The 140,997-nt window shown below is 52.0% G+C and overlaps 1 protein-coding gene across 2 annotated transcripts; it reads left to right on the top strand.

Moving 5' to 3' along the window:
* The first annotated feature begins 50,615 nt into the window (after positions 1–50,615).
* Positions 50,616–123,863, top strand: PLEKHA6 (pleckstrin homology domain containing A6). 2 transcript variants are annotated; one of them, XM_055581711.1, is made up of 24 exons: positions 50,616–50,840; positions 81,539–81,619; positions 82,344–82,458; positions 87,078–87,182; positions 87,849–87,921; positions 90,276–90,376; positions 94,109–94,314; positions 95,743–96,225; positions 98,138–98,654; positions 99,119–99,205; positions 105,054–105,122; positions 106,322–106,402; positions 106,684–106,833; positions 107,593–107,688; positions 109,195–109,306; positions 110,439–110,578; positions 112,851–112,980; positions 113,256–113,362; positions 114,198–114,374; positions 115,817–115,984; positions 116,071–116,204; positions 116,694–116,839; positions 121,242–121,365; positions 121,978–123,863. In XM_055581711.1, the coding sequence occupies exons 3-23, from the start codon at positions 82,357–82,359 to the stop codon at positions 121,355–121,357; spliced, it is 3,300 nt and encodes a 1,099-aa protein (XP_055437686.1). In that variant the 5' UTR covers positions 50,616–50,840; positions 81,539–81,619; positions 82,344–82,356; the 3' UTR covers positions 121,358–121,365; positions 121,978–123,863. The 2 variants fall into 2 exon arrangements, with proteins under 2 accessions (XP_055437686.1, XP_055437685.1); XM_055581710.1 differs by lacking the exon at positions 50,616–50,840 and adding an exon at positions 68,008–68,361.
* Positions 123,864–140,997: the final 17,134 nt, after the last annotated feature.

The following is a 140,997-nucleotide window of genomic DNA, read 5'->3' as shown; positions in this document are numbered from 1 at the left end:
CACCTCCGCCCCTCAGGGAGCCCCACCCAGCTGCTGTCACCTCCCTGTTCTGGCCTGGATGCTTCCTCCAAGACGGGGCCAGGACGGGCTCTCTGCACCTGTGCCTCTGCTTCTGTCAGGGTGGGCTCAGCGCCGTGCCGGGCGCTGTGGGGGGTGGGGGGGCAGGCACACAGGAGCCCAGGGCTGGCTCACAGGAATCAACAGTAGAGAGCCCAACCTGGGGGACCCCAGAGGAGGTGGTGTCCCAGGAAGTGCGATGGAGCCTCACAGGGCAAAGGAGAGAAGTCCCAGGGCAGCGAATCTGCGAGTGCATCACCTGACTAGCTCTGCCCTCCGAAAGGCAAGCAACACCCTGGAACAGTCAAGCATGAGACGGATGAGGAGAAGTGAGGCGTGGTGTGGGGCCCGGAACAGACAAGCCCCATTTGCAGATGAGGGAAACTGAGGCTCAGCAGCCAGGTCACTCCTTCAGAGTCCTTCAGCTGGTAGGGAACAGAGCCGGGGCTCAATCTCAGGTCCTGAAAGAGAATTTATCACCCGGGCTCCGTTATCCGCTCCCCGCTTATTACCTTCTGGCAGGAGACACCCATCCAGGAGTGGCTGGGTAAGGAAGGGGCAGACACATTTGAGGGCCAATGGATCGCCCAGTTCAGTGGTCCCCGGTACTGTGGTGGGGGCGGTATTGACCCTCCAAAGGCCAGGAGGATGCGAGCGTTCAGAGACTGTGAATCCGTGACTGAGAGTTTTGGACTTTTGTTTTTAAGCGCCGGGGGCCGTGGATTCCAAAGTGGGGGATAAATGGAGTCACAGAGGCACGTTCTTTGGAATATCCTCCCTAATACCGCCTTCTCACTCCCTCCCTACCTAGGCCTTTCAGATGAGTCTTGCTCCCCCTGTGCTGTGTTAACAGAGAGGGAATTCAGACTTGGCGCAGGTGGACTATTTCCCCGGCTCTGCCTCACCGGTCCTGGTTGGACCTTGGAGACGCCTCGCCCCTTGCGCCCCGAAGCGCAGGCGCTGCTCCCACAGCCGCCCTCGCCTGCCTCTGCAGCTCGCAGCCCCACAGATCCCCGGAAGCACCGAGGCTCTAGCTCAGGCCTCTCAGAGGATCGAGGGACTTGGCTGCTGCCCTCGCCCTCCGTCTGCCAGAGAGAAAACTCTCAGCAGGCCCGTCTGCCTCCTGCCCTTTCCAGGTGTCTGAGGAGTTCGTGGAATGGAGGCTGGGGTCCTTGTCCGCTTTCCCACTCTGTCTGTCCCTTCCGGATGCTGTCCTCTCTGGTTCCGGCCTTACTTTGCCCCACTGGCTCCTCGAGGCCCGAGACGCCCCAGCGCCCCGCATCTCGGGCTGCCTGGGGCGGGTTCTCCCCAAGCCTGTCCTGGGCAGTCTCGCCAAGTCCTGCAGAGCAGGAACAGGTGGGGTGGACGGAACCGGTGCTGCCTGCACGGGGCCTGTGTCCAGGATTTCTCTGTCCCTTCCGCCGAGTGGCTCCGCGACGGCCAGTGAAGTCAGCGTTTCAGCCTTTGGGGGGTGAAGGGTGACCTCAGGACCCCCTTCTCCGCCACAGCTGCAGGCAGGTACATGCTATTCAAACCCGGGATCCCTGGCTCCAGCCTGGTCTGCTCTGGGGTGGGAAGGACGGTCTTTCTAGTGGCTTCCTCTGGGGATGTGGGAGTGGGTTGTGGATCAGGTCCCCTTAACACTCCCCTCCTGCTGCTCCTCCTGGACTCTGGGAGGAAGTCTGTGCGTTTGCACTTTTCATAGTAGGTTCTTTTTAACGATAAAGGCCTCAGTTGTAAAAGTGATGCTTATACTCGTATTACATTAAAAGAGACCCATGGAGAAGGGAAATTGTTGTATTTAAGTGAAGAGAGGCTTAAATTTTAAAAATTAAGGTGATTCAAACATTTGGAAGAGATGTAATATCATGTGGGTGGATGCTTGCAGCTGCCCTCTGTCTGTGCCATGCTCAGTCGCTTCAGTCGCACCCGACTCTTTGCAACCCTGTGGACTATGGCCCGCCAGGCTCCTCTGTCCATGAGATTCTCCAGGCAGGGATACTGGGGTGGGCTGCCATTTCCTCCTCCAGGGGATCTTCCTGACCCCGGGGTTGAACCTGTGTCTCTTACATCTCTTGCATTGGCAGGTGGGTTCTTTACTCCTAGTGCCCCCTGGAAAGTGCCCTTTTCTAGCCCTTGCTTATTGCAATATTTCTTTACTCAGAAGTGACCCCAGGAACTCATCTGGGGTCTCCAGCTTCTGGGTCTCAGAGGCAGATGGAACTAGGATCTGGTAAGCCTACCTGGAAGTTCAGGTGGGAATACTCCATTTTCTTTCCATCTTCCCGATCATGGCTAGGAAACTCAGTGTCTATCCTGCACTCGGTTATTGTCACAGAGAATCTTTTCCTAGCATCCACAGAAAGGCGAAGAGAAGGAAACTGAGGCTGTTGGAGGTAGGGAGAGAGAGAGAACTCTGAATGGTATCGGCTTTTCTACAGCAGAAACAGGGCTGAAATCCTATTGACTGAAGCCTTCCTTTCTGCCTCTGACCCTCAATAATGCAAAACACAGGTACCCCCAGCTCAGCTAGCATCCTTGCCCAAGGTCATTGGAGACCAATTGGGCTGGGGGACCTAGAAGGTCCTGGCATCTTGTAATGGACTCCAGTCTGTTCCAAACATGATTTCTTTAAATTCACTGGGTGGACTCGGGGGAAGGGAAGGCACTAGGGCTCTGACCACAGCCTCTCGACACCCAGAGGCATGCCGGGCTCTGGGGTGGACAGCCATGGAAACACAGGCAACCACAGGCAGGCCTGGGGAGGCCCGAGGTGCCAGACCCTGGCCAGCTCTGGCTCCCTGCACTCTGGTGGGAGGACCGCAGAATGCAGCTTACACGGATGGCGGCCCAGTTGCCCTTTGGGGGGCAGCCTCGGCCCTGCGGTGGCTGGCCAGAAAGCCTGTGCTGAGGAGATCTGTTCTCACCCAGGCGGGCAGCACGGGTGCTTACTGGCTCGTCACTGGGGTGGATGGAGTTAAACCTTTCCAGGGACTATTTACTCCTGATCCTAAGTGACAGCTTGGGGAGGGAGCATCACGTGGCCCTGAAATCCCCTGGGAGCTGATGGAGCATGCCCAGCTGCTTCTGCCTGGGAAAGATGCTGGATCCTGCAGTCCCCGCAGCAGCATCCTCTCCCTGCGCCAGGGACCTGTCAGCCGGAGAGATGACTGATTAGACCAGACCAGACCCGAGCCCTGCGCCTCGGAAGGGGGCCCCGGGGGCGGGGAGGAGGACCCCAGCTGGCCTGAGCTGGGGGGAGGGCTGCCTGGGGGCTCGGAGAGGTATAGCTTTTCAGCGTGGGGCTCGCACCTCAGCAGCCGGTGAGTCTGTTTTGACGCATCATGTGGGCTAGCGGGGAGGGGGGAGCTTGGGCTCTGGTCGGGGCTGGCAGCCGCCTGCCCACCGTGTGTCTGGGCTGCTGGCAATGCGGTGCCACTGCCTTCCCTGTCCCTCATTCTTGGCAGCGATGCTTCAGGATCGTGGATGCTGAGAATGCTAATTTTATCCCTGTCTGTGCCCCCACCGCCACCTCCAAAATCCCCGGTGAAGGCTCATGTTGTCTGAATTTATTACATTTGAACCAGATCGCCTGCGTGAGGCCAGCCTTGGGGCTGCCAGCTTCCTGGGGTCCAGCCGGGGCCCCAGTCTGGCTCGAGCAGAGAGGCCAGCCCCACCCTTCCTCTAATCTTGCCAGAGGAGTGGGTTCAAGACCAGCAGGAAGGAGAGGTGGGGTTTGGGGGGTCAGGCTCAGGTCAGCCCCAGGGACCCATCTCCCTCAGTGTGGGGGAGTCGGGTATATATTTTATGGGTTAGAGGTTGGGGCTTACAGCAGCTGAGCTCTTGAATTCCTCGGGGGCATCTGACCTCTGGGTTCTCAGATTCAGTGGGGAGCCCCTGAGAGAGCTGAAGCCTGCTGCGTGGGCATCGGGGGATGGGTTTATCATGGAGAGGGCCAGGCTGCAGCCCCCAGAGCCTTGGGTATATTGTGTGGGGTTCTGAGCACAGGTTGGAGAAATGGCAGAGTAGGGTGATAAGCGGGGGGCCAGGGGAAAGTTGGACGGGAAAGGAGGAGAGGCTCTGGGAGATTCTCCTTCTTTAACGCAGGCGCAGGGGAAGGAGCGGGGGCTGCAGCCTGGACCCTTGGAAGGCCAGAGGTGGGACAGCCAGGAGGGAGCCAGTCCTGGGGCGCAGGGCCGGGTCAGTGCTGAGCTGGGGGAAAGGTGGTGGGAGCAGGACGGGCACAGAGTCAAAGAGGGTCCCGGCCTTCAGAACCTGGCTGTTCCTCCCTGGTCCCTGTAGGGTCTTTGCCCTCGGTCTGGCTCCCCTGAGGGTTTCCTGCAGGTAGGGCCAGGAGCCCTGGTGGAACAGCTCTGCCTGAGCCTGCTGTCCAGACAGCCTTGGGTGCATGGCAGGCACCTGCCTAGGACTCTCCCAGATCTGGATTCCAGGCCCCCCGGGGGGGGCCCGGGAGCTGGGGGCTCCCGTGGGCTCCCACCACGAAGGCCCGCCCCTCTGCCCACCGGCGCTGCCGCCCTGGCAGAGCAGACCGTGGTGGGGGACCGGAGCCATCGCCAGGTGGGGCGGCTGGGGGGCGAACCTGGCACTGCCCCGGGGCTTGCCTGGCAGAAAACAAGGGCTCCCTGTGTCCTCAGCAGGGCGCAGAGTGCTGGGCTGCAGATATGAATTATTAAGAGTCCTTGGCTTTCCAATCAGAGGCGAGGTGCTAAACGTGTTAGCGGCTGTGTAATTAATCCTGGGGGCGCTGCACAGGCTCGAGACAATGGGGGCCTTTTTTTTCCCCTGGTTCTCTTCTTTTCCTTCTTCACAGGAAGGTGATGGTGCAGGACGCATTACACAGATAATTACTTTTACCGTGTCTGCCTGGATTATTCAGTTGGGTCCTTCCTGCGTGGTGTAAATGACTTAATTACCGAGGAAGTCAGTGAGCATGCGAGGACGGGCTGACACCTCACCTGATGCCTGAGCCCGGGTCCTGCCTCTTCCTTCCTGGCCTGCCGTGGGTCCCCTGAGGCCTCCGCGCTGAGCCTGGACCCCCAGAGGGGCCTCAGGAGGGGCAGGCTTGCAGTAGGGGGAGAGCTCACTGAGAGGCGCCTCAGCTGCGGCAGAGAGTCCAGCTTGGGGAGGTGGTGGCATGGACATCAGCCCGTCAGTGAGATGACTGGGAGGCCAGTCTCCAACAGTTTAAAAAAAAAAAACCCACGTATTTAGAGAGGAAAGAGCACATTTGGGAAACATTCAGAATAAATGGTGAGCAGACAGGAAGCACGTTGAGGGCAGGCTGAGTGGGACCCTCTTCTTGGCAGTCACAGTCCAGGTGGGCTCCTGCTCTGCACCCACGGCTCTAGACGCCTTCCAAACGCAGACGAACCCTCTGCAGCCTCCTTGAGGGGCGCATCTGGGTCCTACCCTCGCCTGGATAGTCCCAGTGACGGGGGCTCGTTGCCTCTCCAGGCGGCCTGCTCCATGGTCAGAACATTCTTCTGTCCTGAATCAAAACGTGCCCACTTCTCAGTTCCACCCTTTGGTTTTGATTCTTTGAGGCAGCACAGAACAAATCAGCTCTCTTTCCAAGAGTGATAAAGATGGTTTTCTTCATATTAAAATAGTGCATAATAGCCTTTGGACATGATGTAGTTTATGTAATCATATTTGTGTTGGACACTTAGGTGGTTACCCTTATTTTCTTTTTACAACTAACACAGCATGATCATTTTTTTGCGTAGGGATTTTTCTGTATTTTGGATTATTTTCTTAGGATGAATGCTAAGACATAGAATTAATGTGATAGAGGCTATACATTAAGAAAAAATTACTATTCTGTGAGTATAAAACTAATACATAGTCATTAAGAATGTAGGGTAACCCATAAAGAAAAGATTAAAATTAAGTGTAATTCTCTCAGAGATTTAATATATAATTTGAATATTTTGGCATATATATATTTTTGTGAATTCATGCACAGACATATGACTATGTTTATTACCAAAATACACACATATACTCTTAAAAATTGACCAAGTATATATTTTTGTCACTTAAATAAAAAGCATTTCTCCATGTCATTAAGTATTCTTTTACAATATCAATTCTAGTGACTGGCATTTCCTTATAGACCTATTTCATTTATTTGTTTAACTGGCCCCGATGTTAAACTATGTGTTTCCAGCTTTTCACTTTTATGAATAATGCTACAGTGAACATATAAATATCTGAATCTTTGCACATATCAATAACTTTTTCCCTTAGGTTACATTTCTAGAAGTGGAATTCCTATGTTTTAAAATAGGTTGACATATTTTGCCAACTCATTGTTAGACACTACTAATTTACACCCCCAGCAGCTGGGTAGAAGGATGTATTTTGTGGCATGAGCATCAGCATTGACTATTCTGACTTTTTTCAGTTTCAATTCATTGTTTCTTGAGGTGGATGAACGTTTGTCTATTAGTTTTAAAATTTAAAATTCTAAAAGTTAAAGTGTGAAGGGTCATCTGTTGTCATTTGTTTGTCCACGTCTTTGCTTTTCTTAAAAGATAATTTAGTGCAGTTGTGAAGATTGCAGATACGGGGCCAAGGAAGGCCGGCTCTGGGTCTGCCACGCACCAGGGGCGTGCGCTTGACCGCGACTTCACCTCTCTGCACCCCACTTTCTCCATCTGTAAACTGAAGATAATAATGTACCTTATCTCACAGACGTTTTTGTGAAGATAAATGAGGTCACATATGTAAAGCACATAGAATCATGCTAAGCAGAGTAAGTGACAGTGTGTTTTTATTGTCTTACAAGTGTCGATTTGCATGAGAAACACAGAAGCCAGTGTCATGCTTTCCCTCCCCGCCCCAAGTCCCGAGTCCCCCAGGCACTTGGGAGCCGACGCCTCGGTGACACCGCGCACCCCCTCAGGCTCTGCTGCCTCCCCCCAGGCTCGGTCTCCCCAGCACAGAGCTCGGGGAGGCAGCCGCCCCCCACTCCCAGGGCCACCCCGGGAGTGTCACGCTTCTGTGACTCCTTCTGGCAGGCGCTTGGACAAGAGAAATCGGCTCCGCTAGTGTCTTCTGGCTAGCAGGACATTCCACTGGAGTCCCTGCTCCAGCTGCCCAGCCCCTCACGCGCTGCAAGGCAGATGGTATCCAGGGTGACATCAGATCCTTCCAGGTCACTTAATCTCTGTAAAGGCTTGGTCCTTATGGTGTGAACACAGGATTCAGGGATGGGCAAGTCAACACTGATCTGACAAATATGGATGGATGCTGAGACATCCCTCCTGCAGGGCCTGGGACCACCCCCTCTTCCACAGGGAAGGCAAGGCCCCTCCCTAACTGACATCACCATGTCCGCTCAGTCTGGCTCATCATTACCTGAGAACTTGAGTCGATAATTGCAGGTGCCAATTCGCTTTTAATTAGCCTAATGCTTGCAATTAGCTTGTTAAATTCAACCTAACCTCTAGTGGTGAGGTCATTTTTCCTGATTTTACTTGGTTCCTAGATCCTCATTAGTATCAATGGGCTCTCCACAGATTGCAGGCCAGTCTGCTTGTCTCTGCTAAAACTGCAGCTGCTAGCTGGGGAATTGAAGGGGTCACAGCAGGGAAGGAAAATCTGCTTTAGGTGAGGTGGGATGGTGGGTTGGGAGTGTTCTGATGGAAACATAGATTTGTTGGACTCACAAGTGAGGTCTAGAATCCACGTTCCTTCCTTCTAATTCAATGTTCTTCCCCTTCTGAACCTCAGTTTCCCCATCTCTAAAATGGGAATGATAATTATTTGTCCTGCTTGCATCACTGAGGTTCAAATGAGTTAAGGTAGGAGATGGGTGTGAATGTGAAGCAATATGAAATTACTTTATCACATCAAATGTGAAAGTTCTTTAGAATTAAACAAATGATCCCAGCGTCCCTGGACACTAGTTCCTGGACCCATCTGTCTCTTCTCTTGCTGTTTTCTTGATTCTTGATTCCACTGTCTTTGTATCTTGTTCACTCCCCTCAAACCACGGGTGATTTGAAGTCATTGACATATAACAAATGCTCCATACATATTTTTGTTGTTCAGTCGCTCAGTCGTGTCCAACTCTTTGTGACCCCATGGACTGCAGCACGCCAGTCTTCCCTGTCCTTCACCATCTTCCGGAGCTTGCTCAAACTCATGTTCATTGAGTTGGTGATGCCATTCAACCATCTGGTCCTCTGTCATCCCCTTCTCCTCCTGCCTTAAATCTTTCCCAGCATCAAGGGTCTTTTCTAATGAGTTGGCTCTTCGCATCAGGTGGCCAGAGCATTGTAACTTCAGCTTCAGCACCAGTCCTTCCAGTGACTATTCAGGACTAATTTCCTTTAGGATGGACTGGTTGGATCTCCTTGCAGTCCCAGGAGCTCTCAGAGTCTTCTCCAACACCACAGTTCAAAAGCATCAATTCATTGGCACTTAGCCTTCCTTATGGTCCAACTCTTGGTTGGATATATAAAGATTTGGATGGGAAGAAGTGTGGCCCAAGGGATAGCATAGGGAAACAGTTATGAGAAAGCCTTCGATGGCAGTTGGCAGGGGGCGTTTACTTCCTGTCCTCCTCAGCCATGTGGCCTACTCCACTCCACTGGGCTGCTTCATGGCTGGAACTGGTCTTGCTTGTTTTTGTGAAGTTCTGCACAGAGTCAGGCACATAGCAGTTGTTTGATAACTGCTTCATGACCAGATGAGTGAGACAGGGTAATGTGGTAGAGGGAGCGTGGAATTGGGTCCATGAACACGATTGGAATCTTGGCCCCCCTGCTTTCTTTCAGCAAATATTTATTGTGTGCTTATTATAGACCAGATACTAGGTTGTGAAAATGAATTTTAAAATTCGTGGTCTAGGAAGGGAGCAGACGTGTTCAATGATATATGATATGAGACATATGTGTTAGAGATACATGTATATGATATGATACCTGTGTATGAGAGAGACATGTGTTGTGTTTGTTGGTGGCCAAGAAAGACTCTCTTCCTGGGGGGTCAGGAAAGGACTCCTGAGGAGGGGTCTGAACCTGGTCTCCTCAGTTTGGGGAAGTCGCTTAACGTCCTTGGGGCTTGGTTTCCCAAGCTATTGTGTGGGGGAGACTAAAACATCCTTCATGGAGGTGAGGATGAAATGAAGTAAAATAACATGAGTAAAATGAATGGCTCCAAATAATCCTTTAATAAATGTTAAAAATGTTTTCTTAAAGCCAGGCCATATACTTAGGTGGTGGAGGAGAGGCACTAGCCAGGGTCTCAAGGAATTTCAGAAACTGATTTTACAGCTTCATTTTAGCTCTGCTAGTTAATACCTATGTGACCTTGAACAGGTTCCTTCTCCAAATCTCAGTTGCTGTGTCTACAAAGTACGGATAACTAATTTGTTATCTGGATCAACAGAGGGACTTCAGGCAAGGTAGCTAGAACATGCTTGGTCCATAGTAAGTAGGGGAAAATAGTAGCTCTTCCTTGTTATTATTAACAACATATTTCGTGGAGAGACTACATCTGCATGCTGACACACGCTGCCTGCATGCTGACTCCCAGATTTGCTCAGAAAGGAAGCGGGGATGAGGGGGTCCAGGGCAAGACTGGGCAATAGCCAGCACATTCTGAGAAACGTTCCTCAAGGTGCGGTGATCAGAATTCTGTTGAAAAGTGTGGAGGCTACCAGGCTTGAGTGAATTGCTGAGGTTGGCTACAGCTCCTGTCCCAAGCTGGGAGAGCCTGCTTCATGGGAAACAGAGGCAACCCCCTGATGGCAGGAACTTAATTCCCTCAGGCACGTAGGGGCCGTTCCTGCAGGCAACATCCCAGTGGCTCTGTCGCCCGGCTGGTCCCCTGACCTTCCTAAGCAAAGCAGCCTGGCGGCCATGCTGGGTTGCCGTGGTAACTGGCGGCCTCCCAGCTGGGTTGCCCTGGTAACCAGTTAGCTGGTATTGGGGGAGGGGGATGGTGAGCTGGGGGAAATCAGCCTCAAAAGAGGCAGAGAAGGACAAGGGTGGGACCAAGAGGAAGACACATCCCAGATGCCCCCAGCATAGCCCACGTCTCTCCCTCGTGGGACAGGGAAATCCAGAGAAAGGCAGGTAGGAAAGGATGCTGTGTTGTCTCCTGCCCTGTGTGTGTGTATTCTGGCGCGAGTCATCTTGAGCAATGCAGGATCCTCGAAGGTTTGATTGGGCAGCGCAGGAGCTCTCTCAGGCCATGACAAAGCAGCGAGGTCCAGAGAGGGGGTCCATGTCCCCATCCCGGTCGCACCACCCCAACGGCGCTATCCTCTCTGAACCCCAGTTTCTTCATCCATGAAATGTTAGCGCAGACCTTCAGGGCCACTGGGATGGTGCCCGGTCTGCTGGTGATGGTTCCCTCATCTTTCTCGCTGATTTTCTTTTTGGTGGACGCTTTCCAGCCCGTGAGCAGCCTGTATTGGAGGCCCACCCTGCTCTGGGCCCAGCACAATGGGGGAAGGAGATGGGAGGTTTGGAATTCTTGGGAATTTAAGACCTGTCTCTCAGCCTCAGGGAGTTTACCGTCCCAGTCTCCTGAGGGCAGGAAGCAAAGGTATACAGTTGGGAACATCTGCAAGAAAGTTTTCAAAGCAGAATCTAACTGAAATTTTTGCCGCCAGCAGAAATACATTTTCCATCACAACCCAGCAAACGTGTGTGATACCCTAACTGTGTCATGCATACTTCATGTTGTTTTTGAGTCTAGTCTGGTCTATTTTATTAAAAAAAAAAAAAAAGATATTTTGACCCTTCAGCTTGATTTCACACCCACCTGTGATTTGAGAAACACTGAGAGAGACCCTGAAGCTCCTTCCACCTTCCATGTGTGGGGTTGTCTGGTTGGCTCTTCATGATTGAAGTGTGTGAGGTAACAGAGGCTCTGAGGTCACATGACTTGCCCGGAGTCACAGATTAAAAGGCATATGGTTGGCACAGGGTCACAGAGCCAAGGCTTAAAAGGGGGTCTGTGTGGCTCAGGTTCATAGTACCCCTGTGTGTGCTGAATTTGTTGCCTATTTTCATTCTTGCTACAAGAGAATTCCTCTTATGAACAGAGGCGAGGCTCCAAAGATCCCAAATGAGGGCCTGGGGCTGAACCCAGGCCTCAGTCCCTGATGTCTGCTGGGGGCCGCGGGGGCTATGAAAGCTGAGACTGAGCCTGAAGCAGTCCGGGTGCTCCCTCTGCATCTGTGAGGCTGAGCCTGCCGTGGTCCGGGTGCTCCCTCTGTGTCTGTGAGGCTGAGCCTGCCATGGTCTGGGTGCTTCCTCTGCATCTGTGAGGCTGAGCCTGCCGTGGTCTGGGTGCTCCCTCTGTGTCTGTGAGGCTGAGCCTGAAATAGTCTGGGTGCTGCCTCTGCATCTGTGAGGCTGAGCCTGCAGCGGTCTGGGTGCTCCCTCTGTGTCTGTGAGGCTGAGCCTGAAATAGTCTGAGTGCTGCCTCTGCATCTGTGAGGCTGAGCCTGCAGTGGTCTGGGTGCTCCCTCTGTGTCTGTGAGGCTGAGCCAGAAGTGGTCTGGGTGCTCCCTCTGCCTCTGTGAGGCTGAGCCAGAAGCAGTCTGGGTGCTCCCTTGCTCTGTGAAGCTGAGTCTGAAGCCGTCTGGTGCTCCCTTACGTCTGTGAGGAGAAGGGGAAGGAGAGATGAGAGCTGGGCCTGGCTGCACTGAAGCTGCCCCACAGCGAGCTCTCCTGGGTCTGAGCCTGTCAGGGTCCTGAGGCTCCCTCCCAGCACAGGCTCCTAGGATATTTTCTGACAGGAAAGCCTTAATCCAGGCCTGGGAAAGCCAGTTTTTAACCGTCCATTTCCAGCGTGATGAAGGACATGAAAGTCAGCCCAGGGCGGCCAGGTGCAGAGTAACAGCAGAGTAGGCCCCACTGGGCCCCCGGGGGTGAGGAGCGATGGCCCCCAGAGGACGGACCCCTGGGAGTACCTGTGACAGGTCCGAGGTCGGGAGCAGAGTAGGAACCTGAGCCCGTGGAGGAGCATCCATTTGCAGCCTGTCTCCTCTCAGGGCCTGCGTCTCTGCCTGGGGCTCACCGGGGCGCAGGCCGTCCTCCAGTGGACCTTGCCCTTTGCAAACAGTGGAGCGAGGCGCTCCCACCAGGCCTTTGGGTGCATTCCCTCCTCAGTGTCTCCGCCTGCCCGATGTGGAGGGGAGGCTGGGGGCTGCAGCTGTGAGAGGGCGCCCCAGCCTCGGGCCCCTGCCCTGGTCCTCAGGCGTCCGGCCCGTGACTCCGCAGCCAATATGAGGAGTGTCCTGTCCCAGCTGCTCGCGGCCAGGACCTTGGGCTCAGGGCTTGGGGCCAGCGCAGTGGGCGGTGCCTAGGAATTCTGCTGGGGCTCGGGTTGGGTGTGTGTCCGTCCGAGGCTGAGAGAGGGTGGGGTTCTGGTAAGGAGAATCAGTGCTTTGGGGTCAAATGAGGAGACTGTTCAGTGCTCGCAGAGGAACCGATTCACACAGGAGCTGGATGGACGTCTGTCTTGTAGGGACCCTTTCTCTCTGCCTCTGTGTGTTCTGCCTGTGCCCAATTTGCTCTGTACTGTCTTCCCTTCATCTTGTCCAGGTGACGTGATCACCCCTCTGGTGGCTCAGACGGTAAAGCGTCTGTCTGCAATGCAGGAGACCTGGGTTCGATCCCTGGGTTGGGAAGATCCCCTGGAAAAGGAAATGTCAGCCCACTCCAGTATTCTTGCCTGGACAATCCCATGGACCATGGAGCCTGGTAGGCTACTGTCCATGGGATCACAAAGAGTCGGACACGACTGAGTGACTTCACTTCTTTCACTTTACTTATGAAGAATCTAGCATTTCTGAGATGACGGGCCACTCATCCTGGACCACGTTGACAAGTGGGGAAGATTGATGGTTTTCTGCCTCTCATGTGACCCAAGTTTGAATGCGTGCTTATTAGCCACAGAAGAGATGATGGAGGTGGGGGTGAGGAGGGGAGACATAACTGTCTGCTTCCCCTTTGCTATGACGCCCCTGATAGTCACGGCTCAGGTCAGCCTCGCAGGGCTGCCCCACTGGCCTCTCCCTGGGTGTCCAGACCCTACGTCCTTGGGAAAGGCAGCTGGCAAATGCTGCCTTCTCTGGAGGAGCGAAGGTGTGTGCATGTGCTGCTCGCATGGTCACGTGTATCCTGTAGAGGGAGAGTCACAGAGACGCTGAGGCGAAACCTTGGCGGCAGAGCCGAGCTGCAGCGGGGATCAGGGACCATGGGCAGTGCTGGTCCTTACAGCTCCCTTGTCCCATGCAGAGCTGGAGGAAGGCATTGTCTAACCAGGCAGCGGCTCCTTCAGGGGAGACAGCCTCCTTCAGCAGTACAGGCCTTCTCTGAATCCAGAAGCCAGTGTCCTCAATAAACCAACTTAGCCCTCTGGTGGCAGCCAGCAGGATGGGTTTAACTCATTCCCTTATTTCCCCTGTACTCCGCTCCCATGTGTTTCTGCCCTTCCCCAGCATCCCCGTCATTGTAGTTACTGTGTGTGTGTGTAGACGTGAGTGTGGAGAGAGATGCAAGAGATGTCTCCCCTCCTCACCCCCACCTCCATCATCTCCTCTTCTGTGGCTAATAAGCATGCATTCAAACTTGGGTCACATGAGGGGCAGAAAACCATCAATCTCCCCCACTTGTCAACGCGGTCCCAGATGAATGGCGCATCATCTCAGAAATGCTAGATTCTTCATTAGTAAAGAGGGGTGATCACTTCGCCTGGACAAGCTGAAGGGAAGACGGTACAGAGCAAACTGGGCTCAGGCAGAACACACACTGACTTTCCCCAGTGCCTCTGATCCCGCTCTTAAGGTCAAATGACTCAGCGTAGAAAGGAGGGTCTGTGCGGGGGCCCTACCACAGGCGCAGGGAGCAGAGCTGGGAGGAGGGGTCTTGGTTGATCTGCCATCTGGTTCAGGGTTGTGCTTGTCAAGCCAGCCACGTCCATCCGCCCGCTAGGACTTGTGCTGTGGGCGAGGTTGTATCAGGGCAGTGTGCACGTGGGTTCTCGGGGACTGAGATGGAGGTCCCACATGTGAAGAAAGAGGAAGAAGAGGGAGAAACTGAGGCCTTGGCACAGTGGCGATGGGGAGTGAGGAGAGGGTTGTCAGTGGAGGGAAGCCTTGAAGGGCGTGGGGCCGAGGTCTGAGAAGGAAACCTGGATTGGCGTGGACAGGACCAGGCTCAGATGCCTTCTGACGGGCTACCTCTGGTCAGCTGTTCTGGAGGCAGAGTGGCAGAGCGTGGCAACTTAGCATCTAGACCCTAGAAAGGACTTTCCTGAATTTAAACGGAAAACATCCTGATCAGGCCCAGCATCTTCAAATCTGGTGTTGTCCAAGTCCAAGCCATCAACACTTGTACTTATTAAGTTATATTTTTAAAAGCGTCCTTTCATTGGCTGAAGCAGCCAGTTGGAAATAGAAGTTGCTCTGAAACATTTTCTTTCACACATGTCTTTTCGATGAATTTGTGACTCCTCGCAGTAATCACATTGTCTTGAAATAGTTGGTACAGGATGCATAGCTTCCTCCACTTTCCCTGGGCGCTCTGCGCTTGGGTTGGGGCAGTGTGCAAGAGAGTAAGACATGCAGCTGCTCTCCACCCAAGTCCTTTTGTGGGCTGAGATTTCAGATGATTTTTCCTCCTCCTGGTTTAGAGCCAGTCCTTGGCTGAAGGATTTGCAGGCGGCCGTTTGATTGTATTTTGTCTGTCTTTGTCTTTCTTCTTGGAGGTGTGGCTTTGTCACTCACCTCTTGGGTACTCGGATAATGTAGATAAAGTGCTGGCCCACAGCATAACTTGGGTAGGAAACACAGAACCCCCTTTATACTTTTAATGATGACTGTCTATATTCTTAATATCTCCTTGGGAAGCAGTGAGCTATTTTCAGCCAGTTTAGAAGACTTTATCACTCCCACAAGAACCTTATGAGGTAACAGGTCAGAGGAAGGATGTGTCAGCAGAAGCTCATTTGCATGTTTCCCACAATCTTTCCTTTGGCTCAGTTTGCAGACGTCCTGGGCAAGTTGTAGTGTGGGCATAGCTGCCACTTTCTCTCCATCACATCCACCAGAATCTGTGGGCAAGTCTGGGCTACATGTAGCTCATTATAAACACTGTGCTCGGATGTCAGAGCCTATTTTTCCAGATGGAGAGACCAAGACAGGAGAGGGACCTAGAATCTCAGCATTGGAAGCAACCTTTCATTTGGTCCAAACTTCCTCCCAAATAGCAGCACCCTAGATATGTGATCAGCCAGCACTCTTGAGCCCCCAGTGACTAGGAGCACTGCTCTGTGAAGCAGCTTTATCTGTCGTTGGACAGCTTCAACTCACATCCTTCCTTGATACTGAACTCAAACTTTCCTTCTTCTACCATCCATTCTTTGGTTCTAGTTCAGCATCCTGGCCATCCTGACAATCTTTGCTGAGATCGCTTGTTTGTTTTCAAGAGTCCAGTGTTAAGAGAGTGTGGCAGGGTGGGAAGACATAGGCTGCAGGGTTCACCTGCCTGAGCTTGCATCTTTCTACTACTCATCAGCTGTGTGACCTGGTTATAATCCCAGCCTCTTCAAACCTCTGTAAATGCGTTCATCCATCTGTAAAGTGTGGATAATGATGGTGCTTATCTCATGGGGTGGTTGAGAGGCCTAACTGCATTAACATATGTCGAAGGCTTAGAACAGGGCCTGGCAACTGCAAGCTCCTCTGTGCAAGTGCAAGCTTTTTATCTTCTCTTAAATAGTCTAGAATTGAACACAGCATTGCAGATGTGGTCTGTTCAGTGGGACTCCGATGCCCTCTGCTTGACCATCTCTTTCTGTTAGGTCAGACTCAGTTTGAAAATCACTGGTGGTTAAGTTGTGCTCATTGTGCGGAAATCCTCAGGTTATTTTCCCGTGGACAGTTGCTAGGTTTAGAGCTCTCCCGTCTTCTACATCAAAGATGTGCTCTGCTTTAGAGGGCAGGCCGGCGTCAAGGGGCGCCCCGCGCACCCCTTCCCGTTGGTTCCAAACACGCATGAGCCCTCGGTGCCGCTGTCTGGCCGTCTTTGTAAGACTGCTCTACATCTGGTGTTCTACTTGGAAAATACCTTGACCCACGCTGGTCTGAAATAAAAGCCCCCACCCCCATGGGTCTTTCCTCTCTCAGGGGGTCTCTTTCACTCTTCTCTGCTCATCTGATGCACACTTGCTGATCGGGTGAGCTGAGCACGCACTTTTGGACCTTCCTAACCTCCAGATTCAGCTCCTGCACTTCCCAGAGTCCCCAAGCTATAGGGAAAGGGACACCAATGCCCCAGACATATTCAGAGCGCCTGGTTTCACGGGTAGGCTTTGAGACCCTCTAAACCCTTGTTCTTTATAGGCAGCCTCTACATCGTCTGGGAATGTGTTAGAGATAGAGTCTCAGGCTTCACTCCTGATCTACAGAATCAGAATCCAAATTTAACAACGGCCCCTACAATTTCACATTAAAAATTGAGAGGTACTGCTCTGCATTATTCAACTTGGAGTAGGAATGAGGGTGAGGTGGGGAGAATTCTATCTTCCAAGATCTTACTGACTTACTAAAATCAGTCTTACTGACAAGGCTCCTAGGGACAAACATAAAACTATTTCTAGGATATTTGATCACTAACTGTCCACATGCCCTGTTTGTTTCTTGGACTGCCAATAATAGGGTTTTTTATAAAACTCTCATGCCTGAAAAAAAAAAAAAAACTAGATTGTATTTGAGTTTTCCCATTTTATTAGTGATAAGCTCTTGAGCATCTTTCAAAGCTTTGAATTATATGCACAATGGGAATCTTTTAAATGATAAGTGTAGGGTTTTACAATTGATATATTTCATTTTGTCAGTGGTAGGCCCCTGTTTCAGTCTGTGGAATCTTGATTCTGCCCTACGTGTGTTAGCCCTCCCTCTCGGCCTTGTCAGGAGCAAATCTGGTAGCCTCCCCTTCTGGGTCTTTATGCAAATTGTAGATGAACCCGTGGAACACAGCAGGATCCTGGCCAGACCCCGGTGGAGCTCATTCATTCGTTCCGCCAGCCTTGCTGAGCACAGGAGCTGCGCCTCTGCAGTCAGATGAGCTGGCCTGAGCTCTGCTTCTGCTGCCTGCTGCTTTTGTCACCTTTCACAAAGTATTACCACGGCAGACTCCTGCTTCTTCATCTGCCATGGAGGAAGCTGGGGAGTCAGCGGGATCCCTCGGTGCACGAAAGAAGGCCTCCTCCCCTCCCACTTGGAGACCTGATCCAGTTAGTCTGTGGTGGTACCCAGGTATTAGTACTTTTAGAAGCTCTCTAGGTAATTCTCACATGAAGCCGGATTGAGAACCCTTGGGCCAGACGTCTGTCCCTGCACAATCTGCTGCTCTGAGCTCAGAGGCTCCCTGGCAGCCTGACAGTCATCTTCTGGGGCCTCTGCCCCCGCAGCCTGAGCAGTACCAGCTGGGTCTGTGGTAGGAGAGTGGGTGCTGGTGCTGGGCAGGTCATGCAGAACTGCAGGGTACCCTTGTCTTCCCCAAACCCCTGGGAGAGGACTTGGGGTGCCCCCTATCAGCCATGTGCCCTTCTGCCCTTCTCTGGACAGTAGAATCATCTTTGACTTCTCTGATGTTAGCTTCTTTCTGTGTTTCGGAGCTTGCTGCTTAAGAAAAATAGTCAAAGGCTAGTGGAGGTCAGTTTTAGCATCAGCCAGACAAGATGGCTCCCTGTCTGGTTCCTCTCTTTGTTCTCTGATTCTGTGCCCCTGTGACTCAGAAGGTGACAGACCCTCTGAAGCCTCCTCTTACAAACCTTCCCCTCCATGGGCTCCCACAGGCCAAAAGCTACTCCTGGGGCAGCCCCCAGGGACTTTGCTGGCAACACGTGGATGCATGCACACTCCTCTGACTTGGCACTGGGGTGGGGTGTCAGAGAACCTCCTTGCCTAGCCTGGCTCATTTGGGACTAGACTGGCCTCGGCCCTGGGGCTCAGGATGTCCCTTTGAGTGTCCCTTCCCTGCTTCTGGGGTATGAGTGTGCTCAAGATCTGTGTCATCTTGCCCCATCCCCTTCCTCCCCATGGTCACCGCTGGGTACCACTGCTGGCTACGGGAAGTGTCTCTGCAGTGGGCTTGGCAATTGGCGCTTCAGCTGGCTGATTGACTGTAATGCAGGCGAACATTTATTTACCCCAGCAGCCGCCTCTCAGACAGCCGTTAATTGCAGGCACAAGAGAGACAATAATTATGGGATAATGGGTGGTTTTTGTGGGAGGCCTTCTCCTTGCACTGTGTCAGCAAACATGGAGGGTTTGTTTCCTAACATTCGGCTCCCCTGCTGAGGAGATGCTGAAGCCCCATCCCACTCCCCCGGTTCCTGTCATCCCTCCCCCCACCCCTCCCGGTTTTACCCACATCCCCTGGGTGACATCTTCCAAAACATCATCTGCTAATTCCCATGCAGTCATGACCCTATTTTTAGGATTTGTAAGGTTGAACTGGTGCCTTTTAGAAAGTAATAGTTAATTAACTCTTCCTAAAACAAAGATGAGTAAATACCGAACTATGTGCTTTATTCCATGGGCCCTTCTGATCTTTGTTAGTATTTTTACATAGTTATAATTAGTGTACAGCTCTTGTCCTATGCCCTGAATTTTCTTTTTGCTTAATATTATTTTATCTAAACACTTCTATAAATTTTTCATTTTAGATAGCCATCAATAATTCTGTCATGTTACTCCATGATTGTATTGCTTTTCTCTTATTACTGGAAATCTGGGTTGTTTCCAGTTTGTTGCTATTATGAATAGCTCTGCTATTCATTTGTATGTTACTGATTTTTTTCTCCCAGTGGGTAAATTGAATTATGAGTTATATTGATCTGGCTTCATGTTGGGAAAAGTTGAGGGGAGAGGCGAGCTGGGCGCTCCTGGAGAGTTTAACCTGTTCTCTCACCTTCCTCTCCCAATACTGATGCCCCATCTTCTCACCTCTTGTCTCATCCATTTCTAGTAAGATTCTTGCTCCAAATCCCCTAGTCACAGCCCAGGCTAGTGAAGACGAGACTTGGTACTCTGGCAAGAATTGCTGCAGGCTAGATCATCTCCAAAACGCAGTGGCTCAGCGCATCAGCTTCCCTGGGTTTCCTGGGCTCAGCTAGGTGCTTACTTGGGCTTTCTTATGGTCATCTGAAGGCTGCACCGGGCCAGACAGCCGAGGTGACGCCATGCATGAGTGTCCTCTGGGAGCTCGGCTGGAGCTGGCCACTTGAGCACCTGTGCGTGGCCTCTCCACGTGGCCGGGGCTCCCCTCGGTGTGGCACTTGGTTCCCAGAGGGAGTGACTCCAGACAGAGTATTTCAAGAGACCCAAGCAGAAACTTTAAGGCTTCTTATGCTGTAACCTCAGATGTCATACAACATCACTTCTGTTACATTCTGTTGGTCCAACCAAATCGTGGGTCCACCCAATGCAAGGGGAGAGGAGCAGACTCTGTCCCCCAATTTGGAGCCATCTCTGATCTCTGTTCTTAGAGATGGAAAGTGTGTATGGATTCCTGCTAGATTCTGCCTTCAGAGAGGCCATGTGAGAGATGGAGCCCCTTGGCTTCCACTCTGAATCCTGCCTCTTTTCAGTCTTAGGAGTCCTGTGATCTCCCCTCAGAGCCTCTCCGGGGCCCTAAAACCATCATATCTCTCTTCCTGGTCCCTCTTCTCTTCCCTTTCTTAATTCCCAAGGCTCTGTATCTTTGTCTGCCCTTGTCTCACACCGTTCTTATCATACATCATAGCACTTAGTTATTTATGGGCTTGGCTTGTTAGGTTGTAAACTCCTGCTCAAAGGCAGGGACTGTGTCCCTTTCTTCTTGTTAACCTCCACACCCTACTCCAAGTGCCTGGAACAAAAAAAGAGCTTCCAAAATTCCATCCCATCCCCAACTTCAGACACTGACCACTCCACTGTCTGTTGAATCAATTAGATCAGATCAGATCAGATCAGTCACTCAGTCATGTCCAACTCTTTGCGACCCCATGAATTGCAGCACGCCAGGCCTCCCTGTCCATCACCAACTCCTGGAGTTCACTCAAACTCACGTCCATTGAGTCAGTGATGCCATCCAGCCATCTCATCCTCTGTTGTCCCCTTCTCCTCCTGCCCCCAATCCCTCCCAGCATCAGTCTTTTCCAATGAATCAACTCTTTGCATGAGGTGGCCAAAGTACTGGAGTTTCAGCTTTAGCATCATTCCTTCCAAAGAAATCCCAGGGCTGATCTCCTTCAGAATGGACTGGTTGGATCTCCTTGCAGTCCAAGGGACTCTCAAGAGTCTTCTGCAACACCACAGTTCAAAAGCATCAATTCTTCGGCGCTCAGCCTTCTTCACAGTCTAACTCGCACATCCATACATGACCACAGGAAAAATGAATAAGTTATCTTTATGGGAGGGTGATGGGGGAAGAGGAGAAAGATCTATTGAACACTTGCTATATGGAGCTTTATATAAATTATGTTATTTAATTTTTAAAAAACCTAGAAAGTATGTAGTGTGCCGGGGTCCAGCCCCGGCTGATCCAGGGTATTCGAAGCGGGGACAGCGTCGGCGAGGATCAGGATACAATAGCTTCAAGTAGATATTAATTAGAGATGTAAAGAGTAATAGAATGAGGATAGCTCAGTAGGAAAATTCAGTGGAGAAAAGAGGCTGAGTAGCTTGGTTTACGCGGGAGACCAATAAAACTTCAAGACAAGAAGTTTGCACCACTTACGTAGGCCGCAGGCGTCCTTCCGTTCTCCCGAAGGAGAGGAGACACTGAGGCCTCCCTGGTCGGATCTTAGAAGCCCAGGCATAATTAGCAAGCATGGCGGGTTCCGCGCTCCAGATGGAGACTCAGCCAGAATTTGAGAGAGAGAGCGACATGGGGAGACCAAGTTTCGGTGAACAAGGCCTGCACTTTATTTTCCAAAGTAGTTTTTATACCTTAAGTTGTGCATAGAGGATAATGGGGGAAGGGGTGGAGTCATGCAAGGACAGCAGTTCCTGGTTCTAATCGAAGCCAGGCTTTCAAACTTATCATATGCAAAAGTTCAGGTGAATTACATCATCTTCTGGCCAGGAGGCCTGTTAACATTTTAAGAAACTTATTTTTCTCTAAAGGTGATTATTCCAAAGTCAGGCACCAGCCTCCAAAAAAGCATTGGATAAAGCTGCATTCCTATAGGGCAAAGGTGAGGTGGGCTCAATCAAGAAAAGAATTAACTCAAGGGTCCAAGGTTACAAACATTGAGGCTACTACTTACATTTCTATACACCCATTATATCAATCAATACACTGCCAAGAACACAGTAGGTAAGGAGTATGGAGACTTAGCAGTAAACATTGGCCCCATAAGTGAAAAACCCTTCACCAATACAATTTCTAATCAATCTTTTAACTACTCAAAGGAATCTGTGTTTAGACAGTTTAGAACATCTCCTGCCTCTCACAGTTGGGAGGCTCTGAACAATCACATGTGGCCGGAAAAACCTATTCAGGCAGGCTAGAGGATTTCCAAAGGAGTTTGTAGGTTGAAACACTGTCACACCCAGGAATTATTAACTGGAGCTGTAAGCTAACTCTTTTTTCAGAGAGGGGTAGTGGGGGACAGCCCCCGGTAAAGTCAGAGGTGTAGGTGAAAGCACAAAGCAGAAAGTAGGCAGACTCTGGTTTTGGGGGTAGATGCTCGAGAATTTCCAGGGGGACTCCTGAGGCTCGATCCCGCCTTTGCGTATGCCAAGCCTCCTTCCTCATGACCTTTGCCACAGGCGGAGTGCCTCACACTGGCTCCCAGCAGTGATAGAATTCTAGTTGAGCTATTCCAGATCCTGAAAGATGATGCTGTGGAAAGTGCTGCACTCAATATGCAATTTGCAATATGCACTCAATATGCAATATGCCGGCTCCCAGCAGTAGTGATATCTCAGTTTTACAGATGGTAAAGCTGAGGTTCAGAAATGTTAAATAATATGTGCAGGTGACAGTCTTAGGGTCATGGAGTTAGAAAATTGTAGAGCCTAGGTCTTTGGGAACTTGGGGCAAATCTTCTCTCCCATACACTTAACCTCTTAGAACCTTATTTATCTATAAAAGGGGGAGGATAGCTCTTACCTCATAGGGTTGTTTTGGATGAACTAGACATGCCACACATCCGGTGTTTGTTATAGAGTAGGCATTCACTCCATATTGCCTACTGGGACCTGACTTCATGTTTGCAAGGGCTTGACAAGCACTCTGCACGCTGGAGATGCCTCTGTGGCTAGCGGAGCAGCTGATGCACTGCCCTGCTAACATCTTTGGGTGCCTGCACTGTTCACCAGCACATTCAGAACTGCTCTGGAACACGCTTCCCAGTGCCTCCTCGCCTCGCCCTGAAGCACTTGGGAGCCATTCCCCTGGACTTTCTCCCGCTGTGCACCCTCCCACCTTCTTTGTAAACACAGCTTCCCCTGGAGCACCCGAGCCTGCAGACTCCCCACCGTAATCGTTTTTGTTTGGTCTTTGAAAATTAATTCCAACAAGAGCTCATTCGTTTTCTTTCTTTCCCTTCATCCTCCTGCTCACATGTTCTCTTCGCCTCTCCACCCCGATTCCAGTTTTCGGTTTCTCTCTGTCTTGTCACATACGAGTACGCCATTCAGGATAATCGCACAGTGGTGGTGTTTCACTGGGTGAATTATATGAACTCGAAAGGAGATTGCAGCACAGTGAAGGGGGGTCCTTGGTAGAGCCGGGGACAGCGATAATTTATGTCTTTCCTTCCCTAATGCCCTTCCCTCTTACTGCTTTGGCTCTGGCCTCAGCCTTCTCTGGCTGGAGATTCTGCCTGGGAAAGGAGGAGCTGGCCCGTCCAGGCGTCCACTGGTCTGGCCCGCTCTTCTGTCGCTTCATTCCCAGCTCAGTTTGGTCTCCCACCCCCCTGCCTGGCCACTGATATATAACATTGAGTTGCCAGAATCACAGATGGCAGAAGTTGGATTATTTTTTCTTAACTCTTTTCATCCCCTTCCCTCCAGAGGTTCAAACTGAAAAGGCTGGAAGTCCAGAGAGAAGGGAATTACTTAACTTTCCTCCCTGCCTCAGGTTCTTCTTCCCTCCCAATGCTAGGTATTTGGTGGGGCCACAGGGCTCAGGGGGCGGGGGAGAAATGGAAGCCCTGCTAGCAATCCGCCTGCAGGAGCTGCAGAGGAGACCTCTCCAGATCGACCCTGCTCTCTTTATCACTCGTCCAGCACCCGCAGGAGGCTCATCATCGGCAGTTGCTAGCTTGTGTGATTCTGTGTGGTGCCATCAACTACTCCGCCATCCACAAAGGCTTCCTAAACAGTCTGATTCTGTTCCTGGATGCTTGGAGTCTGACAGATGGTCCGGTGCAAAATGGCATTTCCTGCATCCACACGGGTGTCCTTCTTGCTTACAAACCTGTGGTGCTTAGAGTGGAGCGGGAGAGTGAGGAGGAGGAGGGCAGACCAGTTACAAGCTGGTCCAGTGCATAATTTTAAATAATGCTTCACACACACACACACACACACACACACACATACCTGATGGCCTTAGACAGAAGTGGTCTCTCCTTCCACTAGAATTCCCCTGCACAATGACTTGTAATACTTACAGGAAATCTATGCTTCTGGTTGTAGGGTAGAAGTATATCATATTGGACAAATTGGGTTGGGTTATAGAAGGCCCTGGGTTTCGAGGTAAGACGTTTAGCTTTTATCCTATAGTCAGTGGAGATACATTGTAGGTTTATGAGCATGACTAAATTATCATTCGAAGAGGGGAGGAGAATGCCAGTAGTGGGAGTAAAAGTAGAGGAGACCAGATTCAGAGGTATTTCACCTCCAGGGCATGGAAACGATGGAACGATGGAACGGGGGAGTCCATAGTTCAGGTGGGTTCCTGGGTCACGGATAGTCTGTAGTTTAAAGACTGCATCATGGAAGGGGGAGATTGATTGGTGATGGAAGTTTCTAATGACAAAATGAGAGTTATTTCAGGGGCTTAGAGGGTGAGGTTGGAAATCCAAGTCTTAATTGGTGAGTGGAAGCAGGAAGGTCAGGGTTATGGTGAGAGTTAGGGCGTGTGGGACCCGAGGAGATGAGGTACAGGAGCCCTTGGAAGGCTCCTCTGAAACTTGAGAGGTTTTCACTGGACACCCTCACATGTAGGAGATTTTTGCCCTGTGCTCTGGTTCTTGTCATTTGTTAGAACAGCAGGACTCAGGAAAGGTGAACTCTCGGGAGAGGGCTGAAGCGTCTCCTGGAGCACCTCAGAGGCACCTCTTAAAGGGACCCAGCAGGGTTGTTTCCTGGCCATGAGAGTAACTGAGGTGAGGTGACAGGGCTGTGTCAAGCCGCGGTGGGGCTGTGGGAGACTGAGGAGGAGGCGCAGCTGTGTCCACGTCACACAGGTGCCATCGGGCCCGCGCCTGGCTGAGAGCGGCTGGCCCTTCCATGCACCTTCCCACCCACACAGGGAAGGGGAAGCCAGGGCGTGACCCGCCTCCTCATCTGCCATCTTCCGAGGTCGCCTTTGTCTCTGCTCGTCAACACTGGCACCATCTTTCTGGAACTGCCACCCCTAGAGCTGAGGCTGCCCAGCGTTTCCTGAGTGTCTTCTTGCCTTAGTCTAGTTGCCCTGCCACTGCCGCCTCAGAGATGCATTTGGGATCCAGAATCCTGAAACACAGCCGCCCCCTCCCTACTTCCTCCCCCAAGAAGGGCCTTCTCTGGAGCCTGTCTCCGGTGGGGAAGGCAGGGAGGAGCTTGGTCCAAGGGGCCCAGCCCGGGTGTCTATATGTTGAGTAAAGTTGTCTGCAGAGTTGGGCTGAAGCCAAGCTAAACATCTCCCCCACCGCCCCCCAACACTTGCCAGCTGCCCCAGCCATCCTGCAGTTCCAGCCTGGCTGGGAAGAGGGGCGGGGGCGGGGGGGGTGTCTGTTGGTTAACCCTTGGGAGGCCAAGGAGATGAAAGAATCTCTTGGGAGGAAAGCATCTCTGTCTTTTTCCAGGTGGTCTCATCAGACCAAATCTAGAATAGCAGGCCCAGAGCCTTCATCCAACAGTGAGTTTATAGGAAGTGCAAATATATTTTATGAATAATTAGAAAAGTTTGAAAATAAATGGACTCTTTATTTTAGCTCAAAGATTTAAGATTTCGTTAAACAGAACGCACAGGGGACTTTCCTTCCAACTCACCTTATTGCCTCCCCTACTTGGCTTCTCTGTGATGGGGGAGCTATGCTCTGTCTTACTCCCCCACCTAGATGCGTGATTGCCTCATGGGACCTTTTTCTGGCACCTGGGCTGAAGCATGTCCGGTCCATACTGCCTGCTCCACCCTGTCCGAAGCCTGCTCCCAGGGAAGGTTCTGGAGACGGGGGATTCTCATTTTCCTCCACGCCGGCCACAGTCAGCATTGTATTACTCTTGCCCATTTGTATTCAGAACCTGGGGAGAAATGGTCCAAGGCTGGACCTCTCAGAACGCACAACCTCGGAGGGACTTTGTCATTTTGAATAAGCTGAGTAAGAATTTGTTGTCGACCAGGAGCATGATGAATGGACATTTCTTAAATTTTTAAGGGAATTTATTGCCAGTCAAACCCTGAACTTGCCTGATCTGCCTTTATCCCCTGAGGCCCCTGAACTTGCCTGATCTGGACTTCTAGGTTGCTAATGGTTGGTTGAGGTAGCCCGTCACGGGAGCTCCCCCTAGAGCAGCTGTAGACTAGGACTGGGGGCCTGTCCAGAGAGCAGGACCTGGCCTCCATGTTTAGTGTCTACCCTTCCCCTGAGGGCCAGGCCCTGGGCTGACCGAGGGGCAGAAATGGACTCTGACAGGCAGAGCTGGGTTTCCTGGGCAGTCCCCTAAGATGTGCAACTTCGGATCACTCACTTTCCCCTCTGAGCCCTAGCTGTTTAATCAGTGGCGGTCTAGGGCTGACAATGTAAGGCTTCCTCCTTTGGGTTCTGTGAAGCTGCAACTGGGGAGCAGGCCACGTGTATAAAAAGCAATGTGTCAATGTCAAAGATTATTACTTACGGTATTATTCTTAGGAGAGGCAGAAAACTTTGGAGCCCCAGTTGCTTGTGGAAATTCCTGCAGCCCACAACTTCCTCCCTGGAGGAGTAAAGGAGAAGCAACCCTTGGGGTATGAACTGCCTGCTCTTCCGGAGCCACCCTGCTTTCAGTGCTGAAGCCTGATGGCTAGAGAAACCCCAGATCACGCCTGGGCCTTCCCTCTTGACTGTCCTGTGCCTGCGTTTTCCCTCTGATGGGGCTTGTGGGGTAGGGGTGGGGGGCTCTGCTCTTCTGCACAGGGTGCTGAGACCCAGCCTCGGTACTCTCTGGCTTGGTGCGTTGTTTGCCTTAGGCTTTCTAGGGACGGCGTTGCAGAGCCTAACAGAAACCTGCCTCCTCCTTCCTAGGTGTGGCCAGAACGTTGTTTATGGTAGTGATACCTAGCATTTATAGAGCGTCACTTCCTCTCTGGATCCTCAGCCCTTGTCCTTCCATGCATGCTCCCATCTCTCTGCAGGTGCAGGCTGAGCCCCAGGGTCATATAACTTTGTAATGAAGACTCGGAGCTGTTCAGGGACTTGCCTTAGGTCTCAGCCAGCAAGTGGCAGAGCCAGGATTTGAGCTTCAGAGTCGGCACTCCCTCTGAGGTTATTTGTGAGGGCCCTTGAAGCTCAGTGGGAGACTCGTGGTCCACTTCCTCAGGGCCCGAGGGGTGGCTCCAAGGTAACTTTGGGTCTTGTGGCCCCTGAAGGTCAGTGAGCATGAGAGGTGGGCGGCGGTCATCCTGTGACCGCCCAGCATGGGCATGAATATGGAGCAGGCGCCTTGGAGGAGCGCTCGGTTAAGCCCGTGTCCCCTTGAGCGGTGTGCCCCGAAAGGGCGGGCTCCGGCAGGCTGCCTGGATCTGCCCCTTGGCCTGGGGTGGAGCCTGCCCTGGCCCTCCCCACTCAGGAGGCAGGTGGATCGTCAGTCTCTCCGGAGCAGCTGCCGGGAGGTAGGCGAGGGCAGAGGGGCCAGGTTCGTGGAGCTGGCGCCTGCACGCCCATGCGTGGCCAGCGAGGCAGGGGCCCCCTCTGAGCACATGGCTGGGTACGGCTGCTCGGGCCGAGGCTGGGGCTGCGGGGTGGCTGGGCCGGTGGCCGAGCCCTGGTTCTGGCTGTGGGCCCCTGGGCCCGGCCTGGCCCCACCCCATCTCTCTGGCCTCCCTCCTACTGCTGTTTCCTCTCTCCTTTGCTCTCTTTTCTCTTCTCTCCCTTTGATTCAGTTACTTCCCCAGCAGCTCTGAGCTCTGGAATGTCCCAGGTCTGGTGCTTACTGCTCCTTGTCCTCCCTTCTGGAGGCGTCTGCAGATACCCCAGACTGTCCCACCGTCCCCCACAACAACTTCTCCGTGCCCTCTCCCCAGCCATGTCTCCCCTCCCAGGAGCTCTGTGAGCCATAGCTCCAGGAAGTGCCAGGGGAGGACCCGCCTGGGTGGTGCCAGCTGTTTGCCCAGGGTGAGGTTGGCCTCAGCCTGGGTCCCCGGGCTGGGCTGGGGGACACTGGGGCTCCAGGCTCCGCGGCGGCCTGTGCTGCCCGCTCCTCCCTCCACCTTCCTCCTCTGCTTCCTCCCAGTGGAGGCAGTGTGGGTTTGATCCAGTGGCTGTGGGTGCTGCTTTGCGGGAATGCTGGCTCTTTTGCAGGGTAGTGAGAGGCTAAATTCAGAATGGGGCTGGGAGAGCTATTAGTCTTCGGCTCTGAGCTAGGATGGTCTGAGGGAAAGCGGGAGTGTGGCGTTCCACCTCCAGGGCTGGAGTATGGCTCCATTGCTGTCTTGGGGCCACCCCTGTCAGAGGCCCGCGGGGATCTGGCTCTGCCCCTGTCAGAGGCCCGCGGGGATCTGCTGCAGCAAGTGCTAAGTGCTCAGTGGTAGTACTGGAAAGGGAAAAGCAGTCTGGGGGTCCTCTCCATCATTCTCAAGGGTGGGGGAACAGAGGCCAGAGCCAGCGCCCTGGCCGGTTTGGAGGAGTTTATTACTGCACTGGGCTTCCCTGGTGGCTCAGGTGGTAAAGGATTCACCTGTAATGCAGGAGACCTGGCTTCGGTCCCTGGGTCAGGAAGATCCCCTGGAGAAGGGAAAGGGCTACTCACTCCAGTACTCTTGCCTGGAGAATTCCATGGACAGAGGAGCCTGGTGGGCTACAGTCCATGGGGTCGCAAAGAATCGGACACGACTGAGTGACTAACACACACACACTATTGCACTACCACAGTGAGGACCATGGAGGGTCTGATTTTCACTTTAAAAAACTTTTTTCTTGTAGAAAGCTGCAGACATACACAAAAGTAGAGAGAATAGTGTAATAGCCCTCACACACTCAGAGTTTTTAAGTCGTCTCACAGCCCATGTTGTTTTACGTACACTCCCAGTCCTTTCTACCCTCTGATTATTTTGAAGTGAATTCTAGACAGCTTATCACTTCATCTGTAAAGATAGAAACTCTGCAAAAATCATCGTCACACCTAAACAAATGAACACTTCCTTAATATAATCAAATATCCAGTTGGTATTCTTATTTCCCTGCTTATCAGAAATTTATTTCCTAGTTGTTTTTTTTAATTTGGCTCCAAATAAGTCCATGCACTGTGGCTGGTTGCTATAGCCAAGAGTCACTCTTAACTATAGGTAATGTTTTCCTTTCTCTTATGATGTTTTGCTGAAGAAACTGGGTCATGTGTCTTATAGAGTTCTGCATATTCTGAATTTGGCTGACTGCATCCTCATCATGTCATTTACCATGTTCCACTGTCCCTGGAGCCTGGTGGGCCACAGTCCATAGGTTCGCAAAGAGGCAGACACGACTGAAGCGACTTAGAACATGTGCATGCGCTGTCGCTGTATTTCCTGTACATACACTTAGATTTAGGGCTTGGTCACACTCAGGTTCCTTTAGTCTATTCATTAGAGGGGCAAGACTCTCTTGGTTGTGGTGTGTACATCTATCAGGAGACACACAATGTCTGCTTGTCTTCCCTTTTGTGTTATCAGCCTCCTTGATGATCCTTGCCTGGATCCATCCATTCATTACAGGCTAATGGCCTATAAATGACTCTTTGTAATTAGACGTTGCTTCTTTCATCCCACAGTAAGTGATCTCTTGCTTTGGAAAGAAGCCTCCTTCTCTGGGAGGTGTTGCTGTGGAGGCAGAGCCCACATGGCAACAGGGTGGCCCCCTCCCATCCATTCTGGTGTTTCTGTGGATTGGTAAGACAGGTGTCTTACAAATGCCAGGTCGGGACTCTTAGGAAGAGGCTTTTACACCTCTACAGCGTTCAGTCAAATTTCAAGTCTTTGTGTTGATGGAGGGTGTCAAAGCCCAGGATATTCCAAATAACTTTTCCAGTTACCTCTGAAACACAGTTCATCTTTAATCAGATTAATGCTCAGACACAAACCTGTGCTATCTCCTGTACCCACCAGCCTGGCTCATAGTACTATGCTTGACCTGATAATAACTCCTTTATACTTGTACAGTAGTTTGTAGTTTACAAAGTGCATGCACTTACATGCACGGATGCACACACACACTCATGCATGAGAGGTGAAGAGTGAAGCGTTAAGATCAGCTTGCTTGAGTGTGGATTTTGATCCAACTTTCTAGCCACGAGCAAGTGAGCTAACTTCTCTGTGAATCGGTGTCTCCACCTGCCTTACAGGGATATTAAATAATGTAAACAAAGCATGTGCCTGATGCATAGTAGGTGCTCAGTAAATGTTGGCTGCTGGAATGAGCAATCAGGTATCTAGCTGTGAGATCTGCAGACCCTACAAGGACAGAGCAGTGGCAGAGAATTGAGAGCTACTGTATGTCACAGGTATATGATTGCATGCTAGCTGTTCCAGGAGCCACCAATAAGCAGGTCAAGCAGCATTTGGTAGCAATTTCATTTCTTTTCAGCTTAGCCAGAGTCATCAGAAAGCAGCCTAGGGCTTCAGCCCAAATTTTAAGGATGATGAGGTTGTATCCAGAGAAGTTGCTCTCAGAAACACAGCAAGTCAGAAGATGTGCATAAAATGGGAAAAGCAGTCTGGCCTCTCTGGCTCCCTGATGCCTGCTTTGTCCCTGCCTTAAGAATGGGAGCAGGCAGGAGGGAGTGGGAGGCCACAGGGGTTGGCTGAGACTCGCTCTTGTATTTTTCCCTTTTGGAGGCCTGACTGTTTCTTATCCTTGAGGAGGCCCCCTGAGGCCTTGGGCCTAGTGAGCCAGGTGGACACTCCTCCTCCCCGGGAGCTTGCAGTCCCCTGGGGCCTGGCACAGCTGCTTGCCCATCTGCCCATGCAGATCAGAAGGAGAAATCTACAGCTAGACAGGCAGACACAGCAGCCCGCCTGGGCAGAGGCGGAAGCTTACTTACAAGGTGCCGGTTGGGCACGGGACTCGGTGCACTCCTCGGCCTCAGTGGGCCAGAGACACCATGTGGAGCAGGGCTCTGCAAGGGGCTTGCAGAAAGAGAGGAGACTAGCAGGCACCAGCTTTGTGTGCTCGTATGAGCTCTGATTGCTGGCTGGTTCCTTGAACTCGCAAGTGCTGAGCTGTGTAGACAACAGGACGCCGTTTGTGGGCCTGATGAGAGACAGAAAGGGCTGAGAGGAGCAGGGAGAAGCCCTCGGTGGGAAGGACAGGTGGGAAGGCCGGGCAAGCAGTGAGCTCGCACTGCCTTCCTAGGCATCAAAAAAGGAAGCCTGGTACTGAATGAACAAAATACATGCTTGCATTTCTGTTTGCTGGCGCCGGCTGTTGTATCCTCGAGCTACTTCTTTTGCTGGGAGCTCAGCCTTGTGACTGAAACATGTGAGCAGACAGAGGCAAAGTTTCCATCCCAGGCAGAGGAGAAAGTGGTAAGGGAGAGACTGGGGCGAGGCGGAAACCCAAGTAACTGCTTTGTCCTTAACTCCAGACTACAGAGGCTACTGTCTGGAGCTAGCTTCTGCCTGGGCCTATTCTAAGCAGAGGACCCCAGGGTTTGGGCAGTGAGCAGAGTTCAAGGGCACAGAGCCATGAATATTTGGATGATATAGCCGGAGTGAGGCTGGATTAAACTTCCTCCCAGAGTGCTAACGCCTAGCTCCGTGCTGGCACGCCAAAGGCACTCGTGAAATACAAACTGAGTGGATGGATGGATGGATGGATGGATGAACCAGTCAAGGAGAAAGAAAAGGGGTTTGACTACATTTATCCTTAGATTCTTTAAAAACTCTCTAACTTGATCCTTAGGGTTTGGACTTCGGTCTCAAAATGGTTGTCTGTTAGGAATGTGTTGTAAATTGAGGCAAAGCTTGATTATCTATCCCACAGAGCTCTGCTTCATGAATTAACCAGGATTTGGGGCTTCTCTTCTTTGCCTTTTATCTCCCCGTCTCTGCGGGCTCACTTGGGTGGGTGCGCGGGGACCAGAGGCAGGCGGTCGTACTTAGAACCTTAGAGTGAGAGCTGGGGAAGTCTGTAGCCTTCAGCTCCATGAGTCCTGCGCCCCCGGGTTCTGAGTCTGGGTGTCAATGCCGTTTCTTGCCCTGTGCTTCGCACGGAGTGGGTGCTATAGGACATTTGCCGAGTTAAGAAATGACCGAGTCGGCAGAGGCAGGAGGGAGAAGCTTTCTCCATCGTAACTTCTTCTCCCCTGTTCCTTCTTTCGGGCTTTAGAATGGGGCAGACTCCTTTAAGGGACAGAGGAGCTGAGTATCCAGTCATGCCCTCTGGTCTCCTTGAACTCAGGGGCCCAGTTTGAGCTGGGCTCTGTTTCAGCTGGCAGAAGGGGCATGGAACTGGAGCCTGCCCTCGGTCGTAGAGAAAGGCGGCTAAAGCAGGACTGGACACGTTGAGTGCTCAGCAGCCTGCCCTACAAACCAGCTCAGGGAAAATTAAGTGGATTCAAGCCAGGGGAAGCTCGGTTTGTGGCACTGGACTCTGTAGGGAGGACGCTGGGCAGGGTGAAGAATGGGGGGGGCATTGCCCCTTTTTGTGCTCTGTCCAGTCTAGAAGTTCCTAGCTGCTTACTTGGCTGAACTTGGCACTGGCCGCCTGAAAATGGCTGTTATTACCTCTCCCCATGTCCATCTTTCAGTCCCTTGCTTGCTCTGACCCCTGGGATCTTGGTAGGATGAGTGACCTCTGGGGAAAGTCAGGGAGCAGAGTCCTGCCTTATGGCCTCCTCCTGGGTTTGCTTGCAAGCTATTCTATGAAATTTGTAAGAGGGAACTTTTTCAGGGCGCAGGGTCCTGAGCAACTCCAGTCATTTTCTAGCAGATTTTCAAGCTCAGAAGGCAAACTTATCTAGGTCTTCTGGAGGAACTAAGGCCCAGCAAGGCCAGTTTGTGCCCAAAGGCTCACTGGAAGGCATCAGGGCACTTGACCTCCCAACCCTGGGACCTGACCTCTCAATATTTCTGAGCATCAGGATTCCATATGGTGCCCGTGGGTTCTCTGCCAAACCAGAGACTTCTTTAACATGTGAGCCGTTCATTAGGGTGGCCCATTTGTTCTGATTTGTCTCTGCTTTAGCACTGAGGGTCCAGCATTTGGGGAACCCTTCACTGCTGGGCAAACTGGAACAGTTGACCACCCATTCCTGGGGATTCTCGCTCTGTCAGCTCTCTAACCCTGGTGTGCTTTTCTCCATGTTGTTTAAATCACAGGGAACATTTTCAGCTTCTGTGGGCTGACTGTAGAGATCTAAAGTCACATATAACTGGGCAGAGATGTCACCTACCCAAGGTGCATGAGGCACTTCTTCCCCGTCTCCCAGGAGCTCTAATACAATCAGAATAGTGGCTCCTCTCTGCAATTGGAGCACTGAAGTGCTGCCCGGAGATGGCTCCTGCCTGTCCGTCGCCGAGAGCTCCGACCAGATCTCATGTTTCTGCATCTCTTCTCCTCTGAGTAACTCCAAGCATCCTCTGGTCTCTGGTCTCCTGGACCCTAGCATGGCTCCTGTGCCAGAGGACGAAGACATGTACAGGTGACATGCACCTCTTAATAACTAGAGGAGCTGAAGTCTAGGGATGGTTCAGTAAGCTTTAGGCCCAAGAGCACACAGAAGCACTAAGATCAGAATCAACTCATAATTCAGCAACCTTTAGGCACAAATCTTTAGCATTTGTGATTTCTGGAATAGCCTCTCCCGCTCCAAATCATTTCTTCTGAATCTTGTCCCTCCCACTTAAGATTTTGTCAGAGAAAGGCACCTCAGAGAAGATTATTTCCGCCTGCTCTGGCCCCTGTCCCCATCTTGTTGGTGATGAGAGTTTTCCTAAGTGGCCCGCCTCCTTTTCTGATGGGGGCCGAAAATAGCCAGAGCTGGAGTTGCCTAGTCCCGTCCTTCCCGTCCCCTCCCATAAAGGAGTTATTCACGGAGGCCCCTCTGTTTAGCCTATTTATAAATCTTTCCAGCATGTCTTTGTCCCAGTGACGAACACTACTATACCCTCCTTAACGCTGCCTTCTACTTCAGCCTTGGTTGAGATGCTAGAAATTTCCTTCCTGGATACTCTGGTCTTCACCGTTCATAGCCCCAATGCTTAACAGGCCTGTTTTGCAATCAAGTCAGAGTGGACAGCTGCTCTTTGGGGGATAGGCCCATGGGTCACGGCTGGACTCTGGGGTGCAGATGCTGGAGAGGACTTGTGAAGTCCTTGTGCAGCTGACACACACCCTCCGCCCCCACCCTGGGCTGGATTTTTATTACACTTCACTCCAGCCGGGGGTGACTCATGCAGAAACTTGGGGCCCAGGGCAGAAGTGTGACTTCAGCCTTCACTCAACACTCATCAGAACACTCATTCAGTGTGCTTGTAGTGGGAATTGAGTGGTTATCATGGATGGCAGGAGCGTATGACCCGCGCTTGGCTGACATGGTCAAGAGCACAGCTCTGGGATTGGTCTGGCCGGGTTCCGTCCAGGCCTGCCATTCTGGGTATTTACCTCATTTTGTCTCATCTATGCAAGGGAGATGGTAAGAACCATCTCAGAAGATTGTTGTGAAGATGAAGTGAGTTGCATTTAGGATTATGCCTGACACAAAGTCTGCACTCAAACAGCCGTTATTATTAGCTGGCTCATACCCTCTGCCATTTGCCTGTCTAGCAAGTTGTTCATTCATTTGACAGATATGTACTGAGTGCCTATTATGTACCAGGAATACACAGATAAACTTCTTCAAAGTTTCCAGTTACACAAGCATTTTCTAAGGCTCTCTATTTTTGCCTTATCCTCTTGGCAGCAACAGAGTTTGAGAAGTGGGTTATCACTCAGGTCCCATCTTGATGACCCTCGTCTGCCTGTTATGGGGCAGGGTTTCATGCATAGGTCACTCGCCTGCTGTCAAAGGACCCGAATACTGTTGATGACCTGGCTGCTAACCAGGTCATAGCAACCAGGTGACCTTAAACAGATCACTTACTCTTCCTGGGCCTCGGTGCCCCCCTCTTTCAAATGGAATAATAATCTCTTTCAACCTTACCTTGTATGGGTGCTCGGCGGATAAAATGAGATAATGGATGCAAAAGCACCTTGCAAAAGTAAAAGTTCTTTGTTAATGACAGACGAGAGCATGACAAAGAGGAGACAGTTTTCAGAGAGCTCCCCATCTAAGTGCCTCCCCCAGGGAAGGGCCTGAAGGGGATTAGCAGCAAGAAGCTCCTCGAGGGCACTGAATGTCCAGTGCTTAGCAGAGTGCTTGGCGCATAGTAGACACACAATAAATGCCTGGCACATAGTTGAGGGGCCTCAGTAATGTTTGTCAAATGAATGAGTGTAACAAATGGTTCCCTCCAACATAGCTGCAGGGAGGATACTAAGTTATGAGGAAATACAAAGCAAAGGCAAGACCGGTGTTGGGTATGGTCTGTTAGGACTGTGACAGAGCTAAAGTCACACAGTTTAGAGCCTTGAGTTATTAATAATACATCATTATTTCCTTTAAAGAAAAGAGGTCTGGGTGCACATAAGTGCTCATTTGTTCGAATATTTGAGCTGGGCAACATGAGACTAGGATCAAGGGATGGTCAGACTGCCCTGAGGTCCTGTCTAAGCTCTGCAGCCTGCGTGTGCTGCTGCTGCTAAGTCGCTTCAGTCGTGTCCGACTCTGTGCGACCCCATAGACGGCAGCCCACCAGGCTCCCCCGTCCCTGGGATTCTCCAGGCAAGAACACTGGAGTGGGTTGCCATTTCCTTCTCCAGTGCATGAAAGTGAAAAGTGAAAGTGGACTGCAGCCCACCAGGCTCCTCCATCCATGGGATTTTCCAGGCAAGAGTACTGGAGTGGGGTGCCATTGCCTTCTCCAGCAGCCCGCGTGTAGCCTTGAGCAGTTTTCTCAACCTGTCAGGACTATCCTGAAAGAGATGATTTAGATTTAGCATGGGAAGAAGGAGGAGAACTTGCATCAGTATAATGATACTCCATGAGACAGGAAAGGCATTTGCAAAGTCTCCAGGGCCGGTTAGCTTGGTTCGAGTTGGTGGGGGATGGGGTGGGGGGTGGTCACAGGAGAAGTGAAAGGAGTGTTCGAGAGTAGCCCTTGAAGCCCAGGCAGAGGAGTCTGCTTGGGCAGTAGCTCCAGCTGGATTTTGAGAGAGAAATACTGGTTAGGGGAATGTGGAGGGGCACATTTGAGAAGCCGATCGTGGCTGATCGGGGAGCAGACCATGGGCGGCCCGGTCTCTGCTGTTTCCCTATTAGGAGAAGAATCTCAGTGGTTGATAGCTCTGGATAACAGGGACAGTGGTTGAGGCTGCAGGGACCCGGGCCACCTGCCCAGCAGCGGTTAGCGACACTTTGAAGGTGGTAAAAGCTGGATGGCAGCACTCTGACCTGCAGTCCCACTGGCTTCCCCAGTCAGGGTGGGGAGCTGGCCCGGCTCATTTGTTTTGGAAACTTCTGTTGCAGTGGAAAGGAAAGGAATTGAGAATTTCTAGCGGGCCACCTGGGTAGCTAGGACTAAAGTCATACAGTTTAGAGCCTTGAGTTAATACATCATTATTTCCTCCTTTAAAAAAAGAAGTCTGGGCACACACAGGTGCTCATTTGTTTGCATATTTAAACTGGGCAGCATGAGACTAAGGGCAAGGGGTGGTCAGACCGATTTGAGGTCCTAGCTAAGCTCTGCTACCTGCTATGTGACCTTGAGCAGGTTTCTCATCCTCTCTGAGCATCACCTGACTCATCTACAGAGGCCTTTGTCAGAGAGTTAATTTGAGGATTAAAAAAATAGTACGGAGAGCAGTGCCTACACAGTACGTGTGAAGTTCTCAGAAGTGGTCATCGTCTATGCTCTCGGCTTCTCCTGCTAAGACAAAGGGGGCAGAGCAGGCCATGTGCAGCCCACGGGGCCGGTCCTGGCCTCTGCTTTTCCTGACTGGGCGGTAGGCTGGGCTCTGTGCCCGGGCTGCCCTGGACACTGGTGACCCCAGACATGAGACTGCCTTTCCCTCTCTATCCTGGTACCTCACAGGGCCTGGCACAGAGCAAACATTTACTGAATGTCTGTGTAATGGAAGATGAATTTAACATGGCCCTTTAAAGTTCATAGTCTAGCAGAGGAGACAGACTTGTAAACAAAGAATTGAGAAAAATAAGATTAGATGCACTGAGTGCTTTGCAAACACAGAGGAAGGAAGACAAAAACACCTGAGTGGAAGTCAAGAGCAGCTGCAGGGGGCAGGCTTGGGCTCTGCCTCAAAGCGTGGGTGAGGGAGTGGAAGGGGTGCAGCTCAGGGAGAGGAACAGTGTGCTTGGAGGGGAACTGGAAATACGTCAGCACGCTGAAACGCAGAGAACACTTCCGGGATCCTGGAGTAAGAGGCTGGGGTGGGCGTGGCTTGTGAAGCCCCTTGGCGGCTCTACCGGGAGGGTGGGTTTAATCCTTTCAGGGTCTGAGCCCACTGGGGCACCGTTTGCTACCTCTTTCTCCTTGCCCTCGCTCGTCCTTAGGGCCCTGCACAGATGAGATCCTCCCCGAGGATCCGAGAGGCCTGTGGCCTGCCTGAGAGAACACCGCGTGTGAGCCGTAGGGTCCGAATGAGAACTCAGCGCCCTTGGCTTTTCCCGACCGATGTTTCAGTAGTGGGTTGTCCTTGTGGGTGTCTCCGTGGCCTCCAGCTGACACGATCCCACGTTCTGCCCTGCAACAACCGCCCCGTCCGTTCAGGGAGCCCAGTGTGACTGAGCCTGGACGCCGCTCCCCAACCCAGCTCTTTGGTGCAAAGGAGAAGCCACAAGACCTGCCGGAATAAGTTCCTGCTTCATTGCTAGGTGCCTGGCTGCCTGGCACGTGCCAGATTTGGCTTGAGGGCTTGTATTTCCAAAGAGGTTGGGCAGGATTTGCAGAGTGTGATGGCATCATTCTGGACTTTTCGGAGAAAGCCAAGAAGCCCCTCTGCCCTCTCCCGCCCCACCTGCTGCCCTCAGGGCCAGTGTGCCTTGCAGATCGAGGGTCTCCACAAGTGCGTGCGGAGTGAGCAGTGGCCCGTGTAGGAAGGACTTGGGGACCTGGTACTTTCTAGAAAAGTGGGAGGAGCAGGGGGGCCTCACAGGGGCTCAGGCTGAGCAAGAAGCCTCCTTATCTCCTCGTCCTGGGGAAATTCCCGAGAGAGGCCAGCTTGCTGAGTTACGGTTTCCAGTGGTTTCCCGAGTGCTGCAGGAGCTCCTTCCCACAGGGGCGGCCCCTCCGTCCGGCCTCAGGGAGGTGGGGTGGCCTTTTGTGGGGAGTCCAGGCGGAGGGATGTGGTTTCTTCTTCAGGTTCCTGTGGTGCCAGCTCCTCACCCGGGAAGCACCCCCAAAGCTCACCCCACCTCCGGGGCTGAGCATCCAGGGGAGGGGCCGCCCCAGCCTGGATTGCCGGTCCCCATCCCCTGAATCCATGCCCATCATCCAGGACAGAAAGGAGCCTCCATTGACAGGTGGGCATGGCAAGGCGTGCGGGGTGGCGCAGGTGCACCCGAGAAGCAGCAGCACCCATCCACTCACTTTTCGAGGTGGGAAAGCGAGGAGGGCAGTGGCGTCCTGGGACCCTGCCAGGCCTGCCTGGTAGCTGACGGCCACCCCCTTTTGAGTGCTCTCTAAGTCTGTCCTGGACGGGCTCTGGGGGCTGGATCCCATGTCTGTGCATCCCAGTGTGACCTAGATCAGTGGAGGGTCACATGCGCGGTCCAGCCTTGAGGTGACGTTCTCTCCTGGCGCCTGCTCAGCCCTCTTTCCCCCCTGGCTCCTGCCTGCCTTCCTGCTTACTCCCCCTTCTCTCCTCCTTCCCTCCTTAGTCCTCCCCGCTTTCCATCTCTCTTCTCTCCCCGCCCTCTTTGTCCATCCCACCTTCCCTGCCTTCCCACCTTCTCTTGGCCAGACATTTATTAGGAAATCACTAGCTGCTAGATACCAGGAATGCAAAGATTAGTAAGACATGGTCACTGCTCTCGAGGAACTAAAGAGTACTGTGTGGGAGACAGATCCATAAACAGATCATCACAACACGGGATGATAGCGTGGCTCAGAAGAGTGGGGAGGGGGGTGCAGGTGATGGGGAAGAGACGTTCCTACCACCTCCAGTAGGAGCCTGGCCTTGCTGGGACCTGCCCTCACTTATATTCACAAAGTCTGTGACCAGGAGCAAGTCCTTAACCTCCCTGGATCTCAAGTTTTCCTATTTATTTTTTAAAAAGAGTTTTTAAAAGTCTTTGAGGCTTACTACAGAATGAAAATATACAAGCAAAATCATAGGTTTTGCCTCGTAGGAGGCGATGTTAGCCAGCTCTCACTGGAGGGACAGTGAACATGGATGCTGGGGACTCCAGAGGCAGTGGCCCGTCCAGCTGGTGGGACAGGAGTGGCTGCCCCTCCCCTTGCTCTGTGCTTTTTCCGTGGCAGGTGCGCGACTGTGGGCGGTCCAGGGAAAGGAGAGGCTTCATTCACGGTTAACGGCTGTGTTGTCTTTTTTTTGTCTGTCCTCTTTCTTCCCACCAGAAGTATCAGCTGGGTTTGATGAAGCCCGGGGTTGGTTTCAGAGACAAACTGAGTGTCCTGTGTTAGGGGAGTTGGCATCGATGTCCAGGTAGGGAGCAAACAAGGGCAGACTGAGAGCCAGGTGCTCCCAGACACTTTGTGACGGGGGGACCTGACTCCCTCTTTTCTTGTCTCCCGGAAACCTTCCCACTCTCTGCTGAACGTTCACACAAGTGAGCTCGGGCAAGGTTGGGAGACGGAAGGATCTTGCCCTTCCCACCATCTCTGGACCATAGAGAAGATAAAGTGACACGTGATAAGAAAGAACCTGAGTCCTCTGGAATAAAGGGTGTGAGAGCGTTTAATATCTTCCAGCCAGGTTTACACTGTGCAGATTGAGTGCTTAACACACGTGGTCATGAGCCCTGTTCACCAACTTCATTACCTCCGGCTGTTGTAGTAGAACTCTCTGGACTCTGTGATGGGACCCTGGGGGTGCTGTTTGCTGAACTCGAGCATTAGAAAATTAAATCGCCTGGCTTTGAGGTGAGTGCAGGAGAAGCCCCCCTCTCACAAACAGAGCCATCTCCTCCATGGCACAAGCTTCTTTCACATGTGAGAAGGTGGCATCAAAAGAAGCAGACAGTGTGGTGTATGCAACGGGTAACAGCCCAGACGGGGCAGTCAGAATTCAGACTCAGGCTCCACCACTGATATGCTGTGTGGCAAGTTCACCTCTCGGTGCTGTTTCCTTACTTGGAAGATGGGCCTAGTAATACCTACCACATAGGGGTGTGTTGAATTAAATGAGCTAATCGGGAAAGCGCTTAGCATAGTGCTCTCAGATGCTGGCACTCACCCTGCTCCGGCTTGTGCTCCTCAAACTGTTGTTGTTTAGTCACTAAGCTGTGTCCGACTCATTTGCACCCCCATGGACTGTAGTCTCCCAGGCTCCTCTGTCCATGGGGTTTTCCAGCAAGAATGCTGGAGTGGGTTGCCGTTTCCTTCTCCAGGGGATCTTCCTGAACCAGGGATTGAACCCGTGTCTTCTCAATGACAGGCAGATTCTTTACCACTGAGCCTCCAGGAAAGCCCAACTTCAAATCACCTAAGCCTCTTTCCCTAAAGCTATGTGTATGAACACTCATGAAACCTCTGAGACTTGGGAATCTTGTCTTTGGAGAGACACTTCTTTGCTTCTCCCACAGCAAAGATTTCAGCCTTTCTCTCCATAAAGATATAAATAAGTACACACATGTACACATGTATGTATAATATAGCACTTAAGCCAACAGCTTTCCAACCACTTTCTGTAGCTAACGTAATTCTCGCAACAGCCTTAAGAGGAGGATGCTATCAGAGTCCTCATTTTAAAGATGAAGACACAGAAACACAGAAAGACAAGCGACTGAGCCAAGACCATAACTCTTGCGTGTGCCTGCATGTGTGTGTCATGGGTTTGAGAGGTATCGCAAAGTAATGCTTACTCTTACCAAGCGCGCACTGAGATTTTCTATTCTATTCCATTAAATTTAAAAAGTGCTAATCTTGACTTGCTAAATTGATTTCACAACCTGCCGATGAGTCAAAAATTACATCGTAAAAGCACTACAGAGTCTCCTCAGAAAGCCAGGAGGGTAATCAGGGGAAACATCTGAGTGGAAGAAGGACAAGGGCATGGTGGCTTCACGTGGCCTTTTTTGAGAAATGATGGCGCTCTTGCTGGGAGCACTGGGGTTCTGAGACTGGGAAGGGACCTCACTGCTCCCAGATGGGGACTCTCAAGAGCATGTACTCAGACCCTGGGGGGGGACTGGGTGGGGCTCGGGATGTCACTCTTGTTATCTATCCCTTCCCAGATGGATCAGAGAAAGGCTCCCCAGCCTGGAGCTCCTGCCTGGAGCCCGGGACGAGGGCCCCATTGTTGAAGGCTTGAGGCAGCTGGGCTTCATCTCGAGCCGCTGGTGTTCTGTCAATAGTACCCTGGGTTTTGCTTTTAGGTTTAGCTTTTGAAACACTAAAGAAGAAGTGAAGAAGAACTAAAGATCCTCTTGATATAGTGAAAAAGCTGGCTTAAAGCTCAATATTAAGAAAACTAAGATCATGGCATCCCTTCCCATCACTTCATGGCAAATGGATGGGGAAACAGTGACAGACTTTATTTTCTTGGGCTCCAAAATCACTGCAGATGGTGACTGCAGCCATGAAATTAAGAGGTACTTGCTCCTTGGAAGAAAAGCTATGACCAACCTAGACAGCATATTAAAAAGCATAGACGTTACTTTGCTGACTAAGGTCCATGTAGTCATAGCTATGGTTTTTCCAGTGGTCATGTATGGGTGTGAGAGTTTGACTATGGAGAAAGCTGAGCGCCAAATAATTGATGCTTTTGAACTGTGGAGTTGAAGAAGACTCTTGAGAGTCCCTTGGACTGCAAGGAGATCCAACCAGTCCATCCTAAAGGAAATCAGTCCTGGGTGTTCATTGGAAGGACTGATGTTGAAGCTGAAACTCCAATACTTTGGCCACCTGATGCGGAGAGCTGATTCATTTGAAAAGCCCCTGATGCTGGGAAAGATTGAGTGCAGGAGGAGAAGGGGACGACAGAGGGTGAGATGGTTGGATGGCATCACCGACTCAATGGACATGGGTTTGGGTGGACTCTGGCAGTTGGTGATGGACACAGAGGCCTGGTGTGCTGCAGTTCATGGGGTCGCAAAGAGTCAGACATGACTGAGCGACTGAACTGAACTTTGAAACACTCCTGTATTTATTAACTTACTTTATACTCACAAGAGCTAAATTAAGTGAATGTAGGTTCCATTCCATTCCACGGGTGAAGGAAGAGAGGCACAGAGACATTCAGTGGTCCGGCCAGGGCTCAGGGAAAGCTAGAATGCAGGCTCTGGGCTTCTGGCTCTGGTGATTTTAGCTGCAGGTTATACAGGCGGTGGTGTGACTGCGTGTGATGATGATGAAGGAAGCAGATACACAGAGGCCGCCTCGCCCACCTGGGGTTCGTTACCTGCACTTCAGCCGCAGTGGCCTCCTGGTGAAACGCAGGGAGCACCCCACCCCAGGGGGTCCTAGCACAGGAGCCCCAGGCAGCGGGAACAGCCTATGCATGGCTTCCGTCAGCCTGTGCCGGCACTCTTATCGGGGTGAGTCTGATATCTGGGTTGACTTCCCTAGTGTGGGATGGCTTAAATTCCAGCCAGCCAGATAAAGGTCAACCCAAAGACTGGAAGGCCGGAGAAGGTGGAAGCCGGGGGAAGCTGTGACCTTTCAGAAGGACCTCTGTCTCTCTGGGGCGGGTCAGCGGGGCCACTGCCCCTCCAGCAGGAGGGACAAGCTCAGCTCATGAGACCCTGCCAGCTCTGGGGAGCCCTGCCCCTCAAGTCCAGCGCTGTATTAGGGAGAGGGGCTGGGGGAGGCTGGGCCCGCTAGGCAGCCTGCGGGGAACCCTCCTCCCAGATGGGCCCCTGTCCTGAGCACCCTGCAGCTGTGTTTCAGGGCAGCTGTCCCCGCAGGCCTTGCCCAGCTTTCAGGGGGATCGGCTCTCACACCCACTCCCACATCCTGTGTCAGGAAAGCCAGGCTGTCTCCCAGCCAGCGCCTTACCTCCCCTTATCTGTCCCGGGGTTGCTTTTAGTAGTTTAAAAAGTTAGGAAAATATTGTTCAGAGCTGTGGCTGCTCCTGAGTGCTTCCTGCTGCTGGGAGTGAGGCTTCAAAGGTCATTTCGTCCGTTGATCAGTCAGAACATATTTACTGAGCACGAGCCACTTTGTGCCTGGTGGGCCCCGCAGCCAGTCCCCCGACACTCCCCCAGCTCCAGTTCCTTCTGAGGGACCACGGGGTGGCAAATATGGAGTGGTAAACACAGGAGTGGACACACGTTCGCCCCGTGTTACTCTCACCTCTCAACGTGACTCCTGACCCAGGCCAGGGGCTGGTTTTCTGCCCCCCTTTTCTGTGGCTCTTTCTAGGGGGCCTGCTCTAGGTCTCCCAGAAGCTGCTGTCTCCATGCGGCTGCCTCCCTGACCTGCTCCTGACGCTGCCTTATTCTGCCCTCAAAATGCGCTGCCTTTGAGACGAGGGCAGTTTGGTAGGTTTGGTTTGTCTGTGTCCAGGACTAGATTGGAGTTTCTGGAGTGCAGGGACCCCCTCTTAAAGTCTAAAGACTGAGAAGTCTTTAGCCCCATGGATGCACAGGATGTCCCTGGATTGCGTGGTGAATATGTGCCCATATCTGCACACGGGAGGAGGCTTTCTGTGGGCCGGGGGTGTTTGTTACAGGCTTTCTGGGAACGGTGGCATTGGCGCTCACCCTTAAAGCAGTGTCTGCTTGCTTTTGGATACCTGGGTTCAACAGGCATCTAGAATGGAATCTGGAAATCAGGTTCTTAAAGAAGTGCCTCAGGCTATCAGACAATCAGTTTGGTTAAGATCTGCAGCCTTAAAGGCTGGCTTGCTCTGGTGGCTGAGAGGAGTGGGGTGTCTTGTTGGGGGGTGGGCATGGCCCAAAGCAGAGATCCTTAAGGCTTTGGGGGGAAATATTGGGAAGCTCTGGCTGGTCTAGAATTTTTTTTACATGGAGCACTGGAACAGGATGTTTGAAAGATGACTGGGGATGCACTGTGGTGGACCTGGGATGCCAATCAAGGTGCTAGGCCTTCATGTAGCCGGCCAGGGGAAATTTCTGAGCGAGAAAGTAACATGATGAAAACAGGCACTAAACCATACCCTGCAGAGGGGACATTGGCTATATTTTTAAAGCACAGAGTCCTAAACTTCCTCTTATTACTCATTCCAAGTGCTTCGGGGTGTCTAACCTAAATCTCTCTGGCTGCAACCAAAGTACAGTTTGTCTCCTTGGAATTGGAAAACACCTGGACAGAACAGTCATTCTCCCATTTCTGTCAGCGAGAACCCACATATCTCAGTGGAACCAGTATGCGTGCCAGGGTTCTGGGCCAAGTTGGCAGAGCCCTGGGGCACGGGAGGGCACTGTAGCCAACATGGATATGGGGCCCACCTCTCGGGGTAGGGGCTGGGGTCCTCAGAGCCCCCGTGGGTTAGAAGCCCTGGATTTGTCTCTTGAGTGCTGTCCCCCTCCCCACTCCCAGTATGGGCAAACGCACTGCCCCTTGGAAAAGCTTGCAGGCATAGAGACAGGCCCTCAACCCTCCTCCCTTGTGAAGGAAAGAGAGAGAAGGCTGATAAAGGTCTCTAAGATGGGAGAGGAGGGCGTGGAGGAAGAACAAGGGAGGGGCAAAGGACCAGAGGTGAGCAGTGGGGGGCTCTCACCCCTGCTTGTCAGGGTGCCCATCTGATGCCCGAAGGCCGCTGTGCCAGGAGGGAGCAGACTGTGGTGTCTGTTCCCTGCCAGTCTCCAGCTTGTACCAGCCCTGGGGTCGGGGGCGGGGAGCTCAAGTTTAAGTCTGTCTGGTCCTCCTCTGTCCTCTGCTGTGGCTCTCGCTGCCTCCCTCCACCTGCCACCTGCAGCAGTGTCTGATGGAATCCCAGACACACTAGTCTCTAGAAAAGAAAGCTGTTCTTGAACAGGGACTCCCGCCCCACTCCCCCTGGGCTCCCAGGGTGAGTGGAACGTTCCATTTAAAGGGTGAGCTGGGACCAGGTGAGCTACAGTGCAGACAGGAGAGAGGACTCAGAGCCACAAGTGGGAGGAGTGTGGCTGAGCCCCCATGCTGCCCACCTCCCCCCAGCCCTTCCTCCCCAGCGGCTGGAGGGCCCCTTGCTTCCTGAGCCCAGACCCCAAACTAGGATGTGGTCCTGGGACACCTACAGAGGCCAGGTAGGCAGATGCCCTCTCAGGACACCCTGCCCCTCGCACCTGGGCACAGGCATTTCCCACCCACCCAGCGCTGTCGTGCCCCACAGTTCTAGGGGCACATTCACACCATGCTCCATGTGACTGGCACCCCCAGGGTGTGCTGGGGATGGGAAGGCAGTGCCAGCAGATAAGGAGGAGGGCAGAATTAGACACTTTTCTGTATTCCAGGCAAACAATAGGGAACTTCCAGGACGCTCGGGAGAGGGAGTTGCCTGTAAGAGGATCCCCGAGTGGATGCTCTGTGAGGTGCTTAAACAGGGTTTTGCATTTGCCGCTGATTGCTTAATTAGACACCTACATGGTGCTCTCTGCTAATGACCGTATCTCCCGGGGAGATGACACATAAAGGGCTGAGTGGCTTCAGAGGCCAGCTGAAGTTCTCAAGGACAGCCACCTGAGAATGGGAGCGAGGGAGGTAGGACCTCTTGGCACTTCCTTGGGCCGATACAGACTCTAGACCATCAGAGAGAGTGGTGCTGTCTCTCCAGGGACTGAGGAGGGAAGCAGGGCTTGAGGCCCATCCTGCCTCCAATCTTAACATCCTGTGTGGGCTCCAAACTCCTGGCTGTGGTTTGCCTCTTCAGAAATGGGGAGGGTCATCCCCTGTGTCCAGGCAGTCACTGAGGCCAGATGACGCCAGTCACGTGCGTGCTTCTGGAGGTAAGTGCTCTGCTGTGCAGAGCAACTAGGTTTTTCCCAGGCACCTGCACGTTAGGTTGGAAAGAGCTGGGTGGGCAGCTCTGACAGTTGCCTGGAGGAGGGCATTGCTCAGCGTTGTGAACTCCAACTGGACAATCAAGAACTTGTGTGGGATCTGAAGCTCAGTTTCGATAATGGGCTAAAAGCTTAGCCACAAATGTTTCAGAGCTGCTCAGAGGGTGTGCTAGAGGCAAAGTGACGCTGGTAATTTTCTGCTGGGGTTGGCAGAGATGATCTAGTGTCATGGAAACTTTGGATTGTAGGGAAGGCTGGATTTTGAGGCTGGGCAGACCGAGCTTTGAATTTTGGCTTCCCTACTTACTAGCTGTATTCCCTGTGGACCTGGGGGACTGGCTGGATCCAAGTGTTCGTGACGCTTCTTGCCTATCCCCACCTTCTCTAGCACATCTTCCTAAAACTGTGGTTTTGCGGATATAGGGCAAAGAGGCCCCAGCCCTGTCCCGCATGAGCCAGCCAAATATTTACCAAAAGCAGGGCTGCAGAGGAAAGGTGCCAGGATCCAGGTAAATGCTGTGTTTGTGGTGCCCAAATAATGCCATACTTCCTGGGCTCCCAAGTGCTATAGCCCTGCTGGGAGGCCTGAGCCAGGCCCCTGTGAAGGCTGGTTGTGGGGAAGTCCCAGAGGGATGACAGATAAAGGAGAGGGTGGCTTTAGAGGCCAGATGAAGCAAGGGGCCTATGAGCAGTTGGGTAGTAAGATGGCAGAGTGGAGGTGGGCAGCGTGAATGGCTCAGTCGCACCCCTCCCACCTGTGTCACTCCATGTGTGAGCTAGAGAGACGCTCCTCCCATTCTGCCTCTGGGTATCTGGGGCACTGGCATCCTGGCTTTGGCTTGTCTTTGATCTCCTTTCCTCCATCCCAGGGAGGCCTGAATACTTCAGGAGGATGCAATCTGATGGACTGCAGGACGGCTGTATGCTTCTGATGGTCCTGATGGAACTTCTCATTTCTGCCCATTTCAAAGACAGGGTGATCTAGTGTCACGGAAACTTTGGACTGTAGGAAAGGCTGAATTTTGAAGCTGGGCAGACCAAGCTTTGAATTTTGGCTTTACTACTTACTAGCTGTGTTCCCTGTGGCCTAACACGGGATTTCAGAACCCACATGGCCATGGGTGTTGGTGATGATTCCTCCCATGGGGAAATAAAGCAGTCTATCCTACAGCATAACCCTGAATGCTTTCCTGTTGGGAAACAGGGACTATATTCAATTTCATTTCATAAACATTTACAAAATCTTTGCGTATTTGGCTGCATCGTGTTTTACTTGTGGCACTTGGAATTTCCATTGTGGTGCACAGGCTCTCTAGCTGTGTCTCGGGGGCTCAGTAGCTGCGGCACTCAGGCTTAGTTGCTCCTCGGCATGTGGGATCTTAGTTCCCCAACCAGGGATCAAACCTGCGCCCCGCTGCATTGCATGGCAGATTCTTAACCTCTGGACCACGGAAGTCTCTCCATAGACATATTTTAGCAAAGATATTTCCAGTTCCAAAGAGTCAATGATTTTATGTTTTTTGAAAAAAGTATCTTGGAAGGAAGCAATATTCAAAAATTCTATTATATTTGGCAATTATCGTCAGTTGTATTTATTTATTTTTTTAACCCACTCAGGAAACCTTTGTTTAGCTCAGAATTGGAAATAATGGGTGGAGGCAGAAAGCAGGCTGATGGCATGCTTCAGTAGCAGGATAGACCATCTTCAAAGGCAGTGCCTTGCCCTTGTGGGAGTCCATGTGGCTTGTTTGTCTTTTCTGAGTGCTGGAGGCAGCTTTTCCTCCTTTGGGTGAGAGAGAAGACTGTTTTGTGCTGAGATCGCTCCTAAACATGGAAGGTCTGGTTCTGGGAGCACCAAAATTCCCCAGGAGAGGATAGGGAGTTTTCCCTTCACCACTAGGCGAATGCATGAGAGATTGGAATTAGAGGGTTTCCCCCGGGGCTTCCTGACTGCCTTCTCCAAAGCACAGCCCCGTTCATTTGGATCAAACCTTGACTCTTTCGTCTCCCTAAATGTTTATCACCATCAAAGACTCTGAGCTTGTGTACACTCTTGCCTTGCTGCATGTCTCAGAACCGGCTTCTGTTCTGGGTGGATCTGTTCTCTGTATTCCAAACCTTCTCTAGCAGGATGGGAGATTAACAATCAAGCAACCATTTATGGCATTCCTACTGGGTGCAAGGCAGTGGTGTAGGAGACCCAGGAAGGCAAGGTATTGTCCCAGTCCTTAAAAAGCTCCAGTCTCTCTTTGGGAAATGAGCTTTACACAAGTAAAAAGTCAGTTAAGGGTACAAGGCTCTATGAAACGAGAGCCAAGTAAAGACAATGGTAGGGGTGGGTGGGAGAGCAGTCGATTAGCTAGTGCTGGGCTGAGAGGCACTGACGAACCAGGCCAGTGGATTTTGGACACTGATCACTGTTGGAGTGAGAGATGGGGTGGGAGAGACTCAAAGCTGTAATTATAAGTCTGGTTGCCTGGGACAGTTAATGTTGACATTTACAGAAGTAAGACAACTTATATGGGGAGCCCATTAATAATTAACTGTTTTTATTTAATTTTTTTTTTTTTTTTTTTTTTACCATGCGTAGGTTATACTTTTCAAAAGTACAGAATAGTACTCCGTGAAGAGTTTCTCCCACCTCGTCTCAGATTTAGCCTCAGCTTCCTCCTTGGAGGTGATCACTGTTACCAGTGTCTGCTATGCCCTTTCTGAGATGCTCTAAGCCAATCTAGGCTATGACCCATGGGCCAAATCTAGCCCCCCACCTAATTTTGTATGAGAAAGACCCAGCAATGATGGTTACACTTAAATGGCTAAGAAAATAAGAATAGTGGTTTGTGACGCATGAAAGTTGTATGAAATTTAAGTGTTTGTGTCTACAAGTATAGTTTTATTGTAACACAGCCATGCTCACTTGTTTATGTTCATTTATTTACACATTGTCTATGGCTGTTTTTGTGCTACAAAGGCGGAATTGAGTATTTGCGACAAAGACTATAAGGCCCATTAAGCTGAAAATATTTGCCATCTAAGCCTTTACATAAAAAATTTGTTGACCTCTGCTCTAGGCAAACATATATAGGTAGTTACAAATCATTTCTTAACCCAAATGGTAGCATATGAAGCTAAATGTTCTGCCCCTTACCATCTTCATTTACTGTATCTTGTAGACTGATCATATCAATACAATAATATAGTCAGTGGGTGGTGAATCTTAATTTGATTTTAGGTATGTGAGTTTAAGGCCAAGCCCCTTGGGGAAATGCTCCATGTCCAGCAGGGCTGAAGCTTGGAGCCTGGAGGTGAAGATGTGAGTGACATCTGCTGGGAGGACTTCAGTGCAAATCTATGACCTTGGCCTGTAGATCAAAGATTTTCCTTTACAGAAATGAAGCATCACATGCTGAGCACGGTTAAAAGTAAACTGAATGCTAATAGGTTGACATAAAGACAATGAACTGGAAACAGTAAGCCAACCCCTGGAGGAACAGCAAGTACTAAAGGCCATTCAAGCCAGCCAGTAAAATCTAGCGTACAGTCACAGACGGAAGGGTGCTCAGTGGATCCTTACTGAATGCCTGTTGTATGCCAACTGCTTTATACATGTTATATATGTAGTCGCTACTCTCTCAGGTAGGATTTTTTTTTGCCTCATTTTACAAATGAGGATAAGGCTGAGAGAGGTTAAGTGAACAATTTGTGATGCATGAAAGTTGTATGAAATTTAAGTGTTTGTGTCCACAAGTACAGTTTTATTGTAACACAGCCATGCTCACTTGTTTATGCTCATTTATTTACACATTGTCTATGGCTGTTTTTGTGCTACAAAGGCAGAATTGAGTATTTGGTTCAAGTGATCATCTAGTTGAGTTAAAGCATCTGACTTTTAAAGCCTCTTTTTATTCTGCTACCCAAGATGCCAAATCTGGCTAGAAGTCATTGCCTAGCTTTGACAAGCCATTTCATCTTCCTGGCCTCAGCTCTCTCATCTGCAAAATGAGCCATTGTCACCAGATTTTCCTTCCCACTCTCACCTGGCCTGATTCTGTTATGGCTAAAACATAAGGGAAAGGGGTGACTCTGTAAGAGCCAGATGCAGAAACTTGGAGGAGGAGAGGAAGGTGTGGTTAGCAATTAATATATGCTAGACTGTGAAGAAAGCTGAGCACCAAAGAATTGATGCTTTTGAACTGTGGTGTTGGAGAAAACTCTTGAGAGTCCCTTGGACTGCAAGGAGATCCAACCAGTCCATTCTGAAGGAGATCAGCCCTGGGATTTCTTTGGAAGGAATGATGCTAAAGCTGAAACTCCAGTACTTTGGCCACTTCATGCAAAGAGTTGATTCATTGGAAAAGACTCTGATTCTGGGAAGGATTGGGGGCAGGAGGAGAAGGGGATGGCAGAGGATGAGATGGCTAGATGGCATCACTGACTCGATGGACGTGAGTCTGAGTAAACTCTGGGAGTTGGTGATGGACAGGGAGGCCTGGTGTGCTGCGATTCATGGGGTCGCAAAGAGTCGGACACGACTGAGCGACTGAACTGAACTGAGACCAGTTATCTGGAAGCTGATCCTTAGGAGAGTATTATTTCTTGACATGGAGGAAGTCTCCAGAAATCTTTGCTCCTCAACTGGAAACTTCCCACCCTCCTCGCTGCCGTGACCCTGAGCGTCACTTAAGCACGTGGACTTGAACAGCTGGAGGGGCCGGGCTGGGAGAGCCTGTGGACAGCGCCTGGCAGTGTCTGGGCCCGCATGGCTCCGCTCCACTCGGGCGCCTGGAGGAGCTGCAGCTAGAGGGCTGTCTGATGCTCCTGAGCTGCAGGCTGGGTGGGGAGGAGGGGAGCGCGAGGGCGGGTAAGCCATCAGACCCGCGGAGCCGGGGGTGTGAGTGTATTTATATAGGACTGAGCCAACCTGCAGTTTCAGATTTCAGACTCTGCTTTATTGGAGAATTTTCCCTGGTTTTCAGTCAATGCTGTAGCAGAGAGAAAGCTGACACCAGAGCCTTCCTGGAAGGCTGGGGAAATTCTGGATTGCCGGGCCCTCTCCTTGTCTCCTTCCTTCTCAAGGGAGGAGCCACTGTCGGATCAGGAGTGTTGTTAGGATTCTTTCCCAATCAACAGCCTGCGTCTTCCAGCTGGGTCCTGGCTGCCAGTATGGAAGGTAATATCTGGGATCCCGGGCACCTGGGCTGGGAAGAAATGGGGCTGTCCAAGCCTTCAGGGGAGAGGACCCTGGGGGGAGGAGGATACACATGTTGGGCAAAGAGGAGTGGTTCACAGTAAGAGAGATAAGAGAGAGAGAGAGGAGTGTCTGTTGAGGGAGAGGCAGGGCAGGAAGGGAGGCAGTGTGTCTGTGTGTGTGTGAAGCACTTCTATTGTTTTTGGAAAGCAAATCATCTTTTACACTTTCTCTTTATTATCATCTCTTTATCTCCTAACAAATAAGAGTGTCCCATGAATATCCATATTCCTTGAGGGTCTCCAATCAAAAAGTTAGAGAAAATTTCTGACTTCCTAGAATGTGAGTATTTTTTCACTTGTGGGATTGCAAAGGGAACTTAGGGACATGGAGGTGTGTGTCCAGAGGACTCTTGTCCCTAGAGTCAGCCCTGGGTGTTGCAGGCACTTAGAAACATTCCCGGTAGAGCTAACTTGTAAGTCTGTATAGTGGGACGGTTTAACCAGTATAAATTCCAGCATGGCCTCCATGTAGTATTAGAGTGATCCAGCTGAATGAGATCAAAGCTATTAGAGACAAGTGCCAGGAGCACTTTCTTCTCAGAGCCTCAGAATTGGGCAGGATGGAGGCCAATGCCTGGAGTGGAGGTGGGGTAGGGGCTTGGCACTCTTCCTGAAACCCAAGTTTGGATGGGGTGGTGATTGGTGAGTCAGACTGGCTGAATGCAGCTCTGTCTTCCCAGGGTTTGCGTGGTGTTTCTCAAAGGCCAGGAGCAGAGATCAGAGGCCTACCTCATACCGGGGCTGGTGGGTGGGCAGCCGGGCCAAGGTGCAGGACCTGTGTATGCAGTGGTGTCCCCTGGGCAGCGCGTGCTGTGCGGCAGGGTCTGCAGGACTGGTGGGTGCTGGCCGGGCCGGGCCAGATGTGGCTTTTGAAAAGCAGATTTGGGGTGGTGAGATAAGCATTGGAAGAGGAGTGTGGTGGAGTCTGCTAGAGGCAGAACATGGAGTTCTGGAAAGGATCCAGGAGAGGGGACTAGGGAATCTTAGGTTCTGATACAGTTCAAGGCTGTAGCCAGAGACCTCAACTCTTAACATGGATGTAACCTGTGGGTGAGAGGACCACAGTTTGCCTGCTGACTTCTGAATATAATGAGATGGATGGATGAGGTGATGAGGGCTAGGCAAAACACATTTTCAGCTTGAGAAATTATATACTGCAGTTGAGTCTGGGAGGCAATCACACAGTTATTTATTAGGCAGGATAATTAATATGTAGTGTAGCCTGGTTATTTTTGAAACTATGGGCATTTAAAAAAACTATTTTTTATTTACATCACCAGCTACTTCCAAATAGAATTTTAGTGTTTTTTTTTTTTTTTTTTTGTATTTGGTAGATGGTGCAATGCATCAGTTTGGCCAATAGATAATAATAACCTTTCATTTCATTCACTTGTGTTTGGTTTTCCAGCTTGGAGACACTCTCCGGCCCAGTTTAGCAGCTGTTTACCAAGCCCTGTTCTCTCCTAGGTGCTGTGTTAGAGACTGGGTATACAGTCTCTAAGACTTATCTACAGATAAGACCTGGTTCTGCCCTCAAGGATCTCACAGTCACTGTAACCCTATCAGGAAGACAGAATATCATTCCTATAACATAGATGAGGAGACGGGAGCTAAAAAGTGCTAAGGGACTCACGGTTAGTCAGCAGAAGGATTAGGATAAGATGCAGCTCCTAATCCAGTGCTCTTTTGTGTTTCCTCTGCCCCGAAGTAGTCTCAACTTCCCTCCACTTCATCCCCCACCTTGTCTCCACCAGAGTCACGAGCAAGCAGCCATTGTCTGAGGAAGGCAGCATGGAAAAAGTGCTCCCTGCAATGGAGTCGGTCCTCTCTTGGGTCCTACTTGTGCAACTGAAATGGCATCAGTGGGTCTGCATACATGTGAGCTGCCGACCTGATCCTCTCTACCACTCCCCAGTAGCCTCCTTTAGCTCTTTATTCTTTTCTTTTTCTTTCGGGTGCGCCGGGTCTTCGTTGCTGTGGGCTTTCTCTGGCTGTGGTGCACAGGGGCTACTCTTCATTGCGGTGCACGAGCTTCTCTGAGCAGCGGCTTCTCTTGTTGTGAGCGCAGGCTGTAGGCGCCCAGGCTTCAGGAGTCGTGGCTGACAGGCTGAGCCTCTCCTCGGCATGGGGAGTTTTCCAGGACCAGGCATCAACTCGTGTCCCCTGCCCTGGCAGGCAGACTCCTACCCACTGTTCCACCGGGGAAGTTCTCTCTCAGATCGTTCTTGACTTTGGGCAGATTATCTTCCTCCCTCTTTTTTCCTGGATTATCTGAACAGACAAGGGGACAGTAAAATCCAGGAGCTCACGGAAACCTGGGAGACTCCACAAGGAGGTAGATGCTCACTGAACACCGGATTTATAAAATAATCAACATTGCTTAATTCTTTGTAGTTGACAGAGTGTGTTCACATGAGCAAAGATGCTTGTCGATTCCCCCTCCCTTTCAAGTCTGCCAGCTCTGATTTCCTGGAAAGGTCTGAATCACCAAAGCTTAGGATTGTTCTCTTCATTTTTAGGCTTAAGCTGAAAAGGACACAGAGAGGTCATCTATCCCAGTGATTATCAAATTTTGGTCTGTGACAAGAGTTTTCACCAGTCTGAAATGAAATGAGAAAGGAAAGGGAAAGCATATTGAACTTTTTGGCAGGGAAGCAAAAATGTATTCAGTTTAAAGGATTTCTTTTGGGGGCAGGAGATGTACTCAAATATTTATTCTGAGGCTATGGCTTGCTTATTCTTTTCAAGAATTGGTGATGAGAGTAGATGGTAGGTAGGCTTTTTAAATATCCTTATTTGGCAAATTGAAAAGTTGGCAACTTTATAGTGGTTCCTTAAATTTCATTTTTTGAAATTTAACTAGTCCATGAAATAAAAAAATCTTGCCTCCAGGCACGATCTTCTTCAAACAGATGAGACTCTACCTCCCTGATAGGGGTTCTTTGGGGCAGATTTCTGAAAACTTGGATTCTGATCTTGTCATCACTGTTCTTTCCCTCTGGGTTCTTGGGCCACGATAAACTCACATAGAGTCTCTGTTTCTTCATTTTTCCATTGTGGGCGGTTTCTGCCTCCAGGACAAGGTCACCAGCAGAGGAATGTGTTCTCACTTCCTCCTCCCCTGAGTCTGAGACTCTCAAAGGGGTTCTGGGATCAGGCCTTGCTGGTTCCTATTCCTATAGTCATTTTTAAGAAATAATGGAAGTCATCTCCTTTGCTTGGAAAAGATGGAGAGGGTTTGTAGTTTGAAATATGGCAGCAGCATGAGGTATATTTTACATTTGAAGTCTTGGTGTCCAGTGTTAATCATTTGGAAGCACCTTTTTAACTAGGTGGCCAAGAGGCAAGGGTATTAAAAAGGTCTTGCCATCAGTTTTTGAAATGGTGGATATCAACTGGAGCTTTTCTAAATCTGGAGGCTCCTGGAGGCCTTAGAGTGTTTTGAGTCTTTTACCTTCTGTAGTCAGGCCTGAAATAGCAACAAATATGTGGGAATTCCCAGGCAGCCCCAGCTGCCAGACTGAGACTTGTGGTTGGGTGTGCACATGTGTGCAGACTTGTAGGAGAGAAGACGTTTAGAGGAGAATCAGTTTGAAATCACCCTAGAAATTGAACTAGATGCTCTTTTTGCGATTTGTTCTAGGACCTTTTTTTCCTGAAAGCCCAGGAACCTTTTTGTAGGATAGAATTTTCTGATTTTCCACCCTGATTTTATGTTCTGAAACAAGAACCCTCCTAACCTAGGAAAGCAGTGTTTGGACTTAGGTAGTTGAGTTTGGGAGTTTGGTAGTAGACTCACCCCAAGCTTCCGTGGGGAGGAGGGAGACGTGGGACAGACTGCTAAAGGCAACAGGAGAGCCGCAGGCTCTGAGCCGGAAGACCGAGCCCAGGGGCGAAATCCCCTCAGAAGCTTCTGGATGGTGGTGGGGCAGCAGTACAACCACCTAGGAACAGCGCTACGGAAAAGCCCGAACCTGTGGACGATGGACACCACGGCCTCATTCAAACCAACGGAGAGGGACAGACGAAGTGAGAAGGATCCGAGAAGTTCAGATGGGAGATCTCTGCCACCCGCGGAGCTCCTGCCCAGGAGACCCCTCCATGGCCCCTCTGATCGCTCCGCCGAGGTTTGGGGCCGTGGTTCTCTTAGCTCATCCCTGATCACCAGCAATGTTGGCTTTCCCCAGGAGAGCTTTCATGAGGATTTTGTCCTAGATCGGGACACAGAGTCAAGGAGCACAGCGAAATTCTTGGAGATTAGGATCTCTTCTGAGATTTTCAAGCCAAAGGTGAGCGCCATTCAGCATGCCTTTTTCTGATGGCAAAGGTCAGCAAGATGTGACTGGAGCTTCACAGACGTCCCCATCCTCGTCACAGTGAGGTGATAGAAAGCACTATCCTTTTTCTGACTGCAAAGGTCAGCAAGATGTGACTGGGACTTCACAGACGTCCCCATCCTCGTCACAGTGAAGTGACAGAAAGCACTATCCAGGCTCCAGGGCCACCTTTCCTTTCCATTGACTGCATGATTTTGGGCAATTCAGTCCCTCTCTAGGCCTCAGATTTCTCATCTGTGAAGCAAGAGGGTTGAATTTGATCGCCACCGTCCCACTCAGCTCTGCATGCACCAATTCTCCATTTGACCAACAGACCTTATCACTCCAAGAGTTTTCTGTTTTCCTCTGAGATGCAGGTCTGCAGTCCAGCAGTTGCAGGTCTGTTGGAAAAGCAGCTTGAGGTGGCAGAATAAGATGAGTTATTTTCGAGACAACAGACCCAGGGTCCGAACTGAGATACCCACTTGGACAATTGTGCATCAGGATAGGTTAAGTCCTTCACAGTCATTAGTAAGTCCCTGAAATGTACGGCTAGAGCCAGTTGCCCAATATTGCTCACAGTTATGGGCCAGGGTTTTCTACTATTTTAAAAGCCTCCTGGGGTCATGAAACAGCATTAGCGAAACATGCCAAACCTGTTCCACTGCGTGTCCGATGTTTGTTTCTCATCCAGAGTGTTCATCTTCATCATTTCTCTCATACTCAGTATCTTTTCTTCCTTTAGCCCAATTCCCCACACTCTTTGGCTCTCTCTACCCCTTAGCATTCCCCAAGTCTCTGTCACTCCTTCCCCTGAGAATGCCTCTAGGGAGGAGGGAGCAGAGGTGAAACTGCGGGGCAGTGGTAGTGGAGAAAGTGCTAGAAGCCCAATGAGGTGGGGAGCTGGAAGCATATTTGGAATATTCAGGCATGTCTATACCTGAAGCCGATCAAATACCAGCACACTGCCTCTGCCAGCTCTGTTGGGGTGGAAAAGCAGCAGATTCTTATGGGCTGATGGGCTGGTCTTTGGATCCTCTCCCCTCCCCATGCCAACTTGTGTTCCAGGAAGCTGGCTCCAGGCTGCAGGAACCCAGGGACCCAGAAGAGATTCAGACTGTGGCAAGGCAAAAGCTTTCAGTATTTGTCAACATCTTTAGCTTAAATAACCCTGATGGCTTTCCTGAGCCACCTGACTTCAGGGGCTGGAGGAGGAGCTCAGATAGCTCCAAAACTCATCATCTGAAATGCCTGGGGCCTGTGGATTTCAGAATGGTAACATGATGCACACACTATGTATTACATAAAAACCTCCGGCAGAGTCTGGAACAGCTCCAAAATCACACATATTAATATTTCCACAGCAAGATGTGTCTAAAGAATCACAGAAGTGGGATTTTTTAAAAAGGCTAAAATGAGTCTCATGCCAGTTCAAGTGATGCTACCAACTAGGTTTGAGTCAGGTTGGGTTCTGCCATCAATCTAGTTAAGAAAAAACTTTACATTTTCAGATATTTGTGGATTTGGGAATGTCATTAAGGCATTGCAGTTCTATACTGCCTCATATAACCCTATCACATGGAATTAGCATTCCCATTTTACAGATGAGGAAACTAAGGCTCAGAGAGCATCAGTAGCTTGTCTAATGCCATTTATCGGGTAAGTGGATTCCAATCAGAGCTGACCTGTGATTCCATACCACCCCTGTTCATCTCCAGAAACAAGCCGTTTCCTCTGAGGTAGGGCACACTTTACCTTTAGGAGTGACTGAAGGAGACTTGGGGGGGCTGTGGGTGGGAGTGGAGCGCTGACTTTGGCATCTTCCCTGATTAGGAATGCTTTTCCTGCACATCTGATAGGGATCATTTACTGACTTGTTCTTATTTATACTTTGACTTCTGGGATCCCAGTAAGCTAAGGTCTCAGAAGAGAAGAAGCTAAAGTTCAGTCAATTTTGTGGCTTACAAGAAGAATCCAGCTGGCTTCATCGGGGCTGTGAGAGCCAAGAACAAATGGGGTCAAGTTGGGTTTAGTGAGAGAAGCATCACTTCAGTGGAAACAACTCTGTGCAGAACCAATGGGATACAGTACTTTCTGCTTCCCCACCCACCACCTGCTGCAGAAGGCTTGCCTTGAGCAGGGACCCATTTGAGAGGACTGTCTGGAAGGATAACAAACTCCAGATGAGGGTGAGAGTGGTATGCAGCTTGAAGTAAGGAGAATTCAATTAGGAGGGTCTCACTGGTCTTCATTAGTGATGTGAAAAAAAGGTCAAAGGAAGAGCTAATTCAATTTATTGAAGATAGACCACATGCTTTTTAACACTTCATTGGACAGATGATCGTTGGTCTGTTGTCTGGGCAGTGACATATGTAACCTCCCTGCCCTACCTCCTAACTGCTGTCAGACAGTGCCTGCTATTCCTGTGTCACCTCTCAGACAGGAAGGATTTGAACTCTTATTATGCAGGCACACAGGAGCCCGCAGCGCCCTGTGCTGTCGGGAGCCTTCCATCCATGAATTCCAAGCAGCTCGAAGGTCAGCCGCTCTGTCTGGGGAGTGGCCTGTGCTGTGTGTGTCCTTCCCTAGGAAGCTACCGGTTAGGAAGAGTGGTAGGTTTGTTGCCATAGTGACAAGGAACATCTGCTCCGGCCAACTAGAGAACAGAGGAGGAAGATATTCTTAAAGGGACCGTTAGCTCATGGATTTGGTGGCAGGGAAGAATTGATGCTTTTGAACTGTGGTGTTGGAGAAGACTCTCGAGAGTCCCTTGGACTGCAAGGAGATCCAACCAGTCCATTCTGAAGGAGATCAGCCCTGGGATTTCTTTGGAAGGAATGATGCTAAAGCTGAAACTCCAGTACTTTGGCCACCTCATGCGAAGAGTTGACTCATTGGAAAAGACTCTGATGCTGGGAGGAATTGGGGGCAGGAGGAGAAGGGGACAACAGAGGATGAGATGGCTGGATGGCATCACTGACTCGATGGACGTGACTCCAAGTGAACTCTGGGAGTTGGTGATGGACAGGGAGGCCTGGTGTGCTGTGATTCCTGGGGTCACAAAGAGTTGGACACGACTGAGTGACTGAACTGAACTGAAGTAAGTGTTTCTAAAGGCCTGAAGGACAGAGCAGACCCCTTAGTCTGAGAGAGCTGTGAGTCTCTAAGGTGGCAAAGGACCCTCGTTTGCCTTGGAAAGGGCAGGAGAAAGGATATAAATTTTCTCCTCTCCTGAATAACGAATGTCCTCTGGGAACATGCTCCCAGACCCCTGGCCCCCGTCAGCAGAGGTGGCCTACCACCTTCACTAGGGACTTAGCTCACCCATGTGGCCTGCACTTCTCCTGTTGCCAGCTCTCTAAACATCCGAGGAACTTTCCCTAAACTGGGAGGCAGCAAATCCACCTGCTTTCTCTGACCCCTACCTACCTCCACCCTGTCCTCCTGCATGGCCTTCTAGGCCAGCTCAGGTCTTAATGGCACTGTGTTCTGCAACCCTTGGGCAAACTCCTTGGCCCTTTTCCTTCCTCTTCCTTCCTTTTCTTCCTCATGCCAGCCACATCTACGGAGTTTAGACGCTGGATCCTCCAGAATTCATCTTGTCTCTCTTCCTGATGTTAGTTATAACTTTCGAGTATGTTACTGAAACTGCTCAAAGGACTTTAAGCCCCAAGGGGATTGTATTGTAAAGTTCAGAGGGATGGCTGGGCTGCAGGAACAAGCTAGAATCAAGAAGCTGGCTGGTGCAAGTGTGGCCTTGCCCATTGGTCCTCTTCATGGGCTGGCTTCAGGCTCTTCTCCCTGCGGGGCTGTCCCGGCTCCGTGTCAATCTAAAGAGATGACTTCTCACAGCTCCCTTGTGTACATGTCACCTGAAGAAGGACTGGTCTTTTTTTTTCTCTCAATTCCAATTCCCATCCCTGGAAAGGTGTTTTGGCTGAGCTAGGGTTGGGTGGCTACCTGGAACCAAGAGAGTGGCATGAGGTTGCAGGAACATGGCTATTACCGCTGTAACTCTGTGGTATCGGGGTGGAGGGGCAGTGTCTAGAAAGGGATGGGTACTTTCTTTTTTTGGGGGGGGGAATGGGTACTTTCTATCACCAATAGCCCTTCCTGGACCTCCAAGCCCAGAGGTGTTTGATTTGCAGAGTTTATACACCCCAATATCCTTTGTCAAGCTCTTTCCCCACCTGTCTACGAGGCTGCCGAGGCCTAGGAGGCAGTAACAGCAGTGTGGCTGAAGAGGCCAAGGCGTGGCTGTCCTTTCCATTCCCCACGGGTGGACAAAGTGTGGAACCTGAATCTTGAAGGCCATTCAGGGCCCCACCCTCCCCAGAGGTAACAGTCTATCCCTTTAGTAAAGTCCTTCATGAAAGATTTATTGTTTCATCAGACACTAGGGAATCAGGATCTAAAAGCCGCACATCAAAAGCTCATCACTTTCTACATTCAGTCTTTGATATTGTCGTTGAGTCCATGGTCCCCCATTCCATCTTGGGCTTGTTGGAGGACCGATGCCATCTTGTTTGGGTTAGTATTGAAACAGGGACCATGACATCATCGCCTTGTGTGAGACGACAGGGTGGCTAGGCCACGGTGTGTGGGATTGGGAACCATTTCTGGCTGGCTGTTGCCCTTAATCCAAATGAACTCCAAAGAAAACACAATGAGGGGTCAGGTTTGTCTAAGCTTTTCGTGGCACTGTGCCTCCTTCATGCCTTCCTCTGCCAAAAGCCTCACCTCCATTCACAGTGATGGCAGACACGCCAGAAGTGCGGGGGCTGGAAGGGGTGGACGTGTGGGGAGGCGGCCCAACCTGGCTCTGCTCTGGGAGGGGCGTGCGGGAGGGCAGTGGGGAGCTGAGCCCTCCCCTGCTCCAGCCTGACGCCCCTGGAGCCTGGGAGCTGAGGGTGTCTCTGGGTGGAGGAGAGGGAGGGCCTGCAGGGTCCCAGGGGCTGAGCTATTTCTGTAACCCAGAACACACATGCCACAGCCGCAGAGAAGGTCAAACTCTGGGCGCAGGGCTGGAATGCAGGGGCCAGGCAGCGGAGGGGGGGAGTGTGGGGAGCTGTGGTTGCACCCCTCCTGGCAGCTCAGCCGGCCCCTGCATTGCTCCCTGGGGAAGGTGCGTTACCCAGAGCAAAGTGCGTGGCGTGGGGAGGGACGGTGGCAGAGATGCTGGTGCAGTGCTTTGGAGGGGGTTTGGGGAGAGCACAAAATCCAAATACCCATTGCAGTGGGGTGGGGAGGAATTTAATTCCAGGGTGTGGGGACTCTATTTCATGCTCTCTGCATGGAAAAATCAGGTCAGGCAAAGCCCCGTGTGAAGGGAAAGAGAAACAGTGCTGAGGCTGGGACCAGGAGGCTCGGACAAGCACAGGTGTGTGAGTTGCGCCTGTGTTCAGAGATCCGGACAGAGAGATGTGGGGTCAGTTTACGAGAAGCAGGGTCAGCCTCTGTCGGCTTAGCGTGAGCCTCCCACCCACACTGGCCCCGTCCAAGGCCCTTCTTCACTTGGGTTTGCAGTCCTTTCCTTCGAAAGCGCTGCCCACGTTGATGCGCTTTAGGCCCACTCACCTGGCTCCGCCCCTGCGTCCCGGGCGCCTGCACCCTCGGACCGCCCCTCGTCCCCGCCTGCCGCTGCACGCGCCCTTCCTCCTGCGTACGGTGCCCGCTGCCCTCCACGCTGTGCCCGCATCCTCACACGTGCTTGTGTGTGGTTTGGGGCTTCTGGGTTTCTGTTTATAGTTAGAAAATCGCCCTGCTCCCGCTCTGCCTTTGTCGCAGGAGAACCATCTTCCTGCCTGAATCTGACCGCCGCCTGACCCTTGGGCGCCCTGCCCTTGGTCCGCCCCCTTTCAGCCCCCTGCTGCGTGTCTGCTGGCTTGTCTGCCTTCTCGTGCTGTAGGGCTCCTCAGCCGGAGGACCCTAAGACGGGAGCGTGCTCCAGAGAGGCTTAGGCTTTCCTGGACCGGTGACCTTCCACACCTCCTTTGCCCGGCTCTTTGCTGAAGTGCCCAGGACTTAGTGGCCTCTTGTACGCTCTCATCAACTCTGCGGACAAGGTGGCTCCCCACTCAGGCCCGGTGGGCCCCAGGGGGCAAGCACTTGCCCGCATTATACAGCTGCATGGGTGACTACCAGCGCTAGGGCCTGAACCTTCCCAGACAACTCCTCCAGCCCAGGGATGTGGCCCCTACATTGACTTGCTGTTTAACTTCCAAGTGTGACATGACATAGAAAAACAAGATCCCCTCCTCGTTCAGAGCACGGTAGGACAGACCTCCGTCCTCTCTGAGATTCTTAGGTGTCGATTATGCTGGCTCCTGAGGGTAAGGGGTCTGCCTCAGATGATTGCGAGTGGTCTGAGGTGGGTAGGGGCTTCAAGGCATTCTTAACTAGGTTGAGAATATCCAAAATACTATCTTGATGGATAACTTCTTTAGGAGCAGTTGTTAAGCATTTGTCTTCATGTGTCAAAGTGCTGAGGGGTTTTATAGTCAGAAATTAGGCCATCACTTCCTATGAGCGAATGATCTGAGGCAGGGGCAGATAGTAATGATTTCTGGCATTTATTGAACATTGCAAGGTCTGGGTCTCTCAAATTCTCTGCTTGTATAATCTCATTTAATCCTATGACAAACCCTTGAGGTAGCAGTTTATATTATCTCTGTTTGCAGATGGGGAGATGAAAGCACAGAGAAGTTGTCACTCGCTCAGAGTCCCTTAGGTAATAACCGGTGCCGTCAGATTGGAATTGGGGCGTCTGACTTCAGAGCCAAAAATCCCAAGGCCAATGCAGATTCAACTCCGCAAAAATAAACTAAAGGGTTAGTTTGTAGGATGATGCATGAGAAGGGAATTTCAAGTTGCACAACAAACTGGAAGTGGGAAAAGAGTTGGCTTTGGGCTGTGTCCTGGGCTCTCACCCTGGCTTTCCCGTTTCCAAGCTGCCTAGAGCTGCTTCCCTGATGGCTCAGCTTCCTCCTCTGCAAGTGCAGGGCCGTGGTGCCTGCCTCAGGAGGTTGAGCAGAGAATGTGCTAGTTTCATGGCCTGGGTCAGTGTTAATTTCCTTTCTTTTCGGTGCCAGTTGTCAAGTCTTCCTGGAGCGAGTGAGGAGTGATTTGAGAATTCAAGGTTAATTCTTTTTTTGAGAAGCAAATGTCTAACCAGCCCTCCAAGACCTGATCTTCCGGACAACACTTCCTGCCATTACCATTTCCTACTGGTCCCTGCTGGGACTGCCTGGAATTGGAGGAAAGACAGGCTGGATAGAGAGGAGTGTTTGGCTTAATGTAGCTCTCAGGCCGCCGTCACCCTCTGACCCTTATCACTTTATTTTTTCCTTTTAAAAATAAGGACATTCTCTTACATAAACCCAGTACAGTGAACAAATTCAGGAAACAACACTGATACATTACTATTATCTAGTAGACAGGCCATATTCAGTTTCACCAGTTGCCCTAATAATGTCATTGGAATCTAATCCAGGAGCATGTCTCTCCTCCTCTTTAATCTGGAATAATTCCTCAGCCTTTCTTTGTTTTTCATGCACTGAGGTTTTCGAAGAGTGCAGACTTCTCCCTGGCCCTTTCTGGGCCTTGTCTAGTCTCCCTATCTCTCTCCCAGTCTCTCCAGTCTCATCCCTGAGCAGGGCTGAGTAGGGTAAGGTGGTTGAGGCAGTCTCCTTAGGCACAGCATTTAAGAGGCTGCCAGTAAACTCAGTAATCAAGATAAATAGCATTTATTGCAATATTAAAAGAAATAAAAATCAGTGTGAAAGTTTCATGAAGGACAAAATATCAACATTTTCAGTAATAACAGAATCAGTAACAGTGCCACTCTAAGCCATGTTGGAGCCTCAGGCGAATTGGAAATTGTGTACTACTAATCTGGTCTTTATTTAAAATATTTCACGCATTATGGATTTTTTGCACTAAGTTTTATTCCAAAATACTGCATAAAACTTTGATCAAACTTGATCATTGAGGTTTTCGATGCCTCTTAATGTTTTGCACCTTGCAGTGTGGATTTCCGCCCTCCCGTCACCCTGTCCTCAGAACAAGGGAGAGAGGTGGGGGGCTCCCAGCCCCCGCAGAGCAGGGGGGCAGAAGAAGAGGGGAGGGAGGCGCAGGGCCTGGAGCCCTCTAACAGCTTCCAGCTGCTTCTGCATCCACCAGACTTCTGCCTTGGGAGTGGTGTTGTGTTGGTTTCCCTCCTCTCTCATCAGATACCTGGTCTGATTAGACCCTCAGATCCCCTCTTCTCTCCCAGGTGAGCCTGTCTTAGTACTGCATGGTTCCCCTTAGCTGAGCTGATTATGACCTGAGACCTGCCCCATTTTCCTCCATCCTAGGGTCCCTTCCAGTCTACCACTTGTGTGCTACGAGAACGTCTGCTCAGCGTGGGGCGAGCACCCCGATGCTGGTCTGCTTCCGTGGTCCTGGGAGCCGAGCCAGGGCTGAGGGACGGGCGGGGTGCCCCCAGGCTGCGGGCAGACCGCAGTTAGCAGGAAGAGCTCCACGCTGAGGGTAAGGGACTCTGTAGGAGGTGGTGATCTTACCTCTGATCTTAGCCTCAGGCTTTCTGTTTGTATGTTTTTTTGTAAAATGAGAGTGTTAATATTTTTCTGCCTACCATATAGAACCATAAAAGAATCATGTGAGATGATGAGGAGAGGACTTTGTGAACCAGGTTTTATTTGATATTTTCCCTTCTGTCATAAAACAAACAATTATTTTTATAAAGACGATCTTCAGGTCTGCCAAATTATTTGACCTAAATCCAGGAGAGAGGTCCAGGCTGATTCAAGGCCACATCGGTGCCCGTCTTTAAACAGCCGTCTAAAGCAGGTCACTAGGGAAGCTGGAATCCCCACCCCACCCTGCCACACCCCTACCTGCCCAGATCCATCACAGCAGAGGCCCAGGGGTAGGTGGTTTTTTTTAATGTCTCATCTGAAGACTTTTCTTTTTTATGGCTTTATAGAGGTACAATTGATTTATGATAACTATTGAAGGGGTAAAATTTGATGCATTTTTTTTAAACTGTAGCTACAATTAAGATAGTACACCTGTATCTGCTGCTGCTGTTGCTAAGTTGCTTCAGTCATGTTCCACTCTTAGCAACCCCATGGACTGCAGCCTACCAGGCTCCTCCGTCCATGGGATTTTCCAGGCAAGAGTCCTGGAGTGGGGTGCCATTGCCTTCTCTGACAATGTATCTATCATTCCCCAAAGTTTCTTCCTGCCTTTTTGAAATCCCTCTGTCTACCCCATCCCCATACAACTGCTGATTTGCTTTCTGCCACTATAAATTAGTTTACCTTTGTGAGGGTTTTGTATAATGAAATCATAAAGTATGCATTTTTTTATTTGGGGGAAGGGAGTTCGGCTTCTCTCACTCAACACGATTATTTTCAGATGCATCTGTGTTGTTATGTATATCAATAATTCATTTCTTTTTATTGTTGAGTCATGTTCCATTGTATGGATGGTATACGTATTGTATTCTCCTGTTCATGGACATTTGAGTTTCTTGCAGTTTGGGGCTCTTACAAACAAACTTCTATGAACATTTGTGTTCAAATCTTTGTGTGGACATATATTTTCATTTCTTTTGGATAAATACCTAGGAATCCATGTATGTTAAACTGCATGGAAAAGTTCGGCAGTTTCTTAAAAAGGTAAACAAAGTGGAAGGACCATTTACAGCCTTATCAGCAGGGTATGACTTTCAGTTCATTTACATTTTTGTCACCATTTGGTATGATTAGTCTTAATTTTAGCAGTTCTGGTGGGTGTATGTAGTGTTAGCGCATTGTGGATTCAATTTGCATTTCCCTAATGACTAATGATGTTGAGCATGTTTTCCTGTACTTTATTTGACATAGTGTTTCCTCTTTGGTGTAGGATCTGTTTAAATCTTTTGCACATTAATGGATTTCCCTGGTAACTCAGCTGGTAAGGAATCCACCTGCAATGCAGGAGACCAATTCGATTTCCGGGTCAGGAAAATCCCCTGGAGAAGGGATAGGCTACCCACTCCAGTATTCTGGCCTGGAGAATTCCCATGGGGTCATGAAGAGTGGGACAGGACTGAGTGACTTTCACTTTCACTTTGCTGTCCTGATATTTAGTTCTAAGAGTTCTTTATATATTCTAGATGAAAGTCTTATGTCACATGCTTTGCAAATATTTTCTCTAGTTTATGGCTTACCTTTTTATTTTTGTAACAACATGTTTTGAAAAGTAAAGCTTTTTGTTTCAGTGAAGTTTGATTTCTTGATATTTTGTTTAAAACTGGTGCATCTTATGTCTTATTTAAGAAATTTGCCAAACCAAAAGCCACTTAAGATTTTTTTCCTATGTTTTCTTCTAGAAATTTTATAGTTTAAACTTTTCATTTTAGGCCTTGGTCCATTTTAAGTTAATTTTTAATGGTAAAGTCGAGGCATTTTGTTTTTGCTTTTGGTATATGGACCTCTAGTTTTTCTAGCACCATGTACTGAAAAGACTGTCATTCCCCCATTGAAATGCCCTTATGCTGCTGCTGCTGCTGCTGCTGCTAAGTCGCTTCAGTCGTGTCCGTCTCTGTGTGACCCCAGAGACGGCAGCCCACCAGGCTCCCCCGTCCCTGGGATTCTCCAGGCAAGAACACTGGGTTGGTTGCCATTTCCTTCTCCAATGCATGAAAGTGAAAAGTGAAAGTGAAGTCGCTCAGTCGTGTCCAACTCTTAGCGACTCCATGGACTGCAGCCCACCAGGCTCCTCCGTCCATGGGATTTTCCAGGCAAGAGTACTGGAGTGGGGTGCCATTGCCTTCTCCAGAATTACCCTTATACCTCTATGGAAAACCAACTGACCATATACGAATGGGTTTATTTCTAGACTCTATTCTGTTCAGTTTCTCTGTAGATGTATCTTTATGCAGATACCACATTGTCTTGACTACTGTAGATTCTAATCTTGAAGTCAGATAATCTAAGACTTCTAACTTTATTCTTCTTTTTGTAACTTTTGGGGGTTATTATAGGTCCTTTTAATTTCTATATGAATTTCAGAGTATCTGTATCAATTTTTACAAATAACCTATTGGGATTGTATTGACTCTATAGGAAAATTAGTGGAGAATTGATATTCTAACAATATTTAATTTCCTTTTTCATACAAACAGTATATCTGCCTTTTATTTAGATTTTATTTAATTTTTCTCAGTAGTAGTTTACAGTTTTTGGTATATAGGTCTTGCACATCTGTTGTCAAATTTATTCCTAAATATTTCATATTTTTTACCCTGTTATATGTAGTGTTTTTAAAATTTCAATTTTTCACCGTTTGCTACTAGTATCTAGAAATAGAACTGATTTTTCTATGTTGACTTTATATCCTGAGCCCTCGTCCGCCTTTAAAACTCAGTTTCACAGAGTGGGAACCTTTAAATACTGAGATGCAGGGCTTTTACATGATATGATAAGCATTTACAACACAGGCACAAACATCAGCGTCCTTTCCCGTTTTAAGCTGATCACACTCTGGCAGCCCTGCAGCCAGCTGTGGCTCTAAGGGACGTGAGCGGGGAGCGGCGTGGTGGACCTGACTCTGCAGGCAGCGCGGCACCAGGTTTCTGGGAGTATTCCTGAGGGTGGACGCGGCAGGCTGGGAATGCTCGCAGCCCCTTTAAGAGACCAGGCCAACCCACGATCAGGCAGCTGGGAAGGCAGCCCAGGAGATAAGAAAGGGCCCCCTGGTAGATTTAAGCCAGGGTCTTGAGCCTCAGTGACTGGACTACTGACAGACAAGAACAAGGGGTGGTGAGAGGAGATGCAGCCACTAGACCCAGGCTGGTACGAGCTGGAGCAGCACCACCCACTGGGCCAGAAAGGAAAAGGGGGTATTAACTGTGGGCGTGCAGAGAGAGGGTGCTGACGTTCTCCAGCACAGCCTATCATGTTTATGATTATGGTTTAAAAACCCTACGAGACTACTTCAAGGCTTTATATGTAGTAAATGTTCAATAAATATGTTTATTGAGCCCTATATGCTATGCTCCCTCTACTGATATCTCACTTATGCTACAGCATACAGTGAGATCCTCTGTTATAGGGTTTGGAGACTACCGGATTTCTTGCTCAAACTAGAAAATTCCTGGCAAGGACTTACTCTGAAAAGCCTGGAGCTGCTCATTTGCACATATCTGCATAGATTTGCATATGTCCTACATGTAGATACTTTTATGCTGGATTTAGATTTTCCCAAATCAGTTGCCTATTTTTAAAGGGAAAAAGAGGTAATTTCTCTCTGCTTGTTCTTGGTCACCTTTCTTTCACATCCACTAAAGATGCAAAAATGATTTCTGCAACTCTGAAATATGAAGAAGATTACCTGTGCCCCCCAGTTTGTGTAGATACAAGCCATCCTTTGCCTGTCAAGTTATTTTCCTTTTTCATTTCTGTTACAGTTCCTAGCTCCAAACTCCTGGGTGAGTCAGGGGATCATTAAGGCAAAGAAACCCTCTAGCTAAACAGCCAGAGCTGAAATTGCCTAGGAGCCTTCCGGGATTCCGCCCTGTACCTGCACAGGGAGGCTAGAGGCGCTTACACTGGCCTGAAGCCCCCTTCCCACTGCTTCCTGGCCCAGGGCTAGGCATGCTCTGACTACCTTTGTCTGTTCTCTCTCCTCCAGGAATAAATAAAAATATCACCCCTCCCCCTGATCCTGGCTCCTCTATTGGCCTGCTAGGCAAATATTTCATAATGTGGGCTCATCCAATTGGGCATTGTGCCAGGACCAAGCGCCTCAGGTCGCCACTGTGCTCCAATCAGGCAGGGCAGCCTGGGTGGGACTAGAGGGCTCCTGCTCTCCACATGGGAGGCAGCGGCATTACTCAGGTGGATGGCATCAAGGCAGGAGTTCCTGCTTTCTCGGAGCTGGGAAGAGGGGATGGGGATGTCCATCAGCCAGCTGGAGGCAGCCAGCACCGAAGGGGTTAAAGCCAGTCAGCATGTGTGGCTGTTAATGATTGCTACCCACCAGGGGCCTGATGAGTGTTAAAGGAGAGCCTTTTCCCTATTCCTGAGTGTGAAAGGAGTCAGAGAGAGCAGAGGGCATCGCAGAGAAGAGCTGGTAAGTGAGTGGTCCTCTGTCTCGCCGTCTGTTTGTCCGGGAGGCTCTGGAGCAAGTAAGGGAGCTCCAGTATTCCCATACCATCAGCTGGAGTGGGCTTTGTTACAACTGGATGCACATTCTCAGCGTGGGGCCAGATTTCAGTATCACTCCTATTTATTAGAAGGAACTCTTCAGGGTTCTCTTAGTCCAAGGGAGTGAACCCCTTGGCACAGATGCCAGAAATACAAGTCATTGTCTGCCCCGCTGCAGAGACAATGGTTTTGTGTGCCCCTCTGCACACAGAGCTGGAGCCCGGCTCCCCCTGCTCCCTGAGCCATTGTCTCCAGAGCAGGGGACTCGGGAGCTCTGGGCAGAAGTGCCATCGGCCTTCTCACAGCCATTTCCTGGGCCCGGCGAAGCAGTGAGGGCTCAGCCAGAGGAGATTGGCATAGCTGTGCCCTGCCTTTTATTCCCTTTACTGCACGTCGAGTGTGGAGAGGTGGGAGGCAGGATGCAAGGAGGGGGCGTGGAATAGAGAGTTGGTGCGGGACTCAACTCATTAGAAGACAAAGTTTGTCATTTGGGACCAACAGAAATCCAGGAAGAGAGAAAGCCATTCTTCTGGGTTTAGATATCTGTTGTCCCCTTTCCCCAAACTGCCAACTCAGGACCCTCATTCCTTCTAAATATTGGGGCTCTTTGACCAAGGCACCTTCTCACGTTGGGTCAGACTTGTGCAGGGAATGTGGACAAGTTTCTTTGCTTTGCTGGTGGAGTGCTAAGACGGACTTGTCTCAGCTGATGTTGTGTGTGTGTGTGTGTACTCATGCGTGCACAAAAAATGAAAGCCTGATTTGTCTCCAAAGCAGAAATGTTGACTTTACCCCCCTCGTAGCCAGAAGCCCTTTTGTCCCCTGCCTCTTTCTTGGGAGGAAAAAGGTTCGATGACATAATGGTAATGGTAGGCGGCCCTGGAGGGGTCTGTTGGGTAGGAACAGAGGGCTCCCTGTGCCGGTCTTGAAGGCAGGTTTGAAAGATAAGGCAAGTCCACCCCTCTGGCTTTCAGCTGTGGTGCTTCCTCCAGCTAAGCTGCCCACAGGCAAACAGAAACCAGGCACGAGAAGGGGCGGTGCCAGCTACCAGACCCAGCGGCAGCAGCGAAAGCAGCCGTGTTTCCGGGCATGCAAGCCAAGAAAGAGGAGAAAGTAGGAACTGGGAGAGGAGCTGCCCCTTCTGCTGTTCTGCCTTGTGCTAAGAGTTAGCCGCAAGGATGACTAGCCGCCCTCCATCCTCAAACTTCCAGGAGAAGCACCACAGAGCAATTGCTGTTCCCAGGCAGGGCAGTCTTCATGGGCACACAGCCTGTGCAGTGGCCCTGCATCCTCAGAAGGGCTTCGTTTAATGCTCTCCTGTCACCGTCCTGAACTTCATAATGTTTGAGCAAGGAGCTCTGCCTTTTATTGGCTCTGGGGCCTGCGAATTATGTAGCTGCACTATTCCCAGGCCAGCCACAAGGAGCAGCATCGGGATGGTGTTCACGTGCTCCAAAAGGCACAGGCAGACTCACCCGTCACTCAGGTGTCCCTTACCAAGACTGGCTTCTGTCCTGACCAGGACCAAGCCCAGCGTCCCTTTTGTCCTCTCCAAAGCACATGTGTCTTCTTGTCTCAGCATCCCCACCGAGGCCTCCTTCAAGGCTACTGCATGGCAGGGGGAGAGGGCAGGGGCCCGCAGTGTCCCTCCCCAGGTTCCCCCATCCACTTTCCTTTTCTTCCCAAGCTCCCCTGTCCCTTGTCTGGGCTCCAGGCAGGGTCTAGGCCTGGGAACACCTCTCCCATTCCTCTGAGGTCTTCTCCCCTCCCCGCTCTAGGCCAGTTATGGACACACTCTGGCACCTGCTTCGGGTGCTGTTTGTTTAAGAACAGACTGTACCCCTGGGATTAGCACAGGTTCCAGGCTGGGTGGGGACAGGGAGGTGCAAGGGAAGGAAGACCCTGAGCCTGCTGTCTTCCCTGCAGTTCCTTTCCCTCCCTCCCACCCCGTGGAGGCAGGACCAGGCAGACCCTGCAGGCCAGCTGTCCCTTCTTCCCCTTCCAGCCTCACCAGCAGTTGGCCAACCCAAGAAGGAGAAGGAGGTAGGAAGGAGGGCCCGTTCCTTGCTCTTTTCCCTTTGCCAGCCTCCATGATCCTCTCTGTAACTTTTCTCAATTGCCTCTCCCAGGGCCTGTGCCCATTAGGGCTGTTAATAACAATATTTTCAAACCCTGGAGGAGTCTTAGTGCATCTATTTTAAAATGATAGATACCTACATTAACTTTGATTGGACTTTCAGATGTATCCTTTGATTTTAGATGTTTAACATTTTTGTTATTGTTGTTGGCAACAGATTTCCTTTTCCTGTTTCTTTTTTCCTTAGCTTAGGGCTATAAGAGAACTTGCATTTCCCTGAGGACACTAAACCCATGTCAGCTGGTGGAAGGACAGACTGGTTTGGAGTTATGTGTTTTATGGAATCCAAAATTATTAGAACTGGAAGATGGCTTAAAGAACATCTAGCCCAGTGCTGTCCAACAGAATATCCACCGGGGTAGAACATGCTATAGCCTTCCTGTCCAATTTGGTGGCCTCTAGCCGTGGTGGTTCTCAAGCCCCAGCAGATTGTGGCTAGCATGACTGAGGAGCTGAAATTTTAATTTTATTTAATTTTAATTAGTGAGACTGTAAATAGCTGCATGTGACTAGTGGCTACTAAAATGGATGGGATAGTGCTCTTTGTTTTATTTTATTCTTTTATTTTATTAATGTTGATAACATCAGTCACTGACTGAGCAACTGTTACATGCCAAGCGTTCTCCTGGGTGCTTTAAATATGTGTTCTTGTTTAATCTTCCGAGGGCTTCCCAAGTGGCTCAGGTGGTAAAGAATCTGCTGGCGATGCAGGAGACCTGGGTTTGATCCCTGGAGAAGGGAATGGCTACCCACTCCAGTATTCTTGCCTAGAGAATCCCATGGACAGAAGAGCCTGGTAGACTATAGTCCATGGGGTCGCAAAGAGTCGGACACGACTGAACGACTAACACTTTCACTTTAATTCTCTGAGCAATTCGGTATCACTCCATGTTCCAGACGAGGAAACTGAGACCCAGAAAAGTTGAGATGTCAGTACTGGTCAGCTACAGTCACGCGCCCACCATTCTTTAAGTGACAAGTGTCTCCAAAAGTTCTCTAAGTTCTTTCCCTTCCAGGTCTCACTTTCTCTTTCTGGGATGTCCGGGGAGCTCACGGTGATTTTTCTCAGCACACAGAGATGGAGACAGCAGTGACTATGTCCAGGCACAGCCATTGCGTGCTGGCTGCTTCCCCTGGTGGCCCTTGTCCCCAAGCTCCTCTTGTATCTTTTCTGCAGCAGACAGCAATCTGGGAGAGCCCTCTGTCTTCCAAGCCCTGAGCCAGCTCCCTGCGTCCATGGGAAGTTCCAGACTCCTCGCTCCCATCAGGAGGAGATGTTCAGAGTTTCCCACAATCCATTTGTGTCCCTGCTGTTCCAGTTCAGGAGAACCAAGCAGCTGAGCCCTCGCAGCCGGCGAGTGAGGAGTGGTGCTCACACTGGGGCTTTGCTCTCGGCCCACCTGCCTTTGCATCTGCACCACGTGCAGCCCTGTGAGGTGGGGACCTCCTTCCTCCCAGAGCAGTTGCCTCGGCCCTGCCCTCCCGCGCCCATTGATTTACTGCTCTCTTCTCCACCAGACGAAGCTCTGCTCAGTAGACTCTTAGCAGGGCCTGGCTGGCTGGTCGGAAGGGAAAAGGGAGAGGCCCCGGAGCAGATAGAGCCCGTCTGTCAGATCCCCTGGGGAGAGGCTTCACGGCTGAGGTCCCCTGCCTCACTCCCAGTTCAGCCTCCAGGAGCAGAGTAGCACGCCCCATCCTCCTGCTGTGGGCAGACCGCTGGCCACAGACCTGGCCAGACAGATTGCAGCCACCGCATCAGGCAAATCTCAGCCACCCCACCAAACAGCCATCCACTTCCCGGGTGTGAGGTGCCGGCCAGGGCACAGGGACAAAGGCCCAGGCTGTGAGTGATTTGTGTGTGGCTGCCCCTGCACACCTCTGCACTAGGCAGGTGTTGTGGTACTCACGTTTTTGGGCACGTCCCACCCCACATCACACACGTCACCTGTGGCCCTCAGGGGTTCACAGTGGGGGCGGTGTGACCTTCATCGCTGCCTTCTTGCAGCAGGCCTTGTGGAGCCGGAGTCCTCCTGATTCACAAGCCTCTCTCCCTCTTCTCTTCTGGAGTGAGGAGCTCAGGCTGGAGACGCGGTGGGGACTGGGGGCAACCAAGGAGGTGCGAACTTTGTCTTGTATCTCTTGTTACTGTGAGTGAGTGAGTGAAAGTCGCTCACTCATGTCTGACTCTATACAGTCCATGGAATTCTGCAGGCCAGAATACTGGAGTGGGTAGCCTTTCCCTGCTCCAGGGGATCTTCCCAACCCAGGGATCGAACCCAGGTCTCCCGCACTGCAGGTGGATTCTTTACCAGCTGAGCCACAAGGGAAGCCCCTTGTTACTATAGCTGAGGCAATGAATCTCAGCTCCCCTGACTTGCGTGGACCAGAGACCATATGAGTTTAATGTTTTCCTTGTGTTCACCCCTTCAGAGCATCATCACCTTTATTCCTCTGCTGTCTAGTCTGGTAGGATATTTAAGCACAGCACAGTGGAGCATTAAACAGGCCAGCACTCATTACTACTGTTTCATTCTTAAAATGAGGAAACTGAGGCACGAAACAGCTTGACCCTTGCAGACTGCTGGGTTGGGAACCAAGAAGGCATGTGTAGCTTTTCAGGGTGTGGAAGGAGGGGGCCAGCCCAGCTGCGTTACTCTCCAAACACTCACTTGGTACCGTTCCTTCCCTCGGGGTGGGTGGGGTGACTGCTGTCTGCGGGACGCCAGGACCGAAGCTGCCGAGCTAGGAAGGGGGAGGCCTGGAAGCGGACAGCTGGGCTGCCTCAGTGTCTGGAGAGCAGGGCTCAGCTTTGTTGGGCGAGGGGAGGTAATTAGTTCCTGCCCTGCTCGTTCCTCTGGGGCCTCTTCCCCGTTGCTGACCGTCGGGGAAGCAGCTTAGAGGCTGAGGGGAGGGGACTGGAGCCCTTCCCCTCTGTTCTGTCTGGCTTGGCGGGGCCCCCGGGGGAGGTTGAGAAAGGGAAAGCGTGCCCCCCTTGTTCGCCTTCTCTTCTTCTCCCCTCAGCGGGACGGCCAGAAGCTCAGGGACAAGGAGTATGAGGAGCCGGGAGCTGGGCTGCCCTGGCTCTCCAAGTTGGGTCACGGTGTGCGGAGGCAGAACGCCTCCCAACCTGCTTGAGACAGCTTCTTTTTTACTTTAGTATTCTGTTTTGTTAATTTATTTTTATTGAAGGATAGTTGATTTGTAATGCTGTTCATTCCTGTTATGCAGCAGCATGATTTGGTTATGCACACATTCTTTTTTTTAAAAATATTGTTTTCTATTATGGTTTATCATAGGATTTTTTTTTAATTGAAGGATAACTGCTTTACAGTATTGTGCTGAGACAACTTCTGAGACCAGAATCATCGTTTTAACACCTGAAAGGGCTGTCAGTGTTCAGACAGTGAAGGAACAGTCATCCCAGGAATGACATTTAATAATTTATCAACCAGAAAGGACACAGGCCTGGCGTCCTGGATGGCCCTAAGATATTTCTGGATCACACAGAGGAGGGGAGGGCCAGTTATGAAAGTACTGAGATTCTTCCTTATTGGAAGAGTAGCCCTTTACCAACTAGTATGGAAGAGTCTCAGTATTTTAATAAATGGCATGGTTATGCTGAATATCCACCCCGTTTATTTTTCAGAAGACAAATGGAGGTCCATAAAGTAAAATAATCAGTTTGAAGATAAGATAATGCAAGTTGAGACAGAAGATCAGCATGAAGATTCCCCATGAATTTCCCCTGAGTACCCCCCTCTGCCAGACACACACACCCCCCCACTGAGACACACTCACACGCTCACGTACACACAGCAAGGCGCTGTGTGCTCAGTCGTGTCTGATTCTTTGTGACCCCGTGGACTGTAGCCCACCAGGCTCCTCTGACCAGGGGATTATCTCAGCCAGAATACTGGAGCGGACTGGCATTTCCTCCTTCAAGGGAGACAGGCCCACGTGCGCTCACATACACACAGGGAAGCATTACCCTGACTCGAGAGTACACAAGGCTCTCCTACCCTTACCTGCAGTTGTAGGCTTTCCTACCTCCTATTCTTGAAATAAAAGGAATGTCCAGGCCCAGGTGATTATACAGGAGAGACCAGGGAAGGACATCCACACAGGATGGCAGGGAGGAAGCCTGGATCTGGAGCCCTGATTTGTGACTTTCATCCCTTGGCTACTGAGTCAGCTTTTCTGCTTGCTGCCTGAGCTCGGGGCCAAGCTCAGGCTAAAACTGCCCCAGTGCTCCATGTCTGATCATGACAGGGGAGGAAAGGTGTTCTGACTCTTTGGGGCAGTGATGGGCTGTGAGGACAGGCAGAATTGAGCGGGAGAGACCAAGCCTGGGTCTTCCGTCCTCGCTACTTTCTGCAGCCCCGTAGCCAGCTTTTTTTATGTTCCGAGCTTACTTGGGGAAGACACTCTCATCTTGGCATTTTGGAAATGACTGTGCACAGGAGGAAGGCTGGAGCAAAGGCGGGGAGGACAGAGGGCAAGCGCAAGCACAGGGCTGACAGCTGTGTCCCCCGAGACCGCACGGCTGGTGTTCTGATCTGTTGGCAGCATTTCGAAAAGACCCAGTGTCTCTTGAAGGTGCCTTTCCCCCTTACATACCTACAGGTGCCGCCAGGCCTGACCCCCTTTGGCCTCCTCTTTGTATGGCTGCAGTAGGCAGGAGAGCAGTGGAGCTTGGGTAGGGAGAACTTGGCTAGGGAGGTGTATTTTTTCCTAGGAATGACGGGGGTGGGTGGGAGGGGGGAGCCTCAGGCATCAGGCACATCAGGATTGTTGGGAACGTGAACCAAGTTGGTTTTTAATTGGGACAGAAAAGTGGAGCACATAAAGCTCCTTGAAATGATGATGACATCCAGAGGGGAGGTGGAGAGCGGGAGCCCGACCTTCACGTCCTTTGCAGGCTGCAGAAATTTTCCTGTGCGTGGACAGCCTCAGCTTGGAATTTGTGAGCTGGGGGAAGAAGGAAGTGGGAGGGGTGGGCTGCGGCAGCCCTCCTCCCCGCTCACCTCGCAGTCCTCTCTCCATCTAATGAGCTGTAAGGCCAAAAGCCAGAGCTTTGTTGGGATGGAAAAACCTGGCTGGCACTCATTCTCTGGAGCTCTGGGGTTGCAGCAGCTTGGTGTTTTGCAAATAACCAAGAGGAGCCCAAGGTGGAAGGAGTTGAATGTATCTCTCTCGTTGTTCAGTATTTATCACAGTGGGAGCTGTCCATTCTGAGTGTGTGTGTGTGTGTGTGTCTGCATGTGTGTATACACGTGTGTGAACATGCCTGCCTGCAAAGGGTCCTGAGCATCCGGGTTGCTTTTGCTGCTTCTGACTGCATGGTGCCGGGTATCGTTCCAGGTCGATGCAGATTCTTAGGGACTAGTTTGGAGGTTGGTCAGCGTACGGTTACCTCCGTAGCGATGCTGTACCAGCGCCAGCACTTAGAGGCTGCGGGTGTCTCTTAAACTGTAGAAAAGCCCAAACTAGATGAAGGGACAGTGCTTAGAAAAGGGAGAGGCTCTACCTCGTTTCTTTGTAGTTTATTGGTTTTGGCACTTCTGGAATGCCAGCCCCCGCTACGTTCACAGCCGTCTTAAGCCCGAGACTGGTTTTCATTTTCTAGCTCCAGTACTTAGCATATATCTTGATTTGTTTTTAAGCAGAAAATATAGCCATTGTGTTTTATATATAAAATGTTTCACATCTTGAAAGTTTCTAGGTATTATTTCATAGAACTAGAAAGGACCTCATTTGCCAGAGAAAGCCTCTCGTGTTGGGCCTTGGACTGAAAGGTCAGTCATTCCAGTTCTCTTCTCACTGATGGCCATCAGGGCCACCTTTGTGGGTACAGTGGGTGAGGGGACCACCTAGCGGGCAACTCAGGAGTTTAGGGATGCTCCTGCCCCCTTTACTGCTTAAGAGTCCCCCCTTCCCGTGGGAGGAATTTGAGCAGTACATTTGGAGGTAGATTCATAACCATTTGTCCTTGAGAAATGGAGGCCTTTGATGTCCTAAAAGAAAGGGAAGAGGAGAGAAAAAAAAACAAAAACCTGATCACCTGTCTCTCTTTCCCTTTTTTTAATAATGTCCAGTACTTGGTAAGTTCCTTCTGGTGTCTAACCTAATGGAAACCTGTCATCTGTGTAGTTTAGTAGCAGAGGAAAAAGAAAAACTCCAGTCAGGTATTCTCTGTGCTCATGTAATCTTGAGGATTGCAGAGCTCTCAACAGACAGGGGAAACCCTTGGGCCTCTGTCCCTCTGCCTGCGCTATCTTCACCAGGCAGGAGAAGTCATTTAACTTGCAAAGTTAAGCAAAGGCTGTGGGAGGCCCCTGAGCTCAACTTGAAGGGAAAAGGGACATTTTTGCCTTCTAGTGGAAGAAACCTCATTTCTCAGTGCACCTCAACACCTCCTCCTGTGCATAGGAGCTTAATTTTTTTCCCCTTCTAATGAAGATGGATCAAAGCCAAGCTGTGTAGTCAAGGGGGAGCCAGGCAGGGAAGCTGAGTGAAGGGGGTGAGGGGGCAGAAAGGGAGCTGTTCTCATGGAGAGGAAGTAATTAATTTTAAGAGAGAGCAAAGATAAGGAAGCCCTTGGTAATAGAATGTCAAACTCCAAATGCAGCTGGCTAAAAATTAAATCCGAGCATAGGGAGTTTCTTTTGTTCGTTCATTCATTCACTTATTCATTCAACAAATGTTTATTGGGACCTACTGTGCATAGGCAGAGATCCCGAGCAGGCACTGGGAGAGGGCCCAGCTCGCCGTGACCACAGCAGGGCTCCAGGAACGGGATTAGGGACAGGGAGAGGTGGATTTGCAAAGAGAAGCCATTTGTCATCAGGATAAAGCATTTGCAGAAGTACCACTAAATGGCTGAATATATTGACCTTTTGGATTTAGGATTAGTTGCTTAAATATCAGCCCCAGCTATACCCGACCAGCTTGTCTCATCACGGGTTAAATAATAATGTCTTTTCTACTCACTGATTGCATTGTTCTCTGACTGGGTTCTGTCTTCAAACCAAACAATTAGATTAGCTCCTCCCTTTCCGTGTCTGTTGGCGTCACAAAATTGCTGTAACAACAGACTATGATGTCAACAGAATGCCTGGTGCTGCTGAAAGGAACCACATTGGTCAGAAAGGATTCTGTCATCTGAAGATAAAAATGGAACAATATCCAAAGCTAGAGAAACTAAAATTTGATATCAAAAAAGAACATCTCCAAAAAAAACCAAAAACATCTCGGCAGTGTAAGATAATGGTGGGTCTGGAGCATCCTTTACTGAAACCCTTCACAAACAGCCAAGGCACTCACTGAGACTGATTGCAGAGCAGGCTTGCCTGGTGGCAGGGGCTTGGAAGAGATGACCATCAGAAGCCCCTTGCATGGAGGGCCCTTGCACTTTAAGACATGGAGGACATCAGGAAAAGAAGAGATGTGACCATCTTCAATCTCTGGAGAGTTTGGAGTAGCTAACGACGATGCAAACCTCCTTGCCCCAAGCAGATCTGACAGTCTCCAGCTGGCATTTATCATATTGCATCTGGGCAGATTTACAAAAATTAACACATGATGACCCCCGCTCTGAGCCCCATTTGCTACCCTCTTCCTCATAAGATTTGGGAAGAAGCTTTTCTGCCAGTTCACCTGAGCAAAGAAATAAATCCCCACCACTGGCTCTGGCTCCACGACACCCACACCCACGCGCTTCACTTGCTCATCTGCTGGGCCATTCCAGGCAGAGGGTGAGTGACCTGGGCGACAGCCTGGGGCGGTGTCTGGAGGGGTCGTGTAGGGGGACGCCGCGGAGAAGCCTCGTTCACTGCGCTCCTGTCTGCACAGAAGAAGGCTGGGCAGGCTGAGGGCAGAGAGAGGAGACCCCGTCAGTCTCCGCTTCCAGCATCAGCATGGCACAACAGCCGCACGTGAATCCAGAGCTTCATTTAACCCTGTGCCCACGGGCTCAGAAGGGTCTCTCTGAAGCGAGTGGATTTCACCCGAGGGCCTGTGTTCTGGGCCAGCAGGTGGGGCGGCAGGGAGGGCTGGCGTGGGTTTCTGCCGTGCAGATGGGGATGCAGCCCCGGACTCCTCCACCCTCTCAGCGACTCCGTGTCCTTAGCGCCACGAGGTCAGACTGCCTAGGAGTGGTACACCTGCGCCGTGTGCCTGCTCCATCTCTCCGCGTTCGCTGTTTCTCCTTGGGGACCTGAACTGAGGCGATCATCCCCCACTCACTCATCCTGCCCCCGGCGCTCTGCCCAGCAACATTCCGATTGAATGCTGGGAAGCCACAGGCCCCCCTAGGGCACCCGGGCACCCCTGCCGCCCAGAGAGAGGCCCTCCCCCTCCCCGGTGCTAGAGCCGGAGGAGGGGACCAGCAGTGCCCGCTGCCACCACGCGCTGGAGCCCGGCCGGCACTGCGAGCAGGACCGGAGGACTCACTTCTCAGAGGGATGCTACGAGCAGGCTGGCTGCCGGGTCCTCTGAGGCTGCCGCACGGGGACCAGAGCTGCCAACAAGATGCTGAAGTTTCGAGCCGATCGACGGGTCAGGTAGGGTGTCTGCAGCGGACTGTGAGCCAGGTGAAGTGAGAGCTGAGTTGGCGGGTCACTGGCTCTGGGGGCGTCACAGGGAGGGGCCCGCCCCGTGTGACCTGGAGGTCAGAGTAGGTAGGTCAGTGGTTGCGGCACCGCAGTGCTTGTGAAGGGGACGCTGTTCTGGAATCGGTAGCGCCTGGGTGGGGTGACGACGTCATCTGTCGGGTTGCTGGGTAGGAGAGTCTAGGGCAGCAAGAATTCAGTGTCCTTTGAAAGACTTGTGCCGGCTGACAGCAAACTCTGTGTGGCTTCGGGGAGTGTGTGTGTGTCTTTCCGTCTGTTCATCTGTACCAGTGCCTGCAGGAAAGATTCCAGCAGAGTTATCACAGGAATGTGTACAGCAGAGCGGGCCAAAGGTGATGACTTGGGGGAGAGTGTCGGGGGGTAGGTGATCTGAGCTGGAAAACAGCAGAGACCTTGGTGCCTCAAGGAGCTTAGCTATTGCAGCCTGCCCGCCCCCCCACCTCCTCCACGGGGCAGAGCCAGGCATGCGGGCGACTGGAAACAACTGCTCTCCCTTGCCGAGACCCCCTGTGGTGAAGTTGAGGAGAGTATCCTTATAAACCTGGGACAAAGGGAGGAATAGAGTTTGAGAAACAGAAAGTGAGTTATAATGTGATAGAGTTAGAACCCAGGCTAACTAGACACTGGCCAGACTTAGGGTCCCGTCTGGTAAGCCCAGGCTGCAAAACCCAGATTTCCACATAGGCTGTAGCCACTGCCCGCTGGGTTTCTATCTACCACGTGTCTTTGGATTTGATCTGAACATGACTGGTTTGGAAGCTGAAAAACACACCCGCTGATATGACATCTAACTTCAGCAAACAGTTCGGCTGGGAAGTGTCCCAGACTATGGAAAGCAGCTCTCCGAAAGGTTGCTTTACTTCTCTCATGCAACTGAAGGGATGTCCTGAGGTCTCTTCCCCCTGCTAGCTGACCTGCCACTTGCCAAACAGAGCACTGGCCCTTCCCTGTGGGAGGGCTTGGTGGCCTGGTATTAAGACCCACAAGCCCCAGTGCAGCCTCCGCGGGCTCCGTGCAGCCACCAGCCTCTGGGGGTGGACTGAGCATGTCTGGGCTCTCACAGTCTCTCTCAAGAGGGGTGGGAAAAGAAGGCCTTAAAATTCTCCCAGCATCCCCACTGGCTGCAGGCTTGAGTCTCCTACTGTTTTCTTGCCAGGTGGTCCTTGGCTTGCAGAGTCCACCTCAAATGACTGCTACTCATGGCTTAGACCCTCTGCACCAGCCCCTCCCTAAGTTCTATCTGCTGCCCTTCCTCCCCTGTCTCTCTGCGGAGCCCCCAGGGAACTTTCCTGACAGTCAGCCAGAAGAGCCCCAGTGGGGCCTCCACGATACAGCCCCACCTGCCTCTGCACAGACCCCACCCCTGGTCCAGGTTTCCCTCTGCTTCCCGCGGGCCGTCTTCACAGCAGCCACTCCCCGGCCACAGTATCCGTTAGTCAGACGTGACTGCTGAGCCAGCGGTCACCTCCAATGCTGGACTGGCCCAAGGGCTCGGCTGCATCAGCTACTCCCTTGCCAGGGAGTCCTGGACTTGGAGTGAGTGGGGCCCAGCCCGAGCTCAAGAAGGAAGCCCTGGATCTCTTGTTTCATTTGAAGAAAGAGGTAGAACGGGAGGAAGAGGTCCAAGGTCACAAGAGAATTCTTTCAGCAAATGATGAGTGAGCAGTTTTATGCAGAGCCCTGGCCGGAGTTGTCTTGCTGAGGGTGCCCGCCAAATGCCAAGTCTTGACCATTGGACCCCTCCCCACCCCCCACAGACATGCCCAGAATGGCCACCGAAAGGGTTAAGTGGGCTTCTTTCCAGCCTAGGGATCTCTGCTGCTGCTGCTGCTGCTGCTGCTGCTGCTGCTAAGTCGCTTCAGTCGTGTCCGACTATGTGCGACCCCAGAGACAGCAGCCTACCAGGCTCCCCTGTCCTTGGGATTCTCCAGGCAAGAATACTGGAGTGGGTTGCCATTTCCTTCTCCAATGCATGAAAGTGAAAAGTGAAAGTGAAGTCGCTCAGTTGTGTCCGACTCTAGCAACCCCATGGACTGCAGCCCACCAGGCTCCTCTGTCCATGGGATTTTCCAGGCAAAAGTACTGGAGTGGGGTGCCATTGCCTATCTCTAGTGAGTAGTTAACACTGTCGGAAAGACAGCTTCCCCTCCTGACGGACCTGCTGCCGCTTCTGCAGCCCGGCCCTCGCTTGTCGCTTTCAGTCCTGCTGGAGGGCAGAGTGACAAGCTCCTGGAGGTCCCCGTGCCCGTCTCTGCCCAGGGCCCGTCCACCCTCGGGCCTGTGTATCTGCCTTCTTCGTCTTGACCACAGCTTTTTTCTCTCTCTTGCCTCTACAGCCATAATGAAAGACGGAACACATTTCTACACCCACTGACTGGCCAGGTTCCAGAGGAAAACAAAAAGTTTGACTTGAAAATGTATGTTTACTCCCTGCCCACTATTTGGCCTTTGCATCCTTGACCACCATGATCTGTGCAGCTGGGAAGCAGAGGGAATGGGGGGCAGAAAGCGGAGCAGAGGACTTCAGGGTCACTCACCTAAGTTTTGAGGGCTGGAAACTTCTGAGGCCCATCTGGCTTGACACCCTTACCCCCTTTCCTGGAATCTTGTTGGGCCTAGGCTGATGCATCCCATGGGCTGAGCTCAAGGCGTGAAACAGGTTTGAGGCTGGCATGTCGTCCACCTGGGCCTCTGAGGGGCTAGTGAGCGTCTGCTGTGACCACGAGAACCTTGGCTCGGTCAATGAAAGAAAAAAAAAGATAATTAAATGTCTCTCATTTCCACCATGTCTTTTAAATCCACCGTCTCATTTTAAATGTCTCTCATTTAAAAAAAGATAATTAAATGTCTCTCATGTCCACCATGTCTTTTAAATTAGAAGGAGAGGAAGTCTCAGAGTCCCAGGGCCTAGGTTTTTAAGGTAACTTTTCAGGAAAGGAAGAGGAGAATGTGCAGAGCCCCTGGTGGATGGTCTCGGAAGCGCAGTGGGGGCAGCTGAGGCCCCCCTGAGGGTGCTAAGGGTTCCTCGTTTGTGCTGAACACTGGAACGGTGAACGGCAGGGTGGGGAAGGGGCGGGCGGCACTCGTTGTTTCCTGGTTCTCACTGGCCTCTTTCTTCTTTTCTGGTCAACTTGAAATCAGATCAGCTTTGGACATGTCCAATAAAGCAGGTGGGAAACGCTCAACTACCACCAACAGTGACCTAACCAACCACAGCATGGTGTCTGAGGTCCCTCCAGAGCGGCCCAGTGTCCGGGTAAGCCTAGCCGATCCTTGGAAATGTATCAGGCTGCTTGCTTGTTCCTGCAGGTTCCAAAGAGCAGGTGATGGGATGCAGGGAGTGGGGAGCAGGAAGGGAAGAGGGCTCAGACCAGAACCATACGGAAGACCCACCTCTAGCCCGGGGGTCTCAGCCTCAGCACCGCTAGCACTGGGTCTGGGTCCCTCTTCGCCGTGTGCGGCCGCCCTTTCACTGTAGGGTGCTGAGCAGAGTCCCTGGCCTCCGCCCAAGATGCCCATCACCCATCCCACGACAACCAAATGTCTCTCAACATTGTTAGATGTCCCCTGTGGGACAAAACTGTCCCACCCTCACTGAGAACCACCGACCTAGGGGGGCAGCAGGAGAATAGCTAATGAAGGGCCTGGCAACTGGGTGCTCAGAAACGGGGGAGGAAGGTAGTGTCAGGAGAAAGGAGCAACCAGAGGAGAATGTCGCAGAGAGGTCGGGTTAGAGGGGGGCTGGGAGTGTCCGTGGGGGTTAAACACTGTGGTAACTGGGGGCTCTGACAAGAGGAGTCGCAGTGGTGTGAGGAGAGCAGAAGACAGACACAAGCGGAGAGGGCTTACGAGGAGATGGGAGGGCGGGCATGGGGCGCGGAGGAGTAGAGGCTGCTCTTGCTAGAAATGAGACCGTCGATGGTGGCACAGCCCTCTAGTCCAGGGACTGGAGCTGGGTGTGTGACAAGGATCAATCTTAAAATCTATGTCAAGTTGGGAAGTATGAAAACTATAGTGTCATTTACGTAAATTGCAAAAGCATGAAAATAATTCAGCATTTTTATAGATAAGCTTGCAGTACAAACATATAACCATGGAGGAAGAAAAGGTGGTGAGGTCAGGGAGGGGGCTCAAAGGGAGTTTCAGCTCTATTTGTCAGATTTTATTAGGAAAGAAGACAGCATGTAGTGGTGATTTAGTCCCCACTTTTCTGAAATGGTTGAAATATTTTTAAAAAATATTTCTAAAGTAACTTAACTAGGAAGGGAAATGAGGGGCAGAGGGCGGCAGCTATGAGATATGCAAGATGGAGGGAGGTTTTCTTTATTTTGTTTTGTTTCACAATGTTAAGGGCAGGAGGGAAATGGCCCAGGAGGCAGTTTCAGGAGAAAGGGCATAGCCGATGTGTTGAGTTTCTATAGAGCCAGGAGCCAGGTGCAGAGGTGGTGTTAGCCCGGTTAGAGGAGGGGCCCTCTTCCTGAGGCTGCATAGAAAGGTGTGTCAAGCATGGGGGTCAGGCTAGGAGGTTAAAGACATCCCTGCCAGATGTTTTCAGTTTTTGCGGGAAAGTAGGAGGTAGGGTTTTCTGCTAAGAGTGGGGTGGGTAGAGGGGCATCGGGGGCAGGGCTTTAGAATAAATCCAAGGATCAGCGGCCAGTAAGGGACATTTGGAATATTGCCTGATAATACTGAAGGGTCACCTGAGGTCGTAGAGGGAGCCTGTGGCTCTGACTCACCGGTGGGTGTGCTTCTCCTCCAGCAATACTACGGCCTGGCAGACAGTTGCGTTGACTGGAGGTTGAGGGTTGCTGGGAAGCAGTGGCAGAGAGATAAGAAGGCCGGGTTATTCCTGAGGGGTTGGCAGGGGAATGGCTGAAGTGGCTGCTTCTGGGAGCAGCTTTTAGGCTGCAGAGAGCCCATGAAACTATGCCAGATGTCGGACTGAGAGAAAAGGGAGAGACTTAAGGATTTTCATATTTTGAGGGTGATGGATAACTTCTTCAGATAGCTAATCTCTGCCATTATGTGTGAGTCTTTACAAGTAAAGTAGAGAAAATAATTTCACTTTCCAGTTTGGGAGGTACTTTATGATAAACCCCAGTTTCTTCTTTCCTTCTTCCTACAAGTGTTTGCTAAGTGCTTGTTGATAGCTGGACACCTTGCTAGGCTCTGGTGATGACGAGATGAACAGAAGTCTCTCTGTACAAAGAGCTCACGGTCTAGTGAGGAAGATGGGGAGCCCACGGTCCCGTTGCAGTGTGACAGGGTCTAGACTGTGAGAATGCCCAAGAAGAGGGAGCAGCGCCATCCTGGGAGAGCAGAGAGGTTCTGTGGGCTCGGGGTGCTGCGCTAGGCTCTCAAGGACGGGTAACGGCAGCGGGGCCTTCCAGGAAAGGCCTCGCGGGGTGGGAGAGGCCCACCGGAGTCTGGCGTGACCAGGGGCAGTACTGTGTGGTGGAGTTGCTGAGAGTGGGCGAGGGCCCAGCCAGGTCTTGTAGACCTGTCCCTGCATGCTGTGCTGAGGACTGAAATTCTCTTCTAAATGATGGAGCAAGTGAGAAGTTTTAAGCAAAAGAGTAGGGTAATTAATAAAAGTGTAGTTCATTGCAGAGGGTAGCTAGCAAGAAGAGATGACAAGCCATGAGGCAACAGCAGCAGCGGCATTTGAGGTGAAAAGGTGGGCTTGAAAACCATTCAGAAGATAAAATCGCCAGCCCCGTATGGAGAGTTGTGAGGAGTGCGGGGAGGAGGGGACGCTGACAGCCGGCGCAGAGAGCGGCTTTAGGCCCGAGTGGAGTGTGGGCCAGTCCCTGGAGGAGAAATGCAGAAGTAGAGAAGAGCAAGGTTGGTTACAAAGGGGATGGCTTTGGTTTTGTGCGTATTCAAGCTGCCGTCTATGAGGTCGCACAGAGTCGGACACGACTGAAGCAACTTAGCAGCAGCAGCAGCAGCAACCCTAGTTGGATGACTAGTGAGCAAATGGACCAGGCCTTAGATAGGGTTTGCTGGCAGCTGAGGCGATGGATGTGGACGAGGTGATGCAGACAGTGTTTGGTGAGAGGAAAACAGTGCGTTTGAAGCCCACCAGCACTTACAGGGGAGGTGGAGTGCGGGGAGGGCTGGCGCAGACAGAAGTACTGAAGGGTGAGGAACAGCATCCCAGAGACCAGAGGAGAGTTGCGGGGGGCAGAAAGGCTCAGTGCCCGCGTTCTAGAATGTCAGGGACTGCGTGGCCTGAGTTTAGTGATGTCACAGGGACCATTTCAGAAGAGGCGGGGGAGGCTGACGAGGAAAGGGAGGAGGAAAGAGATGGAAGGGAGGGCAGGTGTTCCCTGACAGTGGACCGTGGGTGGAGGGGCAGTCAGGGTGTGTGCATGTGTGAGAGACAGACAGACACATGGATGATTTGAGATGGACAGACCTGAACATCTTTGCAGAGGGGAGGCTGCCAGTGGAGAAGGAAGAGAAGAAGACAGAGTTGAGAGATTACAGGTGAAGCAAGTCTCAGAGGAGACAGCTGGCTGGACTCAATGGCCCTGGAAAGAAGGAAAATGCCTCTTCTTTCAACCTTGTAGGGAAGGAGACAAGGAGAGTGGCAAGGGCATCTTTTTCTGATTAAAAGGGTGTGAAATTGAGGAAGTGCGTATCTGACAGCCTTCATTTTCTCGGTGAGGATCAGGGCCCGTGGAGGGCGGGGTGGGCAGAGGGCAGGGGAGAGGTGAGGGTGCGCTGGAGTGGCAGCCGGGCCCTCGGGACCCATCTGCGCTGTGGTCCCGTAATCTCCCTGAGAGTGCAGGGAGGGTGGACGATTTGATTTGATTACTCTGTGGTTTAGAGTTGCAGAGAAGATCAAGGAAAGGCACTGGATGGGGTGCTGGAGAGTGCGGTTGATCTACCCTGCCAGGGAACCTAGGCTTTATAGGAAGACAACCGATACCAGGAGGTAGCTAATGAATCACAAGCAAAGGGGAGACATTCAGGAGCTGGGGGTCACAGCGGAAAAGAAAAGCTGGTGTAGGTGAGTGATGGAGTGAGAGAGCCCAGAGGATGGGACGCTGAGGTTGAAAGATGAGAGTATGAGAACTGGCGATGCTGGTGATGGAGTCCTGGGAGCGGGCCAGGTCTAAGGTGTTGCCGTGGGGGTGAGTTGCTGGGGTGGAAGTGGACGATTCTGGACTTGAGGAATCAGGGTAGTTTAAACTCAGGCCACTGGATGGGCCATTGGAGCCATGAAATTGTCACTGTGATGCAAGACTTAGAACAAAGCAGATGACTGATATCAAAATCCTTCGTCTCTGAAGGAATGGTCTAGGAGCTGATCGTGGTAAGAAAGGCTAGACAGTGAAAGACCAGTGGTACTTCAAGAGAGAGAGATTGTTGCCAGAACATGGGAAAGAATGGCAGTGTCCGTGTGGCAATAAGGAGCCAGGAGAACACCCGTACATCCTTCCTGGTCTGTGGTATGCTGGATGTTCAGGAATGAATAGGACTCGGAAAGGATGGAGATGTAGGGAATCTACTTCCAACTGAGTGGGTCCAAGATAGCATCATGAAAGAGGTAAGGAGTGAGGCCAGTAGGAGGAGGATAGACCGGAAGTAAAATGGGAAAAGAAGTCTTATTTTCTCCTTAACAAAAACCACATCACAGTGAGACAGGGAGGACTATTCTTTTGAGCCCCACAAAGAGTCAAAAAATTGAAAGCCTGTGCCCTTGAGTTAGTAACAGATCTAAGGTTCTCACCTGAGCTGCTTAACCTGAGGGCCCCTGGGGTGGCTCTGGAGGGGGACCTCTCCTGCCAAGGGCAGCCCCCCCCCCTGCAGACGGGGCGGGAAGGAGAGGAAGAGAGTGAAGCCAACTGCCGTCTGTCTCCCTAGGCCGCCCGGCCATCCCGAAAAGCCATCGCTTTCGGCAAGCGCTCCCACTCCATGAAGCGGAACCCCAGTGCTCCCGTCACCAAGGCAGGCTGGCTCTTCAAGCAGGTGAGGCCTCCTCCGCCATCCTGCCCCTCACAACGCTGCTTCTCCTTATACTGTCATTTCTCTGTATTCAGAAGAGCCCACGTATAAAACTTTGCTATGTCTTTCCCGGGTTCTATTTTGGTATATTTCTGTGAACGAATCTCCTGATTTTATAAAGGCTCCGGGAGGTCGAGTATCTTCCTAAAATCACAAAGAGAAATTAACATCATATTTGGGAGTCCAGCCAGGTCTCCTGATGGGCAGAGGCAATGACTTTGAAATATACTAGGCCCCTCACCCTATGAGAGCAGCCAACGGCTCGGTCGGCAGGCCCGCTTGTTATGAAGGGAGGGATGTCTCCTCTGAGTCGCGGGGTCCAGTTCTCCTTGCTGACCCTGCCGCTACCGCTGCCTGCCCTTCTGCTCAGTCCTTCTGACTCTTTGCTACCTCATTTAGCTTCCCTGGGGGAGACGCTGAGGCGCAGAACCATGGAAGTGGAAGGTCCCAGGCAGTACTGTAATGTCATCCCCCACCTCTGAGGGTTCTTGGGGGCCCTTCTTAGTGACAGAGCCACAACCAGAAGCAGGGTGTCCTTATACTGAGCGCAGCCCTCTTTCCCCTGCATGCCCCCTCCTCACCGCACCCAGCTCACAGACCCTCCTGTCTGTTCCCCCGTGTGTCCTGCAGGCCAGCTCTGGAGTCAAGCAATGGAATAAGCGCTGGTTCGTCCTGGTGGATCGCTGCCTCTTCTACTACAAAGGTGAGCTTGTCCCTGGTGCTGGCAGGGGATGCCGAGAGCCAGTGCCCCCTCTTTATTATTCTGCCTTGTCACGGGGCTCTTAACCTGATGCATGTCGGTGCATAGGGGTGCACACGTCCCCTCTGTGGTCTCTGTCACCGGTGGGGCGTGACCGTGAGATAAGACACAGCTTTCTTGCTTACACTCTCTCACTCGTTTCCTGCTCGACAGTATTTACCGAGTGCCTCCTGGGCTTCAGGCAGTTCTGATGGGTAGTGCGGTGCATGAACAAGACCGTCAGGTGGCAGAGGGTGAAGTCTGGGTGAGGAGGGCAGGAGAGGAGAAGGAGGGAGAAGAGGAGAGTGCCTGGCCCCAAAGCAGGCCACCTGCTAACTGGACCTTGTCTGTTGAGCTCCCTCCTGCCCCACCGGAATGCATGGTCCGACCTGTGCGGGAGGGGTTTTTTGGTCAGTTTTGTTCACTGTTGTATTCAAAGCACCAAAAACAGCCCATGGCGCGTGGTAGGCGCTCTGTCGATGTGGGATAAACGATCATCCCCCAGCTTCTGCCCTCTCTGCCTGCCCCAATACTCACTCCCTCCCCTCCTTTCAAAAGACGGTAAAGCTCTTGTACTTGGGTGCAGCGGCCTCTAGGAGGTTATTTTCAAAGCATGCACAGCATTAATTTGTCACGGAGGGCGTGGAGGGAACTGGTGAGGGCTGATGACAGCGACAGTCCTGTCTCGCGGACGCCTGGGCGCTGAGGAGAGGGGGAAGGGGTGTAGCAGGCGTGCCCCGGAACGGCGGCGGGGATCCGACTTTTCCCGTCTCCTGGGGCAGTTCAGTGGACCATTAACTTTTGCACACAAAGATTGTACCCAGGGGCCCCTCCCTGCTGTCGCTGTGCCCCGACGCTCCTGAGTCCCGAGGAGAGACAGCAGGAAGGGGCTGCACGTGTAGGTCCAATCACAGAGGAAACCCCGAGACTGAGAGCCAGGAATCTGCTTGGGCCGGCCCCGGGATGCAGGGCCCCCCTGGAGCCAGAGAGTGATAGCAACTCCAGGTGGGAGGGAGGCTGGGGTCTCTGCGGGGGGAGACGCTCTGGGCCTGGTGTGAGGGGGAACCTTGAAAAGCCCTGAGCTCCAGGCGTGCAGAGATGGGGGGTGCTCTCCATGAGGCATGCTCTCAGGACACCCCTAAACACTGGTCTGGACTCAGCCCAGCGGGGCCCACCCCCTCCGGGGAGACAGCCTCAGCCTCCTGAAGAAGCTCCAGGTCCCCAGCCCTCCTGTGTGTCTGCCCAGCCCTTGATCGGCACCGCGCAGGGTCAGCGCAGGAACCTTGGCCCAAGGGTCTTTGTAGGGATGAGTAAGGGGGAGGCGGGGCTCCTGGATTCTGTAACCCTTCTGACAGCTCCTCTGACCCCTCCTGAGGGCTTCACAGAGTCTCCAGCCCAGGAATAAAGTGCTCTCCCGGGGAAGTGGGGAGGCTCTTGCATGGCCTCAGTGAGTCCCCACCTCGTGGTCCCCACAGAGCACCTGTGCGCCTGTGAGTCTCCCACTGACACCTGGGAACCAGCTAGCTGATCCATCAGGCTCCTGCGGAGATCCGGGATGAGTCATGCTGCAGCCTGTTTGTTCACCTGCTCCGGGCCCGAGGGCCAGAGGCCACGCAGGGGTGTGTCTTCTGGGCAGACTCGGACCTTAGTGGGGAGTCTAGTCCGGGGAGGACAGAGCAAGCTGCCAGGAGCCTGGGAGAACCTTAGAGACAGCCACCCAGAGGAGGCCAAGATGCGAGTGTCCGCTCTACCCCCCATTAAGACCTGTTCCGGGCGTCACTGCTGGGACTGCCCTGTCTGGAGGGGCACTGGGGCCGGGAGGTAGGTTACAAATGCTAGCTTGACAGTCAGACATCTTGGGCTAAAGATCAGTCTACCACTTTCTACGTAAGTAGCCTTGGACAAATTATGTAACCTTCCTGTGCCTCAGCCTCCTTGCCTACATAAAAATAGAGGTCATGCAGTACCCTTCACAGGATTGTTGGGCGAGTTAAATCTAAGGCTTTAACTTAGAACACTGCCTGACCTGCTGCAAGTACTCCAAAATGTTGGCTCTTAAGTGCTTGTTTGCGGCTCCTAGGAATGTGAGCTCCCCGAGTCTAGCACAGTGTCTGCAGGGCCGCCATGCTCCCCAGCTCCCCAACTCCAGGGGGTGCGTCTCTTGTTGTGTGGCTTTGCGATGGCCCCGAGTAGCTGACAGACAGGCGGTGGGGAGCCGGGATTCGCGGGCGTTTATCACTGTAAGGCTGAGGCACTGTGCTCCCCCGCCCCGCCCCGCGGGCACGCAGTTGTCTCACCGGTGCCCGTTTCCTCGACAGACGAGAAGGAGGAGAGCGTCCTGGGCAGCGTGCCCCTCCTGAGCTTCCGGGTGGCCGCGGTGCAGCCCTCGGACAACATCAGCCGGAAGCACACCTTTAAGGTCAGTGGGCCTTCCTCTCCCAGGCCGGGTGGGGGCTGGAGGCACTTCTCCTCGAGCACACGGAACGCAGCGGGGTCAGGAGCCCCGGCCTTGAGCAGTTCCGGGCGGTGGTACTGGGGGAGTAGGCAGTGGCCCCCGGACTCAGTCCAGGCTGCTGCAAGGCTCACCCAAGGCTGGCCCCTGGCCTTCGCTCCCAGAGCGGGCCTGTAGAGATGAGCTTCCGTGATACCACAGTCTTTCCGGGGGGAGGATTCATTCTGTGCTGCGTCCGCGGACCCTCTGCACAGCGTCCTGGCACTGAGGAAATCCTTCACCGCAGAGGCAGAAGCTGTGGGCCCATGGGTTTTTAAGATCCGTTCTGGAAAGTCTTCCTCCCCACCTTTAGCCCAGGGAAGTAGACCCCCAGGCTAGCTTAATTAAAGGGTCTCAGATGTCAGCTGTTCGCTCCTATTCAGTGCCCAGCATGCTCCCACAGCCAGCCGTGTAAGGGCCCTCAATTTGTCATTGGTCCTCACTTCCCTTTTTTGCTTTGCCCTTCCACCCTGCTGCCTGCTCCCTGTCCCCTTCACAGCCCTTGTCATGGCCCAGCGCCCTGCTATATTTGTAACCTTGCAAAATGGCTTTTGTAGGCCTGTGTGTTTTAGATTCCATAAACAATGTGCTCTACCTGAAAAAAAAAAATCTTTGGAGAAAATTTAGGAATTGAGTTTCATGGTGGCTCAGACAGTGAAGAATCTGCCTGCAGTGAAGATCTAGGTTCAGTCTCTGGGTCACGAAGATGCCCTGGAGAAGAGAATGGCAACCCGCTCCAGTATTCTTGCCTGGACAATCCCATGGACAGGAGCCTGGCAGGCTACAGTCCATGCAGTCTCAAGGAGTCAGATACGACTGAGCAACTGACTGGGTGCAAGCGTATAAAGGGCACAGTAATTAAAAGCCACTAACCTCATGGAGACACAATTTGAGGAGTAAGGGCCCAGGGAGACGGGCCCCACCTGCCTGCTCTGAGCAGCAAGCGTTGCTGCTCAGAACCCACGGGGGATCCACCTATCAAAGAGGGGCCTGCAGCTGTCTCTTCCTGGGCCAGTGTTTTTCCACATTTAAAAATTCATGGCCTGTTTGAAGTGATAAAAAATTTCTATGCCTTTTTTGGACTTTATGATGCAAAGATCATAGGTTCTTTTTCATTTTCCAAATATAAAATTATGATATCGACTATGCATTTTCTTCGTACAAAGCCCTCTCTCCCCCAGTTGAGAAATACTGTCTAAGACCCTGAAAACCCACAGGCTGCTCGAGGGCAGCGTCAAAGTTCCTGGGGCTCCAGAGACTCTGGTCACCTGGCTCCAGAGAGGTGGGCAGATACACAGGTGCTACTCCGGGGAATAAGGGAATAAGGACAGACTGCTTAGGCACATAATTAGCTTCCAGTCTCCACAGGTCCTGTCTGCAGAATGGATAATCAATAAGAGTCTGGCTCCAGGGCACCAGATTTTAGCTGGGGAAATAGGAACAGGCTGTTTAACCAACAACAAACAGTCCTGCTACACACAGATACATACACACACCCACACAGTCAGACAGCCTGTCTCACCCTCCCCTGTAGACCTGTGCACACAGACACGCTCCAGCCCGGAGCCCTGCTGGCAGTCGCCTTAGAGAAACGTCCCTAGTGACTGCCACACCTGCTCCGCAAACCCGGACCTCCGCCCCGTCAGCCCTCTCCTCTTTTCCTCGAGGAGCGCACTACCTCTTTAAACCCAACTGGAAGGCTGTGCTCAGTGGCCCACAAAAGGTCCTGATTGTGGTCATTCAGTGGCCTCCCCAGTGAAGGGAGGGGCGAGGAGACAGATGGGAGGCTTGTCCCGCCGCGACACCCTCAGATGGCCAGTAGTGAGGGTCCGTCCTGCCCGTCCTGTGGCTGAATGCCTTGCCGTGCCCTGAGCTGCCCGTGGGGGCTCGGTGGGCTCCCCACGGGTGCCACCTCCTGTTCTCTGGCCCCTCTCGTGTTTCCAGGCTGGTGCGGCTCTGCGTCAGTCACCCTGTCTTTTCCCAGGCCCTCTGCTTCACCGTCACAGGCTGTTGTTCCTGTGCCTTCGCTCTCTGCTTGTTTCCCCATGGGCGTGTTTTGTCCTCCAGCTTGACTGCCAGCTCTTCAGGTTCAGGGAGCGTGTCTTTGCCTTCCCTGTGACTGGTGCCCAGGGCAGAGCTCTGCACACACAGGGTGCTCGCTGGATGCGCAGTGGGTGAATTGTCTGCTGCCGCCCCCACCAGCCCAGGGCACACGCCCTCGTCCCCCGGTGTGGTTCTCCTCTGCGGGATCCCTGTGTCCTCCACCCCAGGGGCCTTACTCTGGGCCCTGCTGTAGTTTCAACCCCTGGAGACCTCCTTACAGCCTCGGTGGCTTTACAGTCTACAGTGGCTCCACAGTCAGCACCCCCTTCCTCTGCCTGCCTGCTGGGCAGCCGGCGGGACGGTGGGGACTGGCAGGATCCAGAGGAAGGAGCCCCCTGTCTGTGCTGAGAGAAGCAGGACGCTCCCCCACTGGGCAGTGGCTCCTATGAAGGAAACCCTGTCCCAGGGAAGCTGCTGAGGGCGAACGGAGCCTGGCTGGGGGAACTCCCGGAGGGTGTGGGCCCAGTGTTGCTGTTTAGGAGAGCCCTGGGGCTCGTCAGAACAGCCCCGCCTTCTCTGCTCCCAAACCCCAGAGACCCAGGATTTGCACCCAAGGGGTCAGAGGCCATTGTGCACTCTGGGCTCTCTCATGATGAGTGGGATGCTCAGAGCCAGCTGCTTTTTCTGAGAGATGGTGGCTCTCACCTGGGGAGTGTTCTCAGCTCTCAGAATCGAGCTCGGGAGTGTCTTTTCCTCACGGACATACCCGTGGAACAGGTGCCTCAGTTAAGGCCAGAGCCACATGGCAAGGTGTTTGCAGTTGCCGAGCTGGTCAGGAACAGAGCTAGGATTAGCACTGGGCCACCCTGCCCTCTCCCCTCTGTCGGCCGAGGTTCTCCGGATCTGAGCTCTCCACCACGGCTCCTGGTGGTGGACTGGGCCTTGCTGGGTGCTGTGGTCCTGGTGGTGACGCTGAGTAGGAGGGGTAGCCCGAGTAGCTCCCCACGTCCCCCTGCTCCTCAACATTCCTGCCACACCGTCTCCTGTCTCTGCCTCTGGTGTTCGATTGACCTGTTCTCTGCTTCTCCTCCTTCTGGCCACGTGAGGACCCCTCCTCTGGACAGGAGCTCTCTTCGGGGTGCCCGCCTGCCATGCCTGCTTGCGGCCGCCAACTAGGTAGCGTGCTCTGACTGTCTCTGCATGTCCCCATGTGCCCGTGCTGTTCCTCTGCCTAGGAGGGGGCCAGCTTCCCGGAGGCTGAGCTGGGGCCGGGATGGGCCATGCTTGAGGGTGGGAGGCATCTCTCCCAGGCATGGGGGTGACTGACCTTCACATCAGAGACCGAATTTGGTGGGCGAAGCGGGCAAGGTAATTGTCCCTTCTGCTTGTAACCGCCTCAGGTAGGGCAGGTAAGCCTGCCTGGCTATCACTGGGCTGCCTGATGGTGTCCCGAGGGCTAGTCACAGGCAGGCATGCGGAGGCCAGCTGGAGCCCTTGGGAGCGCTGTGGCCTGCCTCTTCAGCTTGCCCTGAGCTCCAGATGGAGCCAAGAGCTGCCGGTCGGGGGAGTGATCGGCCTGACCACCCCTCCTGCGGGCTGGGTGTCTTCTCCCCACAGGTGACTGTGTGCTGGGTGGACGAGGCTGGGGCCAGTTCCACGCACTGCCTCTCCCCACAGGCTGAGCACGCTGGGGTCCGCACCTACTTCTTCAGCGCCGAGAGCCCCGAGGAGCAGGAGGCCTGGATCCAGGCCATGGGGGAGGCTGCCCGAGTACAGATTCCCCCAGCCCAGAAGTCGGCGCCGCCCCAGGCTTCGCGTCACAAGTGAGTGTGGGGCTGGAGCAGGGCATGGGCAGTGCCATCAGAGAGAGAGTGGGGGTGAAGAGGCCCCCACCCCACGCCATTGCTGAGCCCAGCACATGGGCTTGAACCCTGAGAAAAGGTGAACAAGCTCCTTGCCTCCCAGGAGCGTGCCTGACTAAGTGACTTCAGAGCTGTAGTCTCTTTTCCCTTGGGCATCTCCTCCTCTTCTTTCTGAGCCAGTGGAGGCCAACAGAAAAGCCAGTTCTAGCAGGGCCTGGCCAGGAACCATATACGGTCATTGGCTCATTTTGTTCAGCACACCACCTTTGTGGGACTCAGGTTCGAAGCCCAGCTCGGCCACTTGCCCACTGTGTGACCTGAGTGTAAGTTACTTAGCCTCTGACCCTCAGAAACAGCCTTTATAATCCTACCTCTGGGTTGTGAGGACAATATGGTGTATGTAAAATGCTTGATGTGCAGCAAGCGCTCAGTGTGTGAGTCACTGTATCCCATCATTACCTGGAGCCTCAGCCCCTGGCTCTGCTTCAACTTTGCGTCTGAAGTTAGATTTTAATAGGGACCCAGCAGAAAGAGGTTTTACAGTATAGACTCCAAGACTTTATGCGTGTCTTAGAATTGTTCACCAAGCAGTGTCTCAGCAAGGATGCTTGACTGTTGAATTAGAGAAGGTATAAGGAGATCGCTGTCAGGACAGCCCGTCCTTGCCTCTACCAAGGAGTGAACTTCCAGGAGTTCACTTATTCTTTTCACAAATATTTACTGTAAATCCTAATGTGTATAGGCTGCTAGGAAAACAAGGTAGGAAAAGTCTGACAAGTGCAAACCTCACGAAGCTTAGATTCTCAGAGAAAGTCCTATGAGAAGCTCATTTGGGAAAGGGGTTTCTGTGCCTGTGAAGTCTGAGGCAGCCACTCTGGCCCCTGGTGTGCCTGCCACATTCGACCTCACACAGTCCTTACCCACTCTGCCACTGAGGAGCCCAAGACTCGTGGACATTAAATAAGTTTCTCTAGGAGAGAAGGCTGGCCTGTCACAAGCCTCTGTAGCTGGGACATCAGCAGTTTCTATTCTGTGTCATGTACAGTTGACAGACTGCAGAGGAGACCCAGTCTGGGTGGGGTTGGTTTTGGCCATAGCTTGAAGGCTTGACTCCAGGTGGGTCAGCAGAAGGCAGTGGAGGGTGGCCCTTGGGGACAACAAGCAAACACACACAGGTGACCCTGGATCATGCTTTACAGTTGCCCGGACTGGAGCAGGGAGAGAGAGCGGAAGGTGGGATTTAGGAAGCAGAATGAAATACGTTGACTCCTGTTTCCATCGCTGCTTTCTTGCCCATCCTTTTCATCCCTTTTCTCCTTCTCACTTTCTTCCACCTGAACTCCACGCCGGGCTGGGGTCACTTACAACACCACCCTTGGCATCCCACAGCCATGAGAAGCCAGACTCCGAGAACATCCCACCCGGCAAACACCATCATCAGCTCCCCCACAACAGTGTTCCCAAGCCTGAACCAGAGGCCAAGACTCGCGGTGAGGGTGATGGCCGAGGCTGCGAGAAGGCGGAGCGGAGGCCTGAGAGGCCCGACGCCAAGAGCGAGCCGCTGGCGAAAGCCAACGGTGTCCACGCCGGACCGGAACCCACCTCAGAGCCAGGCAGCCCTTTCCCCGAGGGCCTGAGGGTCCCGGGAGGTGGGGAGCGGCCCGCTCAGCCCAATGGCTGGCAGTATAGCTCCCCTAGCCGGCCAGGGAGCACGGCCTTCCCGCCTCAGGACTCCGAGAGCGGGGGTCACCGGCGGAGCTTCCCGCCACGCACCAACCCTGACAAAATCGCCCAGCGCAAGAGCTCCATGAACCAGCTTCAGCAGTGGGTGAACCTGCGTCGAGGGATACCCCCTCCTGAAGACCTTCGGAGGTGCGGCCTGGGGCGGGTAGGGTGGGGTGCTGTTCCCGCTGGGGCTGGGGCATGACATGCAGGCAGCCTCCGCTGGATACCTCCAGGATAGGGAAACCAGCCCCATTCCCTGCCTGCCCAAGTCCTTCCTGCCCCACGGTTGCCCCCTACCCCTGATGCTGTCTGCCCACTTCCTTCAGAGGAAGTGGGCAGAGCGCCCAGTGCCTCGCCCAGGATAATAAACAGAGGAAAGGCAAGTGAAGTGGCTCAGCCGTGTCCAACTCTTTGCAAACCCATGGACTGTAGCCCACCAGGCTCCTCTGTCCGTGGGGATTTCCAGGCAAGAGTATAGGAGTGGGTTGCCACTCCCTTCTCCAGGGGATCTTCCTGACCCAGGGATTGAACCCAGGTCTCCTGCATTGCAGGCAGACTCTTTACCATCTGAGCCACCAGGGAAGCCCCACAGGGCACTGGGTGGACTGAAATATGGAGGCAGTCACAACGAGGGGCCTTTAAAGCTGTTCCAGCTAGACATCCATCCCTGCTTCCCACCTTGTATAACATCCAGTGTTTCCAGCAATGCAAGACTCACTAACTGCCAAGGCAACTCGCTTTGTGTTTGAATGGCTCTAACTGTTTGAAAGCCATTATTTATAAACACTTTTTGAAAAAGAAAGATGTTGCCACTCATTGGCCCTAGTTCTATCCTCTAGACAAGTTTACTTCTATTCAGTTCAGTTCAGTTGCTCAGTCGTGTCCGACTCTTTGCGACCCCATGAATCACAGCACACCAGATCTCCCTGTCCATCACCAACTCCCGGTGTTCACCCAGACTCCTGTGCATCGAGTCGGTGATGCCATCCAGCCATCTCATCCTCTGTCGTCCCCTTCTCCTCCTGCCCCCAATCCCTCCCAGCATCAGAGTCTTTTCCAATGAGTCACCTCTTCGCATGAGGTGGCCAAAGTACTGGAGTTTCAGCCTCAGCATCAGTCCTTCCAATGAACACCCAGGACTGATCTCCTTTAGGATGGACTGGTTGGATCTCCTTGCAGTCCAAGGGACTTGCAAGAGTCTTCTCCAGCACCACAGTTCAAAAGCATCAATTACTTCTATTACTATCTGTTACTAGATAATAATGACTGGCTTTCATTTGAAGACATTTATTGGATATCTGATATTTGAATTTGTTTGATATTTGACATTTTGGATAGAAGACATTTATTTTTCTTTTGGATATCTTTAAATGTCTTTTGGATAGAGGACATTTATTGGATATTAGATATTTGGATATTTGAAGACCTTTATTGGACCTGAGTATGTTCATCAGGCAGGTGGGGTTACCGCTCCTTCCCTGGGGCTCTGGGCAGCGCCAGGGGCTGCAGGCAACAGCTCACTGTGGTGCTCTGCCCTGCTCTGGGGAGAGCACCTCGCTTGGGTTGAGTCCCAGGAGCCGACTGGCTGAGTCTTTGACAGGACCCTGAAATCAGGGAAGGCGCTCCCTGTGTGTCCTCTGTTGCCCACCTCCAGGGGCCTGGTACACTCCACTTCTTTCTGCTCGCAGCCTCTCTGGAAAGGATCTGAGAAACTGGTTCATGCTGAGATGGAGATGGCTGAAGGGCTTCAAGTTTTTCCCTAGGGTATTTCATTTTCAAGAGACAAGGATGGAAGCTCTGAATAGTGAAATTTCTGGCCTCAGGGAGCTGGTTGAGGGAGGAAGTTTGAGGACGGGTCCTTCTTGCACCTCTGGAAACAAGCCTCTGTGCGTGGGCAGTGGATGCCTCTGTGTGCACGCAAGGTCAGCCTAGGGCACATCCACATAGTCAGAACCCGCCCTAGGCTGGAGGACAGGGAGGGGCGGCTGGGGCACAGGCAGGTGACCGGGAACAGGCCTGTCTTGTCTGGCTTCCTTACAGAGTCCTCTCTCTCTCTCAGTCCTTCTAGGTTCTACCCTGTGTCCCGTAGGGTCCCTGAGTATTACAGCCCCTACTCCTCCCAATTCCCTGATGATTACCAGTACTACCCCCCAGGGGTGCGGCCGGACAGCATCTGCTCAATGCCGGCCTACGACCGGATCAGCCCGCCCTGGGCCCTGGAGGACAAGCGGCACTCCTTCCGGAACGGAGGCGGCCCTGCCTTCCAGCTGCGCGAGTGGAAGGAGCCTGCTGGCCTTGGGCGGCCGGATGGCACCGTCTGGATCCCCAGCCCCTCCCGGCAGCCCGTCTACTACGACGAGCTGGATGCCGCCTCGAGCTCCCTGCGCCGCCTGTCCCTGCAGCCCCGCTCCCACTCCGTGCCCCGCTCGCCCGGCCAGGGCTCCTACAGCCGCAGCCGCGTGTACTCCCCCGCCCGCTCGCCCAGGGCCCATTTTGAGCGGCTGCCGCCTCGCAGTGAGGACATCTACGCTGACCCTGCCGCCTACGTGATGAGGCGATCCATCAGCTCCCCCAAGGTGAGCCCCCCGCCTTCCCCGCCTTCCTCAGCCCCTGAGGTCCCTCGGAAGCCTGAGGCCGTCTGTCGAGAAGACATGGAGAGGCGGGGGCGTCTGGGGCCTTTGGGTCTCTCAGCTGGCTCCACAAGACCAAAGGTGGCTCCTGGGGCGGGGCCACTGGCCCTGCGGTCCTGTCCATGGAGGAGTCGCCTTGCCTCTACATAGGGACACTGCTCTCTGTGCCCCTCCCCAGGCTGTGCCAGGAGCCCTGATGCTGTATAAGAGGGCAGAGAGGCTCTGTTTGCTTCAGACCTCGAGGACCTGGACAGATCGTTGCAATCATATTGCAGTGGGTGAATGCTGTCCATGTTAGTTTGAAATCTGCTCCAGGACAGGATACAGCATCCCTGACCTTGAGCTGCAGTTGGTGGGGAAGCTTATGTCCCAGCTGAAGCCTCACCTCTCCAATCCCCTTTCTCTTCCAGTATGATTACCTGGGAGACAGGCGGCCAGTCCCTGCAGGACTGTTCCCCTACAACTACCCACCATCCCCCACGGTCCACGATAAGATGGTACGTCCTCTCCCCCGACTCCGCTTCCCCTCAGGCCCTCTCCTCCCAGGGGAGGACGGATGCTCTGTGCCCGGTGCCTGGACCATCTGGTCTTTGGCAGCCTCTGGATACCTCCTCCCTGCAGCCTGGACTCTAACGTCAATACCGAGTGCGGTGCTAATTACCCCTTCTCTGCAGTGACACAGGGCAGAGGAGCAGGGACAAACCCTGGAAACGTGAGATGTCCCCGTCCTCTGCATCTTAGGACAGCCCCTGTCCGGTATGCAGAGGGGCCTGGCTTAGGCTGCAGGCTGGGAAGAAAACTTAGGCTCGCGCTCCCCAAACAGGCGTGGCCATCTAGGTTTCTTCCCCCTAAGTATACTTTCCTCGAGCTTGCCCTCTCCAGGAATGTTACTTCGGGGAAAGAGACGAGAGGTGGGATTGAGGAAGAGTCCATATTGTGTCTTCTTGTACCTTGTCTCACCTTTCCACTCGTGTCTCTTCCTGGAATTTGTTCTCCTGAGAATTTCGTCTCTCCTGGAGAACTTGATACAGATATTCCACTTTGAGAGCTGGGAGAGCCTCTGGAAGCAACAGGCAGAGTCCTTGTCCCCAAGGGCCTGTGATTGACCTCCCTCAACAAGTCTCCTCTGCGTGTGTCCAAACTCTGTAGTCTTGACACAGAGCAAATGCACCCACCCAGAAACAGTGGATTTCCCCAGAAAATGCAGAGCTGAAAGAAAGTGCTGCCTGGGTGGCTTCCTGGTTCCTCCCTCTCCCAGGCGAGGGCCAGGCCTACCGGGAGCCACGGCGTGTGCCCCTCCTCTGCCCCCTCCCTTCCCTAGACCCCTCAGGGCCAGGGTGGCCCCTCTTTGTCACTGCCCAGCTAACTCTTAACTGCTTTGCTTCCTTTTTTTATTGTCTTCTTTTGTTGTGTTCCTGTTGTTTGTGTTGCTGTTGGGCCTCGGGCTCCGGGTAGGATGAACTTTTAGACCTTCAGTTGCAAAGAAACCTAGAGTATTTGGATCAGCAGGTAGGCAGAGCTGGTGCCCCTTGCCACCCCCTGCCCTCCCATCACGTCTGCCTGCTCCTCCTCGCCTCCTCATCTTCCATCCATTCAACAACCTTTGTTGGCACAACCAGGGCACAACAAAGTGGCTTATATTTTGGTTTACAGCTTCACACCCCTTCTCTGCAAAGCCCTTTAGGACAGCTGGGAGTTTTCTGGGGAAAGGAGAATAGTAAATCACCACATGAATAATTAATGTAGCCATCTATTTGTTCAGCCCAGATGGAAATGCCCCCAGGGAGCAGGCAACAATTTGCATTTTTGCTGGAGAGAGTTGCAGAGATAGGGAGGAGCTCTAAAACAGGAGTTTTGCCTAAAGCTAAACTAAATCCTAAAGCTAAGGATAGTTCACCTTGAATCTGGGAAATTAGCCTGTCCCATTCCATAATTCCAGGTTGTGCTTAAATTCAATAATTTGTAAATGAAGGACCACAGACCTGCCCTTATGATTTTTTAGTTTATGTTAATTCAGTATATTTATTAGTTCCTCTGCAAAGTTCTTTTGTATACACAGCTTATGTTTTCCTGAGAAATCAGTGCCATAGACAGAGGGAATATTAACCAACCCAGTGTTACAGATGAGCATCCTGAAGAGGCATTGAGTGTCCCTGTGTGATGGAAGGAATCCACTACCTGGGCTGTCTCCTTTGGCTGCCGTGCCTTTTGAGGCTAATGAAGCTGTGATACTGGGTTTAGATAGGTCAGGGGTCAATATGCTGGGCATTTATATGAGGATGTACTCATGTTCAGATGTGTACCCCCAAATCATGGGGGATCTGAATGTGCACCAGGTCCAGGTGGAGGTGGCCTAGGGTGGTGGAAAGAATAAGGCAGTAATAATAACAAGGGCAGACTTACCGTAATCGGGTGCTTCCTCTGTGCCCCATACTATTTTAAGCACTTTACAGATCCTAACTCATTTAATCTTTATAACAACCCTGCAAGGTGGGTGTTGTTATTATCCCCGTTTTGTACAGGATACGATGAAACTAAGGACTTCCCTGGTGGCTCAGCGGTAAAGAATCCACCTGCCAATGCAGGAGATACAGGTTTGATCCCTGAGTCAGGAGGATCTCCTGGAAAAGGATGTGGCAACCCACTCCAGTATTCTTGCCTGGGAAGTCCTATGGACAGAGGAGTCTGGTGGGCTACAGTCCATGGGGTCACAAAAGAGTCGGACACAGCTTGGCAGCTAAATAACGGTGAAACTAAAGTCCAAAGAGATCAAATAACATGCCAAGGACACGCAGCCAATGAACAACAGAGGTTGGATATGACTGAGCTTTTGACTCAGTTTACAGCTGAGGAAACATCTAACGTGAAGAAGTTGGGGTCAAACCTCATCAGATTAATTTTGTGCTCTTAATGTTGTGGAGATGACCACAAACATGGTATCAGAGGACGGGGCTGTAACTGCTGGTGGTTCTAGTCACAAGCCATGTGACTTTCATCTCCTAGGGTCATGGTGTCTCAGTGAGCTCAGCCTCGTGGGAGACCCTGGGCACTGGGAAACACAATACACACACTTTAATCAGCGATGGCTCCCGGTCCCCAAGAACGTGGCATTTTAGTCCCAGAAGGAGCACGTGCTGTTGGCACTGTGCGCATTCTAGGCTGTGTGTGGGTGAGTCTCAGGATGCCTGCCAGAGCTCAGGGCTGGGAAGCACTGGCAGGAAGCAGGGTCTGTAGGGCTGTGGGCTGGTGAGTGGCAGGGTTCCCGGTCCGGCCTTCCTCCTGCAGCCCGTCCACGCGGCTGGCTGTCCCATGCAGAACAGGTGTCAGGACCCCTTCCTGGGGGCTTCTGCCCTCACAGGAGGGCTGGAGGCCTCAGGAATAACGTTTCAGAGGAGCTCTTCCTAGATAGAGGATAATATTCTTAAAAGACAGTTTTGTATGATGAGAAGAGTCCGGAATATAGTCAGACACTACACTCGAGTTCCAACTGTGCTGTTTACAAGGACTTTCCTTAAACCTTGGAAATGTCACTTGGTCTCTCTGGGTCTTTGTTTTCTCAGTCATGAGATGGACTTTGTAGGACCTGCCCTTTGTGCCTCAGAGTTTTTGGGAGAGCCAGGTGAGAAGGCGTATGAGAGCCCTCTGGCAGACACTGATGTGGGTAGTGATTGCTAATATGATCACTTTTTCGTTTTCTTCCAAAACTCAAAAATACTAACTTGACCACCCGTGACCCCAGCGCTACGTATTAGTATAAGGTACTGGGTTAGGCGCTTTCTCACCAGATTTCTCTAACGTTTTGGAGAGACAGAAGGTGGCACACAGGAACTCCCCTAGAGGCAAGGTCCACACGGGCTAAACCATGCTGGGAGTCACAGCACAGCGGGGGTGGGTCAGGGCGAGACTGCTGCCGCTTCCTTTATTGTTTTAGATCCCTGGTTGGGGAAGGAGTGAGACCCGTGCGGGACCAGCAAGAGCCTGGGCCTCGCCTTCTCAGAGCCTGATGTGCTGGTGGATATTCCTTGTCCTGTACGCATCCGCGTGTACCCCATACATGGGACACGGGCCCGACGCACAGGCAGCAAACGTGAACATACACACGCCACATACAGTCACACGCATACCACACGGGCACACCTGTACACAGCACACACACACACGCTCACACACGTGCACAGGCTCTAAGAAGATAGGAATTGAGCTTAGACCCTACAGAAAACGTAGTTGATGTCCTGTTGACTTTTAACCATTTAACAAATACTCAACCTCATATTAGAGTTGTTCTTTTAGAAGCCTTTTAAATCACACTTTATGTTATAGGAAAAAAACTCCCAAACGGGCTAACAAAGTAGAAAAATTAGATCCCAGGAAAGCCCTTTAACATGCACTAGAGCCTGTGAATGGAGCTGGAAGGGTGCCCCTTGCCCTGCCTGCAGAGTATAGAAGCAAGGCTGCATTTAGGCGGCCACCCAAACCAGGCAGGAGGGAAATATGTGTGGGTCCAACACAGACTGGGAAGACAAGCGTAAAAAATGCAGTAAAAAATCTTCTAACCCCAGAAGATCTGCCCTAAGGCGGCTCTGCCCCTCCCCTTACTCACTTCCCTCCCCTGGAAGCGTTTTCTGCACAGGCCCGCTGTGTTCCGCCACCTTCCCCTGCAGATCAGCCGAGTTACAGGGACTTAGCCAGGGACACCCCCCCATGTGTCTACACTCGACGCTGCCACCCTGGAGCCGGGGGAGATGCTGGCCTTCCCAGTTGGTTTGCTTGGCCGGTGCTCCCTTCACCCTCTCATTCTCCCTCAGCCTTCCTCCCGCTCTTTCTCTTTCATTTGGCAAGCAGTCTTCCCCCTCCATATTCCTGAAGATCTCTGAAGCATAGAGTGCATGTTGGGAGCGCGGTGTCCCAGTCTGGTGTCTCTCTAACATGGCTTGCTTGCTTTGACCTCCTTATTTGCTCCCTGGCATCATCCCAGGTCAGCATGGATGCTATCAGCCCAGCTCTGGAAACAGAATTTTACAGTCCTCTCTACTCTAGAGCAGAGGTGGGCAGGACTTGGGGAGAGAGGCCTGTGCCTAACCGACGTGAAGGCCCATCCAAAGAGCAGGTCGCATTTTCTTTAAAGTTGTTTCGCTTAGTTCCCGTCTGGGGAGATCGGCCTTTCCCGCTGCCCGTGTGGTCCTTGACCAGACCAGAGTGAGAAATGAGGGCTGGGCCAGGGGGTGAGTTCCGCAATGCTCAGGCGCCCGGGGAGGTGTCCCTGGGCCCGGGCCAGGCCACGGCGACCTCCCGCCTCCCTGCCATGGCCTTTCCTTGTGGGCAGCTTTGGTGCAGGTCCTGAACCAGAGTTCACAGCGGGTGAGTGACGGGTGAGAGCAGAGAGGGTGCTGGAGGCCCCAGGAGGATCCGCCCTCCGCTGTCTCCTGGAGCCCAGGCAGGCGTGGGGAAGACCCCGCGTGGACTGCATCTGAGCCTCCCGTTCCTCCCTCTGCCACAGATGAGTGAGAGCGAGGCTCTGATCAGTGTGGTGAACCGCATGGTGGAGAGCTCCTCCCCCAGCGCCCAGCTCTTCATGCAAGTAAGGCCTCTGCCTGGCAGCACGCTCCCGTCAGCATCATTCCCGCCTCCCGTGCATGGTCGAGCCGCTCCCCTGCCAGGCCTTACCCCTGGGCTCAGCCCGGCCTTCCTCCTTTCATTCCTGGGGTCGCCTCCATTCTTCATGTTCGTGGGTGAACCGGGCTCATTCCCCAAACCATCAGCATAGCCAGCCCTGACATCTCATGCCATGCCAGTGATCGCAGAGCGTCCAGGACTTCTTCCTCGCGTGTGGTGTCTGCTTACCAGTCGCCGGGGTGGGGAGCATGGGGGTGTGGTGTGGAGCCGTCCGGTCACACTGTTGAGCAGAGTGGCTGTGTTTGCTGCATGTGTCGCCAGTGGAAGGCGCGTTTGCCCGACCGAGAGGCGCCTCCGGTTTAGGCCCAGTCCCTGGGACTGGCACGTCGTCTACTAGGGCAGTCATTTTCAGATGCTTCCGATGCTCCTTCCTTCTCCCAGGTCTTATCCTCAAAACCAGCCGAGACTTAACTGTTGTTCCCACGGTGGTTACGCATAAGCCGTTTGGGAGCTACCCGGCGCTGGAGCCCCTCCAGAACCGCTGGGACGGGCTTCAGCCGGGCCGTCCCCTGCTCTCCAGCGGGCAGAGCGCTGGCTCACCTCGGGTTCTGGAGTGGGTGCTGTCTGAGCTGGAAGGCTGTGGCCGGTGGCAGGAACAAGGCGGGGCCGTCAGCTCTCCCGTGCCCGCACGCCCTGCCCTCTGCCACGGTAACTGGTCTCCTGTTCCTGCAGGTCCCTCCGTACCCAGAAGTGTTCCAGGACAGCCTCCACACCTACAAGCTGAACGAGCAAGACACAGACGTAAGAGCAGCTTACTGCTCCTTCTGCCCCTCTGGCCCCACCGCTGCCCCCTCATTCTGGCTCTCCCCGTGGGGGCTTTTCCTGTGCCCCCTCTCATCCCCTGTGGCCCCTCACAAATCTGGTCCCTGTCCCATCTCCCTGCAGAGACAGTGCTCTCTGCCCGAGCCCCCTCAGCCCCTTCTCATCCTCACTGCTCACCCTACCTGGCATCGTGGCTGCGTGTTTCTCCGCTGAGTGCGAGGCCCTCTTGTCTATAGCGGTGGCCCATGCTTATTTCAGGCACGCAGACTTTAGTAGGAAGTAGCCCCAGGTGCCTGGAAGGAAGACTGTGGCCCGGTCCCTCCTCAGGGAGCTTCTGGGCAACAGGAGGCTCAGGTCTCAGCAGACCTGTCCCTGGGCCTGCAGGAGGGCAGGGCTGGGCGCCATGCTAGCTTGTGGGCCCGGGACACGAGCAGGTGGTATATGAGCCAATCTTGAAGTAAAGGACCCAGGGGACAAGATTCTTGGTCCACAGAAGGGAGCCAAGGGGGTGTTTGAGGAGTGGCGTGAATACAGGTGTGGACACAGGAAAGCACATGTCTCCCCAGGAAACAAGTTGGGCCTCACCTGCCTCTTCCCACTGGCCTTGTGTGGGTGGCAGATCTGCCCAGCAGGCAGGGCACAGGCTCCGTGCAGGCCAGGACCAGACCTCAGAGGGACCCCAGCGTCAGCCGTCCTGAGGCTCTGGAAGGAGGAGGGGAGGTCAGGGTCCCATGGGCCTCGGGACCAGTGTACGTTGTTCACTGGTTTTACTAAGACTTGTTCGGAAACCGGTGTACCCCTCCGATGCATACATACCTGGAGGCCTGGGAGGTGAGGCCGTGTTATCGCCTCAGCCCCTGTGAACTGGCACCCCCAAGAGGAGGGGCGAGCAGGAACTCAACATTTAGCTCTCAGCCCTCTCCCTGCTCAAGCTGACTCGCTTCCTCAGAGAATAAGTCCATCTCCTCCCCCAACGGGTCTCTGGGGAGTGCCCCAAGGTGAAGACAACTTCCTGTTCCCAGGAGCCTCCAAGGTTAGGGTGAAGGTCCAGACTTCCTGGGCAGGGGAAAGGAGGTGGTATCCAGAGGCCCAGTCCTGCTCATCCAGTTCCCAGTTCCCCGTCAGGCCATGCCCTTGACTTCCTTCTCTCTCCCTCCCTTCCCTCTTGGGGACCCTAGAAGCTGCTGGGCAAGTTGTGTGAGCAGAACAAGGCGGTGCGGGAGCAGGAGCGGCTGGTGCAGCAGCTGCGAGCTGAGAAGGTGAGAGCCGTGGGGTTGTCCTTCGCAGGCACACGGGGCCTGGCCCAGAGAAGGGGTAGGTGGCTCCTCCATCCTAATTCAGCTGGTGAAGCTTTGTCCCTCCCCAAACCTCTGTCCTGCCCTTACTCAGCCCTGCTGAAGCTCCTCTGGGGATCTTGGCCAGTGTGAGGGAACCTCCGCTAAGCTGCCTGGCTGAACCCCTGTGGCTCCAGCCCTTGCTGCTGAAAGCCCCAGCGAGGAGTTAACAGGGCTCCTCATAGCATTCCCCTGCCTTTCTTCAGGAGAGTCTGGAAAGTGCCTTGATGGGGACCCACCAGGAACTGGAGATGTTTGGAAGCCAGCCCGCCTACCCAGAGAAACTGCTGCACAAAAAGGAGTCGCTGCAGAACCAGCTCGTCAACACCCGGGTGGAGCTGTCTCAGGCAACCACGGTAATCCTGTGCTCCTACCCTGCGCAGGAGAGCCACCCCTCCCAGCCTGGGCCCCCCTAGTCCCTGCTCTCCCCGAGGGTAAGAGCAAGCTGTCTGGGAGGGGCATAAACAAAGCCCTTAATGCTGCCTTGCAAAATGGCAGCAAGCTTCCTCATCCCATCGAGTCTCCACCAGGGAGCTTGGCTTCTTTCCCACGAGCCACATCTGTGCCAGGATTTGTTCACGACAAAGTGAAGTTGAGGGCCACTTACTTCCTCGGCTGCTTTAACAGCTTTGCTGCGCACCCCTTCTCTCCCCTCTCTGGAGAACCAGGACATTGGCAACATGCCACCCTGGCTACTTCCTAGTAGGCACCGGGCGGGCCCTCCAACGCAGACAGCAGCAGCAAAAGCCCGGGAAAATTGAAGCCCAAAGGGAGGAAGGTGTCTAGCCTCCAGAGGGTGGACTCCTCTGGCTCTCCTTTAGTCTCTGTCACCCACGCTGGGGAGAGCACAAGGGGCATAGGAGTGAGATCAGCCCCTTTCAGCCTGTCTGGAGAAGATCCTGTTTTCTTCCTATTTGGGCGTACGATAGGCTAAGCAGTTGCACCTCCTCTAAGGCCAGGGTTTGCCTGTCATCAGACTGTCTCAGCCCTGTGCCTTCTTCCATCCCTCCGTGTCCTCCTCCCCGACCTGCCAGACCCCAGGTGCCCCGGCCTGAGGCAGGACGAGGAGGGGCGGTTTGGCACTTGCGGCTTCTCAGTGAGCCCTCCCCTTGCAGGCCCTGGCGAACAGCACCATGGAGTATGAGAGCCTGGAGGCAGAGGTCTCTGCCCTGCACGACGAGCTCTGGGAGCAGCTCAGCTTGGACCTCCAGGTGAAGGGGCTTCCGGGCAGGCAGGGCCCCTGTCCTTTGGTCCATAGTATCTTCCTTTCATGCTTTAGAGAGTTCAGAGACTTAAAACCAGGAGGTTGTCCTGGAATGAAAGACAAGGTTCAGTTCAGTTCAGTTACTCAGGAATGTCCGACTCTTTGCGACCCCATGGACTACAGCACACTAGGCCTCCCAGTCCATCTCCAACTCTTGGAGTTTACTAAACTTATGTCCATCGAGTCAGTGATGCCATCCAACTATCTCATCCTCTGTTGTCCCCTTCTCCTCCTGCCCTCAATCTTTCCCAGCATCGGGGTCTTTTCAAATGAGTCAGTTCTTCGCATCAGGTGGCCAAAGTATTGGAGTTCAGGGCATCTTAAAACGGACTCTTAGTTTCAGGGTGAAGATAATGTGGGAACATTCTTTAGTTCTGTCAAATCTTGGGGGACAAAGAGAAGTTGAAGCATGGGAGACTTTAACAGACATGCAGATGTAAACAATGGCGAGTTTTTAGACGGGAAAGAGGCCTTCCTTTCTGGGATGGGTCAGGAACGCCTGCTTGGAGGCAGGAGGATGGACACTGGGGGCATTTTCTTTTCCTCCCTCTGTCTTCTCTCTCCCTAGGCTCCACTCCTTTGGCTCGCTTTGTAAGCCCTGTCTCCCTGAGGCAGTTAACACCCTGCTTTCCCCTTTTTTCTTCCTGGTAACAAAGCTTACCACCCAACCTTGCAGCTGTCTAGGTGGGTGAGGTGAGGGCCGGAGGCCCCATGCGCCACCATGTCCTGTGGGCAAGGCCTCAGTTCGACATGCACATTTTGGGAGATGGGAGAGCATCATGGTCAAGGCGCCGGCTCTTGAGACAAGTTGACCCAGATTCAGATGGTGGCCGCACTGCTTACTGACAGACGGTCTTGGGCGTGAGCCTCTCCACCTCTGAAGTGGGGACAACTGCTGTCCTTGCCGCAGAGAGGTGCTATGCAGCGCAGTGAGTCCATGTGTGCAAAGCACTCAGCGCAGCCCCTGGTAGGGGTTGGGGGGCACAGGGAATGCCAAATCAAGGGAGCTATTGATTTTCAAGGAGTGGACACTGTAACTGAGGAGAATTCATGGCAATTAGGCAGAAGTTGGATGCGGGCATTACAGAAGGGCTATTTGGCTGTGAAACAAGACAGTAAAGCTGAAGCTCTCGCCCCGGGAAAACAGGCCACCACCAAGTGTCCACCTAAAGGGGCGGTCACTCCAAGACCATCCTGAGCGCCCCTGGGTGGGGCGGGATCAGAGGGACAGGTCCTCGCTCTTGGTTTTGAGGTCACACGTTTACTGAAGAGGGCTCTTTGCTGCGATGGCAGAGCCCTCTTCTCCCGCAGTTCTGGAAGCTGAAGAGACAGAGGCTGCCCGTGAAGAAGGCGTGTGCTGGAGGGACGTGTGTGCGAACGTGAGCGTGGGAATGCTCCCGCCAGGACGCTCCTTGGTAGCAACTTCCTTTGACCTGCTTTCTGGCCGTTTCAGAATGAGGTGCTCAACCGGCAAATCCAGAAGGAGATCTGGAGGATCCAGGATGTAATGGAGGGGCTGAGGAAGAATAACCCATCCCGGGGCACAGACACAGCCAAGCACAGAGGTGGGTGCTCTCTCCAGCAGCCTCCTGGGCTCCTGGCCTCAGCAGAAAAAGCGTGTCTCTGGTCTCCATCCCACAGCTGCCAACTTGTACCTCTGCACGCCCTCACACCATGCTCAGAGCCAGCCTGGGCCTTCTCAGGGCTCCAGAAACATCCCCCACCCAGAACAGACCAGATACACCAAAGAGGCTGTTGCCTTGATCTCTTGATTCCTCCCTGGAACAGGTCAAACAAAGAGCACAGCGCTTTCCTGTCCCTCAGTTCAGTTCAGTCACTCAGTTGTGCCTGACTCTTTGCAACCCCATGAACTGCAACACGCCAGGCCTCCCTGTCTGTCACCAACTCCCAGAGTTTACCCAAACTCATGTCTACTGAGTTGGTGATGCCATCCAACCATCTCATCCTCTGTTGTCCCCTTCTCTTCCTGCCTTCAATCTTTCCCAGCATCAGGGTCTTTTCAAATGAGTCAGCTCTTCGCATCAGATGGCCAAAGTACTGGAGCTTCAGCTTCAACATCAGTCTTTCTAATGAACACCCAGGATTGATCTCCTTTAGGATGGACTGGTTGGATCTCCTACAGTCCAAGGGACTCCCAAGAGTCTTCCCCAACACCACAGTTCAAAAGCATCAGTTCTTCTGAGCTCAGCTTTCTTTATAGACCAACTCTCACATCCATACATGACCACTGGAAGAACCATAGCCTTGACTAGACAGACCTTTGACAAAGTAATGTCTCTGCTTTTTAATATGCTGTCTAGGTGGGTCATAACTTTCCTTCCAAGGAGTAAGTGCCTTTTAATTTTATGGCTGCAGTCACCATCTGCAGTGATTTTGGAGCCATGGGCTAACCGGTGATCTGAGACCACTAGCTTAGTGTCTTGCTTCCTTCAGCCCAGGGCCTTTGGTCTGGCTTTCTGTGACCCTTGGAGGCAGTGGTGTTATTTCCATCCATTATCTTTTCCTGCCCAGCTTGCCTCTCGACAGCCAGCCTGTGACCCAGCCCCAGTCCCTTCAGCAGGCCAGGTGGCCCTGACGCCCTAAACCACCCCCTGCCTTCCCACCACAGAGCCCGGCCACACTCCAGGCCACAGCCCTGCCCCTGTCCTCACCTCTCTCCTCTTCTGCTTCCCCAAGGAGGACTTGGCCCCTCGGGCACCTACAGCTCCAACAGCCCCGCCAGCCCTCTGAGCTCCGCCAGCCTCACCAGCCCACTGAGCCCCTTCTCCCTGGTGTCTGGCTCTCAGGGGTCCCCCACCAAGCCTGGCTTCAGTGAGGTAAGCTGAGGTCGTGGGTAAGGTGGGCAGGGGAGGGAAGACCCAGTCCTCATTTGTACAAATTCTGTGCTCATCTCCTCCCCAGAGGCCCCTAGTGCTCTGTCTTTCTCACTAAGATGGTCATTCTCACACCCAGTTTGTGAACTTCACTCCAGATTTCTCCTTTGCCTGTTCTTATCTCTAGCTATCATTTTTAGTTGCCGTTTAGGGCAGTCTTCCTGAGCTCCATGATGGTTAGCAAAGATACCAAACACTTAATAGAAATTTAAATCTGGGATTGTTTCAGGGACAGGAGAGCTGAGAGTCAGTGTGGGAAGCATTTTCTGAGTCAGTAAATCAGCAAGTCTTTTCTGAGACTGGGCAAGGGATGGTATGAGGCCCTCTCAAGAAAGATGCCTGCGGGGCTTTACCCCGTTCACAATGAACAGCCCTCCTCTGGAACGTGGTGGCGTGTGTCTCAGTATTGAGCCACACGGTTCAGACTGCAGAAGCGCCAATGTTCCAAAGAGAAGGTGGAATCTAAGCTGGGCCATGAAGCATTGGGGCAGGTAGAAGGACAGGTGGAAGGCATTAGTCAGGAGAGATGGCAGAACAGAGGTAGAAGGGAGGATGTGCCCAGAGTGATGGGGGTGGTGATGAGGAGAGAGCTCTGAAGAACATGCTGGGGCCTCAGTACAGGAGGGCGTCACGGGCAGGCAGGGCTTACGCTGCAGACGGAGTCCACCCTGGCTCGGGTGGGAGTGAGGTGGTCCTGGGCCCGCCCTGGCTTGGGTGGGAGTGTGGTGGTCCTGCCCCACCCAGGCTTGGGTGGGAGTGAGGGGGTCCCGGCCCGCCCCAGCTCAGGTGGGAATATGGCGGTCCGGCCCGCCCAGGCTCCTGCAGTGTCGCGTCTGCCTCTGCTAACGTTCTCTTCTTCTGCTCTCACAGCGGCTGCTCTTGTTCCTCCTAACGCTCTGGCTTCTCTCTGCCTCAGGAGCCCGGCCCGCCGCGGCCCCCCCTCCCCAAAGCCTACGTCCCCCTGGAGTCTCCTCCCACTGTGCCTCCACTCCCTAGCGAGAGCCGCTTCTGGCCGCACCCCAACTCCCCTTCCTGGCACCGCGGTGGTGAGACAGCCAGGGGTCAGGTACCCAGCGCCCTCGGGCCCCGAGGGCAGGGATGGAGGGAACGGCCCGCAGGAGACCAAGTCACTGACCCTGTTCCAGGGTTGACTTTCCCACAGCTCAGCGTTCCTGGCCTCTGTCTAGTCAGACTCTGGGATGAGCAAAGGGATGGCTGAGGCCCTCGTACCGGCCCTCTTTCCCCTTTTGCTTCCTGTGGACAATGGAAAACTGCGTTGCTGCCCTGCCCCATGGCAGCCCATGGCTGTGGGTGGTGGGTTGGGACCCGCTCCCTGCCAGCATGACCGACAACGGAGACCCCGCGACGCCCCATCCCCACCAGCGCCGTTCAGGTCTCTTCCTGCCTTGGTCCACCTCAGCCCCCGTCCCCCCACGCTCTCCCTCTCCCCTTGCCTGTGTCTCTGGGCCTCATCAGCCCCCAGAATGTAAGGATACACACACTTTCTCCCCTGTTCTGGCTCCTTCTCTCACCTGAATCGCTAGCCAAGGTTCAGGAGAAATGTGCAGTTAGGCTTGGAAGAGGTTGCGTGCTGAGTAGAAAGAGTCGTAAAACAGGCTCAGCCATTTACTGGTAATATGCACAACCCTTGAGGGTCTGCCCGGTGAGGTGGGCAGGACAGGCATCATTACCTCAGTTTTACAGACAAAAACAGGTGGTAGGACTCACCCAAGCTCTCCAGTTGGGCCAGAGCTAGTTTCTGACCTCTGGTCTAGTCACGCGGTTCTGGGAGTCCACAACCCCAATGCCCTTTTCCTTCCAACAAAACTCATCTGGTTTTCTTGTTGGAAAACCCGATAGAATCCTCAGAGATCTTTGGCTTTGTGGCCCCCTCTTCCAGTCCTTCCTCCTCTGGCTCACAGCAAGTCTGTACATTTCATGTTTGCCATGAAGGAATTTCTCTGATGAGCCTTAACTGGGGGCCTCTTGGAGACCCTGAGCCCTCATTCCACAAGAGGGCCCCACATTGGCATGGGTGGGAGGCTCAAGTGCATCCTTGCCCACTTGCCAGTGAGTGCACAGTCTCCCTGCTCCATGTCTCTTTCAAAGGTTGGCACTCCAACCATTGCAAAACAAAGCATCACCACCAGGGCCAAGTTCTCCGAGGTTACTGTAGCACCGTCCATCCATCCATCTTCTCATCCTTTCTCCCTAGCCCAAGGCAAGCTACGAGCAAAGCAAGAGAGACCCCCAGCAGACATCCCCCCTGGACACCTCTAGAGACATCGGCCTTGTGTCCACCAGGCAAGAGGTTGAGGCAGAGAAGCAGGCGGCTCTCAACAAAGGTACCCTCTGCCCCGCTGTCCCCTAGAAGCAAGGCTTCGCACCAGAAGGGAGCCCAGAGAGGTGCTCGCTCACACCCAAGAAAGCGCTTCCCCACCTGGGCCTCCACCTCTGCAGCGGTGGGACTGAGCCCCTCTGAGAAGGGGCGGAGCCGAGCCTCCTGAGAAGGGGCGGGGCCAAGCCCCTCTGAGGAGTGGGCGGGGCCGAGCCCCTCTGAGGAGCGGGCAGCCCTGTGTCCCTCTTTGTGGGACCCACTGGCCACTCTGTCTCCCTGCAGTGGGCATTGTACCCCCACGGACCAAGTCACCCACCGATGAAGAAGTGACCCCATCGAGGGTGGTGAGGAGGAGTGCCAACGGGCTCACCAATGGCCTCTCCTCCCGGGTGAGTGCACGCCCGCAGGCCCCGAGCTTGGCCGCCGGAGCTGGTCTGGGAGTCAGCCTCTGTGTGGCCGCCTGTCACAGTTCAGGAAGCCCGGAGCTAGAGGAGGAAAGTAAAACAAGACAGAAGGGAAGTGGGGGAGTGCTTAGAGGAAACACGCCGTGAGACGAGGAAGCTGTGCATAATCAAGACAGCATATTGAACAAAATTGTTATAATGTGCCACCGATGAAACAAACACAAAAGTCAATGGTCAAAGATACATGTGCTGGCCAGAGGCACTGTGTTAGTTTCCTAGGAAGTTAGCAAAATGCCACGAATGTGGTGACTGAAAACAAGTTATTCCCTCACCATTAGAGAGGCCAGCGTTCAGAATCAAGGTGTCCAAAGGTGGGCTGTATGTGCAGGCTGAGGAAACACCCATTCCGTGCTTCCCTCCTGCCTTCCGGTTGTTGCTGGCAACATTTGGCTTGTAGACACATTGTTTGGCTTGTAGACATGCCACCCCAGTCTCTGCCCCACCTTCACGTCACCTACTCTATATGTCTTCTTTTTCCTGTTGCTTATAAAGGCACCCATTATTCAATTTAGAACACACCACAGTTGAAAATGATCAAATCTTGGGCTCCGTAGCTTAATTACACCTGCAAAAACTCCATTTCCAAATAAGGTCACATGCACAGATACAGCCGTTAGGACTTAGATGTACCCTTTGGGGTTCACGATGTAACTCATTACCGGCAGGCTTCCCAGAGAAGGGAAATTCTAAGGGATACTGGCAGGTAAAAAGTCGGAGGGCAGGGCAGGGCACCAGTCTGAGCCCTGTCCTCCCCCCGCAGCAGGAGCGCCCCAAGAGTGCTGTGTTTCCCTGCGAGGGCAAGGCCAAAATGAGCGTGGAGGAGCAGATGGACCGCATGCGGCGGCGCCAGAGCGGCTCCGCGAGGGACAAGCGGAGGAGTCTGCAGCTCCCACCCAGCCCGGCCCCCGACCTCGGTGCCCGGCCTGCCTATAAAGTGGTAACGTCCTCCCGGCCCCACAGACATGGCCTGGCATCTGCCAGCACTGCCCACCACCAGGCATGGTCAACCTCAGCCGGAGGGGCCTGGGGGAGGAGGAGGTTTCAGCAGGGAGGGGCCAGGACCCAAGCCAGGCAACTGGGAAACCTGGGGAAGCTTCTTCCACGCTGGGCAGAAGACATACTGCAACAAGTGTTTGCCTCTTTTGTGTTTTAAGAAAAATAACTCACAAAAAGAAATGCCTTGATTGTTTTAGTTGAAGTGAATTATACAAAATTCATTGAGTAGAGAATAGTACAGAATCCACAGCCTAGAAGTAGCCATCATGTGTCCATGTTTCTTGAGCATTTCCTGTGCGCTTAACATTGGGCTGGGGGCGGCTGAAGGTCATCATCACAGCGCACCAGCGCATGCTGCAATACAGGTCCCAGCCCTTTCGTCTCGTTTAGTCGTTTCAAGGATACTGGACTAGGAAGTGTTACCCCCCCTGTTGTTGTGGTTCAGTCACTAAGTCGCTTCAGACTCTTTATGACCCCATGGACTGCAGCACACCAGCCTTCCCCATCCTTCACTATCTCCTGGAGCTTGCTCAAATGTATGTCCATCGAGATGCTGATGCTAATTAACTGTCTCATCCTCTGTCACCCCCTTCTTTTGCCTATAATCTTTCCCAGCATCAAGATCCTTTCCATTGAGTTGGCTCTTCAAATGAGGTGGCCAAAGTATCGGAGCTTCAGCATCAGTCCTTCCAATGAATATTCAGGGTTGATTTACTTTAGGATTGACTGATTGGATCTCCTTGCAGTCCGAGGGATTCTCAAGAGTCTTCAGCACCACAATTAGAAAGCATCAATTCTTTGCTTTCAGCTTTCTTTATGGTCCCACTCTCACATCCATACATGACCACTGGAGAAACCATAGCTTTGACTAGATGGGCTTTTGTCCCCATTTTAGAGACCGGGGAAAAAGTCATGAGAAATTAAGGAGCTCTGGGCCACACAGCTCCTAAGTGCAGAGCTAAGAATAGCCCAAACTATGGGGCTAACTTCTCTTTCCACTAAATTTCAGAAATACAGAAAAATTATGACCCATAAATCCTGCCCTTTTTTTCATGTGATAAGGCTAGAGATCCATGTAAGACACACTGATTCCGTTACTTAAAATATATGGCACAGGATGTGAACACAGGTGAGGCGGGCAGAGAGAGACAAGCACTGACAGGAGACAGTGATGAGGTGTTTCCTCTGCACCCTTGTAGGTGAGCAGGCTTTGGACAAGCACCACGGAAGGAGGGTAGCTTTGCAGTGGGCGCGGTGGGTGCAGTGGGGTGGTTGCCAGGTCAGGCGTGCTGGGCAGGGCCGGTGAGGACCCCGGCGTGGTTGGGGCTGCCTGGAGGCAGCGGGACAGAGGCCCCGCGTGGTCCTGACTCTGCCGCCCCCCAGGTGCGCCGCCACCGCAGCATCCACGAGGTAGACATCTCCAACCTGGAGGCGGCGCTGCGAGCCGAGGAGCCCGGCGGGCAGGCCTACGAGACTCCGCGGGAGGAGATCGCCCGGCTCCGCAAGATGGAGCTGGAGCCCCAGCATTATGACGTGGATATCAACAAGGAGGTGAGCAGTGTCCTGCAAGAGCAGCACAGGGTGGGGGTGGGGGGACTGTAGAAGGGGGTGGAGGTGGTGACCGCGTTTCTCCACAGCTCTCCACCCCGGACAAAGTCCTCATCCCTGAGCGGTACATTGACCTGGAGCCCGACATGCCCCTAAGCCCAGAGGAGCTGAAGGAGAAGCAGAAGAAGGTGGAGAGGATCAAGACGCTCATTGCCAAGTCCAGGTAACAGGCCTCGGGTGACCTCTACCTACTCCGCCCACCCTGGCACCCAGGACATCGAGGGCACTAGTGCTCCTGAATCTAGTGCCCGGACATGTGGTTGGTTCTCCCAAGCCTCCCACCGTGGAAGAAGTGGTTTGAGGCGGCAGACTGGGCCGAGACACGTGGCCGGGTCGGTGACGCAGCCCTCGGTGCCGCAAAGACCTCCTGGGCGCATGCATGTGCTCTCATCGAGACAAACGGATGAGTTGGCCTCTGCTGACTTCTTTTCCCCATCAAGGCTGCCCTGAGTGTTCTCTTAAACCTTCTAGTTCGTTCTGAAATGTTGCAGGCAGGGGTCCTGACATGCATTTTGCCAGGGTCCTACTCACCCCAGGGGACAGGCTTGCACACTCACAGGCCCCCGGACCCCCACCACCCTCAGCCCGCAGGTCCCCCAAGCCAGCTGGACCATCCTGCCCCCTCCATGTCTGTGTGTCTGTGCCTCTTCAGTATGCAGAACGTGGTGCCCGTCGGCGAGGGGGACTTTGTGGACGTGCCCCAGGACTCAGAGAGCCAGCTGCAGGAGCAGGAGAAGCGGATTGAAATCTCCTGTGCCCTGGCGACCGAGGCCTCCCGCAGAGGCCGCATGCTGTCTGGTGAGAGGGGCTGGGCCTCGCTCTGCCAGGGAGACCGGCTGCCCAGGAGTAGGGGAGGCAGTGTGGCAGGGGCGAGCATAGAGCAGGGAGGTGTTCCTTGAGGTCAGGATGAGCGCTTGTTGAGCACCAGGGAGACTGTGCTAGGCTCACAGGGTGCAAAGGGACCAGAGTCGCTGACATCTGGGAGCTCCGAGTCACGATGACCCGCCTCGCTGCTGGTTGGCGGAATGGCCAGAGGCCGTGTGGGGAGCGCAGGAAGCCGCTGTACCTGCGCAGGTCCAGGAAAGGCCCAGAGAAGGGGTGATGACTGAGCCTGATGGGGAGATATACAAGTGTGTGCCAGAGTATGGCGGAGTGAGGGCCAGTGTTCCAGGGCATTCTCCAACTTCCCATTCGTGCTGCAGGCAAATAGCAGGAATGAAAAGGGAAGATGGTACAAGTGGCCAATAGAGTCACCACCTTGGCTATTGACCCAAACCCACTTTCCTGCTAAGAAAAGATGAGTGTAAGGAGCTGACTTCACACTGACACAAAGGCTAGGGGGTCTTAGTGGACACTACGGGGTGTAGCCAGTAGAATTAACTTCTCTTCCGTCTGAAGGGAAGCACCCTGGAAAAGAGGAGAATGTAACTGGGAAGAATGGAAGAGACTCTGTGAATGGGAGGCTTTGTGGTGCAGGAAGTGGTCAAGTCACGAAGCCTGGGAGACAGAATATTCCCTCTTCCTCAACATGAAAGGTGCTTCAGATGGAGAGGGGGAAGGCTCCAAAGGCCAGTCAAGACAAATGCCCTAGATGGATGCCAGGCTTGTGATAACTTTAGTCGTGCTGGCCACAGTTCTAATGCCCTGGGTGAGTGTCAGATTAGGATCGTGGCTAGACACACAGAGGAAGGAAAGGCTTTTCATGTTAGTGGCACAGGGTTTCAGTCCTGGCTGTTTTCTGTATCTGTAAAGTTTAAATCAAGATACCTGTCTAGTGGTGTGAGGATGGAAACAAGGGGTGCTAAGCAGCTAGCACCGTGCCTGGCGCTCGGTAACTGCTCAGTAAATGCTCCCCTGCTGTAGGAGCGGTAGTCCCAGTGCTGGGGGTCATATTAGTTGAAATAGCAGCAGCTAAAGTAGAAGCAAGAGCCTTTTGTGGTTTTTCTAGCTATTTTAAATATGGATATTTTCAGAAACCAAAGCGTTTTGAGATACAGCCTTTCAAAAAGGGATCTAAGTAAGCTTTAAGGAAGAAGCTACTAGCAGTTGGGGTATAAATGGACTTTAGAATGGGTGGCCAGGGGAAGTCCTTGGAGATCTTTCAGAAACAAGCTTTCAGTTGGCAGGAGAGGAGAGCAAGAGAAGTGATAGGCTTCAGAGAGCCCCATCCTGCAGCCAAAAGGCAGCAGAACCAGTTTGGCTACAAGGAAGCTTCTGTCAACCGCCCTGTAGTTTAGCTACAAAATGAACCCATACCTTCCAAAGATCAAATTCCACATGCTCTGGGCAAAAGGCAACTTCCTGTTTCAAGAGTTAGAACAGACGGCGCTATTAAAACTTCTCTGCCCCTCCCCAGCCCCTGGCTTTCCCTGCTACAGCTCCCCTACCTAAGGCGTTGTGAAAACAAAGCTCACCCTGGCTTCTCAGATTCTCCCTTGATACACATGGGCTTACATTCCAGAGTCTGTGTGCAGAAAGCAAATGGTCACCCTGCTTTTGCCAAAACCCCAACTATTTAAAACATGGCTGTGGCCCGGCCAGACCTCAGACTTACCCTGTCCCCAGCGCCCCGACCTGTGGCTCACGTTCCCAGAGCTCTGCCGGGCACGGCAGACGCTGTGTGGGAGAGGGTGCCCGTGGGCTGGTGCAGCGGGCAGGGGGTGCAGATAGGCCCCGAGTGCAGCGTGTGGCCCGGGTGCTGAGGCGGGCGGCGAGCTTGTAGCCGTTGTCAGTGTCCTGGCGCGCAGCACATGGAGGATGGGGCGATGTAGGTTTGTCCACGTGGCGTGGTGTCGTTGCGGTGTCTGTGCTGGGTAATGGGTGTAGGCACACATGCGTGTGTGTATATTCACGTGTGTGAGGCATGCGTGGAGGGAATGTTTGCACATATAGGAGTGTGTCTGTGTGTGCAAAATGCCCATGGGTGTTGTGCAGAGACCCATTATTTATCAGTACAGGTGGTGTTTGGGAAACTGTTGCTGTGAGTGTACAATATGTAGGTGGAGGTGGTGCTTAAAAATGCAGACATTTACATGTGATGGGCTTTCTTTGCAGTGTGATGGATGATCGAGGCTATTTGTGTATATGTTGTGCACAGTGTGTGTATGGAACTTTTGTGAAAACACACCGACGTGTGCAGGATGGAGAGAGCACAGCCTCATGAACGTGAATACGTGTGACTGATTATTTATACGTGCAGGTGTGGTAGTCCTTGTGAACACACAGCTGAAGTAGCACATTGTACAATGCCTATGTGCTGCATATATGAACTTATTTTGATGGACATGTTCATAATCTGTGTTTAGTATTTTTCTAATTTCTTAGAGGTTGTATTTAACATAATTAAGATTAATTGTCTTGTTCTCGCTCATTTAGTATCATTATGCATGTTCGTGTGCTAAGTCACTTCAGTTGTGTCTGACTCTTTGCGCCCCCATGGATTACAGCCCACCAGGCTCCTCTGTCCATGGGGATTCTCCAGGCAAGAATTCTGGAGTGGGTTGCCGTGCCCTCCTCCAGAGGATCTTCCCAACCTGGGATCGAACCAGCATCTCCTGTATTGGCAGGGGGGTTCTTTACCACTAGAGTATCATTATAAATGTCCTTATTTTGCTGACCTCTGTGGAAGAGATGCCCTTGGGGTCTCTAATCCGTACAGATCTATTTGTGGCCCTGCTAAATGCTCCCAGACTGTGAAGGCTTTAAAGTTAATATGTCTCCTTTTCACAGAAGGTGCTCTCGCCTCCAGTTGTGCCTCAGTGGGCCTCTTAACTCCTCATTCTCTCTCCCTCTCCTAATTTTCCTGTTTCTAATCTCTCATGGGCTAGAAACCCAGCAAGTCAACACCTATCATAATTGTGTTTAAATAAGAGTATCTGGACTCCAAGGAACTCTTCAGTGAATAAATTGTAAGAGCTTTATTGCATGCACATTGTAGCATCTATTTGGCTTCCTTAAGATCTTCTTTGCTTAGGTTTTGGTTTTTTGACTCTTAGGAATTGAAGTTACCAGACAACTACCCATTGGATCTGTGATACGGGTGTGCACATGGATGTGTGCTTCAGAGGTGTTTGTGGATGTATTTGTATGAAAAGTGACAAGTGTGTTGGGTTGTGTACGAGGCACAGGCTCAGTCGTGCCCACACACACACATGAGTTGTGTGCGCTGAGTAGAAAGGTGTGGTGTTGCTGGACCCATGCAGACTGGATCACTTCCTTCTGTATGTTTGTGGGCATGTACAGATGTGCCGCGGGGCTGCGTGGGCCCTTTCTCCTGTGCAGAGGCCAGGGAAGGTGATGAGGGCCCAGGCAGGGTGGGAGCAAGGATCTGGGAAGTCCGGTGCAAGGGTCCCTCTCCGGAGGGAGACAGTGTGACCCTGGCCCAGGTCTGGTTCTGCTCTGAGCCTGAGTGAGGCTCCCACATCCACACCAAGGGAGCACGGGGGTCTAGAGACTTGCAGAGCTTATTCCTAACACTACGACTCCTTGTCCTTCACTTTGCTGTTCTCAGCATGGAAAAGAATGATAATAGAGTAAAATCTCATTAATTCAAATGTCACCAGTTTCGGGCTTAAATGATCTGTTTAGAGGTGGATTGAAGTTGGCCTTTCCTGGATGGATGAAAAGAGATCTCAAGTGACAGCGGGGAATCGCTTTTGAACCCTCCAGTCGAAGTTAGACTGGTTTAAAGCCCATCAGGAGCCTCTGTCCTTGTGGAGCTGATAAACACTGGGATCACTCCACTTTGAGTCTTTGAATGAGGGCCTGGTGATTTGGATTAGTGTGATTTTACTGCACTATTAATCATGGTCATCAGTGATATCACTGCCTCTGAAGGTGCCACCCCTCACCCTGTCCACAGTCGAGGGGAGGTATGAGCATCTCCCTGCTGCACAGGTGGAAGGGGAGCTCTAGACTCAGAGGGGCCAGCCTCACCCCCAGTCACCCTGGTTCTCAGCAGAGCTTGGATGTGACCAGGTCTCCCCTGGGGCCCCGTGCTCTCCTCCATGGCGACCCTGGAACCAGCTCTGCTCAGCTTGAACAGATGCCCAAGCTCAGCGCTCCTCTCTGCTTGCCTCCTGCCTTGCTCCCTGCGTGGAGGAGGGCCTCGCTTGCTCTGGGCACCGGCCTCATGCCTCCGGCTTCCCCACCCCCCACCCCCGCAGCCCCTATTCACTGCCCTGTTCATTTCTGTTTCCAGTGCAATGTGCCACCCCAAGCCCTCCCACCTCCCCTGCCTCCCCGGCTCCACCAGCCAACCCCCTACCGTCTGAACCCCCGCGGGGCGCCGACAGCAGCCATGTCATGCGGGTCTGAGCTCTGACGTAAGCACTTTTCTACCGTATTTCATCCAGCCCCGGGAGTGGGACCCCTGCCCTCCCCCGCCAGCCGCCTGCACCCTCCATCCTGCCCGCCATTGCTTCTCCCCTCGCCGGCGCGCCTCGCCGCTCTTCCCCTCCGTCTGTCCATCCCGCGCGGTGCTGGGCTGGAGCCGGCTGGCAGGGCTGCTCCCGGAAGCTGCGGTGCCAGTGGCTTTGCGTCTCCAGGAGCAGACGGGACAGAGGCCGCTCCTGTCCTCTGTCAGAGGGCTGCCCCAGCTCCCCACCCCTGCACCTCCTGTCAGCCTGCAAGCCTGCCATCTGTTCCCTGCCTCAGAAGCCCCTAGAAGCTGCTTCTCCTAGATCTTATCTCTCCCAGATGGTGCCCAGGTCTTCTGTAAATTAAAGTGGCCCCGGACAGCTCTAGGCAAAGGCTGTGTCCCTTCCCCCTAGCACACAGCCCCTCAGTATCAGGCAGCTGAACAAGAACTGACTTCTGTTCCTTTGTCCCCCTCTCACAGGGTTGAGGGGTGGTTTTTGCAGAAGAGACTTGCTGGGCGGGTGGGCTGGAGGGCCCTCCCCGTGCAGCGCCTTCTCACCCGCGTCTCTCTCCTCCAGTGCAAGCCCTGGCTGAAGCCAACGCCGCGAAGCTCCAGAGAGCCACGTTCTGAAGCCGCCTCTGCCCTGCAGCCCACCCTGGCCCCCCTACCCCTGCGCTCCCGCGGGAATGCTGCGGGATCCAGGCCAGGGGCTGGGGTCGCCCAACAGCAGCACAGACACTGCAGTGTCCACACCCCCGGGGCTCCGGCCCAAGGTCCTCACTACTCAGACAGCCACCCTAGGCTGGGTGTCAGGTGGCGGGGTGAGGAGCGCCATCCTGTCCGCTGCCCTCAGCACAGGGAGCCTCGCTGGGGCCCTGGCTGGGGTTGTAACAGCCCTGCGGGAACATGCCTTGGTGGAGAAGATGCGGTGGGGAATGCACCCTGGGCCCTCTTAGGTTAGGACTTGTCGCTCGATGCCAAGAGCGGGGCCTGCCGTCATCCCCTTCCATCAGCCCCGCCCTGCTGTCCAGCGGTGCCCAGGGTCTTGGCACATCCCGGTTTATTGGGTGCTCCTTTGGGGTCCAGTGGAGACTGACCACCTGCCTGAGCCAAAGACAAGCTGACGAGAGATGGGAGAGGCTCCTCGGCTCCCAGAGGGGAGCGCTGGCCGTGGGTGGGAAGCGGCAAGTGTGTGCAGCGTCTGAGGGCAGGTTGAGAAGGGGTAGCAGAGAGAGGGGGAGAGGTCTCGGGAGGGCAGGAGGAAAGGGAGTGGCAGGGCTCGTGCATGGGGAGGAGGGGGAGGACAGAGATGAGAAGGGAATGGGGTCGGTTTCCCCGGGGTGGAGCCTCAGGTTAGTGCCAGGCACAGTGCCAGGTGTCAGCTCAGCTCTCCCCACCTGGTGCCGGGATCGGGGGCTGCCAGCTCCAGGACCCCCATGGAGCACGCTGCTGTGGGGTGGAGCTGTGCGCTGAGGGCCCGGGGAGCGCGGGCTGGAGACAGCTTCTTCTGGATCTGGGCCTGACGTCGGCCTCCCCGTCCTGGGGTCAGGAGCAGAGACAAGGACCTGTCTTGGTCCTGCTGGAAGACCAGAAGGTGTGGGGTGGTCGGGGTGTGGAGCATGTGATCAGCCACGGGGCCTTCCCTAAATGTTTCTGTGACACCATCTCATCTCCTTCCCCCTGGAATGTGCTGTGGGCAGGAGAGCAGATGTGGCCTGAGCCTGGTAGGCCAGATTCTGGAGTCCTCTCAATCCTAGGCGTCCCACACGGGGACAGGTTGAAGCTGTTGGAGGGTCTCCCTTCTCGTGTGGCTCATTCACACCCTGCGTAGCCAGGGGACCAGTGGTGGAGAGATAGGAGCAAAGCCTGTTGTCCCTCCGCTCCACCACCTTCAGATGAATGTAGCCAGAGAGGACGGAGGAGCTAGAGTGAAAACCCTTGGCCCCTAGACCTTCTCTTTGCCAGGGTTGCTTCCCCGAGACTTCAACCTGACCTTCAGAGACCCTGAGAACGATGACTTCATCTTCTAGCAATTCCTCTCCACTCCTTCGTGGCTGGGGCAGTTATGGTTCATATGCGAGTAAAGCTGACAATTCACTCAACAAATATTTCCTGAGCACCTTTTACGTACCAGGCACTGTTACAGGTGCTTAAGACATTCCCGTGTTTCTGAGGGTTTACAGACAGGAGGATTCACTCACCCTCACATCTAGCAGGTTTTTATAAATGTGACCCTTGGCTGCATCTCCCATCTTCAGCACAGCTCAAGCACCCCAAACTTGTCCTTTCTCCCCCATAGACTGACAGGTGGGATCAGCTCCCAGGTAACCTTCTCTCCCTTCTCCGTCTTCTCCCACACCTTGTCCATCCATAAAAAGCAGATTTTTGGGGTCCTTCCACGCCTTCTCCCTTTCTTTGTGTCTTTTTTTTAAGTGATATTTTTAGAAATACATGTGAAATACCAAGGATTAATGTCTGCCCCTCTGTGACCTCTTTTTCACCTCTTTTTCATAAAGCTGGCTCTTTATGTTGCTTTACATGCCTTAATATATGTTTTGTGAAGATTATCATATTGCAGATGTATATGTAATATATATATATATATTTGTTTGGACATCTGATCCTTTCCTGAAACTCCTGCCCAGGCCCGTTTTCTCTCCTTTCCTTTCCACATCATTCCAAGCATACTGCGGCCATACCCCATGCCTTTTGATCCAAAGAGGGGGAGAGGAGTTATTTTAAGACAGATCTATTTTACGTTTTTGTTATAAAAACAAATCTATTTTCCACATGTGCAATGTCTGAATGGAATTGGCAGAAGATGTGAGGGACTGGGGGGCTGCCTCTAGGTCCCGCCCTCCACCCTTCCCTCCTCCTCAGCAGCCTCCTCCTTCCCATTCCCAGTCTGCCAAGGGCTGGTCCCCAGAACTCAGCTGGAGAGGATCTTGCCAGGGCAGGACATTCTCTTGCAGTCCTGGTCTAAGGATTTGATTACACTGTCAACTTTTGATGACTCTCTAGGGTTATTGAATGTGAACCTTCTTGAAGGAAATGTTTACAGCTGTGTGCACAAAAGCAGACCCTTGCAGGCATACACGCCCCAGAGGTGCTCCTGGACCAGCACCTTTACCACCCTGCTGGAATATGCCAAACAGCACTGAGAATGTCCGTCTTGTTTGATGGACCCTGGATATGGTGCAACGGCCAGTGGAAACAGTTTGACATCTCTGGTCCTTCAGGGCAGACACATTCAAGTTCCTTGGACTTCTCACATTCCTCTTCACTTGGTTCCTCTCTGGTCTGAGTGACATCTACGGCACCTGCCTCCCTCTGTGACCTTTCTTCTAGGGCCCGTTGTTAAGGGGATGGTACCCCAGTCTGGCATCCAGACTGTGAAGTCAGCCCTGAGGGTCCAAAGGACAAGGTGCCTCTCAGCCTTGCCCAGGACTTTCCTGCTGCTGGGGCCCTGAACTAAGCCAGCTCAGCCTTCCAAACTGCTTAGTGACTACTGAAGTGGGCAAGGGGCTCTTGCTTTGCAAGGATTTGGGCAGAATGGAAGTCTTTTGTCCAGATCTGGAATCAAAGGTTTTGGAACCTAGAACAGAGCTCCTGGCCAGCATTTGAAGCCTGGCCTCCCACTTTGACCTTTGCTGGCACCCTATTCCCAGCCTAAAACATCTTGCTAGAAATGAAGGGGGCCTGGCTGGGGGCCCAGAGCTAAGTAACCCACCTGGGGAAAGCCCTGGTTACTAATCTAGGGCCTTCCCAGTTAACACATTACCTCCCTCAACAATAACCAGGAGGCTGTAATCAAGGACTGATGTTGTCACTTTAGAGATTTTCTGAGGTTGAAGGCTGTGCGTACTTGCTCACCTGTGTTGGTGAGAGGGATGCTCTTGGAGCAGGGCTGACTATAGCAAGACAGAAGTAATTCCCTTCCCTTTAGGCAGCCCCTCACTTGGCAGCTCTTAAAACTAAGGAAAATATGAAATATACGTATATATACATATATCTATTTATGCACATATTGGGGCCAATTTGATTTGCTAGTATTAGACAATAAACTATACAAGGAAATGTATGATCTTGGTGTCTTTATTTAGTATAAAAGTGACCTTAGAAGAAGAGTTAAGGTTAGATAAACAGTATCTGTCGGGGCTCCATAGCAGCGCCTTAGCTTCTTTCTAGCCAACAAGCCCCTCCCCAGGGAGGGGCCATCCCAACTGACAGGTGAGAGCTTGCTTCCTTCTCAGCAACATTCTTTTTATAGATACAGGTACTGAAGCACTCAGTGAACTCTGCATTTGTATCTTGCAAGTTTGTATAAACCCAATACAGGAAATAAATGGTTTGTGCAAGTGGCGTGTCTCTGGCACTCCGTGTCCATGTCTGCCGTGCCTGGCCTTGGGGTCCATGGCAGTTTATGTGCCTGGCAGAAAGGGCGAGGAGGCCTGGGCCAGGCCTTCCCTAAGGGACCACCCGCTCCCCCTAAGCCGTGGGCTGCCCCCTTGGCCTCCCTCCCGGGCAGAATCCCAGAATTCTCAGAAGGATGGGACCTCCCCACAAACCGGGGATGATGGTTTGCTGTCAACACCACTGACATCTTTTTGATCCACGTGATCCCAGATCAAGACTTGTCCCAAGAACCTGAACAATGGAAGTATCACATGCTTTAGGCCCTGGAACCTTCCACTGAAGTCAGGGTGAGGGTTGGTATCAGAAAGGCTGCCTGAATTCTTTTCATCCAGCTTCAGAGATTTGGGGCCACATCTCCTGGCAGGTACTCAGTGCTTATCCTTTATTGACACTCAGTGTGAAGGACTTTAGCAGAGCTACTCAATTTGAAATCTGTTTGTGAGGAGTGAGAATTAAGAAACCCTGTGAATTCTGTGGGGAAGCGGGTGGAGAGTGACCATGAGCCCAGGACCGCAGCAGGCTTTGCTGGGCTTCCGCAGGATCTCTGGGGAGAGAAGGTGGCATTCCTGGTTCAAGAAAGAGGATATATAGGAAGGCAAGCCTGATTAGCTTGGTTCTAATGGCTGGTTTTGAATTCTGGGCACCTTTTCTCATCCCTAAAGGGCTAGTAGCACCTGTATTAATGACTGGATTTTGGATTTTGTAACATCCCAAGAGAGTTATAAACCTTAATGTCCTTTGTGAATCAAGAACTGGGACCAGATGCAGGCTCGCGCAGAAGCCTGTAGAGCTGGAGGAGGCGTACTGGAGAAGTTGCCCACACACCGGACCTGCTTCTCTGTCCAGGCAAGAGCCAGGGGCTTGGAGAGCACGTGGAGTGTGATGGCCCGGCTTCCCTCTAGGCAGGATGCTCACAGGCCCCGACTGCTCCACTCTCTGGCCCAAATCAGTCCTTCCATCAAGTCAGGCTAGGGGTGCAAAAGAGGTTGGTAGTCAGCAACCAAACATGAAAAAGCAGCTCGGAGAAGGCCCTTTAAGGAGCAGACTCTGTAACTGCATGGCCATGTCCTTCTTCTTGATGACAGGTGTGCTGGGGGCCAGGCAAGCAGCCAGACTTCAGACCCTGCTGCTGCAGGGAACGGGGGCCATGCCACACACCCACTCATCCCCAAGCCTCCAGTGCAGAACTGGCTCACCCCACCGCGAGACTGGTGCAGCCAAGGAGACGTTGTGCTCAATTCCTGCTCCCGCTCCTTGCTAGCTGCATAAAGATTTGGACAAGTCACTAAAATTCTTGAATCTCAATTTCCTTATCTGTGAAATGGGGGTATTAACTACCATCCATAAGGAGCTCTCGAGAAAGTCCAATTAAAAAAAAAAGGGATGGAAAGCACTTTGAAAATACGAATTCATTTACAAATGTGAGGAGACGGTAGTGACCCTGTGTTGGCCCCTTGGCTGTCTTTGGGGTCACGATGAAGGGAGAGGGAGAATGTCTCCTTGGAGATCCTTGGCTGACCCCACGTTCTTCACTGGAGGACTTCGGTAGGGCCCCTACCCTTCAGCCATCGGGGGTCCTCCCCCTGCCGCTTCCATCCCTGCAGCCCCGGGAGCAGCTGCGCTCTCCCAGCCCTTCCCCACGGACCAGAACAGGCGTCCCAGGGCCTGTGTCCTCCTCTCTGAGGTTGCCCCCCGAAGGGGCCCCTCTTCAGGATGGTGGGCTGCAGACAAGCCCCTTGGGCCCAACTCTGGTACACCCTGCTGTCATCTGAGGATCAGATGAAAATGGTCCAATTTCAGGAGAGTTCAGTTCCTAGCTTACAGGTGGGCTCCATGGCTGAGAGGAATGTATTCCTAGCTGCTACTCCCAGTAGCTCAGATGGTGGAGAATCCGCCTGCAATGTGAGAGACCTGGGTTCGATCCCTGGGTTGGGAAGATCCCCTGGAGAAGGAACGGCTACCCACTCCAGTATTCTGGCCTGGAGAATTCCATGGACTGTGTAGTCCATGGGGTCACAAAGATTCGGACACGACTGAGCGACTTTCACTTTCACTCCTGTGGGAGCAGTTTGAAACCACAACCGAAATCAGAGTCTTTCATATAGCAGCACTAGACAATAGACTAATAATAGTAATATTAATAAGAGTACGATTATTACAACTGTATGAGAATAGTAATAACAATGGCTTGTTAAGTATTTACTATGAGCCAGGTACCCAGCTCTATGTACTTCACATCCATTTACTCACTAATTCTCACATTTATGTGATTATTATCCAAGAAACTGAGGCACAAAAAGAGTGACTAGAATATCTAAAGGTCTTATGAAGCTAGAGTGAAGCCCAGGGCACTGATTTCATAGCCTGAGCTCTCTACCTACCAGTTTCAGTGGGAATTATATGGCCCCCTAAGGGTGATTTTGAAAATTCTCAGGTCTTAAGTTGTCTTAGTGTGAAGGAGGCAAAACTTTTACTGGCATTTAGTAGCTCCAATGCACAGGAGAGTTTTCCAGAATAATTAATTGCCTTCTGTCCTGTATAACTTTCAGTTCAGTTCAGTCGCTCAATCGTGCCCAACTCTTTGCAACCCCATGAATCGCAGCACATCAGGCCTCCTTGTCAATCACTAACTCCCAGAGTTTATCCAAACTCATGTCCATCGAGTCAGTGATGCCATACAACCATCTCATCCTATGTCATTCCCTTCTCCTTCTGCCCCCAGTCCATCCCAGCATCAGAGTCTTTTCCAATGAGTCAACTCTTCACATGAGGTGGCCAAAGTATTAGAGTTTCAGCTCCAACATCAGTCCTTCCAATGAACACCCAGGACTGGACTCCTTTAGGATGGACTGGTTGGATCTCCTTGCAGTCCAAGGGACACTCAAGAGTCTTCTCCAACACCACAGTTCAAAAGCATCAATTCTTCGGCGCTCAGCTTTCTTCACAGTCCAACTTTCACATCCATACATGACCACTGGAAAAACCATAGCCTTGACTAGATGGACCTTTGTTGGCAAAGTAATGTCTCTGCTTTTGAATATGCTATCTAGGTTGGTCATAACTTTCCTTCCAAGGAGTAAGCGTCTTTTAATTTCATGGCTGCAATCACCATCTGCAGTGATTTTGGAGCCCCCCAAAATGAAGTCTGATACTGTTTTCACTGTTTCCCCATCTATTTCCCATGAAGTGATGGGACCAGATGCCATGATCTTAGTTTTCTGAATGTTGAGCTTTAAGCCAAATTTTTCACTCTCCTCTTTGACTTTCATCAAGAGTCTCTTTAGTTCTTCTTCACTTTTCTGCCATAAGGGTGATGTCATCTGGATATCTGAGATTTTTTATATTTCTCCCAGCAATCTTGACTCCAGCTTGGGCTTCTTCCAGCCCAGCGTTTCTCATGATGTACTCTGCATATAAGTTAAATAAGCAGGGTGACAATATACAGCCTCGATGTACTCCTTTTCCTATTTGGAACCAGTCTGTTGTTCCATGTCCAGTTCTAACTGTTGCTGTATAACTTTAAAATGTACAAATAGACTAAATCCACTACCTGTGTAAGTCAGTCATATTACAATTCATAATAGTTCTAAAAAATTTTTGCATGCTTCTAATTTTTTAAAAAATTAGTTTTCTGAATAACTCAGTAAGTTGCTGCTGCTGCTAAGTTGCTGCAGTCTTGTCCAACTCTGTGCGACCCCATAGACGGCAGCCCACCAGGCTCCCCCATCCCTGGGATTCTCCAGGCCAGAACACTGGAGTGAGTTGCCATTTCTTTCTCCAATGCATGAAAGTGAAAAGTGAAAGTGAAGTCACTCAGTTGTGTCCGACTCTTAGCGACCCCATAGACTGCAGCCCACCAGGCTCCTCCGTCCATGGATTTTCCAGGCAAGAGTACTGGAGTGGGGTGCCATTGCCTTCTCCGTCAGTAAGTTAAGAGATGCTTATTATGGAGAAGACACTTAAATGGAATACAGACATTGTCTCAAAATTATTGAATAATCTACTCCAATCATTGTCTACACAACAGATTCTAACACTGCAACTGCTGTATATTTGCTTCCAATGCAGTGGTCTTACTGAAAAAGCAGAGGCTGATTGCAAACAGTTAACAGAGGAGCTCTGAGAGAACCAAATATCATTAAAGCAAAGATTCTTGAGATGCAAGATCTCCTTGGCTCTCCTTAATACCTGTTTTTAGAAATTATTTCATATTACAGTATTGCCTCCTTCATATTTTTTAAGTTTTTACAGCCCAAAGATGAACATCTATGTTGTAACAATTGCATATGGAAATGTTTGGGGGAATTGCCTGCTGTTTTTCTCAGGGTGCACATTCAATTGCTTTAATCAGCTTATATCACCACTTCTCTTTCCAATCCTTCCTATATTGCCCTTTGGAAATATATGATCTCCAAGGCCTTTTAAGATTCCCCAGATTGAAGTTTGCCTGAACACACGATGGCGTTTCAAAACACAGATCTGTGGGGACTTCCCTGGTGGCCCGGTGGTTACGGCTTCACCTTCCAATGCAGGGGGTGTGAGTTTAACCCCTGGTTGGGGAGCTGAGATCCCACATCCCCTGCACACCAAAATGCCAAAAAACATTAAAAAAAAAAAAAAAAGAAGAAGCAATATTGTAACAAATTCAATAAAGACTAAAAATAGTCCACATTAAAAAAAATCTTAAGAAAAGTAAAGCACAGATCTGTGTGTCTATGACATGTTTCCACTACCCCATCCCATGTGGTAACACAGGGAGCTATTTTTAACAGCACACATCAAATCCGGTTTTTGGTTTGTGGTTTTGGGTGGCTTGCGGGATTTCAGTTGCCTGACCAGGGAACATGGGCCCCAGCAGTGAGAGAGCCAGATCCTAACCACCAGACCTCCAGGGAGGTCCCTCAGACTGTCTGTTTGCACTCACATGGTATTCCCTCCATTTTCTCACTTTGTCATCCTTAGCTTGCTTTGCTATGTTAGCTCTACTTCAGTGAAGGTTATTTCCCTCTTTTATATGTATATGTGCAAAGACCTCTGGTCTGTTTTTAGCTACCTAACAGTTTTTATTCTAGTGTTCACTCCCTACTGCTCTTTGATTTTTTTGTATATAGAGAGGGGTTATTTGGTGTTTTTTTTTTTTTTTGGAAGGGTGGCCCAAATCTTCTATTTCTCTTAAATTCAAACTTATTACAATTAGGTGCAAGCAATCTGCCTACTTTATGTCTTCTGTTAAGTCTTGTCTAACAGATGGTGACTGCGGCCATGAAATTAAAAGACGCTTAGTCCTTGGAAGAAAAGTTATGGCCAACCTAGTAGCATATTCAAAAGCAGAGACATTACTTTGCCAACAAAGGTCCATCTAGTCAAGGCTATGGTTTTTCCAGTGGTCGTGTATGGATGTGAGAGTTGGACTGTGAAGAAAGCTGAGCACCGAAGAATTGATGCTTTTGAACTGTGGTGTTGGAGAAGACTCTTGAGAGTCCCTTGGACTGCAAGGAGATCCAACCAGTCCATTCTGAAGGAGATCAGTCCTGGGTGTTCTTTGGAAGGAATGATGCTAGAGCTGAAACTCCAGTACTTTGGCCACCTCATGCGAAGAGTTGACTCACTGGAAAAGACCCTGATGCTGGGGGGGGACTGGGGGCAGGAGGAGAAGGGGATGACAGAGGATGAGATGGCTGGATGGCATCACCGACTCGATGGATGTGAGTTTGAGTGAACTCCGGGAGTTGATGATGGACAGGGAGTCCTGTCGTGCTGCGATTCATGGGGTCGCAAAGAGTTGGACATCACTGAGCAACTGAACTGAACTGAACAGTTACATATGGAGACATTGTGTCTTATTGTAATATTTTCTTCTTTATTATAATTACCTGTGAGGTGTTTAAATGAAGGCTGTAGACTGGTCATATCATCTATGAAACTGCACTGCAGGATAGAGGGCATGTTGCAAAGGGGATGCCAGCTCTAATGGGATTAGAGCCACTGCTCTCCACTGAGAGAGAGGTTAGGAACTGGCCAGCTTCTCATTTTTCAGGATCAGAGAGGGCGGAGGGATGCAGCTGCATCTACACAGCAGGTGGGCAGGCTAGAACCCAGCGTCCTGACTCGTTGCCCAGCCCCACCCCAAGCCTAGATTCGTCTTTCCACAGCTCAGCCTCACAGTCCAGAGCCGGACAACACTGGGGGAAAGGGGCGAAGCTGTGTGTCTAACGCCCTTGGGACATTCTGCCCTAGAGTCTACCGAATCTGGCGCTCTCAGACGGTCAGCAACAGGTCTCAGTTAGCTGCTTGTCGCCCCCGGCGTCTAGCATGGGCACCAGCACAAAGCGATCCAATTGCTTACAAGATGAATCTATTAACATTGTTGTTCAGTCGCTCAGTTGTGTCCGACTCTTGGCGACCCCACGGACTGCAGCGTGCCAGACTTCCGTGTCCCTCACCATTTCCTGAAGTCTGCTCAAACTCATGTCCACTGAGTCAGGGATGCCCCCCAACCATCTCATCCTGTTCATGGGGTTCTCAAGGCAAGAAAGCTGAAGTGGTTCGCCATCCCCTTCTCCCGTGGACCACGTTTTGTCAGAACTCTCCACCATGACACGCCTGTCTTCGGTGGCCCTACACAGCATGGCTCATAGTTTCATTGAGTTAGGCGAGGCTGTGGTCCATGTGATCAATTTGGTTAGTTTCCCGTGATTGTGGTTTTCTTTCTGTCTGCCCTCTGATGGATGAGGATAAGAGGCTTGTGGACCCTTCCTGATGGGAGGGACTGGCTGTGGGGAAAACTGGGTCTTGCTCTGGTGGGCAGGGCCATGCCCAGTAAATCTTTAATCCAATTTTCTGCTGATGGGTGGGGCTGTGTTCCCTCCATGTAGTTTGGCCTGAGGCCAAACTGGTAGGGGTAATGGCTGTAATGGCAACCTCCTTCAAAAGGACTTACGCCAGCACCCTGAGCCTCCCAGGACTGCTGTGGCCACTGCCCTGACCCCGTGCTGTCGACCCACGCCCCACCAGAGACTCCCACACACACAGGCAAGTCTGGTTCAGTCTCTTGTGGGGTCACTGCTCCCTTCTCCTGGGTCCTGGTGTGCACAAGATTTTGTTCGTGCCTGCCAAGAGTCTCTCTGCTCTTCAAAGGCAGATTCCCCGGGGATACTGAGTCCCTTTACTTGGGTAGTCTGGTGGGGCCTGGAACCTTCAGAGCAGTGAGAACTTCTTTGGTATGATTGTCCTCCAGTTTGTGAGTCGCCTGCCTGGCGGCCCGACAGTGGGGCTCCTGGTGACTCCTCAGGAGGACTTGGGCCACAGGCCGCACCTCCCAGGACTGCTGCCGCTGGAGCCCCTGTCCCTGCAGCAGGCCGCTGCAGGAGACCTTCAGACACCACGGCAGGTCTGGCCCGTCTCTTGTGGGGTCACTGCTCCTCTCCCTCAGTCCTGGTGCATGCAAGGTTTTGTTTGTGCCCTCCAAGCATCTCTGGGGGGCACGAGGTTTGATCTTAAACGTGATTGCACCCCTCCTACCATCGTGTTGCAGCTTCTCCTTTGCCTTTGGTTGTGGGCTATCTTTTTTGGTGGGTTCCAACTTGAATTTGCATTATGCTTCCCTTAACACTGGCTGGAGGTACTACGGTAATACTGCTTTTGACTTCACTTCTGAGTTCATACTGCATTTATTAATGAATTTAATCAACAAATGAATTTATTAATAGTACTTTCCCAAAGAGAAACAGATCCCAACTCTTCCCACACTGTCCACCAAACCATGTAAGGAACCCAGGTACTTCCCTAAACAGTTCTTCCCTAAACAGTCCAAGATTTGCCAGAGAGATGGAAACTGCAGAACTCAGCCTCAGTGGATGGGTTGGGGGGAATTACAGGAATCAGATGGGTGTGGACTTCCCAGAGGGAGGGAGCAGTGCCCTCTGGGAGAAACTGTGACTTTAAGCAGCCCTGTATGTGAGTGTATGTGGGTGAGTGTGTGTGTCTGTGTGCGTGTAGGTGTGTGTCTGTGTTGGGGAGTTAATGATTTGCCAGAGGCTCATTTCACAACTTACCAAGGGTCAGCTTCCCTTGAGCATGTCCAGGTTCGGTCCCCAGGGCTCCTTGCCCCTGGCCAGCTTCCTCCTGGAGCGTCCCCCAGGCAGCCTTCGACATGATCTCCATCACTGAATGGCAGAGTGAGTGCTGGGGGCTGGGCCCATGCTGCTGAGGGGGCTGGGCTGGGGCGCGGGGAGGTGTGGCCCCTCCCAGCCTGGCCGGCCCTGGGGAACCTGCAAGGTGACCTCTGGAGCCAGTGGCTGGGAGCTGCCACGTTGGCCTCCTCCAGGCCGCAGGGCCGGGGCCAGCTGGGATCCCTGCCGACCGGGGCGAGGGCTGCTCAGAGCTCCCAGGAGGCCAGAGGCTGCTGCCTGGAGGAACTGGCAGTCTCACCACTTTGATCCCATCCCCATTCAGGATTCTGAAACTGGGGGTACTGCAAGGGTGGACCTAGAAGGCCTCTGCCTATTCAGGCTCTTTCCCCCAGAAACTCTTAAAGTCTCCTGCAGCCCTGGCACATTCTTATCAGACACTAAACTCAAATCGTCTCCCTATATCACCCTGTCTTCACTCCTAAATGTCTTTCCCATTTCTTCACGAGAGAGGGCAGGGAGGTAGTCCCCAGGGCCGGGAACAGTGATGAGAACTGGCTCTGTGAGTTTCGCTTGGGAGAGTTACTTAAAGCCAGTGTCTCATCTGTGAACTGGAGACAGTATCCATTCATTCACATGAAACATATATTCCCTGCTTATACTCCAGGATGAGGAAACAGGTAACCAGCCAATGAAGAGGTCAGTATGTAGTATGTCAGGTGGTGAGACACCCTCTGGACAAAAATAAAACAGGGTAAAGAGGCGTGCGAGTGATGAGTAGGAGGGATTACTGCTTTGTATAGAGTGATCACTAAACTCCCCAGGGAAAGTGCATGGGAATTGAGGGGGCAAAGCCACGTAGCTGTATGGAGGGAGAGATCTTCTTGGGAGAGGGGACCACCAGGGCCAAAGCCCGGAGGCATTGCGTAGGAACACAAGGCGGCTAGAGTGGGTGAAGCTCAGTGAGGACGGGAGAGCGGCAGGAGGCCACTCTCCTCCTGGTCAGGAGAGTGGCTGGTCAGGAGGCCACCCAGCAGCCAGGCTGCATGAGGATTCCCGCTTCATCTGCATAAGACAGGAAGCCGTTAGAAGAGTTTGTGCAGAGGAGTGGTAGATCTGCTTACGTTTTTAGAAGATCCCTCTGAGTACTGGCCTGAGAGTAGACAGACTGGAGGGACAGCAACAGAGAGGCTGGGTAAGAGGCAGGAGACGGTGATGGGGAGACGCTCTGAGGTGAGAGATGGTGGGGAGACCAGGGTGGTAGCATCAAAGTGGTGGGAAATAGTGCTAGGCGTGCGCTGAGCAAACTGCGCAAAGGGCTTGCTGGTGGATTGGATGTGGGGTGTGAGAGACAGAACTCAGGAGTGCCTCCAATATTTACAGCCTGAGCAATTAGAAGGGTTGAGAAGGAAAGCGGGAGATGGGTTTTAGACATGTTGAGTTTGTGGTCAAGTAGGTAGTCAGGTATATGAGTCTGGAATGGAGAGAAATTCGGGAATTGCCAGCATATGGATAGTATTTAAAACCATGAGATTGTCTGGCACACAGTTTCTCAGCCTCCCCACTACTGACATTTGTGGGCAGGGTAGTTCTTTGCAAGGCAGGAGACCCCAGTTCGATTCCTGGGTTGGGAAGTTCCACTGGAGAAGAGATAGGCTACCCATTTGAGTATTCTTCCCTTGTGGGCTCCCCTTGTGGTTCAGCTGGTTAAGAAACCGCCTGCAATGCAGGAGACCTGGGTTCAGTTCCTGGGTTAGGAAGATCCCCTGGAGAAGGGAAAGGCTACCCACTCCAGCATTCTGGCCTGGAGAACTCCATGGATTAGTCCATGGGGTCACAAAGAGTTGGACGTGACTTTCAGTTCTTTGTTTTAGGGGGGTCCAAAATCATTGCAGATGGTGATTGTAGCCATGAAATTAAGACACTTACTCCTTGGAAGGAAAGTTATGACCAACCTAGATAGCATATTCAAAAGCAGAGACATTACTTTGCCAACAAAGGTCCATCTAGTCAAGGCTATGGTTTTTCCAGTAGTCATATATGGATGTGAGAGTTAGACTGTGAAGAAAGCTGAGCACCGAAGAATTGATGCTTTTGAACTGTGGTGTTGGAGAAGACTCTTGAGAGTCCCTTGGGCTGCAAGGAGATCCAACCAGTCCATCCTAAAGCAGATCAGTCCTGGATGTTCATTGGAAGGAATGATGCTAAAGCTGAAAGCCCAGTACTTTGGCCACCTCTTGCGAAGAGTTGACTCATTGGAAAAGACCCTGATGCTGGGAGGGATTGGGGGCAGGAGGAAAGGGGGTTAGATGGCTGGATGGCATCGCCGATTTGATGGACATGACTCTGAGTAAACTCCAGGAGTTGGTGATGGACAGGGAGGCCTGGCGTGCTGCGACTCATGGGGTCGCAAAGAGTCGGACACGACTGAGGACTGAACTGAACTGAAGTGAGCTTCCTATTACAGGATTTTAGCAGCATCCCTGGCCTCTCCCCGCTAGATGGCAGCAGCACACTCTCGCTACCAACTGTGACCATCAGCCTGGCTGCTGCCGCTGCTGCTAAGGCGCTTCAGTCGTGTCCGACTCTGTGCGACCCCAGAGACGGCAGCCCACCAGGCTCCCCGTCCCTGGGATTCTCCAGGCAAGAACACTGGAGTGCGCTGCCATTTCCTTCTTGGGAACAGAATTGCCAACCACCATCTATCAGCCCTCACCCCACCCACCAAGTTGAGAAACACTGACCTGGGGGAAAAACAGAGAAGAGGGCTGAGGCCTGAGCCCGGGGACAAGCCTACATTTTATTAAACCAAAATGTGCTAAGTTCTAAGAAGAATGTGCTAAGTCAGTCCTGCGAGAGAGAAAAATGAGGCAACCAAATTGTCAGGAATGGAGAGACGACCAGACTTCCCTGAGAAACTGACATTTGCATTGAGACCTGAAGGCGGAGTGTGTGTCGGCCAGATAACAAGTGGGAAGCAACCCTGTGTACAGAGGCCGTGAGGCAGGAAGGCCCGTCCTGGAAACAAGGATGTGCTCGGAGTGTGGCGGGCGAGGATCATTCTCTTGCCTGCCCTGCTCCAGGAGATGCAGTCGGAAAAGCAAGCCGAGGCCCCGTGATGGGCCCGGGAGCCAAGGCACGGCTGGGAGGACTCTTTCCTTCTAAGCCCATGGGAAGCCATGATGGATTGTCCGCTGCACTAATACGAGTAGACTGCATGTTTTCCAAGACCCCTGACGACTGTATGGAGAAGGGATAACAGGGGCAGGAATGCAGCAGGAGACTAACTGGGGAATGTCGCAGAGTGCAGGAAAGAGGAAATGGTGGTTTAGAATTAAGTCGTAAGCATGGAGAGGAACGGACAGCTTTCAAGATACACTTAGGATTCCTCCAATAATTGGGAGTGTTATGGGAGCAATAACACTCACCTGTGGATCGAATGGGTAAGGGGGTGGCGGAGCTGTGAGGCCACTGGGCTTCTGCCTTGAGCTGCTGGATGGATGGTGATGACATTTTATTCATTAGGGGAAAACTGAGCCAAGTGCAGCTTTAAGGAAGAAAACCAATAGCTCAGTTTGGACCTGTTGAGTTCAAGATGTCCTGAAGAGAGAAAAACATGCAGATATGCCAAGTAGGCAGCTGGATAGGAGTTTGGAAGCTCAAAGAAGCCAAGAGCTAGAGAGATAAATATCGACATTGTCAGCACACAGGAGATACTTAAAGAAGTGGGAGTCCATGTGCAACTAGAACGAGAAGAGAAATGAGCTGGAGCTGAAGCCCTGAGTAGTTCAGACCCGGGAGGGAGAGAGAGAAAGGGGAGCTGGCAAAGAAGCCTGGGAGGAGTGGCCAGAATAGCAGGAAGAAATCGAGAATATGGTGTCTCAGAGCCCACTAGAGGATGCTGCAAGAAGGGGGTGGCCAGCTGCTGACAGAGGAGGCCCGACCCCTATCCTTTGCATTTGGGATGTCGGGAGGCCCGGGCCAGAGCAGTTCCTGCAGAGGGGGTGGGGGCAGGAGTGGGCTGGACAGGGTGTTCAAGTCACTTCTCTAGAGTCGGTCTACTGGGTTCACACCCTGGTTCTGCTGGCTGCTGGCTGCACACCCCTGGGCACAGGTTAACACCATTCATGTTTCAGTTCTGTCTGTGAAATGGGGGGAACGCATACCTACCACATAGGCAGTTAGGAAGACGAGATGAGTTAATACACACGAAGTGCTTAGACTGCCTGGCACCATGCACTCATCAGCGTTAACAATGACTACTATTAGTCAGCGCTGTTAATTCTGTAAAGAGAAATAGGCTCTTTCTCTTCCCCCTCCCTCCTTCTTCAACAATTCCATCCTAAAGCCATACTGCGGAAGCGGAGCTGTGCCCAGGGTGGGCGTCAGAGCGCTCCCCAGGTTGGAGGGGTCACGCTGGGTGGGGTTCAGCTGGCCAGGAGGAGGGGGGCGTCTGGCAGGGTCGTGGTGGGAGCTGGAGGGTCACTTTATGTGGAGGGTCCTGCAGACTCCGACTTCAAGAAACATCCTCAGTAGCGGTCAAACGGGAATCATGCGTCACCGACAGTGGCAGGAGAACACGGCATCACCTCTTGCTGATATTTCTGCATAACCTGAATACAGACATGCGGAGACATCAGACAAACCCAAATAGAGGGAGTGCTACTGGATGACCGGCTCAGATCTTCCAAGTGTCAAGGTCCTGTCAAGGAGAGACTGCAGAACTGTTCTAGACGTAACAGTCTGAAGAGACAAGGCAAGCACATGCCACGTGTGACCCTGAACTGGACCTTTTTGCTGGGAATGGTATTACAGGAACAACTGATGAAACGTGAATGGGGCTGAGCGCTGGATGGTAGTCATGTATCAGTGTTAATCTCCTGACCTCTAATAAGAGGTTTTTAAAGCGGTCATAAAAACTTAAGATATTTTTGTCATTCAGATTGTGGTCTTCCTCCACAATATCCTGGCCCATGTAAAATAATCACAACAAGGTAGAAATACTTCTTGATCCTCAGTTTATTGTCTCTTCATGCATGCATGCTCAGTCACTTCAGCAATGTCCAACTCTTTGCAAACCCATGGACCGTAGCCTGCCAGGCCCCTCTCTCCATGGGATTTTCCTGGCAAGAATATTGGATTGGGTTGCCATGCCCTCCTCCAGGGGATCTTTCTGATCCAGGGATCAAACCCACTCTCCTGTGTCTCCTGCATTGCAGGCTGATTCTTTACTGCTGAGCCACTGGGGAAGCCCTTATTGTCCCTGAAGGTAGAAAAATCATGCAATGGAAAGAACACAACCTTCATAACAACCAAGGAGGTTGTATTTTGCCCAGTGTCTTGGGCTCTAAGAGATTTAATTCAGGCAGGCATTCTAGAAGGTAGAAATAGGAAGCTTGAATAGATTACAGAGGTTTGTCAGAAACAGGAGGAATTGCTCTTCGTTGCAGATGGATTCTGGTGGCGGGGCAATATGTTGAGAGAAATGATGCTGTGCTGGTTCCTAACAAATCCAACTCTGCCAAAAGGGAGAACTAATTAGGCTGGCTTTTTTTTTTTTTTTTAAATATGAGTTGAATGAGGTTTCAGTACAAATCTCATTTCTGTATTTTTAATGATTCTTTTAAGGAAAGCCTTTAGCCTTATTTCTATACTGGAACTGGTGTTAATTTCCTCCTAAGATCTGTATGATAACAAGTTGTTGTTTTTGTTTAGTCACTAAGTCGTGTCCAACTCTTTTGCGACCCCGTGGACTATAGCCCGCCAGGTTCCTCTGTCCATGGGATTTCCAGGCAAGAGTACTGGAGTGGGTTGTTATTTCCTTCTCCAGGGGATCTTCCCAACCCAGAGATGGAACCTGTGTCTCCTGCATTTCAAGCAGATTCTTTACCCACTGAGCCACGGGCACAGATTAGGAAAGATTAATTACCTGAAAGACAATTGTGTTTCATTCTCTTTCAGTTGTAAATATAATTAAGCCAGTAAGCCTTGTCCTCATAATTCTTTTTTTGTTTTGTTTTCTTAGTTCTGTCTCTTAACAACCAAACTTTTAGCAACTTTTTACAACGCTCTATGGAGACATGGCAGGTTCAATCCCTGGGTTGGGAAGATCCCCTAGAGTAGAAATGGCAACCCACTACAGTATTCTTGCCTGGAAAACCCCATGTACAGAGGAGTCTGGTGAGCTACAGTCCATGGGGTCACAAAGAGTTGGACAGGACTGACTGACTGAGCACACACATAGAAACATGGCAATAATACCAATTTCAAGAGGCGCTGAGGATCAATTCTGAGATGTTAGTTAACAAGTCCAGTAAAACTTTTATCTTTAAAATCTACCTATGTGTTTTCTTTTTACAAATTAAGTTATTTTTAATAAAGCTATACATGTTGTAGTTGAAAAAGACACTCTAGCTCTTTCTCTATTCATCATAACAAATGATGTTCATATTCAACAAAAAGAAAATAAGGCATTTTAGCTATATTAAGTAAATAAAGTGAGTTGCAAAACAATATAAACAATAAAATATAAACTTTAAGTTGTACCTCATCAGTAATTTTTTTAAAAGGAAGTGACATGATTCCCTTTACCATAGCATCAAAAAGAATAAAATCCTTAGGAATAAACTTAACTAAAGAGGCAAAAGTCTTACCCTGAAAACTAAAAAAATGTTGCTAAAAGAAATTTTAAAAGATGCTAATATGTAGAATATTCCAGCAGATTTGGAAAACTCAGCAGTAGCCACGGGACTGGAAAAGGTCAGTTTTCATTCCAATCCCAAAGAAAGGCAATGCCAAAGAATGCTCAAACTACCGCACAATTGCATTCATCTCACATGCTAGTAAAGTAATGCTCAAAATTCTCCAAGCCAGGCTTCAACAGTACATGAACCATGAACTTCCTGATGTTCAAGCTGGTTTTAGAAAAGGCAGAGGAACCAGAGATCAAATGGCCAACATCCACTGGATCACGGAAAAAGCAAGAGAGTTCCAGAAAAACACCTACTTCTGCTTTATTGACTATGCCAAAGCCTTTGACTGTGTGGATCACA

This window comes from Bubalus kerabau, chromosome 5 (assembly GCF_029407905.1).
Source record: "Bubalus kerabau isolate K-KA32 ecotype Philippines breed swamp buffalo chromosome 5, PCC_UOA_SB_1v2, whole genome shotgun sequence".
Taxonomy (NCBI): Eukaryota; Metazoa; Chordata; class Mammalia; order Artiodactyla; family Bovidae; genus Bubalus; species Bubalus kerabau.
The sequence above is the reverse complement of the archived record's forward strand: the minus strand, read 5'-3'. Positions and strand labels throughout refer to the sequence as shown.

Coding starts and splice junctions, on each gene's coding strand:
- PLEKHA6 (XM_055581711.1), top strand. CDS start 82,357: ATGTCCAATAAAGCAGGTGGGAAACGCTCAACTACCACCAACAGTGAC. Junction 90,377..94,108: donor GCCGGAAGCACACCTTTAAG/GTCAGTGGGCCT, acceptor TTCTCCCCACAG/GTGACTGTGTGCTGGGTGGA. Junction 106,403..106,683: donor AGCAGCTGCGAGCTGAGAAG/GTGAGAGCCGTG, acceptor GCCTTTCTTCAG/GAGAGTCTGGAAAGTGCCTT.